At 40.7% G+C, this 144,179-nt stretch overlaps 2 protein-coding genes and 1 non-coding gene across 7 annotated transcripts; 2 read left to right on the top strand and 1 right to left on the bottom strand.

Annotated features, from left to right (window-relative positions):
- Positions 1-18,507: 18,507 nt before the first annotated feature.
- LOC127230813 (U6 spliceosomal RNA) lies at positions 18,508-18,612 on the bottom strand. Its single transcript, XR_007835214.1, has one exon. It is a non-coding gene; the product is annotated as a U6 spliceosomal RNA (small nuclear RNA).
- Positions 18,613-33,276: 14,664 nt separating this feature from the next.
- On the top strand, positions 33,277-112,659 carry Baz1a (bromodomain adjacent to zinc finger domain 1A). 5 transcript variants are annotated; one of them, XM_051195832.1, is made up of 28 exons: positions 33,277-33,414; positions 33,812-33,954; positions 45,248-45,526; positions 60,938-61,081; positions 63,052-63,153; positions 69,294-69,381; positions 73,130-73,264; positions 76,028-76,127; positions 76,729-76,895; positions 77,412-77,507; positions 78,335-78,473; positions 79,701-79,847; positions 84,710-84,805; positions 84,923-85,147; positions 85,499-85,664; positions 86,003-86,113; positions 88,012-88,136; positions 88,791-89,390; positions 92,316-92,479; positions 93,464-93,615; positions 95,376-95,524; positions 100,029-100,118; positions 103,376-103,623; positions 103,705-103,925; positions 105,717-106,186; positions 108,379-108,521; positions 111,215-111,302; positions 111,706-112,659. In XM_051195832.1, exons 2-28 carry the CDS (start codon positions 33,842-33,844, stop codon positions 111,900-111,902), a joined length of 4,755 nt encoding a protein of 1,584 aa, XP_051051789.1. In that variant the 5' UTR covers positions 33,277-33,414; positions 33,812-33,841; the 3' UTR covers positions 111,903-112,659. The 5 variants fall into 5 exon arrangements, with proteins under 5 accessions (XP_051051789.1, XP_051051790.1, XP_051051792.1 ...); XM_051195833.1 differs by lacking the exon at positions 33,277-33,414 and adding an exon at positions 33,665-33,680; XM_051195835.1 differs by lacking the exons at positions 33,277-33,414; positions 84,710-84,805.
- Positions 112,660-121,237: 8,578 nt separating this feature from the next.
- On the top strand, positions 121,238-123,812 carry Cfl2 (cofilin 2). Its single transcript, XM_051195861.1, has 4 exons — positions 121,238-121,354; positions 122,282-122,589; positions 122,701-122,777; positions 122,873-123,812. The coding sequence occupies exons 1-4, from the start codon at positions 121,352-121,354 to the stop codon at positions 122,983-122,985; spliced, it is 501 nt and encodes a 166-aa protein (XP_051051818.1). The 5' UTR covers positions 121,238-121,351; the 3' UTR covers positions 122,986-123,812.
- The last annotated feature ends 20,367 nt before the right edge of the window (positions 123,813-144,179 follow it).

Raw genomic sequence — 144,179 nt, 5'->3', positions numbered from 1 at the left:
AGAAAACAATAGAGATCTGAGAGCATTATGCATGACAACTGAGTCCCCAGGACTTGGTGGTGGTTATAGCTGCCTTGTTTGGCAAAAACCATTTCTTTGGTGCCCTTGACAGACACATTTTACCTCCTGATAATAACCTTCCTGTGCATCTTTCTGTCCCAACACCCTCAAAAGTGTCCTCGCCTTGTGTGCTCGGGTCTGAATGTCTGTCTTCTGACTTAAATATTCTTGTCATGGGACTGGAGTGATGGATCAGTATTTAAGAGCTCCTACCTGTTGGTCATTCAGAGGACCAGAACTTGGTTTCTGGCACCCACACGGTGGCCCACAATCACCTGTAACTTTGGTTCCAGGTGATCTAATACCCTCTTCTCGCCTCTGCTGGCTCTTGCCCGCACTTGATGCACACACATACACTCAGGCATATACACATAGAGTAATATTCCTTAAAAATTCTTGCCACCAACCTGATGTAATCTGACTTCTCTCTACTAGCTCCAGCTTGGCTTGAGAGATTTTAATTCCTTGTAAAGTTAGAACTGAATAGCCATAAATAGTTCCTACCGTAGTCATCAGCTGGGATCACTGTTCAACCATAGTGATAAGTGAAGGCAGGCTTTTCCAGATTCTCCTGTTATGCCCACCAAGTAACCTTATCAAAAAGGGTGTGGGAAGATGACTGGGACATAGCTTAGTGACAGAGTGCTTGTCTAGCATGCTCAAGGCTCTGGGTTTTGTGCCGAACATTGAGTAAACAAGTAGATAAAAAGGAATCCATTTTGAATGGTATTCTGAGTTGTTTTCTAATGATCAGTATGCATTTCTGTAAATGCCCATAAACAGATGTTTTTGTTTTGTATGTGTGTGGGAGTTTTACCTGTATGCATATACACCACCACACCCAGCTTAGAGATCTCCTATGTTAAAATAGATATTTAATATTTGGACACTACATAAAATTTAGTTTGGGGGCACATACAGTGTCAAAAGCAGACTTGAACTCAACAAATATTTGTAAATCATAATACCTTAAAAGTTGTCTTTTTATTCAGTTATGGTAGTGAACATCTCTCTAATTCCAGCACTGGGAAGGTAGAAGCAGTGGATGTCTGTATATTCAAAGCTAGGTTGATCATCAACAGGCAGAAACAATGAACAATGGAAGTTATTTATTTATTTATTTATTTGTATTTTATGTGCATTGGTGTTTTGCCCGCATGTATGTCTGTGCGAGGGTGTCAGATCCTCTGGGGCAGGTGCTGCAGACAGTTATGAGCTGCCATGTGAGTGATAAAATTGAACCTGGTCCCTCTGAAGAGCAGCCAGCCAGTGCTCTTACTGATGAGCCATCTCTCTCAGCTCTCTTGAGCTGCTCTAACTTTGAGAGACAGAATCCAAACTAAAGCCTCACTGACTTCAAAGATCACCCTGCAAAATGCTCCTTTTTCTCCTAACATTCTGTAGTAATGTCATTTGAAGTAAAGCTAGCTTTCCTCCCTTCAAGCCAGCACACACATTATGACTTGAAAGGTTTAGAAGCCACTAACTAAAGGTAGATGTGGTGGTGCATGCTTTTAATGCTAGCACTTGGGAGGCAGAGGCAGGAGGATCTCTGAGTTTGAGAGTCTACAGAGTGAGTTCCAGGACAGCCAGAGCTACACAGAGAAACCCTATTTCAGAAAAGAAAGAGAGAGAGAAGAGAGAGAGAGAGAGAGAGAGAGAGAGAGAGAGAGAGAGAGAGAGAGAGAGAGAGAAGAATAGGAGGGAGTGAGGAAGAGAGGGAGGAAGGGAGGAAAAGAAACCACCAGGTAGCTTTATTTTTGTCTCTCTATGTGAGATGGTGATAGTACTCAGCTAGGTGTAGTGGCTTACATCTGCAATCCTACCATTTGGGAAACTTAGGCCGGAGGATTGCCATGTTTTTTTTTTAGGCCAGCCTGAGCATAGTGAGTTCTAGGTCAGCCTTGTGTACATACATGCAGGCACATGTGTGAGACATTGATTCAAAAAATCAAAAAGTAAACTCAGCATGGTGGTGTAGGCCTTGAATCTCAGTACTGGAGAGGCAGAGGCAGAGGCAGATCTCTGTGAGTTCTAGGCCAGCCTGGTCTACATAGCTCCAGGATAACATAGAGAGACTCTGTCTCGAAAAGAAAAAAATAAAAGCAAACAAACAAATCCTGTTGCTTTCCTTCAGAGAAGGCAATAACAACAGCAGCAAAATGGTGCTTTGGCGGCACTCTGCTCTGTTGAGGTACTGGGGGGACTCAGGGACACCCACAAGTCAGCCTCCTTGCTTTCCAGTCTCAACATCCTGCTTACATCTGAAACAAACAGAAACATGGACATTCAATGCCCCTAAAGGCCTCAGTCTTATACGACATTTTCCTATTTGGAACTCAGCACCCATGAGAGTCCACTTATCAGAACTGTGTACCAAGAATAACAGGAAAACCAGCTGCCTTTTGCTTTCAGCAGTCTCATCCAGTAAGAGGTTAACACAGATACCTTTGCTTCACTGTACACGACAGTAAGCAATCTACCCACAGCAATGTGGGCTCAGCTACTCCTTCTGATTAATCTTCATAGAATGTTGGGCTTGCACTGCTTTAGGTTACTGGTTTTTAACTGCTGGAAGGAAAAGACCAGTAAATAGAACACATTCCCAGCCATTTGACAGTCAGCCTGTAACTTTCCAACGCCAAAGAAAAGGTAATTACTGAAATATTTTCTTAGCAGTTTCAAGGTTTTGTTATCTGAAATTGCTCGTAGTGTATAAGATCTACCATATTTGAATAGTGACTGTTCCCACTCTGCTCTCTCCCTGGACTGGGAGGAAAGCCAGAGGAGAAAGGCAGTGATGGAGAAAGAAGGTGAGGGTGGAGAGAGACTGTGATTTCAACAGCAGCTAGGAAGGCAAATGAGATTCTCTGCCATGTGGCTGGGAAGCAATTTTAGGAGCAGGTTAGAGAGGAGATAGGCAACCCCAGACAAGTGACACCTAACTGGAGGAGTCTGGTGGCCAAATGCGCACCTGATCCTCATCACCTGGCACTCATAAGATATTCTCCAAGATCCAAGATCATTATTTCCTCATGCTAGCTGTCTCAGTCAGTGTTAGTATTGCTGTGATGAAACACCATGGTCAAAGCAACTTGGGGAGGAAAGGGTTTACCTGGCTTACATTTCCACATCAGACTTCATCATTGAAGGAAGTCAGGACAGGAACTGAAGCAGGGCAGGAACCTGGAGTCAGGGGCTGATGCAGAGGCCATGGAGGTATGCTGCTTATGGCTTGCTCAGCCTGCTTCCCTAAAGAACCCAGGATCATCAGCCTAGGGATGGCATCACCCACAATGGGCTGAGTCCTCTCCTATTAGTCACTAATTAAGAATTAAGAAAATGTCCTGTAGGCTTGCCTGCAGCCTGATCTTATGGAGACATTTTCTCAATTGTGGTTCCCTCCTCTCTGATGACTCCAGCTTATGTCAGGTTGACATAAAACCAGCCAGGACATTGTCTTTCATACCCCCAGGTTAGTCTCAGAGTCTCTATACAGACAGGGATAACCTTCAACTACTGCTATTCCTATCTCCACATCCTGAATGCTGGTATCACAGGGCTGAACCACCAAGCCATTGGTCGGGATCAACCCCAGGACTTTGTGTGAGCTAGACAAGCACTCTATGGACTAAGCCACGTCTGCAGTCCAACCTGTTTGTGTCATTGAGAAGCTTGCAGTTCCTGTTACTAAATGGACAGACCGACAAGAGTTGCCAGAGCACCTGCCCCAAGGCCCTCTAGCTGATCCCCAAGCTCAGGGTAATTGATTTTGCCTGATAGTTGTGAAAGACTTTGGAAGACAGGGTCACCTCAAGTCACATAGGAACATAATACTGTAATATTGCTACTGTGTAATATGTGGCTTCAACACCACTTGGAATCAACTATGTTTGTGAAGTGCTCTTAGGTTCCTTGAAATGGGTGAGGTTTTTCGTGCATGAATCCTTTCTTTTCCCAAAACACCTTTCTGCTTTCTCCGTTTTCAACACTTGCTTTCTTTTCCCCCTCCCAGACTGTCTATTGCTCTGTTTGAGACTCAGTCAGCCCTCAATTGCCCTTTCCTTCTCTCTCCCTGCTGAGCTCCAATGTTTTATGAGACTTATACAATTGGTGACTGAAAAACTAATTTCAACTAACATATTAATGACTGACACCACCTAGGGAATTAGGAAAAGGGGTTTGGGGAAGGTCTGTTCCCTGTGGCTTCCCAATTCCACCTGAGCAGCAGCCTAATTAGTTTACCTCCAAGAATATCACTGTTCAATTTAATTGACAAGCAGTCTGCATCAGGAAAGGCATGATTTAAGTGTAAAATAGTTCTTTGTTAAGGAAGCTCTCCTTTGGATTTGACTGTGTCTACCATGTGGTTAAAAAGCTTTAAACCTACACAAGCAATCTCCTACTAAGCAGCAAGTCCAAGCCTTATGATTAGATTTTTAAATTGTAGTACTTAATCTTAATTCCTCTTTGAAGTTTTACAGTTATTTATTTGTTTGTTGTTTTTAAAGACAGGGTTTTAGAACCTGCTCTCCAGACTAGGCTGGCCTAGAACTCAGAGATCCATTTTACCTCTGCTGGGATTAAAAGTGTGTGCCACCATCAGATACCTTATGGTGGTGGTCTTGTGTGTTAGAGGACAATGGTTCTCTCCTACATGTATGTCCCAGGGATTGAACCCAGGTCTCAGGCTTGGCAACAGGTCTGTCTGTTAAGATGCTAAACTGTCTCACCTGCCCACTCTTTGTATTGGTATAACACTTGGACATAACTTGGAAAGCAGAATTTTTTTTCCTATAGTTATAAATGGTCAGTTGACTAACATCATTTAGGGAGTTTAATTTTTCTGTACAGTTGGAATCATGTATTCCTTTCAATTAGATAAGCATTTTTTTTATTTCTTGTGTGTGTGTGTGTGTGTGTGTGTGTGCATGTGAGCACATGCATGTATGTGTGTGTGTGTATGTGTGTTTGAAAGTACACACACTCATGAGCACTACAGGTTGACATCAGATGTCTTCCTCAATTGCTTTCCATACTATTTTTTGAACAGGTCTCACTGAATCTGGAACCCACAAATTGGCTAGGGTAGCTGCCTAGCAAGCCCCTAGGAGCCTCTTGACTCACCTGTATCACAAAGCCCAGCTTTTTACAAGGCTGCTAGAATCTGAATTCAGCTCCTCTTGCTTACACAGCAAGCACTTTACCCAGACCCAGACAGTTTTATACCTGAATATGGATCAAAACAACGCATGATTTGGTGCACATATTTTTCCACTTGTTTTCCTTGTTTAAATTGCTGGTTCAAGCCTGCAACTTCAGCTACTCAGGAGCTAAGGCAGGAGAAAGAAGTTCAAGGGCTACAGAGTGAATTCCAATTCAGCCTGGGCAACTTTGTGAGATCCTGTCTCAAAACAAAAAGTCAAAAGAGCCTTGAAGATGTGGCTCAGTGGGAGAGCATTTGCCTAGCAAGAGTGACACACCAGTTTCAATCCCCAATCTGCAAAAATAAATAGATGATGAATCAGAATTTTTATCTGACACATTAGCCAGGTGAGGTGATTATACACCTATAATCCCAACACTTGGGGGCCCTGAGGCAGGGGAAGTGACAATTCAAGGCCTGCTTTTATTTATCTACCCAATGAGAGCTTGTCTAAATATAGTAAATATTTAAACAGGGATTAAGAGGACTGGCTGCCCTGGCAGAGGAACTGGTTTTGTTTGGTTCCCAGCACTCACATGGTGGCTCACAACCACGTATAACTTCAGTTCCTCCCTGAGCACTGGCATGCAAGTGTTACACAGGCATGCAGCAGTCAAAACATCCATGCACATAAAATAAATAAGTCTAAAATAAATACATAAATATGTAAATATAAATAGATACATAGATAAATGTAACTATATATTTTAAGGTACAGATAATTCTATTCCCTTGTCATTACTGCATCAAATTATAAAACTTATATTGGACCTATAACTGCAGCATTTAATAGATGAAATATACCAGTCAGAAGCAACTTAGTAAACTCTGTTTATTCTTTTTCATCCACTTAAAATAGATATTCCTGTCTGTGAAGTCTTCACATATTTGTTTATTACATCATTCATTTCATATGAATTTGTTAGGTCTCTTAATAGGTTTAGCATTTGTCTAAGTGATATTTGAGCATGATAATCTTTTTTGTTTATTTATTGTCTTTTCAAGACTGAGTTTCTCTGTGTAACACATCTGGCTGTCCTGGAACTTGCTTTGTCAGCCAGGCTGGCCTCCAACTCACAGATATTTGCCTAGGAGAACTGGGTTCAAAGGTGTTTACTACCACCAGGCCTTATTTTTTAACTTTTAAATTGTTGTTGTTATGTTTTTATGAGAGAGGGTCTCACTATGTAGTTCTGGCTGACATGGAGCTCACAGAGAACTTGTCTTTGCCTCCTAAATGCTGGAATTGAAGGGATACACTGCTGGACGAGCAACCTTATTTTCTAAACCAGAAAAGCAACCCACCAACAACCCAGGACTCAAACTCTGCCAAATACATCACTAGCAACAGTAGAAATCAGGACAATGGAGGAAATTCTAAAGCCTAGTGTTGCCCAGTGTCTGCATTGCAGAACACAAAAGGGGTCATATAAAAGAATATAAAAGAACCAAGTGGTTTGTTGACTACTATTCTGTCTCAAGCTCTTTATAAATACTATACCAAATCCATAGCACTTCCTGGAGATGAGTGCTAGCATTTTCACACATAGATGGGGAACCCAAGGATGCTCAGGTAGGCACGAAGTAGGTTAAAACTTGCCAAAGCTAAAATGGTTGTTGTGTGCCAGACCCAGTCTAATACCAAAGCCTGTGAAAGCACATCACCTCCAAAATGTATACTGCCCTTTGTGCCTTGCAGTGTGCAGACATCTGTAGTTAAGATAGGTGTGTGTGTGGGGGGGTGGAGTTCAGAACTTAAGAGGACTTGTTGCTCCACCAATGACCTAGATTTGGGTCCTAGCTCACAACCATCTATAATTCCAGTCCCAGGGGACCCATTTCCCTCTTCTGCTGGAAAGATGGGAAAGGACACGGAAACCTATCTCAAGCAATAATTTAGCTTGGAAAAGAACTGTGATAGTAGCTATACTAGGAAAATTAACACAGAAAAATGTGAAATTTTAATGGATTGAACAATGGTAATTTAAGGAAAGTGTGTGGATTTATTTATTTAATCTACTTATTTTTGAGGGTATCATGTAGCTCAAGACATCCTCAAACTTGCTAGGTAGCCAAGAATGTGACCTTGATCTTCTGATCCCCCTGCTCCCACCTTCTCTGAATGCTGGAATTACAGGCGTGTACTACCACACCCTGGTTTATGAGGTGCTAGGGACCAAACCCAAGGCCTCTGGCATTTTACAAACTGAGCTACATCTCCAGAATTCTACTCATGCCCTCTCTTCTCCTCTCCCTCTCTCTTGCCCCCTCTTTCTCCATGCATGTCTGAATCAGAGTCTCAAGTAGACCAGTAGCCAAGAATGTCCTGGAATTTCCGATTCTCCAGCCTCTACCCTCCAGATGTTAGGATTACAAGTGTACACCATCACCAAGCCTGGACAGGAGCTGTGTAGTTTTTTTTCAAATTTCTATCTCCTGCCTCAGCTTTCCAAACACTTGGGGTACAGGTGTGCACCGGCACATCACTCAAAATATGTGGTTTCACCATGAAATAATAGTCATGAATCTAGAGATAAAACATTCTGGGAACTAATCAACAATCCCAAAAGTAAAACATAACAACAACAAAAAACTTCCTAAAATATAGTTATGTCAGTTAACAAACAGTATATTTTGCTAGAAATAATATAATTAGTAAAATCTAAGTGATTCCTGCAGCAGGAGAGATAGCTCAGTAGTTAAGAGCACTGGCTGTTCTTCCAGAGGACCTGAGTTCAATTCACCTCATGCTCTGCACATACATGCAGGCAAAATACACACACATGAAATAATAATAAAAATATTTTTTGAAAAATCTGATTTCTGACTTTGCCATGAGCTGTCTTCTCAGAGCATTTAAAATGGCATTTCCACATATTTTAAACTCGTGCCTGTACACCATGGCTTCACTGTTGATGACTCTTTCATCCCAGCTTGGTAAAAGCCTCCATAGGTATTGAGGTTTGCCCCACCTCTGAGTAATAGTTCGCAGGTGATCTGCCCTCTTGGCATATGAATCAGTTTCCTGTTAAAACACTCTTACATATTTAAGACAAAATAATAAAATTTAAATAACAATGGGCCAGGGGGGAGGACCGACAAAGGAATTGAAAATAACCATGACAACTTCTAAATTAAAATAGAATCCCTTAGAAATATATGAAGCCGTGCTGGGGAGATGCTCAGCTAGCGGTTATGAGCACTTGCTCCCGCAGAGGGTTAAAGTTTGGTTCCTAACACCCACCTTAGGTGGCTTATAGCCACCTGCAACTCCAGCTCCAGGGCATGGAACGCCCTCTCTCTCCTGAGGGCACCTGCACTCCGTGTGTGCGGGTACATATGAATACACACTAAAAAAACATGTGAAGCTTTACTTGTGAACATGTTTAGAGTAGACCTAGGATATGAAAAATTTATTCCTCAGACTATCTGTGGAGGGGGTCAAAGAGACGACTCAGCAGGTCAAGATGCTTGCTACCAAACCCTGATAGCCTGGGTTTGATCCCTGGGACGGTGGAAGGAAAAAACTGACTCATACAAGTGTTCCTCTGACCTCCACTGGTACGCCATGGCTCTTGCTTCCCTCACAATACATTAACTAAAGTGCAGCAAAGATTAGTACGCGTCTGTGGAGGCTCACGGCTTGTCACGCATCTCTCTCCTTGAGGATCTGGCTGTCTAATGAGAGAAACCACTAAGGAGACAGACACATGACGACAATGTGAAATGACAAGGGCTGCAAGGGGCACTTAGAAGGCACTGTCCTACGAGTGCATGAAGACAATGGCGTGTACAAAGACAAAAGGGCTGACCGAAATTAATTCTGATCACTCCAAAGAGTCTGTTGGGAACACAGATCTTCCCACAGCACAGGACGCGTTTCTGAGATACGAAACAGCAGTTTCTCTGCCAAGGTTCTGAATTAAACCTTGCTCTATAGTCGCATTAACCCTACTACTGAGAAAGCAGGGGTCCCCAGCAGTTTAGTGAATAAGGACCACAGCGGCCCAAACACCAGGTTCCTGTTCGTGCTCTTCCAGCTCCAACAGGAGTATGTGTTACCCCAGGATGCAGGGTAGGAAAGGCCTGATTTCATAATCCCATGAATTATTTTTTGTTTTTTTTTCTCAAGACAGCTTTGTAGCCTGGCCTGGAACTGGCTCTGGAGACCAGTCTGGCCTCGAACTCACAGAGATCTGCCTGTCTCTGCCTCCCAAAGGCTAGGATTAAAGGAGTGGGCCACCACTGGTCTGCAACTCTATGAATTCTTACAAAGGGAATGCAAAACCCAGCGTGCATACTTGAAGGGTGTGCTGGTGTAGGCCTGTAATCCCTGCACTCTGGAGGTAAGGACAGGATTACTTCAAGTTCGAGGCCAGCCTGGTTGTGTTAGTTGGAGTTATTTTTGCTAAGATGAAACACCCTGACCAAAAACAACTTAGGGAGGGAGGGTTTTATTTGACTTAATATCCTGAATCATACTTAGTCCATCAAGGGAAATCAAGGCAGGAAATCAAACCTTCAGGAACCTGGAAGCAGAAACTAATGCAGAAGCCATGGAGGAGTGCTGCTTACTGGCTTGCTTCCCATGGCTTGCTTACCCTGCTATCTTACAGAACCCAGGACCAACAGCTCAGGGGCATCTACACCCACAACGGGCTGGGCCCCATCCAACTATCACTGATTAAGAAAATGGCTGCCTACATCCAAATTTTTTGGGTTCCCTCATCTCAGGTCACTGTGTCTGTGTCAGGTTGCAGGCTAACACAATGAAGATCTGTCTGAAACAAACTAAAGCATCAGTTTATTCAAAATACATGTCTGTGTTCAATAAGAAACGACTGTGTAAGTTGTTTCAGAGAAGGGCATTGTCACTGTCTGCCTTGGAATTTGTCTTTTTAAACAGGGTCTCTCTACACACACACACACACACACACACACACACACACACACACACACACACACGGCCTGAACTCACTATGTAGACCAGGCTGGCTTTGAATTCACAGAGATGAGTCTGCCTCTGCTTGTCCAGTGCTACCTCAGAATTTCCGGGAATGGCTCCCCTGCTATGAAGTTAATTGTGGGGTCAGGGATGTAGCTGAGTGGCAGAGAACTTGCCCAACACTTGCAAGGCCCTGGGTTGGATCCACAGCCCCATGAAAAGAAAAAGAAAAGAACAAGTGCTATCTATATTTCTGAATACTGCTTGAAAGAAAGAGACAAGCCTCTGTGGCTAGGATTGCCTCTCAAAGGTAACAACATACATTTTCTCCTTGGTGTTTTGAGACAGGGTTTCTTTGTGTATCTCTGGCTATCCTTGAACTAGCTCTGTAGACCAGACTGGCCTCAAACTCACTGAGATCCGACTGTCTCCCTCCCCAGTGCTGGGATTAAAGGCATGAACCACCAGGCCTTTAATCCCGGTACTCGGGAGGCAGAGGCAGGTGGATCTCTGTGAGTTCAAGACCAGCCTGATCTACAGAGTTAGTTCAAGGACAGTCTCCAAAATCACAGAGAAACCCAGTGTCAAAAAAAAAAAAAAAAAAAAAAAAGCAGCCACAACACTAAATCAGTACCATTTAAATAAAAGCAGACAACTAGAAGACAGGAGTTTAGTATCAGTGGTTAGGGTCATCTAGAATTTATTTTAATAATTAATTCAGAGACACGATCTTACTCTATAATCCAGAGTGACCTCAAACTTGTGGTGATCTTTCTGTCTCAAACTGCTGAGAATTGTGATTACAAGCATGGGCCACCATACCTGGGCTGAACTTTACAGAGTTATGATCAAATTAATTTACTGGAACCATAATTTTTCTTTCTTATATCCTTCCTTCTCCCCCTCCCAAACTCATTATGTAGGCCAGGCTGGCCTGGAACTCACAGAGGTCCATCTGTCTCTGCCTTTGCCTAACTCTGAGATTAAAGGTGTGTACCACCCAGCATGACACAGGACAATAATTTATCAAAGGCACAGTCCTGAAGTCGTATGTGAAATTTCCAGTGTCGTCCATAGAACCATAAAGGAAAATGCAAAATGATGCTCAGTTTTGTTTGTGTGACCTGGAGTGGAGTGGAGTGGAGGTGACACTATGGCTGGAACGTTACTGGAGTGGGGTTGAGGGGGAGGTGCTACTGCAGTGGTTTGAATGGGGATGGTCCCCACAGGCTCATATGTTTGAATGCTTGGTACCCAGTTGGTGGACTGATTGGGAAGCATTGGAAGGTGTGGGCTTTTTGGAAGAGGTGTGTCACTGGGAGTGGGCCTTAAGGATTCAAGAGCAATCCCCAGTTGCTCTCACAGCCTCGTGCTTATTGGTCCATTGTAAGCTTTCAGCTACCTGCCTGCTACCATGCTCCCCACCATGGTGGTCATGGACTCTAACCCTCTGGAACCATGAGCCCCAAATTAAATGCTTTCCTTTATAAGTTGCAGTCAGATCTCTGAGTTTAAGCCCAGCCTGGTCTATAGAGTGAGTTCTAGGACAGCCAAAGCTGTTACGCAGAGAAACCCTGACTTGAAAAACCAAAAAGACAAAAAAAAAAAAAAAAAGATTATTTTAATTCTTCTATGTCTATTTATGACTATGCCACACTTGGGCAGGTGCCTACAGAATCTTGAAGCTGGTGTTGTAGATGGCTGTGAGCTGCCTGATGTGGGTTCTAAGAACCAGACTTGAGTCCTCTGGAAGAACAGCAAGCACTCTTAACCACTGAGCAATTTTCTCCCAAAATGTTTTGTTTTGTTTAAAGATGTTTTTTCTTTTAGATGTGAGAGTGTTTTGTCCGTATGTATGCATATGCGCATGCCTAGTGCCTGAAGAGGTCAGGAGTTGGATCCCCTGGAGTTGGATTTATAAGAGGTTGTGAGCCATATGTGGGTGTGGGAAACTGAACCCAGATCCTCTGCAGGAGCAGCCAATACTCCATTCCCTATGTGCCCCCCACCAACTTAGAAAGTTTTTAAAGCTAAGTAACAAAGAGTAAGTTAAAGGCTGAGCTACATGAGATTCCCATTACCAAAAGACAGATGTTTTAGTTTTTCTATTTAAATCTGTCATTCTATTCTATTTCTACTCATTATATCATGCTTATGCACTAAGTCAGCTGTCCTCAACCTTCCTAATGCTGCAACCACCTCGTGACGTGGTAACCCCCAACCATGAGTTATTCTCATTGCTACTTTATAACTGTAGTTTTGCTAGTTATGAATCATAATGCAAATCATTGACCCACAGGTTGAGAACCACGGAAGTAAATATGTTTGATAACACACATTTTCTCCCAATAATACTTCTTGAAATCTTTTTCTGTTTGGACTCAAGTGCCCAGGCCTCTGCCTCCTTCCTGTGTGCTAGGATTACAGGCATGCACCACCATTCCTGACCTAGTAATAGACTTTCAAGTCATGCTAACATACCTTATGCAGTTTTACTGAAAATGCCATACAATGCCATGTGAAACTCCATGGAAATAAGACAGGCATGGAGATGTGAACGCTTTCCCTCAGATAATTGTCCTGGTGGTTGGGAGACGTGGTAGGTGAGTCACTGTCACCATCTGCTTCACAATGCCGCCTCTTTGGTTTTTGTCCTACTGTCATTTCTGGGTTTTTCCTTTTGTTACACTGAGTATATATATCTGTTTCCTCTCTTCTTGAAGGGGCACAGTTTATTTACTTGCAGGGTAAGAGAACATGAGCTAGTCTCTTCTTCAGATTTTAGCTCACTAATTCATTGGCGAGGAGGGCAGGGTGTTGGAGATGGCTTGCTACTTGAGAATTGACAGCTTTCAGCCCAGTGTGGTGACACATGCTTCTTTCTAATGCTAGTACATGGGACGCTTCAGAGAGAGTATCACAATGTGAGGACACACTAGGCTAAATTACACACGGAGGCTTGTAATTTCTTATAAATGCCCAGCGTTGGCTTGGCTTTATTTCTAGCCAGCTTTTATTTGTTTAATTTGTTTATTTATTTTCTTCCTTCATTTCTTCCTTTTTTTCTTTTCTTTTTCTTTCTTTTCCTTTTTTCTTTCTGTTTTTGTTGTTTTTTCAAGACAGGTTTCTCTGTATAACATCCCTGGAACTCACTTTGTAGAGCAGGCCTCAAACTCACAGAGATCCGCCTGCCTGTGCCTCCCTAGTGCTGAGATTAAATGCTCGCACTACCACCACCTGCTTAGCCAGTTTTTATTAATTTAAATTATCCCACCTACCTTTTGCCTCTGGGTTTTTCCTTTTCCTATTTCTGTAGTCCTACTTTCATTCCTATTCTGTGGCTGGCTGGGTGGCTGGCCCCTTCCTTTCTTGCTCCTTGATCTCTTCCTGTATTTCTCCTATTTATTCTCTTTGCCTGCCAGCCCTGACTATCCTTCCTCTTGCCATGGTATTTAGACCAATCAGGGCGTTAGGCAGGAAAAGTAACACAGCTTTAACAAATGCACAGAGTTAAACAAATGCAACATAAAAGAATGCAACACATCTTTGTATCATTAAACAAATGTTCCACAGCATAAACACATCTTAATATTCTACAACAGGGACCCTAAAAGGGGGTGGCAGTGGGGAGGCAGGGGGAGCAGAGGGATGGCTCAGAAGGCAAAGGCACTTGCTGGAAACCTGACAACTGAGTTCAAACCTCAGGACCCACATGTAGGAAGGAGAAAACCAACTCTTGTAAGTTGTCCTCTGACCTCCACATGCAAGTTGTGGCATAAACACACGTACATGTAATAAAAATTACAAATATAATTCAAAGTTTTCATCCCAGATAAGACAATAAATCTAATGTCTTTCCATAATTTACTTGTTTGCTTTTCTCTACTATTCATTGGAAAAAACATCAAGGGGGTCCAATGAAGACCCATTGTGGTCAAGATTCTAAACTGGCTTTGCTTGCTTTTTTGAGACTCATGTAGTCCTCAAACTATGTGTAGCCAAGGATGATCCTGAACTCCTGATCCTCCTGCCTTTAGCTCTCAATGGGCATGAACTCAGGTTTCCACGATCCACTCCCACATGTCAGTCAAATTCATTGTTTTAGCTTCTATAACATAGGATCAAAACAGAGCCTCACACATTCTAGGCAAGAACTTTAAAACTAAGCCATGCCCCCTGTCCCTATTGTTATTTTTTATTTTGAAATGAGTATAGATGTCAATTGCACAGAGCAGATCTATGTACCCTTCACCCAGGTACCCAATGATAACAACCTGTGTAATTATGATACAATGTAAAACCCACGAAGTAGACATAAATATACTCCATACAATTTATGCAGCTTTTAAAAGCATTAAGTGTGTCGTGTGCATAAAATTCTGCTTAGTGGGGTTAAGGGTACTGGTTCCTTTTCCAGAGGACCTAGGTTCCGTTCCCAGCCCCTACATGGCAGCTCACAACTTAACTCCAGGTTCAGGGGATCTAGCATCCTCACACATACATACATGCAGGCAAAACACCAATGCATGTGAAATAAAAATTTAAAAAATTGCACAGCTCTATCACAGATGTGCATCCAGGCACCACAGGTTTTCACTTGTCTCTGCCTCCCAGCAACTCCTGGAAACCACAAACTTACTCTTCATCTCCTTAGTTTTGATATTTTAAGATTGTTATATGAACAGGATCACACAGTATATAAACATAAATTAAGAACGCTTGAGGTTCATGCAAGTTGCTGTATGGATGTTTGTTCCTTTTTATTGCTAAATATTATTTCATGATATTACATGCACCACAGTGTGTTTAACCACTGAACACATGAATCATTTCTATTTTGGGCATTTGTTCTAGTTTTCTTTTCTGCTGGGGAGGAAAGGGCTTATTTGTCCTGTACTTCCATGTTATAATCCATCACTGAGAGACATTAGGGCCTTTCTCCCTTCCTTTATTTCTCTTGCTCAGCTAGCTTTCTTGTTTTTCTTTTTCTTTCTTCCTTTTTTTTAATTTGTTTTTATTTGTTGTTGATTTTTCAAGACAGGGTTTCTCTGTGTAACAGCTCCGGCTGTCCTGGAACTCACTTTGTAGACCAGGCTGTCCTGGAACTCACAGAGATCTGTCTGCCTCATCCTCCCGAGCACTGGGATTAAAGGCTCAAGCCACCACCGCCCGGCTTCAGCCAGTTTTTTTATACATCCCAGGCCCACGTCCCAGGCCCACCTGCCTAGGTATGGCACTGGCCACAGTGAGCTGAGCCCATCTACATCAATTAGCAATCAAGAAAAAGCCTCACCAACACGCCCACAATTCGCCCAATCAAGGGTCCCTCAGGTAACTCTCAGCGGTGTCGTGTTGAAGCCAACTAGGAGGGGGGGTAATCAAGAACAAAGCTATTAATAGTTACATGTGTGTTTTTGCACAGAATTAGATTTTTTTCCCCATCTCTCTTTTATAAGCGCCCGATAGTAAAATTGGTAGAGCACATTTTTAATTTTATAACAAACTACCCTGCGGATGCAGCTCAATTGGGTAGAATGCTTTGCCTAGCATGTGTTAGATCTCCAGCATCTATAAACTGGGCGTGGTGACACAGGTCTAAAGGTAGAGACAGACAGGAGGATCGGGAGTTCAAGGCCATCCTCCTCTACACCAGTCATCTGAAGCCAGCCTGAGCTAGAGAGCCTGGCACAAGACAAACGAATAACAATACACACAATGGACAAACGAAAAGACCCACTTTACAGTTTCGTCAGCGCATGACATTATTGCTAGTGTTGGGTGCCATCTTTATTTACTATTTTATTTTAATACGTGCGCCATACACATGGTGGAGTTTGTTTCTTAGGTCTTTGTAGGTTTCATATGAATAGTTTTCCAGCCTGCCCTGGAACTCTGTGTTACGGATTAAAAAGTGCCTGACATGGCACACACCAGGCACTCAGGAGGCAGGTGGCGGGGTGGATCTCTGTGAGTCCCAGGACAGTTGTCAGTCAGTACTACACAGGGAGAACCCTGTCTCAGTAAATAAACAACAAAATAAAGGAAAAGAAGCGCGCGTCACTACAAGGAAAGAAAAAAAAAAAAAAAAAAGCAAACCCGAAAATCCCTTTCCTCAAAGAACTTGCTTCCTGTTCTGTGTCAGCTATGACACCTGGAGGGACCTGGGCTCCTCAGTTTTCTCTTAATCTTCTTGTGCCAACGTCCTCTAGGCTTGGGGAGTGGGGGTGGGTGGGTGAGGTGGGGGTGGGGCGAGGACCTTTTTAGTTATTTGGTGGGGAAAGGAGAAGGGAGTGGAGAATTTTCTCTCGCAGAGGCACAGTCCACAGAGCTGAACTCGCCCACAAGTATCTGCCAGCGGAGTGAGGAAATGCGGTCTGTGTACCCAAGAGGAAAACCAGCAGGCAGGGCAGCTGTCTGGCGGGGAAACGCTGCGCAGTGGTGCGTCATCGCGGGCCGAGACTAGGTGGCAGTCCTCACAGAACAGGATGAGATGAGAGGGAAGCGTCCAGACAGCACGAAGCTGACAGAGTTCAGGGCAGGTGTACGTGGCAGAAGAAAGAGCTGCGCAAATGATTGATTCAGTCTGGTCTGATTTCGAAGGCATCGATCTTCTCTCTTGGCTTTCCAAACGGTGACTGAGCTCCTATACAGGAAAACTGTCTTGTAAAGGAGCCTCTTTGAACCTCCATTAATAACAGCAATCCATTTCTTAGTCGACTGTTGGTGTTCCAGTCGGATGATTAGGCCCTGGCATACCTAATGAAACACCCCTCCTCCTGGAGCTGGGAAGGCAGCTCAGTGGGTAATGCGGTTGCCATGCAAATGTGAGGCTGTCAGCCTCCAGGGTCCTCAGAAAGGCAGACTTGGTAGCACTCCACCGCAATCCCACGGTTCACAAGGTGAGATGAGAGGTGGAGACCAGACGCTTGAAGGCCAGCTAGCCTGGCTTATGCAGCTGCGAAAAAGAGACCTCTCAGAAAAGTTGGAAGGTGAAGACCAGCGACACCCAAGGTTGCCCTCTGTCCTCCTTCGTAACTCACACAGACGTTTTTATGCACACACAGGAAAACTCGCCTTTTCTGTGCGCATGAGCAGCAGAGGCAGCGTTTGGGCTTTGGGCATGTTGCTCAGGCTAGCCTATAATTTGGACCTGCTTCAACATCCAAGTGGGTGGATTACAAGTGTGATGTTACTGTACCTTACCCAACCTCTTGGTCTGTCTCTAGTGTCTATACTTCTTTGAGTTTCTTATCAGCTGTATCTTGAGTTGTTGCAGATAATAGCAATAATAGTGGAGACCAGATATGAGGAAAATGTAGTTGAAGTTTTATGTTTTATATATTCTTGTTTATGTTTGTGCTTTAGTATGTCTTTATTGTCTATTTTCTTACAAACCCGAAATGATCCTGGAGTTTTACTCCCCCTCCCCCTTTTCTGAACCAGGGCCTCAATGTAGCCGGGCTAGCCTTGTCTCACTCCCCAAACACTGGAATTTTCAGGCACAGACTACTATGGACTGGCTTGGATTTTTACTTTTTTTTTTTTCTTTCCCGAGGGAGGTTTCCCTGTATATCCCTGGCTGTCCTGGTGTTTGTTTTGTGGTCTTGTTCCTGAGTTCCTTCGAACTCAGAGATTTGCCTGCCACAGCCTCCAGAGTGCTGGGATTAAATGCCTGAGCCAATCTGCCTGGCTCGGATTTTTACTCTTTTGATCTGCTAGTGTGATGAATTTTATGTTTTGCTCTTCTGCTTATTTTTAAAATAAGCCCTTTCCAATTATACTGTGCTCCTCAGGTAATATGCCACTCGTTTTATTTTAATCATTTTATAATCAAGTTTTATTAGAATTAATGTATAAACAAGAAATCTAGGTGTAAGAGACTGAGTCAGGAGGATAGCTACAATTTTGAAATCAGCCTGGTTTACACAGCCGATTCTAGTCCAGACATTGTCAAAAAAAAAAAAAAAATACCAAAACACGAATCTGAAATCTGTTTCCATTCCATAGGACTTTATTCTCCTACGCTAATGGAAACCTAAACCTAATCCAAGTTGGTGAACTTTTGCAGTAGCCTGTGGTTTCTCCAACACGGTATCATCCTTAACTACTACAGAGAGAGCTGACAAATACAGGAGACTACTCTTATTTGATAAAACAAAACTTACCCAAAGCATAGAGGAGGAAATGAAACTCTATTTTTGAATTTCCCAGATATGATCACCTAATGGTTGGCAGTCCCCGCCTCCCTGTTCTCACTGTACTCTTTAAAAATTATATATATATATATATTCCATACCTATATATAGAATGCTTCATGAATTTGTGTTTCCCTAGCACAAGGACCGTGCTAATCTTGTCTGTATTGCTTCAGTTTTAGTACATGTGCTGCCCGAGCCGGCACCCCCACTATAGTCTTTCCTTCCTTCCTTCCTTCCTTCCTTCCTTCCTTCCTTCCTTCCTTCCCTTCTTTTTTTCAATGTTAGGGATTGGGGCATGTTAAGCAAGTGATCTAAGGCAGAGGCATACCTCAACCCCCACAAATCTCACCGGTGGCCTCTGCAGAACTTATACCTTTTCTAGTCATGTTCTTTCTGGCTAGGCACACCCTGCTGCCATCAAGTCATTAGAACGCCAAACGGCAGCTCTTTGTGGTTGTGACCAATTTTCCTTGGCGTCAATGAGGATGGTTCTTCTGGCCGGAGCTCTCCTGGGGAAGAAAGCACCCAGAGAGCAAGAGTCTCCTGATTCTTGGCAGACCCCAGGTTCCTTCAGTTGTGTGTGCCATGCCAAAGCCTTCAGAAATAGCGGAGAGTGAATAGATTTGTCACTGATCTAACTGGACTCTGAACTTTTCTTCATATATGTTGTGGGACTTTGAACAATCTTTCTTCCCTTATTTTTATTTATTTATTTATTTTCTTTTTTTTTTTTTTTTTTTGAGAGGGTCTCTTGGGGCCAAGGCTGTCCTCAAAGCTGTCCTCAATAGCTGAGGCTGGATTTGAACTCTTTTTTTTTTTTTTTTTCATTGTTGTTTGTTTGGATTTTCAAGGCAGGGTTTCTCTGTGTATCATCCCTGCCTGCCTGCCCTGGAACTCACTCTGTAGACCTGGCTGGCTCTGAATTTACAGAGATTCTTCTGGCTCTGCCTCTCGAGTGTTGAGATTATAGGAATGTATCAACAAGCATGGTGTATACAGTACTGAGAATCAAACCTAAGGCTTCGGGTATGCTAGACAGGCACTCTGTCATCTGAGCTACATTCCACAGCCCAATGTACTTTACTCTTATTTTCTACAAAATGAGAATATAATACAAGATGTTCAAAATACCTTTCATTTGAGTCCTTATGACTTCATTGTTCTTAAAGTTAGTACTAGAAAGTGCTAAGTGATTTTTACATTTAATTTTTGTACCTTGTTTTCTTTTTGCAGTTCTGGGGGGGGGGTTAAACTTAGGGACCTCAGTATGTTAGGCATGTCCTCTACACTGAATCTCATCCCAAATTTTTTTTTTAATTATAATTAAGAAATTGTTGTATTGTAGGGTGGCAGTGTGTGTGCGGCATGCCTTTAATCCCAGCACTTGGGAGGCAGAGGCAGGTGGATCTCGATACATTTGAGGCCAGCCACTTTACAGAGTGAGTTCCAGGACAGGCTCCAAAGCCTTTATGGGGGCAGGGGAGATAAGATACAGTCTTCTAAAGGAATCAAAATTGAGGGACAAAAAGTGTGTAAGGATAAGGGAGGCTTGGATATGTTAACAGCTCAAAGGAAAACGAGAAGGGGAGAGTTGTTAGGGGAAAAGACATCCAGGCATAAGCAAGGACCTAGGGTGCACACAGCATGTCAAAGGCATGTGTTGTGGTTTGCTGTCTATTGCTGTGATAAATGCTATGGCCAAAAGCTACTTGCTTGTTTGCTTCCCTTGAATTGCTCAGTCACTTTACTTATATAGCCCAGGCACACCTGCCAGGATTGGTACTACGCACAGTGGGATGGACCCTCTCACATCAATTTGCAACCAAGGAAATGCTCTACAGACATGCCCATAGGTCAGTCCAATGGAGGAGGGTTCCTCAGCTGAGCTCCCCTATTCCAGATGCGTCAGGCTAACAACTGAAGCCAACTATGATAGCACACATAAAACTCTTGGGAAGGAGAAAATGGGGGATTCGCATTGGAAACAGAGGTCACACAGCATGGCCCAGACTCTGTAAATAAATCAGGAAGTAGATGATGGCTGAGAGTGAAGGTTAGAGCTAAAAGTGAAGCAACTCTGATCAAAGCCTTCAGAAAAGTGGGAAGGAAGTTGTCTTGGTAATTTCTGGAAGTGATCACCAAGTTGAGGCATCCCACAGCTCTGCTGAATGCCATGAGGTGATGGGCACTTGGAGTGGGGGCTGTTTCTTGGAGAAAAGGAAGAGTAGAAATAGATTTGATTAATGGGTAGATATCATGTAAATCTATCAACTTGGCACATTATGATTTCCCATTTCTGGAAACAATTTCCTAATCTATAGTTTCAATTTTAATTTCCCTTTTAGCATCAGAGCCCAGTTTTCTAACAGGATATAGCGCTCCTCTGCTTTGATGTATCATATGCTTTTAATTGTTAAAAATCCATTTATTTGCTGGGTGGTGTGGTACACGCCTTTAATCCCAGACCTCTGTGAGTTCAAGGCCAGCCGGGTCTATAGCACGAGTTCCAAAGCTATACAGAGAAACCCTGTCTCGAAAAACCAAGATAAAACTTATTCATTACATTTATCTATTTGTGTGTGCATGTGTGTATAATATGTATATACACACATGGACACGGTACACACATACATGGTACTCATATGAAAGCACTTTTTGGTTTACTAACCCTGCCACCATGTGAGTTCTGGGAGTTGAACACACAGAGTCATCTCACTGGTGTGCTTCCCATCTTTTAAAAAAATGTTTTGTTAGAAGCAGTTTTCCTGCCAGCCTGATCCTAGAGCCAAGTCAGCCCCAAATAACACACAGAGACACTGTATTAGATATAAAGCTGTTAGCCTATTACTAGCATTTCTTATTGGCTATCTCTGTCTTAAATATTAACCCATTCCTATTAATCTAAGTGTTTCCATGTGGTCTTATCTTACCGGAGAGAGGGTCCAGACCTCTTCTCTCTTAAGTCTCTATATCTTGAATCTCCTCTATTACATCTCCCAGAATCCTCCTTGTCTCCTAGTCCCACCTATCTTGCCTTCCTATTTGCCAACAGTGCTTTATTCATTAACCAATAGGAGAAACATATTTACAGAATGACATCTCCCATCATTCTTTTATATTATCTTTTAAGTGTTTGAGACAGAGTCTCACTCTGCAGCCCATTCTGACCTCAGAGTGCCAGATTGTCAGAGGGAGCCACCACAGTCCACATATAGGTGTAGTATTTCTGTTTCCTTTCATTTATATTCTATTCCTGATTACCCCATTTCTGCTAATGCTGTTAGCTGTTCTCTACTTGAAGGCCTGAAATCTTGGTATCATCTCTGACTTTTCCTTCTTCTTCTTCCTCTCTCTCTCCCTCTCTCTCTCTTTTTCTGAGACAGGGTTTCTCTGTAGCTTTGGAGCCTGTCCTAGAACTCACTCTGTAGACTGGGCTGGCCTCAAACTCACAGAGATCTGCCTCTGCCTCCTGAGGGCTGGGATTAAAGGTGTGCGCCACCACCTCCCAGCCTCCTTTTTCTTAGGGTACCATCACATACACAGACCTACTAGGATAAAGTTTAATTTACAAATAAAGCCCAATAACAGATAAACAGTTAATACTTAAGGTAATATACCATAGTAATGGCAGGCAGTCTCTCTCATAGAAAGAGTCAAGACAAGTGCTATTGTGTTTCAGTTGACAGCGGGTAAGTGGGGTCTTCGGGGAGTGAGAGCACATAGGGGAGCTGCAGTAGGGTCATGTTGTGATTATACTTCTGTATGCTTCTGTTTCCACTTCCCCTATTAGTTTCCCTGCCTGAAGGCTCTGCCCAATCCAGTACCTACTACTCCCAGGTTCACTTTGATAATGTCATAAGTCTTCAGGAAGCTATGACAGGGTCCCTAAGAAAACAAGAAGACTCCAGAGGAGCTCATGTTCCACTGAGGAATGACAAGGGAAGGGACAGCAAACACGGGGGCTGATAACAAGCAGAACCTTTCAGGGAAAGGACTGGACCACTGAGACCAAGGCAGAGATAATGCTAAGGAGTGGGCTGAGGGCTTCCCCAGGCAGAGTCTATAGTCTATAGTCTATAGGATTTGTCAGTTATGGGTCAGGGCCAAGGGCAGTTTCAATAGTAAACAGGAAGCACAGAGACTAGGTAAAGTCACACATAAAGAGAAGCAGGGAAGGAACATAGATCTCCTTTCGAAGATACTGGCTGAGAAGGGAGGAGGATAAAAGGCAACATATTTAGTTCTCCCCTCCCTTGTGAAATAGACCCACACTAGCTAGAGCCTCAGGGCATAGATCCCTGGGGTGGAGAAGCTGCTATTTAGAGAAAGATGATTGACGGGAGCAAGGCCCCCAAAGGGGGCTAAGGAGATGGAATCTAATCAGGAAAATGGCTGTGTTTATAATCACCCTCTTATTGTGTATGTGCCAATATGCATATGTGTATGATTGTACAGGCTGAATACCCACAAACTGAAAAGCTTCTAAATCTAAAACTTGAGTGTGGACATGACTGCACAAGTGAAGAAATGATCCCATACCTGATTTTTGAATCCCGTGACAGCCAAAGGCATATGAACACCACCAAATACTTGAAAGGTGTTTGTGTAACTGCATATAAAATATAAATTGCAACAGAAATCACCTTGATATTAAGGACACTTTCAGACTGTAAACTGGATATTTTAATGTTATAATGCTATTCTAACAGACTACCATAAACTTAGTTAAGTCAGGAGTCCAAAATAGGCCTCAACAGGTCCAAATAAAGGTGTAGCATGGATATGTATACCCTTTGGACCTTTCTAAGGTATACTCTTTATATATATAATTTACTTTTATTTGCTATGCATTGGTGTTTTGCCTGCATATGTGTCTGTGTGAGGGAGTCAGATCTTGGAGTTAGCTGCCATGTAGGTGCTTGGAATTGATTGAACCCAGGTCCTCTGGAAGAACAGTCAGTGCTCTTAACCTCTGATCTATCTCTCCAGCTCCTCTAGGGGCTACTCTTGCCCCTTCTAGCTTTTAGAGACAAGCATAAGGGCTGGGGATGTAGCCCAGTTGTGTAAGAAAACTTGACTAGAGATAACCACATTCCGTGGCCTGTGACCCAGTTTCTTCATCCAAAACCAGCAATGCCACATGCCTCTGACTTTTGTGCAATCATCCTCTACTCTTTCTAACCATAGTCAGGGACTGGGGCTGTCTCTCAGGCATGGCGTGCTTACCTACCATGTGTGGCTCTCGGTTCCCCCAAGTAGCGTATCAAAAAAAAAAAAAAATTAAAAAAAGGTAAAGCATATTTAGGAAATGTTGTCTACTTTTAAGAACTCCTGTATTTAGGTAGGTGCAATTAGGGAATACATGGTAATCTTCCTATTTTAAGATCCTTAACCTTGGTCAAGTGTAGTGCATGCCTTTAATCCCAGCACTCAGGAGACAGAAGCAGGTGTATCTCTGAGAGTTTGAGGCCAGCACGGTCTACAAAGCAAGTTCCAGGACAGCTATGGCTGTTACACAGAGAAAACCCATCTCAAAGACCCTCCCAGACCACCCCCCCTAAATCCATTACCTTAATTACATTAGTGACTTTAACCTTAACTACATTTTTTTTAGTTTCTTGTGTTAGGTAAAACAACATACAAACATGGGCACCTCTGGGGGCCTTTGCTAACCATGTTAGAACTGATTATGAGGTTCTTTTGCAGGGATTGGGGGGTGTTTCAAGACAGGGTTTCTCTGTGTAGCTTTGGAGCTTGTCCTGGAACTCTCTCTGTAGACCAGGCTGACCTCCAACTCAGTAGATGCGCCTGCCTCTGCCTCCCAAGTGCTGGGAGTAAAGGCTGTGCTACAATGCCTGGCTATGAGGTTCTTATTTTAAGAGGCCATTTTGAAACAGGAAAAAGTATTTAATATTGGAAAGTTTGGAGCTGGAGAGATGGCTTAGTTGTTAAGAGCACTTTCTGCTCTTTCAGAGGATCCATACTTAGTTCCCAGGGCCCACACATCTGTAATTCCATTTCTAGTGGATCTGACGCCCCATTCTGGCTTCCACGGGCACTGCTCACAAGTGGTGCGCATACATACATGTAGGCAAACACTCATATGTAAAACAAACATAAATACATTTTTTAAGTTAAAAAATATTGGAGGTTTGATACTCATACTTGAGTTGGGAAAGGTACTTCATTATATATAGGCAAACTAGGTGTGTGTGTGTGTGTGTGTGTGTGTGTGTGTGTGTGTGTGTGTGTGGTGTATACAGGCTAAAAAGTTGTAGGAAAATGGCCCACTGGTAGCTTGCTGTAAAACTTTCCTTTTCAGTCTGCAAAGAGAAATATAACTAAAAAAAAAACAAAACAAAAAACAAACACACACACACACACAAACATTTTAGCTGTGCTAAGGAAAGAAGAGATGAGCATTTTGAACCAAACATTAGGACAATAGAAAGTAAGGTGGTGTCCCAGCATCTAGGTTCTAGATAGGATATTGATAACTAATACAAAAGGGAGGAAAGATTACATGTTTTCATTTTACAGGAGCTTGTGGGATTAACATGCCCCATAGGGAATTCTTAGGTTAGAATTTACAAAACTACGTTCCGGACCGGGTTCTGAATTCAACTGCTTTGTGTCCCGTCTGGATACATGCATTACCACATAAGTGTACTCTCTGTAAAGCATGGTGGCTGGTTCTTGGTGACAAAATAGTATTCCTTGGCAATCACATTTCCAAAGATAGAAGACAATTGGTAAGAAATACTATTCTAAGGGGCTGGCAAGGTGGCTTAGTAGTTAAGAGCACTGGCTGCTCTACCAGAGAACCTGGGCTAAACTGCCAGCACCCATATGGCAGCTCACACCTGTTTGTAACTCCAGCTCCAGGGGACCTGACACCTCCATACAGACATACATGCAAGCAAAACACCAATATACATAAAATAAGGATAAATAAATATTTTTTAAAGGAATACTATTCTAACTCTACTTTCAGAAACCTGCTAGAACACAGTATTCTTCCATAGTGGGTTTTGAGTACCTGTTATGTTCCAGGCACTGTGCTGAATATTTATTTTTGTTAAATTTTTTTTTTAAAGAATGAAAAGTAAAAGTTTAAATGGTCCCTGCTAGCAGGTTAAGGCTGGAACACAGAGGGGAAAATAAAAGAGGAACAGATACATCCTAATATTTTCTACTCCAGTAAGAAATGAGTCAGCAAATGGCATGGCATGTACTAGTGAAACTTTAAAAAAGTAGTTTTGCCATTGATAAAAGGGAACCCTGTAATTTGTATTTTAAAACCACTGATTTATTCCGTGTATGTCTGGTTCTTCAATAGAACAACAAAAGATGTATTTGGCTGAGTATAGTAATTTGTCCTCAACCTAGAATCAACACAGGCATTCTAGGTGGATTTTCGATCTGTATTCTATTTCCACATTAGGATGAGAACAGTTGTTCTTCTGACTCTATTTGTATCACCATAATCAAATTAGATTTGCTTTTTTGTTTGTTTGTTTGAGCCAGGATTTCTCTGTGTAGCTTTGGAGCCTGTCCTGGAACTCGCTCTGTAGACCAGGCTGGCCTCAAACTTACAGAGATCTGCCTGCCTTTGACTCCCAAGTGCTGTGATTAAAGGTGTGCACCATCACTATCTGGCTTTTCAAATTAACCACTGACTCAACCAACAAGTAACTATCAAACTTGTCACAGGGAGGTACTATGCAAGGCTCTGTGCAATGCACAGAACACAGAAATTTTTACTTTTTATTTATTATTCTAAATTTATTTACTTTTTATTTCCTATTGTAAAACAAAATATTTTCATTACCTGTCTTCATTTTCTACTTTTCTATGTATCTGCATATACATCTATGTATCTGCATCTCCATATACATCTTTCTACACGTATTCTTCTTTCTACAGTGAGGAGGCTACCTTTCATCTCTATCTGCTAGCCACCTTTTATCTGTAACATTAAAAATAAAAGACCCAGAGACTGATATTGGGATTCAGACTTCAAGCTGAAGATCAGAAAAGCAAAGCAGCTGGTCACTAGCTCTTACTCTAGAATGAAAGGTGATCCTGGCTCTATCAAACCTGATTGTAAGCTTCTCCTCAGCATGTCTGGAGAATCCTGAGACTTCAGTGTCTTCCTATCCTCAATGTGGCTGGAAAATGAACTCCTGATACTGAAGACCTTGCTTCTCTCTAATGCTGGGATTAAAAGCATGTGATCCCAGGTGCTGAGATCATCTTTGTGTGAGCTGTTTCTCTTTAGCACTGATTTAATCTTGTGTAGATCTGGGTGGCCTTGGATTCAAAGAGATCTGTCTACCTCTTAATCCTGAGTCCTAGGATTAAAGGTGTGTATCACCACCTCTTAGTTTCTGGATGCTGGGATTAAAGGTGTGTTAAAGTGTGTATCACCACTGTCTGATCTCTATTCTGGATACTGATTTTGTTTTCTGAATCCTCAGGCAAACTTTAATAAGTCATAAATAATATATCACCACATTTTATCTTCCCAGAGGCAACCAGAATGCCCAGAATGCTTTCTTGAATATTCTTCCAGGTGTTTTTTTTTTTTTTTCAGATTTACTTTGTGTAAATCTGTGTATGAGTGTTTTGCCTGAGTGTGTAACCTATATCATGTGAGTGCCCATGATGGTTGGAAGAAGGCATCAGATCCCCAGCAACTATAGTCATGGATAGTTGTAGGCAACACTATGGGTAATGAAAATTGAACCTTCGTCCTCTACAAGAGCAGCAGTTGCCATCTCTCTAACCCTTAGATGTATTCTAACATCAAGCAAATATTAAAGATACTCAGCCACTCCACATACATTTTATGTACCTTTTGTTCTTTGACTTCCCCATTTTTTTATGTCTGAATACTAGCTATTGTACAGCTATAGCACAATTTATGCTGTTGTTAACATTTCCATTGGTTTTAACATGCTATTCCTAACATTGGCAAAGTAAAAATTCATATTGAGATGCTTGTGGGATATCTTCCTACACACAGAATTTCTAGCATGTTTGTAATCTTGTGTAAACTTTTCTCGTCTGTCTTCCCTCTATAGAAGCTTGCTTGTTTCCCCACAGACCTATTAACATGACGGTGAGCTTTGCTAATATAAAAGATGAAAACTGCTGTCTCAGTGTAGTCATAACTTGCATTTCTATTATGAATGAGATTGGGAATGCTTAAAAAGTCAGTTATATTTCTGTTCTGTTTCTTGGGCAATTGTGATGATAAAAATTCTTCATCTATTAGAGAAATTAGTTCTTTGTTCACAAGTCGAAAATATTTTTTTCCCGAATTTGACTTTCGTATTTCAACTTTGTGGTAGCTGTTGTCATGCAGAGTTTTTAATTTATGGAATCATATATTGTGAATTCTGTGCTTTTGTTTTTGTTTGTTTGTGTTTTCAAGACAGGGTTTCTCTGTGTAAGGGTCCTGGGTGTCCTGGAACTCACTCTGTAGACCAGGCTGACCTCGAACTCACAGAAATACACCTGCCTCTTCAGTGCTGGGATCAAAGGGGTGCACCCGCACCACCAGGCTGAATAACATATCTTAAGAACATAATAGGAGCAGGGAATGTGGTTTCTGAGTTAAAAAACAGAGTCATGGCTTTTATCCTTCCAGATTCAGATGCTAGTGTCCTGCTTACATAGCCCCTCTGTGCCTCGTGGCTTCATCTGTAAAATCGAAAAGACTGTATACTAAGCTTGAGATGAAAACTGAGTGATTCATTTAACTATTATTGTGTTAATGATGATGGCCATAGACAATTCTTCAACTTTTACTAATACCCACTTCCTAATTCTAATCAGAAGGAAATGGATAACCATATACACCAGTATTTCTCAAACACCTCCTGGGTGGTTCTATCTGGCACTGAAGTTCTAGAGCCTCTGTTCTCACGTCAGACCAAGGGCTTCAAATGGGAAGAAAAGAACAATTCAGAGCACAGAACTGTTCTATGGGTCATGGGCTATGAACCTGTCAGAAAGGTATTAAAGTGAGAATGGGGAAGTATTGAGAGATGCCAGAGATGAAGAGGAAACCAGCTGAGTTTAGCGTGCTCACACTCCATACACAACCATGTAACCTTGCTAAGGTAAAGGAAACGGGGTACTTAGATTTGTTAGGTTTGTTGATGGAATGTGGAGACAGGACCTAGGCTAGCTGTTTAAGATTATTATTCCACATCACCATCCTTGATAATTCATGCACAGCCCCCCACCTCTATCTCTCTTTTTCTGTGTGTGTACTGGGGGTGTGTGTGAAATACTCAATAACTCTCTGAATAAATTATTATTTCTGATAATCAGCAAGACAGCTCCATGAATTTTTGTAGTTTAGGAAGTAGTTTTTGTAGTTTAGGAATTTTTGAAGTTAGGAAATTTTGTAACAGTATTTTAAAAGACGTAGAGCTGAGCAGTGGTGATGCATGCCTTTAATCTCAGCCCATAGGAGGTAGAGTCAGGTTGACCTCTGTGTGTTCGAGATCAGCCTGGTCTACAGAGGCAGTTCCAGGACAGACAGGGCTACACAGAGAAACCCTGTCTTGAAAAACAATAGCAAACAGGCAAAGTAGACTACACAAGAAAACTAGATAAAATTGATAAAATTATCTAATGTGATTGAAAATATGTGGTTTAAAAAAAAAGACGGTCCAGGGACTAGATTGTAGTTCTTAGCTTCATTTCCTTAGGCACAAAAAAAAAAAAAAAAAGAAAAAGAAAAACTGAAAAGACTCCAATGGTTTCTTTTAAAGTTAATTGATAAGTCTCTCACGAAACCACTTTTAATCACACGTGACAATCATCCTAGTTCCAGCTTTTAAAACATATTTTTGACAGTCTTATTTTGCCATAACTTGTCTAAAGCAGCATAGCGTCTCAAAACTGAAAGTTTTATCAAATTACATCTTGAGAATGTTAGATTAATACATACCTGTATTACCAGCATATTTATATCTTACAATGATGTCTTCACCCAGATGGGTGACTAATGGAGCTGGGGGTAGGGGGGTGAGAATGGCTGTTTCATGGATAAAGTTGAGTATCCAAGTTCTGTTGCTGCTCACATTATGTCCTATAGATCCTTGATGCACAGAGGACCAGCTAGATCCCAAGTCTTCCCTCTGCAGCTTCTTTTTTTCCTCCTGCTCCTCTTTTTGGATTGTACTACTTGGGATTATTAGGACTTGAGTAATTGTTTAGGTTGTGCTTTGATCTCTTCCTCCTAAGATTGTACTTTTTGGAGGTTGGAATACACTGACCTTTTTCTTTTTTAAAGACTTATTGTCTGTGCATTGGTGTTTTGCTTGCAAGTGTGTCTGTGAGAAGTGTCAGATTCCCTGGAACTGGAATTACAAGACAGTTGTGAGCTGCCACGTGGGTACTGGGAATTGAACCCCGGTCCTCTGGAAGAGCAGCCTATGCTCTTAACCACTGAGCCATTTCTCCAGCCCTGCAATGCACTTGTCTCTTACATGAGCTAGTAATTTGTCTTGGTACATAAAAGGAACTTAATAAATGTATAATTTTTGGGTTTTTTGGTTTGTTTGTTTGTTTTTTGGTCTGAGTTTTTCAGACAGGGTTTCTCAGTATTGTTTTGGAGGCTGTCCTGGAACTCGCTTTGTAGACCAGGCTGGCCTCAAACTCACAGAAATCTGACTGCCTCTGCCTCCTGAGTGCTGGGATAAAAGGCATGTGCCACCAATTCCCAACAATAAATGTATAACTTAACTTTGGCAGTGATTTTAATTGCTTTCTTTTTTTTCCTGTTATTTTAGCTTTCATAGCTTATTTTACAGTATCTCCATTAAAAAAAAAAAGTTCCATTTCATGGCAGTATATTTTGCTTCCTGAATATAGCTTCTTAATTTCTGAAATTGAGCTTCTTAATTTCAAAAGCCAGGAAGTAGTAAGTTAAAAAGTAAAGAAATAGTCGTGGTGTCAAATACATAAATAAGTAATAATAATTAAGTAAGCTTTAGTACTAATTGTGCAGAATAACTTTAAGAGAAACATTGAGCTGGGCATAATGACACACTCTTGAAATACTAGCACTCGGGAAACTGAGGCAGGAGGACTTAAAGTTTGCAATATCCAATACCAGGCCAGCTTGAACCATATAACAAGACCCTGCCTAATAAAACAAACAAACAAAAGAGGTTAGTGAAGAGAGCTATTATATAATGAGACTGGTCTGGCATCAGTTTGATGATCATAAACACATTAGGTGGTAGCATACTTGCCCAGTACTACCCAGGTGGGTGGTGATGGCACACACCTTTAATCTCAGCACTCAGGAGGGAAAGGCAGGAGGATATCTGTGAATTTTCAGCCAGCCTGATCTACAGATTGAGTTCCAGGACAGTCAGGGCTACACAGAGAGAGAAAACCCTGTCTCGAAAAACAAGAAATAATTTTTAAAAAGTACTGCAAAAAAAAAAAAAATTAAAACTGTCTTAGTCACTGTGCTATTGCTGTGAAAAAAAAAAAAAAAAACACAACTACCAAGGCAACTCATATAAAAGAAGGCATTTAACTGGGGCCTGGCTTACGGTTTCAGAGACTTAGTCCATCATCATGATGGAAGACACAGCACATCATCATGTAGCTACATCATGTAAGATACTCATCATTTGAGTATGACAGCAGGAAAATTGATTTTGACAGTATTTTGGTAAAAGAATAAAGTGTCAATTTTGGATACTATAATAAAAGAATTTAAGTGGTCAATATCTATATTTATAATAAAAATAAAACTATGATACTTGCTCTTCAAATGTTTGAGAAAATTTAAAAATTACACTTATTGACTGGGGAGTATACAGCACAAAAGTGGAATCCAAAGAACAGTTTACAGGAGTGGGTTCTCTCTACTGTAGGTGTTTTGGAAAAGGAATCTAGGTAGTCAGTCTTAGTGACAAGTGTCAACACACTCAACTGCCTGCCCACCTTATTCTTTTTGGTAACTTTAATATGTTTTAAAATGTAACAAATAATGAGTTGTAAAATAGAAGTATTCAGAGAATTTGACCTGTTTTTTAGTTTACCAGTTACTTTGGCTTTTGGATTGTGATTATGCTGTGCTAAATACAGACCTCAGGCTGGGGGCCTAGCATACTTAGAGCTCTGGGTTCAATCAAAATCTGTCTCTCTGTCTGTCTGTCTCTCTCTCTCTCACACACACACACACAAATAGAAAAAAAAAGGGTAAATTCAGTTTTCTTCTTGCCCCTTTTTCAGGTAACTGTTGTAGGCTCTATTATTTTTATTTGTAAATTAATAACTACTTCTTAGAGAATTGTCACTTCTTACTCTGCATATTGTGTGGTGGCCAGTTTTTTTTTTTTTTTTTTTTTTCCCTCCAGACGAGGGTTTCTCTGTGTAGCTTTGGAACCTGTCCTGGAATTCAATCTCTAGACCAGGCTGGCCTTGAATTGAGAGATCAGCCTGCCTCTGCCTCCAGAGTGTTGGGATTAACAAACTTACTTTGTAAGTAAGTTGCAGGACAGAGAAACCCTGTCTTGGAAAATAACAAAACAAAAAAACCCCAAACCCAAACCCAAACCAAAAATACCCTGTAAGTAGACTTAAACAAATTATTTTCCCCCAAAGTACAAACAGTTATAGAAGATCCCAGTTTTTGAAATCATCTCACAGTATGAGTAATTAGAAAAAAACAAAGTGACATTTTATTGGGTAACTATTCTTTAAGATTATTTTTAGACTTATTCCACATGTTAATTTACAAATAAGCAAATAGAGTGGCATCAAAAAGACTATTAAAGCTGGAGCTGGGTTGGCACATACTTTTAACCACAGCATTTGGGAGGCAGAGGCAGGTGGATCTCCTTGAGTTCCAGGTCGGTCTGGTCTACAGAGCTGAATGCCAGAAGTGGCTCCAAAACTACACATAGAAACCCTGTCTTGAAAAACAAAAACAAAAAACCAACCAACCAACCAACCAACCAACCAACAAAAAACCCAAACAAACAAAAACACCAAAAAGAAAACAAACACAAAGTTGGTGAATATTTTGAATGATTTCTAATTTAGAATATTCTTTTCAGTTCAAAAGCCCCAAGTCTCATAAACATTAAAATTTTCTCGTAAGTGAAAATTACTGATATGGGAAAATCGTTTTATGAGACATTTCAGTAGCAAATTCAAAAGATTCTAGTTGAACTAAACATTGATCTTAAATTACTCATAGAAGTGTATATGTTACTTTTTAAAGTGTGTGTTTAGTCTTTAAAATGTGGGGGATCCTGTAAATGTGATGGCATTTCAAATTTTTATCTTTTCCTGAGCTATCTATATCTTTTGATTGTTTTTAAGTATTAAGACGGACTGGTGTCAGGACGCTGTTGTCTTCAAGATGGATGTTTACGAATGCAAAAACACTTTAAGAGTTTTAGCAATTTCGTTTCTTAATTCTTCCCTTCTTCAAAATGCGATCTAAATCGGAATTGGAATCCCCTTGAATAGCTGAGTGCCGGTGGCACACGGGAAAAGATGAAGGCTTTACTTCGTCAGCCATGTGTTTAGGGAACGCCGGCGCTTTCCCTAGATCTTCTGGCTGATAATCTCAAACATGGAGGATGCTTCTGATTCTTCACGAGGGGTTGCTCCATTAATTAATAATGTAGCTCTCCCAGGCTCTTCGCCGTCTCTTCCTGTATCAGTGACAGGCTGTAAAAGTCATCCAGTAGCCAATAAAAAGGTAGAAGCGAGAGGCGAAAAGCTCCTCCCCACTGCTCTTCCTCCTTCAGAGCCGAAAGTAGCTCAGAAACTTCCCAGGAGCGCGGAGAGGCGGGGAAGCGCCAGCGGGACGGGATCCCCTGTGCCGAGCCGGCCAGTTGCAGTGCCAGCGGCGGCGTTGGCGGTGGCGGCCGGGAGAGACTCCGGGGCGGGGCGGGTGGCCCTCGCGGCGTTCCTCGTGGGAAGGTGCGGCGGCGGGCCAGCGCTCGCAGGTGAGGGGGCTCACGGGCCGGGGTCCCGGGGGGGACGGGGAACAAAGCGCGGCGGCGCCCGGGGATCCGTGGCCGCGTAGCCCGGAGATGCGCCGGGTCGGCGCGGCGTCGAGCACATTGCGAGTCCCGGTGCTGCTGCGGCGGCGGCCGGGAGCGGCGCTGGGGGAGGGGGGAGAGCCCGCCGCACCGCCCGCCGCGGGGCGTCCGCCCCCATTGTGAGGCCGCCCGCGGGGCGCGCCGGGGCCGCGGCCGCCCGGACTGACAGGGTCGGCACCCCGGTGGCGGCGGCGGCGGTGGCGGCGGCGGGGAGGACCGGGCGCGACAGTCACACAAAAGGCGGCTCGGTAGCTCCGGCGCTCCCCACCTTACCGGCTTTCCTTTCCCTCCAATTTGCTAGGGACGCGGGGCGGACGCGCGCAGCCGGGAGATGCCGCTGCTCCACCGAAAGCCGTTCGTGAGGCAGAAGCCGCCGGGGGACCTGCGGCCGGACGAGGAAGTTTTCTACTGTAAAGTCACCAACGAGATCTTCCGCCACTACGAGTAAGGCCGGCCGCGGCGGCGAGGGCGCCCGGGGCAGCGGGGACGGCCGCCCCCGCGCCCTTTTGTCTGCCTCCTCTCTTTTTCTCTCTCTTTTCTTTTTCCTCTCCCCCGGGCTCGCGACGGGTGTCCGGGCCGCCCCTCCCCCGCGCGCCGTGACCGCGTGGGGCGCCGGGGCCCCGCGGAGGCCGGGGGGGAACCGCTCCGAGTCGCCGCCGCGTTCGCCGGGCGAGCAGGCGGGCGGAAACTCCCCGCCTCGCTCCTCCCCGCCGCGCTCGGCCGCACGCGCTCGCCCGCCGGTTCCGGGATCCCCCCCCCTCCTCCCCACCGCCCCCCGCCGCCGTCCCGCGGCCGGGCGAGGGAATCCCTGACCCCGCCAGGGCAGGAAGCGGCCGGCCCGGGACTGGCTTCTCGTGGTCGCGCGTGGCTTGTGACGTTTGCGGGGTGAGGGTGTGTGTATGGGGGGGCGCCAGGGCTAAGGTGGGGACTCCGGGCAGGAGTGGGAGGCTCGCCCCGCGGAGCGGCCGGGGGCTTCCTTCTAAGCGGGCCTGGAGGACGGAGCTGGGGCCGGGGTGTGTGTGTGTGGGGGGGTCGTTGGGGACACGGGTGTCCCGAGCGGCGGCCTCGCGCCCCGCGCCGCCTAGGCCTGGCAGTGAGCGACACGAGCCGCGCTCTGTCACCGCCTCTTCTTGGTGACTCCAGCCCCGGGGGAACTTGTCGTCTCCGCCCCCGGGAGACCGGTGAGGAAGAAGTCGGGCCGAGCGTGGGGAAAGGAGTGGGACCCGGACGCCCCTCTTTTTTTCTCTTTTCCCCTTGGTGTAGGCGAGAGCGCGGCAGTGGGAGTTTGGGGGGGGGGCTTAGACAAGTTCAACTCCAGCTCCAGTCTGTCGCCTCTTTATCCACCACCCCCTTCCTTCCCCAATGTGGGCCGCCTGACATGTGCCACTGCTTTTGTTTTGATAAGAGCCAGAAGCTGCTGCTGAAGATGTTGCTGCTTCTACTCCCAAGTTTTCAGGTCATTGCCTGGTAGGGCCGAGAGCCCCGCTTGCTCAGTGGCACGAAACAGTGAACAGGGGCTCTTAAGTAAGAGCCCGAATTGATCAGTCACAGGAATAGCCTGATCCTCCCCCACTTTGCTCCTCCTTTATCCTCCACGCACACTCTCTTTGTGGCTTAGAAATCGTGTGTTAATAACAACCGAGTACGTTGTGTGTAGGAGGGTTTCAGAGTGGGGGCTGGGGGGAAGGCTTAATCCAGGGAGGTCTTTAGTCAAGCGCTGCCACAGTCTGAGAAAGGAGTGCGATCAGAAAAGTCAGTTCCAAGTTAGGTCCTGCCCCCTTAGCTCCCTAGAAGGGGGTTACAGGTAAACGTGCTATCTATAGAGGAATAGATAGTACTTTTCCCCAAACAGTCCCTTTAAGTAGGAGTGCACATCTCCCTGCGTGCTCCTGTACAGACTTGTTTTATTACTTTGAGTGCACTCTTGTAACTTCTTAAGTGGATTTGAGTTGGGTAACTGTACAAGGATGATGTCTTCATATTTTCTTCTCAGGTATAAGCTAAAAAGTCTTTAGTTAACGATTCTGATTATTTATGAATTCAAGAGTACCAGAAAAATAGTTATTAAGTTTACATCCCAAACTCTTCTCTCCTCTGATATAAACAGTCTTTTGAAAAGGCTAGTCTCATAGCACTCAGGAGACTGAGCAGGAGGTTTTCAAGTTCAAGGCTAGCCTGGGCCTCGCAGAATGACTTCTGGGCCAGTCTGGGTTACGAAGTAAGACCCTGGCTTAAAAAACAGTGCCTCAGACCCAAACAACAAAAGAGGCTGCCCTCAAAGGAGAGGGCAAGGTAAATTTGACTTTTATCCCCTGTAAACGCTCTTGGTGTGCTTTTTTCCTGATTTTAATTATTCTAATCATGGAGAAATCTGACATGCTGGAAAAAATTTTTTTTGGCAACCCAACACAAAAAGTGAGGAATTCTATGCTTTGTAGTCTTAGGATATTAAAGGATTTAAAGATAGCTTAAAACAACAACAAAAACTTTTCTTCCCAGTTCTGAAGTGTTGAAGCTTTGGGAGTTACAACTTAAGAGGGATAATTAATTTGGTAGAAGAGATATTTGATCATTTGCCCTAAACAAAGTTGCATCATCCCCATAGATATTTTAATTCTTATGATTTTTGAATTGGCTGTGAAATAGAAGACTGCCATTTAGATGTTAAATTTTGAATTATCTGGACGGTATGGCGGCCCACGCTTTTAATCCTAGCACTTCAGCAGGTGAGAATTTGAGGCCAGTTTGGTCTACAAATCAAGTGCCAGGACAGCCAGGTTTGTTATACAGAGGAACCTAGTCTTGAAAAACCATACATACACACATACATACATACATACATACATACATACATACATACAATCTGCCCATACCCTTAAATGGTAAAATGCATTTAGGGTAGGTAGTATATGATTTGGAGAAATTGAAGTAAAGTTGTTTGGAGTTCCATTTGAATTTGAAGATTAGTATTATACTTTGAAAAAAAAAAACTCCTATTTGTTTGAATATCCATCTGTGCTCTCCCAGTTACTTCAGTTTTCTTTTTATTTCTTGAATGTAAATTTTTGCTCTATTTCCAGCCTTGCTCCTCTAATTTACTGGTTAGTAGTTTGTGAGAAACCTTCTCATTGCTAAATAGTGTTGGGTCTCTGGGTTCTTACCGTCCACTTCCTCTTTCCTTTCTGAGCAGCAGTGGTCATCAGCTCCTCCTGGATGCTGTGCTTGAGTCCTGTTAGCTTCCTTTTGTTTTCTCCATGATCCCGCCCGTGTTCTCTAAGACAGAGACCATGACAGGATGGATTGTCAGTGACTATACAGTACTAATTCCTCTGTTGAAATGGCTTGAACTAATTGCTAACTCTTGTTTGACCTGCTTTCTGAAAACCCATTAGGCAAATATACATGTTAAAATGCATAATTTAGGGGGCTGGAGAGATGGCTCAGAGGTTAAAGTGAATCCTTGAGTTTCAAGTCAGAGTAAAGATTTTATACTGTAATTTTGAACGACCCACAAGTTTTACTTTTTGGTTATGAATTGTTAAAAACAGTGAGGTGGTTGGCTCTCAATACTAGAAATTATACCTCTTAATTTCTTTGGATGGGGGCTGCTGTTTGGAATTGAAATTTTACCTCTTTTGAATCTATGTAAAGCTTAAGAATCTTACCACCACTCTGGGAGGCAGAGGCAGGCATCTCTCTGAGTTTGAGGCCAACCTGGTCTACAGAGCAAGTTTCAGGCCAGCCAGGGCTACATAAAGAAACCCTGTCCAAAAAAAAAAAAAAAAAAAAAAAAAATCTTTTCCACTTCCGACTAGTAGGCAGTCCAGCTTGTTTCAACCTGGCTTCCCAGTGAGAAGGATGTGACTAGCTTATAATTTATTTTACTTTTGTTGTCAGTCAGTTCTTTCTTGTTAATTCAGCCCTTTCGTAAATGAGGAAAGACTTATTTTATCGATTAAACTCCAGGACTGAGATTGCAATCACATATTCAGCAATTGACGGCACTAGAATTTTAATTCATATTTCTTGCTGGTTATTATCACATGATGCTTATAGAATTCTTGAGGTTGTCAGAGGTGTGAAAGTATGCGCAAAGAAACTAGAATTACAAGCTATTCGAGTTAGCTTGCTAGGTTTTTGTAGATGGCACCACTTTATTGTCAGCTCATCACTGACCTTTACTTACCCCCTTCAGTGATTAAGCACTTGGTAGTGAATGGATAAGTCAGAATGCTGTTTGTTTGCTGGTGAATGACAAGGTTTTGCTATGTAGCCCAAGTTGGCCAGGAACTTGAGATCCTCTTGCACTTGAGTGCTGAGATTATAGGAATGTGCCACCACACCTGGTGCCATCAGTTTACTGTGGGGATAAATAAATGCTTTTCATACCAGCCAGTTCCCACACTGAGAGCAGGATATATGAAATCTAGTTGTAGTCAAAAGGTATTTGGTGAGCATGCATTTTTCAAGGAAATGTGGATAATCTTTCAAGCTAGTGCCTTCAAATTAGGTGTACCTAGCTCCTTTTTAGAAATAAGTTGACCATATGTCCCTCATTTTCCTAGGTTATAGCTGAGAGTCCTAAATGCTTTATTCCCCTCCCCCACTTTGGTTTTCTGAGACAGGGTTTGGCTATTATGGAACTCTCTTTGTAGACCAGGCTTGCCTCAAACTCACTGAGATTTGCCTGCCTCTGCATCCCAGAGTTCTGGGATTAAAGACATGGGCCACTACGCCTGGCTTTTAGCGTCGTTTCTTTTGCTTAGCAGGCTATGCTTTTATCTCAACATAACTTTCTTCATCCAAAATATGTGTATCAGCAGTTTAGTGTTGTGGTTTACTCTGTAACAATCCATCTTTTTGTCTCACTGTTTTGTAGATTCTCAGTTCTGTTCTGCTAGTCTTCTCTGGGCTCATCCACTTAACCATGTCCAGTTGGAGGTAAAATTGATCTTGAGTAGAGTAAGGGATGAGCTCTGACACATGTGTGGGACTCAGAAGGGATGACTTTTCTCACCTTAAAGAGGGTATTCTGAGGCTCTCCAGAATATATGTATTTATGTATGTGTGTATGCATAGAGAGAGGAGGGAGAGAAAGAGGGGATGGAGATGAGAGAGGAGTGCTGAGGTTTTAATATCATCTCTGTTATGTGGAAAACAATGCCCACCCTAGATTCAAGAGATGATAAACTTAGACTCTATGTCTAAGAGAATCAGAAATCAGTGTTTGGGCTAGAGAGATAATATTAGCAGTTAACATTTGGCTGTTCTTCCAGAAGAACTGGGTTCAATTCCCTTGCACTCATGGCAGCTTACAACTGTAGCTTTAGTTCTGGGGGATCCCTCTTCTGGCCTCCATGGGCACCAGGTACATATACAGTGCATAGACATGTGCAAGCAAAATATCCACACACATATGAAAAAATAAATAAATCATATGTCAAAGGAGTCTGAATACCTTTAGCTTTCTTTGCCAACAAATTGGGTTTTAGTGCATTCATTATAATCTAATGTTACTAATCAAAATGCAGTGAAAATTAGATGCTCAGCACTTGCAATGCAAACCAGAGGACCTGAGTTTAATTTGATCCCTGGAACCCACAGTAGAAGGAAAGAACTGACATCTACACATACTGATACAGCACTTGTATGCTTTTACTCTGAACACACGTGGGCACACATACACATACATACATTTTTAAAAAATTCATACTAAAGAACTTGTGGATATACTTAATTGCTTGCCCTTGTCCTATCTATAGTGATTTAAGCTCTGTTGCTTTTAAAACTTTCTCTTGTTCCTGTGCTTGCCCTCAAGAAGTTGCCAGGAAACAAATCCTCAGATAACTTTAACTAGTTAAGTACTACTTTTCCCAATGCTGAACTTTCTCTTTGCTAGTGATCATCTTAGAATATTGATTCTCAGCCTGTGCATGATGTGACTCCATTAGGGTTTGAACAGCCTTTTCACAGGGATTGCCTAAGAACATCAGAAAACACAGACATTTACATTATGATTCATAGCAGCTGCAAATATAATTATGAAGTAGCAACAAAAATACTTTATGGTTGGGGATCATCACAACATGAGGAACTGTGTTAAAGAGTGCAGCATTGGGAAGGTTGAAAACCACTGATTTAGAATCTTCTTTACATATAAGATTTTTGAACACATAAAAGAATTGATGTGTATTTTGAGTGTACATATCCTATGGACATTTGTTTATGAAATATACCCCCATTTTATAGAAGAGGAACCAGGGTTCAGAGAGATTGTGTAACTTTACCCGAAGAAAAGAGATAATGCTAGGGTTCAGACGTTTTCTCTCTTCCTCTCTCTTGATGCAATTTTTTCTGTCTAAATGCATATATAAATGAACGTGAACCATCCATTAAGGGTATGTGTCTACTCATGACATTTTTCTTTGGAGAGACTTTGAAGATGCTGAGGTCATTTGTCTCCCTAGTGAGATGTGTCTAAGTCACAGACATCTTCTGAAGCCAGCAGAGTGGAAACATCCAAGAGGAAGCTGATAACTGTTTGCTGGGGGTTAGGGGAGCCGTCAAGTAGGAGAATATCTAAATTGAATCCTAAGGGGTGAGATGAAACTCACAGGACATGAAATGGAGCAGAAAGAGATTCTAGGTAGAAGATGTTGTAAAGAACCCACTTAAAGCAAGGGAAACTATGAAAAATCAACACCAAAGTATGAGTTTTGAGTTGCACTTAAAATTGATCTTTTTGGTTTTTTGAGACAGGGTTTTTCTGTGTTAAAACTCTTGCTGTCCTGGAACTCACTCTGTAGACCAGGCTGGCCTGAACTCAGAGATCCACCTGCCCTCTGCCTCTGTCTCCCAATGCTGGATGAGGTGTGTGCCACCATTGTGAAGTAAGGACTGACATCCAGCACTAGGGCATGTTTCACCTTTGTCAATTCCTCTTGAAGGTTTTAACCTCATTGCTGTTTCTCAACTTTATATACCACCTGCAGATTGTAGGAACCTGTCCTTCATGTCGTCTCTGTCAGAGGCAGCTTCAAGTAAAATGCGAAATAAATTTCACTAGGGTGGTTTTTAAAAAATTAGACCCTGTGTTTTTATTAGTTAAAAAATTCCTGACTGTTTATGAATATAAAAATACAGTTTTCATCTTGCTGGTATCTTTATAAGATTTGTTAATTTTGCCATGCCCACTGCTTATGACCCTCTTAGGGAAGAAAATTATAGAAAACTCTACTGTCTTCCAAAAATGGCCACCTTTTAAAATTTATAAGCCATACTTTTTATCCTTTGCATATCATGGACTATTTTAGGCTAGGAATTCTGCTTTTTGTTTTGTTTTGTTTTTTTAGCATATGGCTAATTATTTTTGTGTGGGCAAGGCAGTGCTTTAGACCTTTGCTATGGAATTGCCCTAGAGCTCACCACATTTTGGGTCTGGCTAGTAGAGTTTTAGCTCTTAGGTAAAGTGCACTTTGTGTTCATCTGAATTGTATGTCATGTTCCCTAACTCTTAAATCCACTAGGCTTTTTAGTTTTCCTAATCCCTAACAAATTAACAGCCTGTTGCACTTTGTTTCTTAGCTTATTCACCAGAATTGGTAGACTTTAGAATATGCCTTTAGAAACGATTTTTTACCTTGTAGCTGAGAATTTTTCCCTTATGAAACAGTGATAAAGGGGGAAGGCCATCATATGTTTTTGTGTGAAGGACCAGATCAGGAATATTTTGTTTTAGACTGTGTTGGTCATGGTGTCACCCACACTTTATACCAGTGAAGTGAGAAAGCAAAAAAAAAAAAAATACCTGGAAGTGAGGATGCGATATGTGGCAGTAAAATTAAATCTAAGAGAGAAGGCTGCATTTGGCTTCCAGGCAGTAATATATCCCCATCCTAGAGAGAATTGTTGAATAGTCATAAATCAGATGTAATTTGTGTTAGCTTAAGTTATTCATATTAAATAATACTTAATTTGAATTTTCTTTTTGCTCACAATAGTAAAATGTAGTATAGATGGTGAAGAGACAGTGTAACCTATCTTCTTGAATTTGGCATTAACAGACTTCATATTTTAATGTGTATAATAAATGCAGGGTCAAGTGTGAGCAGAATGAATGACAGAGTGGGCAGAAATGAAGGTGTGATAGACCGCTCTGCGCTGTTGGGGTGATGAACTTCCCCTCTTTTGTGATGATCACATAGACACGGTGGTAGAGTAAACCTTAGCCTCCTACCTCCTTGGGGCTGGATCTTCCTATACAAGGCTACCAATGTAACAAAAACTGTCCTAGAGACCAAAGCAAATATAAGAACATGAAGGTTTTTCAGGAGATAAGGGGGACCTCATGGGAGGAGCAGGGCAGCTTGCATCACTGGGTTACCATCCTGTTTGTCTCAATTTGTATTTTACATTTCTATTTATTATGTATGTACACCAGCTTAGGTACCACTGAGCGAGTGCATCAGTCCCTGGGCAGCCTGTGAGTTGATTCTGTACCATGTGGGTTCTGGGGATCAAACTCAGGTTGTCAGACTTGGTGACAGCTTGCTGAGCTATCTCACTGGCATGTACCCTATTTTATTTTATTTTATTTATTTATTTTTTTTTGGTTGCTTGTTTGTTTTTGTTTTTAAGTTTTTTGAGACCGGCTGTCCTGGAACTTACTCTGTAGCCCAGGCTGGCCTGGAACTCAGAGAAATCTGACTGCCTCTGCCTCCCAAGTGCTGGGCTAGAGGCGTACGCCACCACTGTCCAGGAAAATGCTTAATGGCTGCTTATGGAGCTTTTACCATTGCTCACTTTGAAAATTTTAGACAGTGTTAAGTCTAGTGCCTGTGGAAACCTGATTTATACTTAACTGTCACCCTGCAGTGATTTCACATGCCTTGTGGCCCCCCAAAACCCTAGGCGTTTGGCTGATGGTGGCTAAAGCTATGTTGTCTGATAGAAAAGCTGTTGCTTGACCTTGTGGACTGTTAAGCATTTTATTCTTTATGCTTAAAAAAAAAATCACTTTTTATCCATAGCCTTGCTTCTTAGTTTAACAAATTATTAGGACACAATTTTGCTTATTGGAAACAGGTTCTACTACCACTACTGATATTTTTAACTTTGTTTTCTTTAAGCTCTAACCCTTAATACCATTTGTTTTGCCTTCCCCTCATGTCTCTCATTAGTAGATTTCTTTGTCTCTTAAAAATAACCACTTCTTACTGCACCAAAACACACTTTAAAAAAGATTCTTCACGAAGAATCATGGTCATCTGACTTGGCATATGTGTCTTCTTTTTATTTATTTTTTTAAAGATTTTAATTGTTTTTACTTTTGGTTTTTTGAAATAGGGTTTCTCTTTGTAGCCTGGGCTGCCCTGGAACCTGGCTGTGTAGATCAGGTTGGCTTCAAACTCAGATATCCATTTGCCTCTGCTGGCTGAGTGCTGTGTAAAGGTGTGCACCACCATTCCTGGCTTTAAGGTTTTGATTTTTAATTATGTGTATGTGTGTGGGTAGATGTAGATGAGCACAGGTGCCTGAGGAGGTCAGAGGCATCAAATTCCTGGGACAATTGAGAGCTGCTGACTTGGAACTAGAACTCAAAAGGAACCATCTTATTATTATTACTATCTCATTTCATTGTATTGTGATTCGTTTCTCTTGATTTTCATAGATTTCCTTGTTTTTGTTTTTAAATTTTTGTTGCTATCTTGATACATGTGCAAATGAAACAATCCTAATAGATATGCCCCAAATGATCTTTGAAGATCTGAGTGTTTAAAGGGATAATCTGTAAGACAGGTACACTAGCCAAGAAGCAAACACAGAGCACTTTAAGTACTTTAGGAGAAGAGTTCAGGAAGGTGAAAGTTAATATTCACCTAGTTTCACATAGCTATTGAAAAGTAGAACAGAGTATATTTTTACTCTGCAGAAGACAAAAGTTTACCATAGCCTCCAGTTGGGTATCTGATACTAATTCTTTGCTTATTTCTAATATTTTATATTTAGAAAAGCCTCCTTGTAAAATGATGCATGAGTACATGCTTAAATAAAAATTCAAACAATTTGGAAATGTTTTAGAATCATCCACACCAAAAGTTTTCCTTTTCTTCCCAGTCTTTTTCTTTCTCCATAGGAACATCTGTGTATAGTATGTCTATAAAGACACATTTTTGTGGTTATAATATATGTGTGTGGGCTTTTGTGTATTCAGTGATTTTTTTTTTTCTACCAAATCTCTTTGAAGTTTTTTGTTTTATTGGTTTCTTGCCCTGAAACTAGGTAGGCTTTAGAAAATAAAGATTCATATTAAGAAATTATTGCAGTGCTGGGTGGTGGTGGTGCACGCCATTAGTACCAGCACTTGGGAGGCAGATGCAGATGGATCTCTGTGAGTTCAAGTCAGGTCTACACAAGCTCGTTCCAGGATAGTCAGAGCTACACAGAGAAACCATGTCTAGACATCCCTCAAGCCCTCCCCTCCCCAAAGTCTACTGCTGTTTGAAAAGGTACTTCATATAGAATGGTCATTTTATCCCTATCCCTAGCCGTTATCCTAGCACAGTTTTTTTCCCCCCTTTTAGGTTTTTTTGTTTTTGTTTTTTAGTTTTTTGAGACAGAGTTTCTTGTATCTTTGGAGCTTGTCCTGGAACTCTGTATATCAGGCTGGCCTTCTGTCCCTACCTCCTGAGTGCTGGGATTAAAAGCATGCACTGTCACTGCTTGGCTGCATTGCTTTATTTTTTTGAGAGTTTTAAACTGTAGCTTAGACTGAACTGGAATTCACTTGGAGGCCTTTAAATTGTTGGGAATCTCTTACTTCAGCCTCCTGAGTGTGGGGATTACTCATGAATGAGCTACCAGGCTCAGTTTATTAGCCCAAGTTTTGTTTAACATTCTAGAAATTTCTGCTTTTTTGCATGTTCTCCCTTCCTTTCCCTCTTTCCACCTTCCCTCTCTTTTTTACTGTTGTTGTTTCTTTCCTTTTTCTATTTTGTTTTTCTGCAAAAGTAAAGTCAATACATACTGTGAAAAGAAAATAAAGGAAGCCTCAAACTTGAAGTCAGGTTGTTTGCCCCTGTTTTATTAAGAATTCTTGGGCTGGAGTGATGGCTCATAGCCATGTGTGCAGGCAAACATGGAGGCAGAATGTTATATACATAATAAATCTTAAAAAAAAATTGAGCTGGGTGTTGGTGGTGCACGCCTTTAGTCCTAGCACTCAGGAGGCAGAGGCAGGTGGATCTCTGTGAATTTGAGGCTAGCCTGGTCTACAGAGCTAGTTCCTGGACAGGTTTTAAAGCAATACAGAGAAACCCTGTCTCGAGACCCTCCCCCTGCCCAAAACAAAGAATTCTTGCATTGCTTATTGACTGACTTTTCATCTCATAATTCTATTAGGTGCCTAGATTTATTAGTACTTCTACTATTAAGGTCTGTTAAAACATAGGTGTTAGTGTTGAGTCCTTTTCAATAAAAAAGCTTAAAAATTAAAAGGAAAAAGAAAAGTTGAATTTGCTTTCTCAATTTGGTTCCAAATTTCAGCACTGGTACAGTTTCTTCCTCTCACCTGACTAGTACATTTAAGCTGCAATGTGAATTTAAAGACCTCTATTAGCCTTTTATTAATAAGTAAGTTGATGAGGTGTCATAGGGGAAAGGATTATAAAGGTGTTGATTTTAATGTGAAGTCTATGAAATTATAGATAATGGGATTTTGTTTTTGTTTCTCAATCAGTGACTTTTTTGAACGAACCATTCTGTGCAACAGCCTTGTGTGGAGTTGTGCTGTGACGGGTAGACCTGGACTGACATATCAAGAAGCACTTGAATCAGAAAAGAAAGCAAGACAGAATCTTCAGAGTTTCCCAGAACCACTAATTATTCCAGTTTTATACTTGACCAACCTTACCCATCGTTCACGCTTACATGAAATTTGTGATGATATCTTTGCATATGTCAAGGACCGATACTTTGTTGAAGAAACTGTGGAAGTCATTAGGAACAATGGTACAAGGTAAAGTACTTTTAATTTTTCCTCTTGATAAGCATACATTGCTCAAAAGTCAAAATATCAGCATTTGGAAAGCTAAAGCAGGAATATTGTGAGTTTTGGGTTAGCCTGGGCAATATAACAAGACTGTCTAAAAACAACCCACTCTCAAAGGTGAAAATAGAAAAGGTAATCTGAGATCTTTTCTTTTGTGTTTTTCTAGCTACCTAGTTAGCCCACAGATTTGTCCTGTGGTAGTTACTTTTTACATATCTTTCCACACATGTGCCCCCCAAAATATGTACATGTATAACATACATAGACATAGTCCTTTTAACATAATATGTAATATTCTGTAAGACCCTATTTCATTCATTATCATATTGTTATATAAACCACCTTCTCTTTAAATTTACTATAAACTAAACCTCATTACATAGACACTTCATATTTAAAAGGTCTAAAATAATACCATATCCTCATACTAAGTAATAGTTTAAATATACTTGTATGTTTTGCTTTGTTTTTTTTATAATTTATTTAATGTTATTGGTGTGAAGGTGTCAGATCCTCTGGAACTGGAGTCACAGTTGTGAGCTGCCATGTGGGTGCTGGGAATTGAACCCAGGTCCATCTGGAAGAGCAGCCAGTGCTCATAAGCGTAGAGTCATCCCTCCAGCCCCATACTTGTATGTTTTGATGGTTTTCAATATTTTATTCAACAAAAGTAGAACTATGTTGTACATAATCCATCTTTTTTAGTATTCCTGTTTCTTATAAAAACATGTTTTCACCTACTTTTATTGAGAACTTAGCATGCACAAAAGCCTTGGTTAGGTTCCCAACATTCCATAAACTGTGTGGGCGAGCAAGCCTATAATCTCAGCACTCTTGTATCCTGTAAGGTAAAGGCAGAAGGATTAGAAGTCTGACACTGGAGAGATGGCTTAGAGGATAAGATCATTGGCTGTACTTCTAGAGGTCCTGAGTTCAATTCCTAGCAACCACATGGTGGCTCACAACCATCTATATAGCAGAATACTATATACATAATAAATAAATTGTTGAAAAAATAAAGTTCTTGGAAAAAAAAGTATGCTAAAAAAGTTTGCTACATAACAAATTCAAGTTCAGCTTAAGATAGAACAGAGGCCAAGTCAGGTGGACCTCTGAGTTTGAGAGCAGCCTAATCTACAAAGAGAGTGCCAGGGCTCTTACAAAGTGTAAGCTTACACAGAGTGAAAGCTTAGATAGTAAAGTGCTTGCCTTGCAAACATGAGGACTTGAGTTCCATCCCTTAGAACCTATGGTGGCATGGGCTTAAAATCCCAGCAAGAAAGGGGTGGGTAACAAGCAGATTGCTGGCTTGTTGGCCAACCAGTTTAGCCTACTGGACAAGTACCAGGCCAGTGAGATCCTGTTTCAAAGAAACAAAGTGGATTATATCTCTGAGGAACAGCAACTGAAGTCCTTAGGCCTCTGTACTCAAGCATGCACACCTATACCCACAGGTGCAGATATACACATTCATGAGGTATGTATATAAGGGCTCATGCCTATAATCCTAGTGTTTGGGACATTGAGGTTAGGATTGCTGTGAATTTGAGGCCTGCGTGGGGTGTGGTTGTGAGTTTGAGGTCAGTCTGAACGACATACTAAAACTGCCTCAAAAAAAAAAAAAAAAAAAGAAAGAAAGAAAGACCATTTTGGAGTCTGTAATTTAAGGGTTCGTACTTAAGGTGATATCTCGAGAAAGTTGATTGTGTTTGGATCTATATAACCAAGGAATAATGGAACCATATTTGGGGACTGATTTGTCTTTTTTTTTCATTTGTAGTAGGGCAGTTATGTCCTGTAACTTATAAATTATTTTGAAACATGAACTTTTAGAAATATAGCTTACATATAAAAATGTAACAATTTTACATTGTAGTTTTACATTCTAATTAAAATTGGCATATAAATAAATATACATATATACACATATATATGTATAGACACATATATTTGTTTGCAACAGTACTGAGTTGGGATCCTTTGTAGAAGGGGTGAATTTGGGAATAAACATTTATTTCATTGAGACTCATTAGGAAGCATAACTATTCTTGTTGAATGGTCTTTGTGAAATACAAGAAATTGTTTTTCCAGGGGACTACAGAGATGGCTCAGCATTAAGAGCTTAGAGTGTTCTTCCAGAGGACATAAATTCAGTTCCCAGCACTCATATCTGGAAGCTCATATCTTCCTGTAACAGCAGTTCCAGGGTGTCTGGCTTCCCTGGCCCCTGCATACACGTGGCATGTACTCAAACACACATAAATAAAGAGAAATTTTTCAAAAGCTAAATCATTTCCTTATATATTGGCCATGCTATAGCCTAGTCTAGCTTTGAACTCAACATAGTCCTCCTGCCTCAGTTTCCTGCACTTACTGGCCTTTTTCTGAAACAGGGTCTCACTATGTAGCCCTGGCTGTCCTAGAATAGGCTGGCCTCAAGTTCAGAGAGATTGCCTCCCTCCCAAAAGCTGAGATTAAAAGTGGCCTTTTCTTTTTAAGCTATTTATTTATTTATTTAATTTCCCCCAAGTCAAAGTTTCACTATGTAGTGTTGGCTGGCCTGGAATTCAGTAGGTAGACCAGGCTGGCCTTGAACTCACACAGGTCCATTTGCTACTGCCTCCAATGGACCACCATGCTCAACTTTTTAAAACATTTAAAGATTTTATTACATTTATTTCATTACTCAATTTTGTGTGGGGGTGTATGCTATGGCACATGAGAAGATGAGGGGTTAGTCCTCTTCCACCCTGTGGGTCCTGGGTATCAAGCTGGTTGGTAGGGTAGCTCTTTTACTCATTGAGCCATCTCACTAGCACCCTATAGTGGCCTTTCAGATTTTATTTTTATTGAATACGGAGTGTTTTGCCTATATATATGTTCCTGTACTATGTGCATGTCAGGTACTCATAGAAGTCAAAAGAGGGCTTCAGTTCCCTGTGAATTACAGATGCTGGCAACCATGTGGGTGCTAACAACCAAACCTGGATCTTCTTAAAAGCCCTTAAGCAACCACTGAGTTATCTATTTCTACAGCCCCCACTTTTTAAAATTTATCTGAGGCAGTATCTTGTACGTCTCAGGTTGGCCTTGAACTTGTTATGTAGGCAAAGATAACCTTTTACTCCCAATCTTGTCTCTACTTCCCAGTGCTGGGTTTGACCATTCTTGAGATTATATCTAAAGTTTTCCCTCTATTAGATACAACATTCCAAGTACGTTCTTCAGAAGAACCCTGTCTCAAACCAAAAAATAAATTTAAAAAAATGCACCTGCCTTCATTCTCTGATACTGGGTAGACTGGGGCTGGGGGTCATGAAGGCAAGACCTATATCCAAGGAGAGCTTCAGGGCATAGCATTCATTTGAAAGGAGAATGCCTGATAAGGTAGAACCTTCAGGCCATCCTGATAGCAAGCAGATGCCTAGGGCAAAGAAATAGTAAGTGCATTTGAAAGGAGAATGCCTGACTAGATAGAGCCTTCTAGGTACCTTGCTAGAAAACAGCTGTCTAGGAAGAGTTTCCCTAGTTTTAGCTGTAGAGGACACTACAGCTGTGTCCACAGGCTATATCTTGGGTGGCCGCTGAACCTGTAGCAACATTTCCTTTGTTTTGGTTTTGTAGGTGTGTAAAATGTAAGGTTGAGAGGGTCATGGAGGCTTCATCATGAGTCATGGAGGTTCCATGACTGGGTAATTTATAACAGGACCAGCTTTTCTACTTGGAGGGAAGAGGGAAGAGGGAAGCCGGTGTTCTCTCTCTGCTTTTGGCCTGCTGAGATAGACTGTTGCCGTGCACGATTCTGCCATGCCTTCATCACATCCTCAAAGGTTGCCCCTTACCAGATATTCGTCACAATAAGAGAGAGGAGGCTAGTTGGAGAAGTGATGGAAGTCTTATTTAAAGAGGATTATGTAAAGTTTAAGTAGAGAAGGGGATCTTAAACAGCCAGTGGTAGGTTTAATTTCCTGCCTACCTACCTGCCTGCCTCCCTCCCACCCTCCCTCCCTGCCAGCCTGCTTTCTTCCTCCCTCCCTTCCTCCCTTCCTTTCTATCTTGTTTGTTTTTTGAGACAGGGTTTCTCTGTGGCTTTGGAGCCTATCCTGGAACTTAGTAGACCAGGCTAGCCTCAAACTCACAGAAATCTGCCTGCCTCTGCCTCCAGAGTGCTGGGATTAAATGTTATGAGTGGGCTGAATGTTGTAGATATGAAGGAGATTAAGATGTTTTGTGGGAGTCCAGGACAGAGAGAGAGTTTGTAGTCATTATAATGAACTTCAGTGGCAGGGAGGCCTGCTTCTCCACACTCCTTCAATTGCTGTGGTCTTTTGGATGTTTGCCAAACCTGGTAGCTCAGCATTTAACCCGATGGCTTAGATCCTCCCTCCCTCCCTCCCTTCTTCCCTCTCTTTTTTTTGTCTTTTTTTTTTTTTTTTTTTTTTTTTTTTTTAATTTGGCTTGTTAAGTTTGGAAGAGATAACTTAAATTCTAGCAAGTTAAGTTCTTAATTATACTGCTACATATGTACTTGTTTCAGATTTTCTAAAATGAGCAGGAGCAGTAAATGTTAAATGAACTTTTAGATATTGGACAGAAGGGTCGGATAGAATTCAGCTGTTAAGAACACTGGTTGTTCCTTTAGACCCCCCTCTTAAGTCCCCAACACCCACAAATCCGCTCACAACCATCTGTAACTCTAATTCCAGTCAGGGGGTCTAACACTCGCTTTTGGCCTTTGTGGGCCCTGAGCACACATGTGGTACATGGATATACATACAGGCAAAACATCTACACACAAAATTTAAGATAGTAAAAGTGTAAAACAATATAAAATAGTATAAAGAATAATTATTTAATTAACAAATAGATGCTGAGGATATAGCTTGGTGGTAGAGTACTTGCTTAGCATGTACAAGCTCCTGTGTTCAATCCTCAGCACTTAAAAAAAAAATTAAGGAATATAGAATGAAAACACAAGCATCCATATATTTATAACTTGTTCTTAATAGAATACTTTTATATGTTTATAGTTTGAGAAAGTTATGAATTTTTATATCTATAAATTTGTTTCTTTTTTCAAAATAGGGTTTGTGTGTGTGTGTGTGTGTGTGTGTGTGTGTGTGTGTGTGTGTGTGTGTGTGTGTGTGTGTATTCCTGGCTGTCCTGGAACTCTCTCTGTAGACCAAGCTAGCCTCTGAACTCATAGAGTTCTGCCTTTCTTTACTTTTCAAGTTCTGGGGTTAAAGGTGTGTGCTACCACTACGTGGCTATAAATTTTATTTTTTACATTTTATTTGTTTAAAGAGGGGGAGAAAGAGAAAGTGTATGTGCTGTATACATATTGAATCTTCATATAAATAGATAATGTTTTGGCAAGTTATTTAAAATCCATTTTTTTCTCTAGACTTACTGTAAAGAACATGAAGAGAAATATTTTGTGTGTGTGTGTTTGTTTTTGTTTTTGTTTTTTTGTTGTTGTTTTATTTTGAGACAGGGTTTCTCTGTATTGTTTTGGAACTTGTCTTGAAACTAGCCCTGTAGACCAGGCTGGCCTCAAACTTACAGAGATCTGCCTGCCTCTGCCTCCCGAGTGCTGGGACTAAAGGCATGCGCCACCAATGCCTGGCTGATTGGGGTCTTTCTTATATTGAATGAATTTAATACTCTGGATTGGCTCATTTTCTCTCTCTCTCTCTTTCTCTCTCTCTCTGCGTTAAATTTTGTTTAATTTATATGTGTTGGTGTTTTGCCTGCATTTAGTCCTGTGTACCAAACCATGTGCCTTGATGCTCTCAAATCCTAGAAGAGGCCATCAAATTCCATAGAACTATAGTTACAGATGGTTGTACAATGTCACATGGGTCTTGGGACTCAAACCCAGGTCCTCTAGAGTAACAAGTGTTCTTAACCACTGAGCTATCACTTATTTTTGATTTTTCAAGACAGGGTTTCCCTGCATAGCTTTGGAGCCTGTCCTGAAACTAGCTCTTGTAGACCAGGCTGGTCTAGAACTCACAAGAGATCTGCCTGCCTCTGCCTCCACCACCCAACTATGGCTCTGAATTTTTAAAAAACGTTATATGCTTTACTTGTGTAGAATATGGATTTTTAGAATATGTTTTTTTCTATTAAAATCAAATCAGTATCTCTCCATCTCCCCTTCTGCATGCACACACACACACACACACACACACACACACACACACACACACACACAATGCTATTTGGGAAACCCTAGCTATAAGTCAAACACATAGGTGCAAATCTAATTCTGGAATATAATTTACCTATTAAAATTATATGTGCCAGAGAATTGCAAAAGGCATAGAGTCTATTTCTTAAATGCTCCCTTCAGAAATAGCAGTCAAAAAGTGAATATATAGTTTAATTTTTCCCATATTATACTAATTTTGACTTAGCCAATTTTGACTTAGTAATGGTTTGGATGTTTTCTTGTGTCAGAATGCATAGATAAGCTGGGTGTGGAGGCATACTTGTTATCCCAGCACTTTGAAGGGTGGGGCAATCTAGAACAGGTTCCAAAGCTACAGAGAAAAACACTCTCAAAAACCAAACCAACACACAAACAAAAAACTCATTGGATATACCCCTTCCCTGAGGCTGCAGAAAAATATTTCTTTTACTGGCCTGTAGTAACTTCTTTGAAAATAACTCCTTTTGGACTAGCAAAATGGGTCAGTGGTTAAGAGCACTGGTTGCTTTTCCATAGTCCCTATGTTCAATCCTCAGCAACCACATGGTGGCTCATAACTGTCTATAATGTGATCTGGTGCCCTCTTCTGTCATACAGGTATATACGCAAATGAGCATTCATATACATAAATACATAAATCTTTAAAAAGGAAAAGAAAGGAGCTCCTTTTCTTTCCTGCTGGCTTGCTTGTTTGTAGGTAGAGTCTCTCTCACTAGAGGTTAGGCTGACCTGGAGCCCATGAGTTCAGTGCTTCTTTGATGCATACATTGCTATTCAAGCTTAAACTGCATTTTCTTTCAATTATGTCAGACTTTTAGCTGACTGGCAGACTTTTCCCAACCTACGTTAGTAAGTAACAGCAGATTTGTTGTTACATATATAGTTTGCTTGCATGTATGTATGTATGTGTATTATGTGTTGGGGCCAGAAGAGAATACCAGATTCCCTGAGATTGGACAGTTGTGAGCTGTCAAGTGGGTGCTGGGAACCTAATCTAGGTCCACTACATGAATAGTATACACTCTTAACTGCTAAACTGTCTCTCTGGCCCCAATGTAGTTAACTTTTTAAAAATTATTATTTGGTGAAAAAGCATACATTTTTACACTTCAGTATTTTTATTTATTGAAAAATAAATATTGTAGAATCCTTTTAACCTGGTGAGTATATCAGTTTTCCCTTCAAATGGTGGCTTCCAGGCTGAAAAATGGTGGTGCTTGTCTATAATCCCAGAACTTGAGAGGTAGAGGTGGGAGAGTCACTGCAAGGTAAAACCAGTATGGTCTGTGTGTGAGTTCCAGGCATGCTTGGGCTGTATGTAACATGGCTTTGTCTCAACAAAGCACATATTAGTGCTTTTACTTAACTTTCCAACTATTAAAGTGTATTCTCAGTAACTTGAACTAATAAAAGAGAAAACTTGCACAAAAAATATCTAATACAAAGAGTGGGTACTTAGGATATATACAATTAGAAATGAGAAAAATGGACCTTTTCTCTTGGAATTCTTTTATGTTTATGTGTGTGAGTGCATGGTCTTTATATAGTGTATATAGAGGTTAAGGGACAACCTTGGGTGTAGCTTCCTGAGGTGCCATCCATCATATTGTTTGAGGGTCTCAAAGTGGCCTGAAGCTCACCATGTATTTGGATGAGGCTGGCTGCACAGTGGACCCAGTGGCTTCCTGTGTCTGCCTCACAAAGGGCACATACCTCCCTGTCCGTTTTTTTTTTTTTTTTTTTTTTTTTTTTTTTTTCTTTTTTTTTTTTTTTTTTTTTTTTTTTCTTCCCTTCTGGGCATAATGAACTTTATTGATGCTATTTGACAGACTAGGGTTCCTTGAGCCCCTCCCCTCCTTGTATGGATCTAGTATGGAAGCTGTAAGGATAGATGCTCAGTGTTGGGGAGTGAATTGGAACAGGGACTTCTCAGCAGTCTTCCTTTCCTGTCCTTGCTGAGGAGAAATCTGGTTCTCCATATAGCCCAGGATGCCCTGTAGTGGGCCTTCTGCTTCACCGCCTTCTTGATGCCATTGTACCTGGCAGCCTTCTTGAATCTGTAGTTCATATTGGGGATAGGAATACAAAAGGCCAAGCAGTGAGCTTCTCATTTAGACCTGAAATGGCCTTGCCCCTTTGCTGTGGCGGTTCCTGTGGATGCACTGGTGATGTTCTGGGCAGCCTGAGACCATCATGCCTCCGTTTTTCATAGGGGCCATCCACAGTCTTCAGGGCAGTGGTGATGGCATGGCCTGTGGTCATGCATGAACCCCTCCACAGAGTTGTCGTGGGAAACGTTGGCTGATGTAGCTGAGCAGTTGGTAGTGCAGGAGGCATTGTTGACAACTTTGATTTTTCATACTTTTTGTAGTTGAGGCCTGTCACAAACGTGGAAGGACAGTAGAAGGTGAAGAGGGGATGATACTTTGGTTCCCTGCTTCACTTGGGCTCTGATTTCTCCATGGAGGTGACAGCACCATTAGATGCTGTAGCATATTTGGTATCAGCATCACCCCATTTGATGCTGGTAGAACCTTGGTTCTGGAAGATGGAGATAGCTTACCCATTGATGATAAGTTTCCCTTTCTTAGCCATGACTGTGCTGTGGAGCTTGCTGTGGGTGAAATCATCCTGGAACATGTAATGTAAATCATGGAGTGAGGTCCATGAAGGGGGTCGCTGATGGCAGCAGTGTCCAACTTGCCAGAATTAAAGAGCAGACATCCAGTACTGCCAAATCAGCTCACCTTCACCTTCATCTTTGTGTCTCTGGAACAAGCCAGTCTGTGGAACTGGGAGGAACAAAGAGCCCCTCCCCATATTGGTTCTGGAGATCAATCTCAGGTTCTTGAGCTTATTACAGTAAGTACTTTGCCAGCCTGAGCTTCTTTTTTATGTACTCTTGTTGTTTGACTAGAAATTGAAAGGTGAAAATTTTATTCACCATGTGAGTGCTGTAACTGAACCCAGGTCCTGCAAGAGCAAAAGTACTCTTAATTGTGATCCCTGAGCCATCTCTGCAGCACTCACCTTTTTTTTTTTTTTTTAAGGCTTTCATTTAGTTAACATATTCTACTGGTCTTTTAAGGTAGGTGTGTGTGTGTAGTTGAGACAAAGTTCTTCTATGTAGGCCTTGCTTTCCTGGAATGCCCTATATAGACCTGGCTGGCCTCCAGCTCATTAAGATTCCTCTGCTCTGCCTCTGAATGCTGGGATTAAAGGCACACCTGGTTTGAGAAGGGAGTCTTACTTGAGGGATTACCCGGATCATACTGGTTTGCAGGCATGTCTGTTTTCTTGTTAGTTGATATAGGAAGGCTCAGTCCATTGTGGGTGGCACTATTCTGTAGGCTGGAATTCCTGAACAAGACGAGGGCAAGAAAAAAGGATGTTTTTCTTTTTCTTCTTTTCTATCTTTTTTTTTTTTTTTTTTTTTTTTTTTTTTGGTTCATGTTGTACGTCTAATTTGACTAGCTACCTAAATTCCTGCCTGTGACTTCTCCAAAATAATGAATATAACTTAAGAATTGTGAGTTAAATAAAACCCCTTCTCTTCTGCCAGTTGGCTTTTGGTCAGATTATTTGTCACAGCAACATAAATGAAACTATAATAAGACTAAAGTTTCTAGTTCCTGGCCAAGAGATGTTCTAAACAACATCCTAAAAATCTTCTTTCATTCCATTCCATTTCTTTGTTTGTTTTTTTGAGACAGGGTTTCTTGGTAGCTTTGGAGCCTGTCCTGGAACTTGCTCTGTAACCAGGCTGTCCTTGAGCTCAAAGAATTTTGCCTGTCTCTGCCTCCTGAGTGCTGGGATTAAAGGTGTGTGCCACCACTACCTGGCCTAGTTTTTATTTTTTACATTTATGTGCTTACTTGGGAGGGGTCATGCCACATATAATCAAAGGACAACTTGTTGGTTCTCTCCTACCATGTGGATTCTGAGGATCAAACTCATGTCATCAGGCTTGGTGGCAGGTGCCTATGTTAGTTTTGTTTTTTTTTTTTTTTTTTTTTTTTTTTTGAGATGGATTCTTGTTTTGTTGCTTAGGCTGGCCGCAATTCACTCACTATGAGTACAGGCTGGCCTTGACTTTCGGGTTATCCTTTTATCCCTTGTTGATTTATTTCTCCTCTATGGAGTAAATAGTCATAATCAGAGATTCATTCACATACAGTTGTAAAACAATAAAGTTTTTCCCATTGTTACTATCTTGCAAAATTATGATAACATGATAACAACAATACAACCAGGATATTGGCATTGATTGGATACAAAGCATTTCTGTCATTACAAGCACTGCCCCTGTGCTATTCATGTACATTGGCTTCTCTCTTGTCCCTAGAGTGAGCAAGCAACATATCTCCTGAAGTTCTAGGGATTGCCATTTTATAATAGGCCATGATTGTTAAGTTGATTTTCCATTTTCTGAAGCTATACTGCCAATGATAATTATTTCAAGATTCTCTAGCTTTTTTGTTTATTTGTTTTGTTTTTGTTTTTTGAGATGGGGTTTTACTGTGTAGCCCTGGTTGTCCTGGAACTCGCTGTGTAGACCAGGCTGACCTTAAACTCACAGATCCACCTGCTTCTACTTCCCATAACCACCCACCCCTCTAGCTTTTTTTGTACCTAGATAATCTTTGAACTCTGTTGAACCAAAAAATAAATAGTAGCAAGCAGATTTGGAAGACAGAAGCTAATTTTCTGTGGAATCTGTTAGTTACTGATGTGTCACATTCTAGATAATTTCCTCCGCGGGGGGGTGGGGGGGCCGTTCCTTTGTAAGGAATTCTTTCTGTTGGTTTAAAGTAGATGAGTATCTCACATTGTACCTCCATAAACCCTTTTGTGGACTTCCCTTTTGACGACCGTAAGATTATTTTAGACTGTAGCAAATGGACCTCAGTGCTAAGTGGGCTTGTTTTTTCCTCTCATGTCCAATCACCATCAGTGTCAGTAATGTATAGACTCCTCCAGTGAAGTGTTACTGTCACAGGTTCCCTCAAAAGTTTCCTGCATTGCCTTAGAAGACTGGGTAATAGGATTCCTGGATATGAGACTGGAGTCTTCAAAATTGAGTACAATAGCCAAATCCTGTGAAAAAGAGAAAGAAAAGAAGTAAAAAGTGAACCTAATTGATTACTTTCATGTCTCCAAATTCCAGAGTCTCACCAGTCAGCTACATCACTACCTAGAAAGTTTTGGTATGACTTCCTGCAGTTTTTCCCCTTTAGAAACTTCAGGTTACTTGTCAGCCAGTGTGAAAGTTAGCCTGTAGATATTTAGACAGCATTTTGATTTTCTGACAGTCTAGGTGTGTTCATTGAGTGTCTTCCCAAGCTTTTCTGTTAGGACAGTAACACAGGTTTCTCTTTTGTTGTGTAAAACAGATTTTACCATTGTAATCATTTTTTATTGCTAAATTCAGTGGTGTTCACAGTGTTGTATAACTATCACTACCATTTCCAGAACATTTTCATCATTCCAAACAGAAACTCTGTACTCATTAGGCAATAACTTCCCATTTTACCCTCCCCCAACCCCTGGTAACCTTTATTTGACTGTCTATCTTTATAAACTTGCTTAGTTATTCTATATACTTCATATAAGCAAGCTCAAGTCTTTTGTCCTTTTGTGACTTATCACACTGAATATTTTCAGGGCCCATTCATATTGTAGAATTTATTAGAATGTCATTCTTTTTATGGTGTAATGTTTTGTTGTGCTTATATAACCACATTTTGTTTATCCATTCATCTGTGAGTGGACATGTTAGTTGATTCCAGGCTTTGATAATTGGAAATACTGGTGTTCAAGTATCTAAATATTTGCTTTTAATTTTTGTTTTGAGACAGGGTTACTCTGTAGCCCTGGCTGCCCTAAAGGTATTTGCTACCACTGCCCAGCTTGTTTATAATTTTATTTTGTTAAAAGTTTTTAAAGTTGAGCTGATGAGTTATAAGATAACTCTGTGTTTGACTTGTGGGGAAATAGAAATTCTGTTTTCCATAGCATCGGTTTTTATTCTGTACAGCCTTGCCAGTACTCGTTAGCTTCTATGATAAATTTTGCTTTTAAGATAAATACCACCTTACTGAATATATTTATTACATGCTGTGATTTTGACTCTGTGTTTTACAGATGAGACACAAATGTTTTTATTCTTTGCTATTTATATCTTCTTTTAAAAACTTTGATGTGTGATTGCATGGCCACCACATGCATTAGATCCCCTGAAAATGGTGTTCTAAGCTGCAGTATGGATGCTAGGAACTTGTAACTACTGTAAGAGGGATAGTATATGTAATCCCATGGCTACCTGTTTCTGCTTCTTAAATTATGATTCTGCACGTCTGCTTATTTTATTTTTCATTTATTTATTTTAGTGTATGGGAGTTTTGTAACACCATGTTACTTATGGTTATGAGCTGACTTGTGAGTGCTGGGAAAAACACCGCCACCACTCCCACTTGCCCACCCCACACCCCCACCCCATCCTTGGGAAGAACAGTGATGCTCTGAACCACTGAGCCATCTCCGCAGTCCCACCTGTCAATCTTTTACTAATGAATACATATTTTACTTATCGTTAAATTAGCTCAATTTAAATGTACATTGTTAAATGTTTTTTAATACACTGTTTTATAACCATCACCACAATCTAATTTTAGAAAACTTTCAACGCCTAGAAAGAAACCTTTGAATATTTGCAATCATTACCCGTTTCCACTATATTCCTCCACTAACTGCCTAGTGTCTACTCCTCTTTACTTTTTCTGTGGATTTTCTTGTTCTGGAAACTAATATGGAGTACTACATTTTGTTGTGTTTTATGCTTGGCTTTTTCATTTAGCATAATGTTTTCAAAATTCATCAATATTGTATGCATCACTGTGCAGCTACTCTTGAGATGGATTATATACATGTTGCTTAGGCTGGCATTAAATTTACACTTCCTGACCTTTAACTTTCCTAGTGATGGGATTATGGTCACGTGCCTCAATGTCTACTTTATTCCTTTCTTTCCCCTCAATAATTAATATTCCATTGTAATAGATATGTAACAACATGTTTTTAGTTATTTTGTAATTGATGGACATTTGAGTTTTTTTGATATTATGAATAATATTGCTATGGACATGTGTGTGCAAGTGTTTTTTATTTCTTAAGGTATTATGTGTGTGTCTGTATGGTTCCTATGTCCATGTGTCCATGCCATAGTGGTGGTTAGTGAACAGCTTCCAGGAATAGATTTTTTTTCCTGCCTTGTGGACTCGAGGTTGAATTCAGATAGGGGTGGAAATTTCATTGAGTGAAGATATCTGGCCATGAGAAAAATGGTTTGTCTTTTCTGTTGTGTGTGGGAGACGGAGGCAGTACATAAGTGAACAATTGAAAATAGATTGATTTCAAAACTCAAAGAAATGAAGTTGCAGCAAAAGGATTTATGGAAAAAGCAGTTGAAATTTTTTTCTGTCACTGAAAGTTGCCACAATTGTAATGGAACTAAAGAATATTGTAATTAGTAAATGAGTTTGAAATTGATTCCATACAGTCCAGCTAATATGTGCAGAGTAAAAGACCATGTTAGCACTGGGAGTGTGTCTTACAGTAAAGCACATGTTAGATGTGCCAGGTTTGATCCCCAGCATTACAGAATAACAATTATAATAGTAGGGTTTTTTTAATTTGTTTGTTTTGTTTTGTTTTAATTAAAGAGAAAACCAGAATAGTGGTTACAGAATTCGGGAATAGAAAAAATATCTAAAGATCAGGAAATATCACTAGACTTATGGTAAGAATAAGAAAAAGGTAATCAAGGGGCTAGAGTGATGGCTCAGTGGTTAAGAGCATTGATTGCTCTTCCAGAGGTCCTAAGTTCAATTCCTAGCAACCATATGGTGGCTCACAACTATCTGTAACGGAATCTGGTGTGTAGCATACATGCAGACAGAATAATTTATGCATAATAAATAAATCTAAAATCCCATTATAGCATATTAACTACTGCTGAGCCATCTCTCCACCCCCATAAATAATTTTTTTCTAAAACACATGGTCAAGAGACTGTCACAATTTAAAATATTGGCTCTTTGAAGAGCTATAAGGCTCAATCAGTATGTCATATTAATATTTGATTCTTCTAATCAATTATTTTAGTTGAGAGTATAATTACTGACAGTGTTTGGTGCATTGTATGTTTCCTGGTAGTACAGAAGTTGAGACAGGAGGATCAAAAGTTTGGGGCCAGCCTCATCTGCATATCAAAATTATCTCTAAAAATAAACTAACGAAATATAATCTCTAAGAAAGACAATGTAGACTCACTAGATTTTAAAAGATAGATAACTGTATTAGTCCAAATAGACAAATATCTTTTTGGGGGAGGGGCTTGGAGAGGGAGGAAGATATTAAGAAAATTGGTTCTCTAGGTTCTGAAAGCAAAGTTCTCACGATTGGCTGCCTGACAAATGGATTACTATCGTGGCATCATAGTGTTGCTGGGTCCATATCTGAGGGCTTCTCAAATAGGAGGCTGATGGTATGGCTCTCAGTCTGAAGCTGAATGCCTGCCTGAGTACAATGGGATGGACGCTGCAGGTGCCAGAGCCCAGAAGATAGTGGGATTCTCCAAAGGAGAGTAGAGTATCCAGGAAGAAAAGGACTTTACCTTTTCCTGCCTTTTTGTTGAGTATAATATGGGGAGAAACTAATCGGATTATTTATACCTCATCAATTACACCAGTTTATCCCTCCATCTCCTCTGGAAACACCCTCAACCACATCCAGAAATCATGCTCTTTTGTTTCTTTGTCTGTAGTTCTGAGGTGTGAGTCCATGGTTCATGTCTGCTGACAAGTGCTGTACCAGCTGGCCACATCGCCAGCCCAAGAATTTTATTAGTTGAATTTTAACATTAAATGGCAAGTTAAATTATTTAGTCAGTCATAGTCTTCAAAAGACAGACCCTGTTGCAGTTGATGAATGAAATTTGGATTTTATTGCTAGTAAGATGTGTCTCTTTTAGACCTTATTGCAACATGAAATTATCAGACATGAAATTAAATAAGTAAATAATGAGTTATTCAGAATGACAAACTTCTGAAATATTGGGTTCTAAAATGTCAAATGACTTGTATTTTGTGGTTGTTTTGTTTCAGGCTGCAGTGTAGAATCTTGGAAGTCCTCCCTCCATTACATCAAAATGGTTTTGCTAATGGGCACGTGGGCAGTGTTGATGGAGAGACAATTGTCATCAGTGACAGTGATGATTCAGAAACACAAAGCAGCTCTTTTCAACATGGGTGAGTAGTTTATAACTTAGCGGTGAAATCGGTGATATAGTCTATTGCGATGCTTTTCTTTCCTACTTTTCCTTTTGTAGTCAGACTGTGGCATTCCATCCATAAATAATCTATTTCAATAACAGATATTAGGATTTTCAAAATGTAAGCCTACTTAACTCTGACTAGCTGTTTAAGAATAGTCCTCCTTGCTGGGTATAACAATCCATGCCTTTGGGAGGAAGAGGAAGGTGGATCTCTTGAGTTTGAGGCCAACCCACTACACAGTGAGTAGTCAACCAAGGCTACATAGTGAAGCCCTGTCTCAGAAAACTAAAACAAAGCAGTTTGTTCCTTGGTGCTTGGGATTGAGCCTAGAGCCTAACGGGTTTCGGCAAGCCCTTTACTTAGCATTGAGTTGGATCTTGAGCCGCAGTTTGAATCACAATTCATGTTTTGGTGTTCCATCTCTTCACTCTGTTCGTTGGTAACTCCAGGCAATCTCTTACTGTTCTATTGTTTCCATACTTTTACTCTTTCCAGACTGGCTTCTTTCACTTGCGCATATGCATTTACATTCTTGCTGTATCTCTTTGATAAGAGCTTGTTAGCTTGTTTCCTATCATGCAATAACACTGCATTACCTTAAATGATTACATTTACTTATTTTATGTGTGTTGGTGCATGCGTGCTACAGCTTGCCTTTGGAGTCATAGGATATATGGGAGCCAGTTTTTTTCCTTCTACAACATGGGTTCTGGGTGTGGAGGAACTCAGGTAATCAGGTCATCTCACCAGCTAATATTCCAGTCTATGTGCTGTTTGACACTTACTACTGAAGGGCATTTTTGTCATGGAGTAGCAAGAGAAGACAGTGTTAATAGAAGTTAGTTCTGTATTTTCCCTATTTCGTAGGTTAGTCCAAATAATAGGAACCATTTCTGTCAGTTCCTGGTGATCATACTTCCTTAGAAAGAATGCTATTATTTTATCACAAGGGAAGTTTTATGAAAGAGCTACAGCAAAGCTCCATTAACAGCCTTGTTGCCAGGCAGTGGTGGTGCATGCCTTTAATTCCAGCACTCAGGAGGCAGAGGCAGACGGATCTCTGTGAGTTTGAGGCCAGCCTGGTCTACAGAGTGAGTTCCAGGGCAGTTAGGGCTACACAGAGAAACCCTGTCTCAAAAAAGCAAAACAAACAACAAAAAACTCTATTGCTACCTCCCTGTATTGAGTGAATCTTGTTTCCCCCTCATGATCCTGCTTGTGCTAAATATTCACATACACCTCTACTTCAGGCTCTTCAACATTATTTCTTCCTCTAAACTCCTGTTTCTTAGAATTACTCATATGAGTTCTTTTCCTCATTCCCTCACTCACCATCATCACAGCATACACCACACACACCTCTTTAAATACTAACTTATTAGAAGGCCTACCTAGTCAACTTCTTAAGTATCACTCTCCATATAAGATAGTAGGGTTTTTTTGTTTTGTTTTGTTTTGTTTTGTTTTCTTGCTTATATCGCCATTCTTTTTTTTTTTTTTTTTAAGACAGCATTTCCCTGGAATTTTCTCTGTAGATAAGGCTGGCGCCAAACTCAAATCTATCTACCTCTGCCTCTCAAATGCTTGGATTAAAGGTGTGGGCCACTACCTCCAGGCTTATCTCCCATTATTTTTATTTTAGTGAGTACTGACTTTTGTTATTACAAATATTTGGCATACTATGGGATTTCAACTACTAAATGAATGGTAAATGATTAGATGCACCTTAAACATTAGTGAGAAGTTAGTTGGAATGAGGATTAACTGTATATTTGGAGGCAGAGGCATCCTGTCCTCAGAGTTCAAGGCCAGCTAGAGCTATATAGAAAGAAAAAGAGAAAAGAGAAAGATTTTATTACTACAATGTGCAAAGAAATGAAGTTTTAAGAATCTCATGCTTTTAAATGGTTAACTGATTTGTGTCTGTCCTCTCTTATATTTAGGAAGAAAAAAGATGCAATTGATCCCTTATTATTCAGGTACAGGGTGCAGCCCACTAAGAAGGAAATGTATGAGTCTGCTGTCGTAAAAGCAACACAAATCAGGTAAAACTTAGTATTTTCTTTATGGGCATCTAAGTGAGAAGTTTTAGTTTAGTATGAGTGGGTGATGTTGCATTGACTGATGTGTTTATAAAATAAGTGTATGCTTATGTGTGAAAGTAGTAATAAAATTATCCTGAGCCCCTAGTTAGAAGAGGTGTTCCTCCCCAGAGAAGAGCATACCTATCAGTTGTCCAGTGCCAAATCGTCAGCCCTGACACATACATATGAACTCAACAAAGTTATATTTAGGAATATGTATGTATATACATACATGTGTAAGGATTCAGGCATTATGCTGGCTTGTTCATCACCTGGCAGAATGCACTCAGGCAGTACCCAACCCACTTATGCTCTTTTTCCCCTGGGGCAGCCAGGACTTATCCTGTCCCTCTCTTCATTCCTCTGTGTCTCTTTACCTTATTTTCTTACCTCCTTCTCAATAAAACTTTCAATATGAGTCATGTCTACAGGTCTCTATTTCCCCATCTTCACACCATTCATCACCTGCCCCTGGACCAAAGTCCTCGGAGGTCCCAGCGCCTATTATTCTTTATTCCTAACAATATGTATAGATTAAAATTACTTTAAAAAAAAGAGATGATTAATTTGAAGAAGAGTGGGGAGGTATTTTTGGAGGGAGAAGGGGGAAGGAAGAGATACTGCAATTCTATTATAATCTTAAAAAGATAATAATAAAAAGCAAGAGTAGAGGAAACTCCTGAGGGATGACACCTAAGAAGACTTCTGGCCTCCACATACACAAGTACACACCCCCACACCTATACCCCTACACAAACTAAATAATACAATATACATTCAACAAGTAACTGAATTGAATAGTCCTTCAAGAAATATAAATGGCCAGTAAACATGAAAAAATGTTCATCCTTGGCTATCAAGAAAATGCATAGTAAAACTACATTGAGGTTTCAGTTGTCCAAGAAAGAATGGCTACCATCAAGAAAACAAAACACAATGGGCTGGAGAGAGAAGGTTAAGTTCTCTGTTCTGACAAAGAACCCAGGTTTGGTTGTTAGTACTCAGGTCAGTTGGCTCAGGACTGCCTGTAACTCCAATTTCAGGGCGACCTAACACCTCTGGTATCCTTGAGCACCTGCAGTAATGTAGACATACCCCCACACAGACACACATAATTAAAAATAAGGATTTAAAAATAGAATGCACAGGATTTAAAAAGAAAACAAACACTAGTGAACATGTAGGGCAGGGTCCACATGCACTACCGATGGGATCATAAATTAATGTAACCACTTAAGTAGAAGGGGACTGTTAGGAAGGAGGAAGGGGATCAGTGTGGAAAGCAGGATAGGATAATGAGATGAATGCAAAGAACAGGATGAACATACACAACATGGCAAATTGAAGCTCTTTATTTTGTATAATAGCTATCTACTAATGGGACCAGGGAAAGGTTGAATGGTATTTGTCTGGAGTGAATCAGACTTGTTTGGGTGGTTCCAATTGAACTCCCTGGAACTTGCAAAAATTCTTTGTGAAAAGATAAATTTTAGACACATTAGCATTTTTACTGTCCTGATATTTGCATTGTAGAAATGAAATGGCAGTATATCCATGTCAGAAAGGATTTTGGTTGAAAGCATTAACACTCCCTTCTATCTGGGAAACTGACAGCTATCTTTAGCACAATGAAGAGCACCTTAATCTTTAGCTTGCATTTATGATCGTGTAGTGGTATAGTTTGGTGTTTTGTACTCTGTCAGGATTGGATTAATAGCTTATCAGAACTTTATTGATTAATGTTAAGACTATGAACTGTAGCATAATGAGAAAGAAATCTGATAACTTGTATTTGTACACCTTAAGTCACTTTGTTATACCTTAAAACAGTTTTAGATTTTTATATCTTAAACTTTCATGTTTTTATGTAAACTTTATACCTTAAGACACCATTTTATTTATTTATTTACTTATTTTGGTTTTTAGAGATAGGTTTTCTCTTTTGGAGCCTATCCTGGAACTCACTCTTGTAGATCAGGCTGGCCTCAAACTCACAGAGCTCTGCCTGCCTCTGCCTCCCAGCACTGGGATCAAAGGCGTGCGCCACCAATGCCCAGCAAAACACCTTTTTAAACAAAGGAATGATAAGAAGTTATACTGAAACCTACCAGCCGTCAAACTGCATCAGAGTTCTTGAGAAGGATAAAATTTTACCAGAATTAATCATTAGAAAATGACAGAGACTTATTAGCTGACCACCTGTATAGCCACTCCCAGAGTCCTCCACAGTTGTTGAGGGTAGAGGCTTTAAGGACACCCACTTTGCGCTGTTAGCTCAAGGCCTACCAGGCTTTAAGAAGATCCTGTGGCTTAGGAGCTTTAGGAAGTCTCCCCTACTGTTGGCATTAGGCAACATGGAGGCAGTTGATTCCAGTGTTCTCTTGTCCACCGTCCAAAGAGTCCTTTACAGCAGGTGATATGAAAGGCAGGTTTGCTGAGTGGCTAGCGCTGTCACTTCTGTGGGTGGAGTTTCTTTAGTGTCCACCAGTCTTGGAGGGAATAGGGTGGTACCAGCATCTGGCTTGTTTCTCTGTTACAAAAAAGCTTTTTAATAGAATGTTTTAAATGCCATATTCTCTAGATATCTGAGCATTTGAGAGCTGTCTATTTAGTATATATCTCAGTAGACAAAACTTGTCTAGTTAATTGCCTTAAGCACATAAATGGCTAGGTAAAGCTTTATCCCTGTAATTAATTAATATGTACTTATTATGGCTACAGTGACATTAGTGCAGGCTATGTGTGAAGAACTGGATCCAACCTGAGAGGCTGCGGAGGGATGTTTTACTAAGAGCCCTCCAGCCTGACTATAACTAGTTTTAACTTAGGTTAGATATATGCCTTTGAAGGACAAAGAAGTGAAGAAACCCCCCCCCCTTTGTTTTTTTTGTTTTTTTTTGTTTTTTTTTTGTTTGTTTTTGTTTGTTTTTCGAGACAGGGTTTTTCTGTGGCTTTGGAGGCTGTCCTGGAACTAGCTCTTCTAGACTAGTCTGGTCTCTAACTCACAGAGATCCGCCTGCCTCTGCCTCTAGAATGCTGGGATTAAAGGCATGTGCCACCACTCCCCTGCCAAAAAATCCCCTTTTGTAATAGAAGCTTAACCTTAAAAACTGACAGTAGTGAAGGTTACACGTTACATAGGGAATAATCTCTTAAGTTTACTTTATAACTGATTTAATTTAATTTTACTTGTTAAGTTACTCTTATAAACAGCTTACAAGAAGGACTGGGTAGTGTAAATATTTTGTTAAAATTCAACTTAACACAGTTGAATTTAAGTTACATAATAAACAGTTAAAACTAGCTTACAGTCATATATAATTTGCAAAGAGTTTCTTCCCTTCTGCAGGTGCTTCTTTACTGTGTGGATGGTTTCATTGTTATGTAGCCTTCTAAAATTTTAATGTGATTCTATTCATTTTTAAATTATTTCCTGCTCTCCTGAAGCTCTAGTCAGAATAACTTCAATCTGAATGAATATTTAACATATAAGATAACCAGCTCTAGGTAATATGGATATGGTTTGGAATCCCTATTGTTGACTCTTGATATGCTTTTAGTCATCTGACAGTAAATTGACATTTGCTAGAAAACAATTGTTAATTGTTTTCTCATTTCCTTTTGCCTCATACGTACCTCAGGTAATCTAAGAAAAGTAATATAATAGGTAAATTCTGAGTCAGAGATACCACTTTCTTTCCTTTTTCTTGTGTGTGAGAGACTGTGTGTGTGTGTGTGTGTGTGTGAGAGAGAGAGAGAGAGGCAGACAGACAGACAGACAGAATCTGTATATAACAATCCTGGCTGTCCTGGAAGTGTTCCCTTTGTAGACCAGACTGGCCTACAAACTGTGCCACCACATCCAGCTTGAGATACCATTTTCTTTAAAAACAAGCATTTATTTTGTGTATATGTGCACACATGGAGGTCAGAGGATAACCTTCTTCTGCCTTGTAGAATTCCAGGTATCAAAATCAGGTCATCAGGCTTGGCACCAAGTGCCATTACCTGCTGAAGCGTTCACCAGCCCAGATATATCACCTATAGTTTCAGCGAAGTGTGTGATTGGTCTGTTTGGCAGGCCCCGTCATAAGTTTTAAGATCTATAAGCAGGTGTGTCCAGCCTGCAGCCAGGGGCCATGTGTATTCAGCAGTTAGCACACCACAAAATCAGAAACTTCCTTAAATGTTACTAGTTTTTTTTTTATTTAAATTTTTATTATTTATTTTAGAACTCATTTGTGTAATTCTCTAGGTTGAACTTTGTAGCTATCAATGTTGTGTATCAATGTCAATGGATGGAATATACCTGCTAGACAATTCTAAGGATATTTGTTTTACTGTTTATTGAATTTAATGTTTTGAGGGAGTCGGGTATGTATGGGTTAGTGACTGGGAAGTGGCATTCCCTTAATCACAACTGGAGTTCTTTTGTCTTTAGTTCTCAACACAGCGTTATAGTTCTGTTTCCTATTTCATATTACTCATTTTCTTTTTGACTTGTAGTTTATAATTTTGCTAGACTTTAGTTACACCCTCTTTGGCTCATTTTCTTTTTCATATTCTTCATGATGAACTAAAGAATTGCAGAAAAAAGAATTGAAGCTTGACAATAAAGCAGTGAAATAATGCACAACTCTTGAAGTTTTTTAAAACTTTTTAGACGTTTATGTTTATGAATGTTTTTGCTAGCACATGTATATATGCACTACATGTGTGTCTGGTGCCCATAGAGATTGGAGTTACAGTTGTAGATTATCATGTGGGTGCTGGGAACCTAGATTTGCTGAAAGGCAACAGGTGCTCTAAACCACTGAGCTGTCTCTTCTGCCTCTTAACTGCTCTTGTTAGCTTCAAATGTACTGTCTTGTTCACTGAAAGACTAATATACCTGAAGGAGACTTGATATACTAGAGTTGAACTTCCTTTGTTAATGGAAATGTCATGTATACTAACCAATGAGAACTAATTGCCCTTTATGGCTATTGAGCCCTTGAAATGTAACTAGAGAAAATAAGGAAAACCCATATGTGGCTACTAGCTACCAGATCCGACAAGAATCAATTTGCCTCATTATCAGCAAGTTATTGCCTTCTGTTTGCCAGCTGTTCTGCAGTCCCAGGGCAGCAGCAGAACAAAAACCTTAAAGAAAGGTTTGAGGAAGGTCCCCATGTTCCATTTCTTGTAAGGTTTATTGACTGTAAACTTTCTATGTTTGATTGAAAGACAGACACTGAATTTAATGTTTACCTTTTCCCAGGGTTGTTGTGCTGGGTTTGTTTCCTTTTAGTTTTTGACTGTTTTGGTTTTGTTTGTTGCATGCATTACTGCTATTGTTGCTTTTGAGGAAAATTAAAGTTGTATGCTTGAAACTTACTTTTAATTCTCTTTGATTTTTATCTCAAATTTGTTGGCTGTTATGAGGTTTAAATACAAAGGGCTTTAAAATTTGTTAGGATCTCTTCAGTTTTGCTTATAATACCCATGTGAATTGTTGATTTAGTTGATGCTATATCATAGCTAATCATTTTTATCTTAATTTTTAAAATTGTATTTTAAAAACAAATTTACTACTTATTTGTTTGTGTTTTTAAACAACAAATACATACACTGTTTTTGTAATGGGCTTTTTATAATTGATCCACTTGGGTTTTCTAAGTTCTGGCATAATCCCTGTGTGTAGTTCCTAATAAGGTCTACTATGTACCTTTGGAGGATGGATGTCGTCGTCGTCAGTCCCTCCGTGTGTCTCTCCCCCTCCCCCCCCCCACCCATAAGTCCTTCCCTGGGCTTAAAAGTCATGTATTAACTGCAAGTAAAGATGAATGGACTAAAGGGTAAACCGTATGGTTTACACTACAGCTTCCATGACAAGATTCTTCTCTCCTTTTTTCCTTTGTTTGGTCTTTCTTTTAAATTTGCTTTTGTTTTGGAGGGAGATTGCAAAGGCTGAGGGGGTGGGGAGATAAGTAGGATCAGAATGGATGATGTGAAACCCACAAAGAGGCAATAAAGGTTAAAACATTTTAAACATAAACATATAGTGATTGTGGAGTGCTGAATCATTAGTACTAATTCTATCCTCTTTCCCCCAACATCAGCCGGAGAAAACACCTATTTTCTCGTGATAAACTAAAGCTTTTTCTGAAACAACACTGTGAAGCACAAGATGGAATCATTAAAATTAAGGTAATGAGAATAGTGAAATTATATGTCAGGAAGAAATAAAAATAAGTTATATAGTGCTATAAATTTGTAACTTTGCTAAAATGATATTTCAAAGATGGTTAAAATAGCTCTCATTTATCTGTGTAACTAATTTTTAGTACCTTTTAAAGTATTTTTGTTGAATTGGGTATTATTTTCTGAATTATTAGGTGGCCATCACCCAGCCAGTTTCATGACTAAGCAAGCACTTAGTAGTTGAGCTGCATCCTCAGCCCTGAAAACCAAGATTTTAGAGACCTTCCATTATGCATTAAACAAAAAGTCAAAAATAGTAAAAAATTAATCTTTAATGTGACTGTTTAAATCACATTAGATAAAGAAACATAAAAAAGAGAATCAGACATAGTGATGTATGCCAGTAATTCCAGCACTTGAGATAGTAAGGAAGATCAAAATTTTGAGGCCAGTCTGAGACATATTGTACTTAATTTTTAAAAGCATGCAGGGGAGGGGAAACTGGGCAGTGGCTCAGTGAGTACAGTGTGCAAGGATAAGAACTTGAGTTCAGTGGATGGTGGTGGTGCACTCCAGAGGCAGAGGCAGCAGATCTCTGAGTTCAAGGCTAGCCTGAATACAGAGCAAGTTCAGGATAGCAAAGGATGTTACACAGAGGAAACCCTGTCTCAAAAACAACAAAAAGATTCTCGAGTTTAGAAATATGTATCCATAGCCCCAGTTCTGGGGTGGCGGCAGAAAGAGGAGGATCCAAGAGACTTCACTGGCTCTCAGATCTTCCTGAAAGGGCAAGATTGGGGTACAGCAAGAGTAATACAGGAAGGCACCAGTGTCAGCAAGCCTCTGGCCCACCCATGCGCAGGTGACACACCCCCATGTTCAGAAGAGCAGATTGGAAGCATTCATTTAAATCAGCTACTGCTGCTTAAGATGTGCTCTTCATTGTATGTAAATGTAAACCACAAAAGGAGAAATGAAAAGAAAAACACACAAATTTGTTTAAAGGAAAAAAGTTTCAGATACTTAGGAACAAGGCAAATTATTTATTGAGATAAAACCAGGACATTTGGCTAGGCATTTGAAGAAGTAGTCGTGCATGCATGTATACATGAAATGAAATATGAAACAAGCGCTGGTGCTGTGCACGCCAAAGAGCTGCAGAGAGCAGCGGCTGCAGTGCCAAGGAGAGACTGTAGTGATGACAGCGGAAGCAAGTGCAGGTTAAAAATGCCATCAAGGGGTTCTCAAGGGCAAGCAGCACATGGAAAACACCTGCATGGTGCAATAAAGAATTCAGATTTATTAGAATACATATTGCACATTGGGAAAATGGGAAAGTAGATATGATTAATGTTTGTAGTATAAAAACTTGAAAGCATTATTACAGTATAAAGAAGCTATTTTTGACCTTTTCTGATAATTCAGCATGCCTACTTAGAAAATAAAAATGCTCTCATACTAGCCTTCTTTATTATAAACCTTTTTGATACTAAAGTGATTTCTATACCATACTAAACTTCTATACCATTAAATTTGGTTTCATACAAAATTATTAAAAATAATCATATAGCGACTGGAGAAATGGTTCAGCAGTTAAGAATAGTGACTGCTCTTGCAGAGGACCCAAATTTGATTCCCAGCATGTGGACAGCCCACAACTGCCTCTACCTCCAATGTCTGGGGATCCAATATCCTAGTCTGGCCTTCTTGGGCACTGAATGCATATAGTGCACAGATAACACAAAGCACCCATGTGTATAAAACAAAGGAACAAGTAAATCTCAAAGTAGTTTAAAACACCAAGCAAATAACCTTTAAACTATGTAAAGGTACATATAGGCCAGGTATAGTGGCACAGGTATAGAAGGCCTTTACCTTCAGGATGCTAAGGTAAGAGAATCACAAATTTGAGGCAGCCTACTCTACACAATGATACCCTTTCTCAAAAACAAAAAAATATCCTATGTAAATGAATTTTATTTTTAGAGTTGGCCTCCCCCCTCCCCCCTAAGATATCTTGTATATTTGTAAACATTAAAAAAAAAATCTTTGCCTGGCGGTATTTCTGTGAGTTCTAGACCAGCCTGGTTTACAAGAGCTAGCTAGTTCCAGGACAGCTTCCAAAACCACAGAGAAACAGTCTCGAAAAAAATAAGAATAAAAATATCTTTAAAAATCTAGGCATTACCATTTAAGCATTACACACCCTGATTTTTAAGAAGAAACCACTCTGCTACTCATGTGGTAGTCTATGTACTTAAAGTTAGGTAGGGACAAAAATGACCTTAATCGAGAGTCTACTGTAAAAATGTAATGGGTTCCTGATTTATTAGAATGGTCAGAATTAACAGGGTTTTAAATGCTAAAACTTGTGTTCTACTAATAAAATACAAATTGTCTAGTAAAATTCTTTGTTTTGTTAATAATTGACATTTTTGTAGTTTGCTTTCCTAAAACATTTCTGTGAATGGCCTTATTCTTTGAGGAAAAAAAATATAATCTGTCCATTAAGCCAAATTATCAAAAAGTCTGGGGTTGAAAATGCTCTAAACATTGTTCTAAACAAATTTTAGATACAAGGTAAAAAGTAATTCTCAAGTTTGGCAAATGTCTTAGAACCAAACAACTCTGGTAAGAATGAAACTGATTTCTTCATTCTTGATTCAAAACTTTATAGAGGTTTGTATTTCTGATTTTATGGAGACCTATATAAATTATTTAAGTCATTGTCCAGCTCAGAAAAAAAGAATCCAAATGTTCAGTACTTGGGAAATAGTTGAGATTTAATGTGAGCCAGGTGGTAGTAATCTTACTAAGGTGACTGAGACAGAAGAATTGCATATGAGAGATTAACCTGGACTTCACAGAGAGACTGCCAAAAAACAAAAGAGAAAGACATTTATTGGAGTATTGAAACATTATATTGTTTTTCAGAAATAATACGCAATTATTAAGTGCTAAGTAAAAACAAAATACAGGGATTTTTAAATGTCAAGTGAATGATTTGACCATTTTAAAGCCGGCATGGTGCATACCTATAATTCCAGCATTCAGAAGGCATAGTCAGGCTAATGCCTGAATTCAAGATCAACCTAGCTTAAATAGCAAGTCAAGACTAGTTAGTCCCTATCTCCAAAAAAAAAAAAAAAAAAAAAAAAGAGAGAGAGAGAGAGAGAGAAACTTAAGAGTATCTGTAGAGATGGTTCATTGTTAATTACTGCTCTCTTTCAGAGAACCTAAATTTGGTTCCCAGTACACATTGGGTATTTACAACTGCCTATATATAACTAGCTCAGGGGGATCCAGTGAGGGCACCTGCCACACACACACACACACCGATATTAAAAAAAATAAATCTAAAAAACAGATTATATTGAAATAGCTTTTAGTATTCAAAAGTCTGTAGAAACATTGTTGGTATTTATGGTAAGGTTCTTTGGTTTTGTTAGGCTGAGTGTTGTGTAAGTAGAACTTTAACCTCTGCATAGCCAAGAATGACCTTGAATAGATAGTTCCTCTTGTCCTACCTTGCAAATGCTGGGATTGCAGGCATACATCACATTCATGAGTACAGTTCATGGTAAACTTTAGTTTCCTTTCTGGTATCTTTCTTGTGAATTATTTAAAGTAGAAAAAGTATCACGTTAACCAACTACATGATGGCTTAGTCCTTAACAGCATCAATAGTGGCCATATGACATGTGAACATGCCCACTAACATGTTGTCACTGTACCCTGTGTGTTTCAAATGAAGGCATCATCTCTTTCAACATACAACATAGCAGAGCAAGACTTTTCTTATTTCTTCCCTGATGATCCACCTACATTTATCTTCAGTCCTGCTAACAGACGAAGGGGAAGACCTCCCAAACGATTATCTCTTGGTCAGGTAGGTAAGAAAAGGCTAAACTCCCATTTAGCTGTTAATAAAATATCATTTACAATCAAGGGCATGTTTGGTTCCTGTTACACCTATGCCCTGTAACAATAGCTCGGTTTTCTTCATTTAAGAAAAATTGAATGTGTGTTCCCTTAACAGCTGCTCAGCATTAATTATATGAACTTTTCAGTGTGGATTAGACATTCGTAGGAGACAGATTTTATACCAAGGTAGGAACAAGCTTACAGACAATTACTAGGGAAAACAAATAGGATGAAAAACTCAGGAAATCAGCTATAAGAAGCGTGCAGTATCCACTGCAGTTCTGGCTAGAGGGCTTTAAGAAAGGCCTGGATTACACAGAAGAGTTCTCAGTGTGGGGTTTTGAATAAGAATGGCCCCTATAGGCTGATATATTTCAATACTTACTCATCAGGGAGTGGTGACTAAGGTTTCCAAAGCCCAGGCCAGGTCCAGAGTCTGTCTCTGTGCCTATAGAGCTGGACATCTTAGCTCCCAGCTACTGCTCTAGAGTCTGCCTGCCTGCTGCCATGTTTCCTGCCTAAAGTGGCTAAGACATTCAGCATAGGGCAAAAGGGTGGGAAGGGTACTTGAGATATGAACACAGTTATAAGAGACTCAGGGCATTTGTTTGAAGTGTTTATAGTTCATATAGCATGGGCCGTGAGGCAGAATGTGTATCCTTGAGGCTGCAATTTGTTAATCAAATGGCCTTAATATTCTTTCTCTAATAATATCCAGTTTGCTTAAGTAGTTACTGAAAATAGACTTTAACCAAAAAGTGGTGGCCTAAAACCAAGCAAACAGCAGGGTATGTAGTAAGAGACCTAGAATGCAAGGTAAATCTAAGAAATTTTAGAGTGGAAAAGGGAAGGGCAGTGTGAGATGAAAAAAATGTGTGAATTCTATGCTTACTTTCTATCATGGAAAAATAAGGATGGGGGAAACAGACAGGCTGAATAAATGTTTATTCAGGGAGAAATAACTTACAATAGAGACAGATGAACTCCAGCAGGTTCCAGTCCCAAGGATGCCTCCTTTTGCTCTCCATCAGGAAGCAAGAGAGAGCTCCAGGGTTCCCTAGTTCTTTCAAGTCAAGTCCGCCCCTGTCCCTACCCCCAGTGGGTGTGGTCAGTGCAACAGGTGCGGGAGGGCTGAATATCTTACTACTAATTTCCAATTTGCCTTTATTTCTTTTAGCAGTAAAGAATTTTCCTTCATCAGATAATTGCCGTTCCCCAACTCAAGACATCTTGAAAGTGTCTGGAAGTGTGCAAACTAATAATGTATGCAGTTGTCAGGGTTGGAAGGAACATACTTGGATTCTGCTGATCCTAGACTAGAAGATTGTCTTCCTCGTGTTTTTATTTTCTTTACCCTCACTATATGCATGCTGTCTGTTCTTTCCTGATGACCAGAGGTTGCTAATGGTTTACAAGTGGGCTTTCAGGCTTCTAATGCTAGTTTGAAGGTATTCAGAAAGTGTTAGTTCAGAGTTGTTTGTGTTGTAAAATGAAGTAGAACAGATATTCTTTCTTGCTTGCTGAAAGCCTGCAGTAGAGAGAGTTCTGTTGTTCCCTTGTTACTACACCTTTGTCTCTCTTAGTACTTTTTCCAGTCCTTGTAGGTGAAAGCTGTTTCTTCTTCCGCATAACCTTCCAACATAGTGACCGGTTAATTACTTTTATTTCCCAGCTCTGGTGCAGTTTTAATTATCTTTCTCATCTGTTCGGAATTTCAGCCAAATTTTGAGATTTGAAAGGTGTTCTCTTAGAATATTGTAGCGGTTAAAGCCTTTCTCAAAGTTTACTTTTTAAGATCTGACTATCCATGAGGAAAGGGACCAAGTCTATCTTGTTTATCACTGTGCTTTAACACTGGCCTATGCATAGTTGGTACTTAAATATTAAAATGAGTCGTATGCTTTGTTACATTATAGTATGAAATAATAAATGCTTATTAAGGAGCCGGGTGTGATGCAAGGGAGAAATAGGATGACCACAGCAAGTCTGAGGCCAGCCTGGCCTATATAGAAAGTTCCAGGCCAGCAAAGAAACTACATAGCAAGAATCCTGTCCAAACATAAAATACAAATTTGGCCTTGCTTAGTATTGACCACAAGAAATCCTTCTGACGTTGTCTTTCACATTGATGTTTGCATTATCTAGTTTATAAAGGAATCTTGGGGATTTTTCTAATATATCATTTTTATGGCTCTTGATATAATACATAGTATTTGGATATTTTTATAATTTATGTAAGTGTTAGAATTGACTCATGTTCTACATGTTACTATGATTAGAATCATTAGATATCCATTTATAGTAGAATCAGAACCCATTTTAGTATTTTAAAAAGGTATAATTGGCCTGGTGGTGTTGGTGCACACATTTAATCCCAGCACCCAGGAGGTAGAAGCAGGTGGGTCTCTAAATTTGAGGCCAGTTTGGTCTACAAAGCAAGTTCCAGCACAGTCAGCACTGTTACACAGAGAAACCCTCTCAACCTCCACCACCCCCAAAAACAGGTATAATTGATGTTAGTTGTTTTGTTTGTTTGCCATGCTGGGCTTTTGAACCCAGGGTTTTAGGGTGCTTTGTGTGCTAGGCAGGTAATCTACCACTGAGTTAACCTGCAAGTCCTGGTAGGGGCTTTTGATCTTTTTTTTTTTTTTTTCTTATTAGGAAAACTTGGCAGACCATCAATTTATATAGTTTGTGATTTACCACTTGTTTCTTGTTTAATTTGTAGGAAGACAACATTGCTAATAAACAGACTATTGCAGGGTGTCGGAGCAAAGCCACTAAAGAAAGAGACAAGCTTTTGAAACAAGAGGAAATGAAAGCGCTAGGTGGGTTTTTAACATTCTCTCCAAACACTGTTTAAGGACAAGAAATAGCATTTATTTCTCTGAGCCCCAGTGAGGAATATATCTGAATGATATAAGTGTAAGCCCCCTCCCCACCTCTTTTTTTTTTTTCCAAATAAGACTTACTCATTTCTTCAAAGTATTTCATATTCCCTAATAGACTGCTTAATGCTAGATTGAGCTGAATGGTTTCAGGATTTAGAAGCTATTAGAGGCCATTGTACCTGAGATATGTATGAATGTATATCTTTTGCAACACTGCCTTCCAGCTTGAATGTGCAATCTGAATTGGTCACATGAGAACTCTAGAATGAATGCATTTGGGTTGGCAGGGGGTGTGGTTCCATTACTTAACAAGGGGATTGTTCTTTGTATATGTTCTACTATCTTTGCTTTCAAAGGCAGGAGGATATGTTTGTTCTGGTGTGGGTAGCTTACTGTTTAATCCATTCTTAAGAATTTGTGAGTCTCTGCTGATCTCATTTAACCTAAATTATTTTAGAGCCTCTTTTGTTAGATTATTAAAAAAGAAAGAAAAAATGTTTTTGTCTGTATACAGTTTTAAATTTGACTTTCCCCACAGCTTTTGAAAAGGCTAAACTAAAGCGAGAAAAAGCAGATGCTTTGGAAGCAAGAAAAAAAGAAAAAGAAGATAAAGAGAAAAAGAGAGAAGAATTGAAGAAAATTGTAGAAGAAGAACGACTAAAAAAAAAAGAAGAAAAAGAGAGACTTAAAATAGAAAGAGAAAAGGTATTCACTTGAGTATACATTAGCTGTAATTCGTACATATAATATAAATTTGCATATTTAGTACATGGCTAATTTTTTTAAACTAAATGCTTTTTACCATCTTCATTCACATTTCTGAGTCTGTGCATAGAACACTGATAAAAATATTAGTTTATCTCCCTTTTGCTTCAGAAAATGTAATGACTATTTTAAGGTTCAACATACTTCTGTGTGCTTTTACACTTCACAATCATGGCAGCTCACATCATCTACATGCAACTCCAGTTCCAGGGTTGGTTTGCTTGTTTTTGAGACAGAGTCTCATGTAACCTAGGCTGGCCCTACATTTTGCTCAATGCCAAGGATGACCCTCCAGGTACTGGACTCCAAGCCGTACTTCATGTGATATTGAAGATCCAACCCAGGATTAGTGACTCACTGAGCTTCCCAGCTCCAGTGTTTGTTAACCGTTCTCAGGTGATGTTGATATTGACTAGTACATTTCTTGTAATAATTTTTATTAACCTTTCATGTTAGGAAAGAGAGAAATTACGTGAAGAAAAGCGAAAGTATATGGAATACTTAAAGCAGTGGAGTAAACCCAGAGAAGATATGGAATGTGATGACCTTAAGGTATGAACATGCAGTGTTTGACACAGATGTGTTTAATTTGTCCTGTATGGCTTTGCTGCTAAAATGCTTGGTTGGACTGGGCATGGTGATGCATGCATTTAATCCAGCAATTGAAAGTCAGAATGGACCTCAGAGTGTTTGAGACCAGTCTGATCTACAAACTGAGACCCTATCTCAAAAAAAAAATTTGGATTTTTTTTTTTTAAACCAGGCAGCCTGGAACTCCCCTCTGTCACCCTAGTGCTGAGATTGTATTCCTGTAAGAAGACACTCAGCTGAAATGTTTGTTTCTTGATAGAAGCACATTTTCCTCATATTTAACTGAAATGAAATAGCCAATTGTACATTCTAAGCTTTCCAGGCAGGGTTCATAGTTACTGGTTTATAGCAAGATTTCACAGCAGTACTTGTGATATTGGGTGTAAGAATAAGAGTTATGATTATTTCCATAAATAATCTAAAAGTATCTAAGCCTTCCTCATCCACTTCAGTTTATACAGAACCATTTCCAAGTCAGTGGGCAGTCAGTTGTCCTCTGTATTTTAAGGGTTATGTTAGTCTGTCTTCAGAATCTGAGCATAGTAGAGATCCTTTTAGTAGATTTAGTCAGAAATGCACTTCAGCCAAGGAAGTGCCCATTCCTCTTAGTGTTTTCCTATGACAGACTGAGGTTTAGTAAAACTAAGTTCCTAAGGTAAGTGTGCTAAATATACAGGGCTGAGGCCTCAAATGCACTGTGACAGTTTTACTAGGTAAAGAATAATTTAGAATTATGTATTCCTTCCTTCACCTCGTTCAAATATTACATGCATTTTTTAACCTTACAGGAACTTCCAGAGCCAACTCCAGTGAAAACGAGACTACCTCCTGAAATCTTTGGCGATGCATTGATGGTTTTGGAATTCCTTAATGCATTTGGGGAACTTTTTGATCTTCAGGATGAGTTTCCTGAGGGAGTAACCTTAGGCAAGTACTCAAGCTATGTGTTGCTTAGTTATGGTTTACTCTGACATTTAGAGGCTTTAAAAATCAAGTGCTCTCTCACAGTTTAGGGTCATTGTACATAACTTCTCTTTGGGAATCTTCCATATGAAAGCAGTCACACTGGCTAGAACTGGGATCATCTGAAGGCCTGGCTGGCTGGTTGTTTAAGATGGCTTCTTTATGTGCATGCCTTGGTCCTCTCCATGGTAGGCTTGGAACTGGCACAGCCTCACCTGGCCACCAAGTACTAATGAGAACAGTTATACACTGCCTGGAACTCATGGGCTGGAGAGTAGACCCACTTCTAAATGAGGACTGGCATGTGAGAGTTTAAAGACAAATATTGTCCACTTCTAATTTATGACTAATTTACCTGTGTGTTTAAAAGCTTTGTATAAACATTTATAATAGAATCCAATATAAGGAGGGATTTGAATCAACTTTTTAATAATAAATTTCTTTAAGGTGCATGTAGAAAGCCTTCAAGAGGGAATTGCATTATCACTCTTATTTTAATAACAGTGCATTGACGAAGAAGGCTTTCAGAGTCTTCAGTTTCTCCTGATGGGCTAGGTTTTTAAGGCATAAAGCAGTATATCTTATGAATCAAGAGCATTTTGGTAAAATAAGTTAGAAATAAACATTTAATACCTACATAATATTAGGATTAAAACTTAATGATAATTACCTCTTCTGTGCACTGTTGGGTAAACAGCTCTCATGAACAGTGAGGCAATAATAACCAATTAAGTGTTTAATTTATGTTTGTTTATTTTGATTTTTTGAGACAGGGCATTACTATGTAACACTCACTGGCTGACCTAGAACTTGCTATGTAGACAGGTAGAACAATCTGCCTTCATCTGTGGCAGTCTTGCCTCTGCCTCTGAATAATAGAAACAGGCATGCATCACCACATCTGTCTAAAATTGTATGTTTTTAAATGTAGCTAAAGTTGTGCCTCAGCTTTAAATTTAGATGTTATATTGGTCCAGGAAGGCTATTTTGACTTTCTTAGTGCCCTGACTTTGGCTTAGTTTTTTCTGTGTTGAAATCACAATTTATTTTGGTTTAGATAATAGGTGGATCTGCTTTCATTCTGATGTTGGTTGAGTGTTTATTATTTTCCAGGGGAGTTTTTGTTTTTGTTTTTGTTTTTTTTCCAGTCATGACAGAACTTTAAATTCCTTTTAAACGTTTTATTCACAGAAGTATTAGAGGAAGCTCTTGTAGGAAATGACAGTGAAGGCCCACTGTGTGAATTGCTTTTTTTCTTCCTGACTGCAATCTTCCAGGCGATGGCTGAAGAAGAGGAGGAAGTAGCCAAAGAGCAGATAACTGATGCTGACACCAAAGGTCAGAGTTCAACATCATGGCTGATTAAACTAGTAGTGTTGTAGTAAAACTACATTTGCATTATTTCAAAACTAGCTTTTCTTTTGCAGTTTATAAAATATAGGTATTCAGTTTATCTGGTGCTAAGTCGTGCTAACAATGCATTATGAGTTGTCTATAAAAACTTAATAACGGTGCAACCTATTTCTGGCAGCCTTTGGGATATTTTTCCTGAGTTGTTTCCCTTTTTGATTTTTTTCATTTTCCCTTGTAATTTAGAAGCATCTCATTGGCTGGTATTTGTGATGCCCTGTGTTGGGAAAACTTAAACTCAATATTATTACTACTTTCAACTATAATACTATTACTGATTTTATTGTAGATCTGACACTTTTTTACCCTAACAGTTGGGGGAAAAGTTGAGTTAACAGTTTTGTTCTTTAAATTCTATGTTTTTAAATATCCAGGGTCGGTGTATGGTATGTTAACAGAGCAAAACTTTGTTGTAGAAAACATTTAAAAATATGCTCAGGAGTCTTTTGAGTACTTGGTACAGCTGTCTAGCCCACTTCCATTCTCAGATACGATTTCCTTTTAATTTCATAATCAGCTGTCTCTATTTCTGCCACTTAAACAGTATGTGTGGATATGCTTGTCTAGTGTCATACTACTTGGGGTTCTCTAACCAGCACCCTACAAAACCCATAATGCCAATACTTGGGGGTAGAGGCAGGAGGATCAGAAGAAACTCAGGGTCACCCTCAGTAATACACTGAATTCATGTGCATGAGACTTTGCTTAAATGAACCAACATGCTTACTGTTTTGGTTACTTCCTGTAGTCAGAGGAAATGCTGAGCATTTTTATATGTGTAGTATTGATTTGGCTTCCTGAGCAATAGTCTGTGGACTCTGCCACACACAAGATTGTCTGCCTTCCGACTTTATGGTCTGAGTTGAAGTGAAATGTATTCTCCAGCTTAAGTGCTAATCACCAAGTTTGTTTTAGTAGTGTCACAGCCCCATTTTCATCTTAGGTGATTAAGTCAAACAAATGAAAATAGACATGTTGTAGCCATTATGTTGTATTAGACAGTAGCATTTTAGAGTTATTGGTAAAGTCATGACCTTAACATAAGACATAAAGCTGTGTTTAGTTCATCTTTTAAGATGGAGGAGTTTTTTTGTCATTTTGGAAGTAATATTTCAAAAAGAAAAGTAGGTCCAGCAAGAGAGCTTAGCAGATAAAAACACTTGCTGTGCAGGCCTGGTGACCAGTGTTGGATCCCTAGAATCCATGGTATAAACACAACCATCACCCAAAGAAGTTGTCCTCTGACTTCTACATGCAATGCCTGCACTCTTTTAAACACACACACACACACACACACACACACACACACACACACACACAAGCATAATAATAGAAAATGATTTTTTCAAAAAGCAAGGAAAGTAGAATGGAAAGGAAACTGTGAAAAAAATCAGTTAACCAAAGGGAAAGCTGTTGGTGTTTGTGTTGTCAGTTTTTTCTATTCAGGATTTGCTTGGTCTATTCCTTATTTTTTATTTTATCTTTCCTTTTTATATATATATATGTAATATGAGTAATGGACAAGAGGGAGGAGTTGAGTTAATTTGTTGTTGTTTTAGTTTATTTTTATTTTATGTGTACAGGTGTTTTACCATACATGTCTGATACACTGGAACTGGAGTTACAGAAAGTTGTTAGCTGCCATGTAGGTATCAGCTGCCATTAGCTGCTGGCAATTGAACCCAGGTCCTCTGGAAAAGCAGCCAGTGCTTTTAACTGAGCCATCTCTCAAACTCCTAGTCAATATTTTACTATAACTCTGTTCCTATACACAACAATCTCAGATGTAGAAAATATAAATACAGAGTTGATCTCAGGGTAGATGCTTGGTACCAAATAAAGGTTCCATTTGAAAATATAAATGTTGGAAATTGAAAAACAAACCATGGCATTTTTCTCCCATCTTCCCTGTTATTATTTTGTCTTTCCATCTCAATAACAGAAAAGTTTTTTTATAGTCTTCCTGAAAGCATTGAGATAGAATTGATTTTTTTTTTTAAACTTCCACTTTGACTGTCTTACCAAGAAGGTATTTCCTGCAGTTTCCAATGAACACGAAATTGAGCAAAAAAAATAGAATTTTGTATTATTGGTGAGAAAACACAAATTCAATAAGGTTATTTACTGCTAGTCACAGAGACAGTAGGTGATGTAAGCAGTTGTGTTACTTTATTCTCATAGCACCCAAATGAGGAAGATAATACTTTTTTCATTTCCAGTGCAAAGAAACATGGCTAATAGGATATGGCGGGCCATACTTTAGGTAGTCTTATCCATAACCCCATAATGACTGTATTATATTGTCTTAAAATAGGTAACAATGCTAAAAAGCTAATTATTTGTCTTCTTAGTATTGCCCATATCTAATTTCATTAGCCTTTGGGATCCCTGTTTTTATATCAAGTCTTAGGAATTTTGCCAGTTTTTAAAATCTTGTACTAACCATATCAGTTCCTATATTCCTGCCTTTAGTTTTTTGTTGCTGCTGCTATTATGAGATAAGATCTCTTGAAACCCTTGTTGACCTTGAACTTGCTATGTAGCTGAGGTTGACCACTGCCTGCCTCCTGCCTTCCCATTCTAAGTGCTGGGGTTACAATCATGTTCTACCATAACCGGTTTCTTGTCTTTAGTTTTATATCATGAGCTTAACATTCTTTGAAAGACAAAAGCATCCTCATTAAATAGAAAAGTTGTGGATTTTTTCTGGAATATCATTACTGAGTATTGGAACTGTATGTATTAATGTCTACATTAAAATGATCTAGTAAGGGACTGGAGAGATGGCTCAGAGACTTGTTCTTCCAGAGATCCGGAGTTCAATTCCCAGCAACCACATGGTGGTTCACAACCATTTGTAATGAAATCTGGTGCCCTCTTCTGGCCTGCAGGCAAACATGCAGACAGAACACTATATACTAAATAAATCTTTTTTTTAAAAAATGATCTAGTAAAGCTAGGTGTGGTAGCTTTAATCCCAGCACTTGGGAAGTAGAGATAGGAGGATCTTTGAGTTTGAGACCAGCCTGGTCTACAGAACTCTGTGCTAGGACTACATAGAGAGATCCTGTCATAACACACCCCCAGTCTAATAAATGTAACTGCTTTGTACATTATACAAGATACAGTTCAGGCACATGATACTGAACAAATTCTAAAGGTAGTTGGCATTCTCTAAAGTGCCATAGTGCAGTTTAAGAATACACAAACTCCAGTCCCAGAGATCTGACACCCTCTTCTGGCTTCCTTCAGCAATTGTACATGCATGGTACAAGATACACAATAAAGTGAACACACACATGTAAATTTTTAAATGTAAATACATATTTTAACATGTCATTTTAATGTATTACATTAAAAACAATCATTCTGTTCATGGCTCATTTCTTGAGGCCTTTGTAGCCTTTGTTCTGAAATGATGATTTCCTCTAGATGGTTGAGGTTACACATAATAATGTCTACTGAGAAAGAGATCTAGCACACTTGTGTGGGTAATCACAGTGCCTATTAGTGTTAAATTTGTTGTGGCTTTATATACAATTTGAAAAATGTGAAGTTTTAGGTATTGTATTTCTCTGCTGTGAAGAATATTGTCTGTCATTTGGGTTAGGTCTGGTAGGTGTGACTGCAGAATTTGCACTGAATTTAATCAGGGAACTTCTGTGTGGTCCTGTCATCTTAATGTCATCAGTCATTGTGATCAGATTGACCCCAGCATTGCCTTTTCCTTGGAAACATTGCCATTTTTCAGTCTCTAAGGGGTTCATTTAGTCAACCTGGAAATTTTGCTAAGTGAATCATGCTAGAACCTTATGGAAGCACTGAACCAGATTAGCTAGAGTCCTGGTGGGAGTGCAGGAGAGGTGACAAGAAGGATAGGCAGAACTCTCACCTTCTCAATGCATTTTAACAAAGGTTCTCTTCAGTAGAGCTTCTAATAAATATTTCGTTTGAAGAACTTAAGATTGCTTCTCTAGACTCAACCCCTTAAGAAAAGTAAGGTTCAGATTAACTGACTTTTCTAAAGGATGTATACTAGTAACTGGCAATGCTAAAACCAAAATATGGCCTGCTACTTAGAATAACTTGTAAACACTGCTCTGTAATACAGCAGGCGAGTTGGTTTATTTGGTCTCGTTTCTTGCAAGCAGGAGGGGTACAGTTGGCACTTTTTTACCTGTGTATTTTAATTGGGAAGAATTGTTTATGATGCTTATATATTTGTACCAGTAGATTCACTGTTTTGTTCTACTGTAACTTAAACAGTTTTCAAGGTTAAAGCAATTCTTTCAGGAAATACAGGGAAATCTTCCTTCCCCATGTTTCTTAGATTGAAGGCAGGGAAATTTTAATGAAAAGGATGAATAATTGATAGCAGTGCTGGCTTTTAAAATTCTTTTGGAATTTTTCTTTTCTAGGCCTATTTTGTGATGATTACAACCTATGCTTTGTTATGATTCAATCTTATGTTTGTAAGACTTTCTAAAGTTACATTGATAGTGATTTGTTTTAATTCTAAAATACATTTTGCCATTTTTGGAATATGTAAGTGCATCTTGTTGGTAATTTGGAAATTTTCTCCTGTGTGCTTTAGGGAAATGTTAGTTAAAGTCTGTGTTCCAGCATCTGTTGCTGTAGGTGGAGCCAACAGAGTGGGAATGGTGCCGTGCTGGGCGTTGGTTCTTCTGAGGTCCCTGAATGTTCAGCTGTTTGCTGTTTCTTTCATCATTATAAAAGGGCATTCTCCCCAAATACTCTTGCACTAGAATAAAGTCTTTATTTCCTTAAAGATTTAACAGAGGCTTTGGATGAAGATGCAGACCCCACAAAATCTGCACTGTCTGCAGTTGCATCTTTGGCCGCTGCATGGCCACAGTTACACCAGGGTATGTGTGGGCTTTTTTTTCGTTTGGCATTTTTATTTTAATTTATAAAGGTACATTTATATTGCTGAGTATTCATTGTTTATTTTCTAAATGACTGTTTCATTTTTAACAATATAGGCTGCAGTTTGAAAAGCTTGGATCTTGATAGCTGCACTCTTTCTGAAATCCTCAGACTGCACATCTTAGCTTCAGGTGCTGATGTAACATCAGCAAATGCAAAGTACCGGTATCAGAAACGAGGAGGCTTCGATGCTACAGATGATGCCTGCATGGAGCTTCGATTGAGCAATCCCAGTCTGGTGAAAAAACTATCCAGCACTTCTGTATATGATTTGACACCAGGTAAACTGCAAGTTGGAATTTTTCTGACCTGCTTCCTTCCTGTCCATCTCTTTTATCCATAAAACTAACAAGCCAACAAACTCCAAATGATAATTCAGTCATTAAAGAAGATAAGAAAAAACAGTCCATTATTATTAGGATCATTTGGTTGCTTTTGGTTTGTTTATTTCGAGACAGGATCTTACTGTACAGCCCTGACTGTCCTGGAACTCACTATGATAGACCAAGCTGACCTGTCTCTGCCACTCCTTATTCTTTTTTAGGCATTTGGTCATTGAGTTACAAATTAAAAATGTCAAACACTGGTCCTTTTTTCCTCATTGATAACACAGAAAAATTATCTTTTGGTAGGAGAAAAAATGAAGATACTTCATGCTCTCTGTGGAAAGCTACTGACCCTAGTTTCTACTAGGGATTTCATTGAAGATTACGTTGATGTATTAAGACAGGCCAAGCAGGAATTCCGAGAGCTCAAAGCAGAACAACACCGCAAAGAGCGTGAAGCCACAGCTGCTCGGTAAGCAGTGCTCACTCTGACTGGTACTGTTGGTTTGTGTCATGGCACAGCACCAGCTTGTGCTGATGTTGGGTGTTTCTCAAGAGCACAGAGCATGGTGTGTGTGTGTGACAGAGAGAGAGAGAGAGAGAGAGGAGAGATTTCCCCAGCATAGTTTTTTCCCCCAGCATAGTTTGTAATAGAGAGAGAGAGAGAGAGAGAGAGAGAGAGAGAGAGAGAGAGAGAGGAGAGATTTCCCCAGCATAGTTTTTTCCCCCAGCATAGTTTGTAATAGCAATAAAAACACAATGCTAAGTGAATGCATCTTTGTCAGATGGTCTGTGATCTTTGATTTTCAGAATACGTAGAAGGAAGGAAGAAAAACTTAAGGAACAAGAACAGAAAATGAAAGAAAAGCAAGAGAAGCTGAAGGAGGAGGAACAGCAGCGAAATTCAGCTGCAGATCTAGGGTATGGCTTGAATTTTATTCATGTGTCTTTATTTATTCACCTCATATACATAAAGAGTATAAAAAAATCAGACAGCCTATGAAATTTATGTATAGACTCTTATCCAGTATACATGGGTAAATTTTTTAGCCTAATTTTTGAGAATATAAGAAATCATCCTCTCACCCCCCCCCTTCCCTCCTCTCCCCTCCCCTCCCTCTTTCTGTCTCTCTCTTCTGTTTTTTGAGACAGGTTGCCCTGGGTAGCCCTGGCTGTCCTGGGACTCTTCTATAGACCAGGCTGCCTCCTGAGTGCTGGGATTAAAGATGTGTACCAACACCACGAGGCACATTTTCTTTTAAAATTAATATTGTAAATGTTAACTTTCTAGAAAGCTTTCAGTGAGTTATTTTTAACCAGTCATATTTCTTGCCTAAATACTGTATTTTTCTCCTTTCCACAGCCACTACGAGCTTAAGTACAGCTTTGTACATAGATAGCCCTAGCTGTCTTGCCCGTGTAGATCAGGCTGCCCTTGAACTCAACTCAGGGCTGTCTCTCTCTGCCTCCCAAGTGCTAGGATTAAAGGCATGACATTCCTAGAATATAAATTGTTGAGTTTTTTATCCTTTTGTACTGGGTACCAGGCCTGGCAGGTGTTAAGCATATGCTCTCCGACCTCTCAGTTTTCTGGAAAAGAAACATTAAAACCAGTCATGGCGACTTGCACTCTGGAGGCTGAAAAATAATGGTTGCTGTGAACTTAAGGTCAGCCTGTGCTACACAGCACATTACAGGTCGTACTGCCTCAACAAACAAATGATCCACTTTTCTCTATTTTTGAGTTTTTAGCGGGGTTTCGTGTGGCCACAGCTGGCCTGGAACTCCTTTCAGCTTTGTTAAATTCTAGAATTACATCAACATTCCTGACTTCATATTTTAAAATAATGTTGTGTGTGTGACTGGGGAAGGGAGTAAGGGAAGAGAATTTGTTCTCTACTTCCACCTTTATGTGGGTTCTGGGGTTCAAACTCAGCTTATTGTAATTACATAGCAATCACCTTTACCCCTGAGCTATCTTGTCTGCTCCTTCATGTTTTTTATACTCATCCCTCCTCCCTTATATGCCTTTTCCCTGTTTCCTTAATGAATATAGATGTCAGCCTACGAAACTTTGGATATAGAAACAAAAATAGTAGCACGTACTTTGTTTTCTTAGAGTCTTGCTGTTTACTAGCCTGGTACTCTCTGTGGCCCAGGCTAACATCAGTCTTTCTGCCTCAGCCTCTGGATACTGGAATTACAGGAATGCACAACTGCACCCAGTTTAAATGGTGGAGTTCACTCTGAAGTCCATTGAATTTTAGTTTAAATTTGAGCAACATAATGGGATAAACAGGTTAGGTTCATTCCACCCACTTACTGCATCTCAAGTATGCTGCTACTTTCCCGGTGTATGTCTGCCTATATTTTCCTACTCTGAGCCATTGTCACCATCACCAGTGAGTGCCCTGAGCATTTAAAGAGACTTTTCTACGTCATCCACTTTCTCAGATACATTGCAGTCAACCATGCTTTCTAATCATCCTTCCCTTCTCTAAACTCTGCACTTTGGAGAGTTGCCTCAGCAGCACTAGCTGCTCTTGCAGACAGGACACAGGTTCCATTCCCAGCAGCTACTTGGTACCCAACACCATCGTAACTCCAGTTCCTAGGGAACCAACCTCCTCTTTCTGGCTTCACAAGCACCAGAAGCATACATGGTGTACAAACATACATGCAGGCAAAACACACAAGCATACTAAATAAATCCATGCTCTAGGGCCAAGCATGGAACTCTGCCTTTTTTTCTCATCCATATATTAACTCACTCCTCTAATACTGTGTCAAGATTTTAAGCTCATACCTTTTCCTTTCAGGGAGAAAGGAAGGGAAGATTTTGACACTAGCATTGAGAGCAAGGAAACAGAGCAGAAAGATCTGGACCCTGATACGGTCACTGAGGATGAAGATGACCCAGGATCGCAGAGAAGGAGCAGAAGAGGTATCATAATTGGTCAGGTCATTTATGGCAGGATTGTTTCTGGTTCTTGGATATGTATTGATTGAGCTATATTCAGGCCAGTCTTAAACTCACTGTATAGCCAGAACTGACTTTGACCTCCTGATTCTCCTTCCTCTATCTCTCAGTGATGGGATTATAGGTATATGTTCCATGTCTATCTGTCCTGGTGTCTTACACATCTGCCTTATAGCTCATGAGTGTAAAAACTGACTGACCAATTTGTTATCAAATAATGTTGTGAAAAACATTGCTGTATTTATGGGGTTGTTTTGTTTTGTATTGCATCAAGACAGGGCCTCATTACGTAGTACATAGCCTAGACTTGTCTGGAACTTTCTTTCCTTTTTCTCCCAAGACAAGGTTTCTCTCTGTATGCCTGGCTGTCCTGGAACTTGCTCTGTAGACCACGCTAGCCTCAAACTCAGAGATTCACTTGCCTTTATCTCCCAAGTTGCTAATAAAAATTTAAAATATAATGAGGCTGAGTATGGTGGCAGAGGCCTTAAAGAGCTCAAGGCAGGTGGATCTCTGTGAGCTTCTGGCCAGCCAGATCTATTTAATGGGGCCCTGTGTCAAACAGTAACAACAACAAAAAATAAATGAAATGTAATGATACATTTTCTTTCAACACAGGGAAAGCAGGACAAAGTGGAGTGAAGCAGTGTATAAAGCAGGAGGAGATGGACTGCTGCATAAAGCAGGAGCCTCTCACTGCTGATGCAGAAGAAGCTGTGAGACAGGAACATCAACGGAAAGAGAAAGAGCTCCTAGACAAGATCCAGAGTGCCATCGCCTGCACCAATATCTTCCCTTTGGGGCGAGACCGCTTGTACAGGCGATACTGGATTTTCCCTTCTATTCCTGGTTTGTTTATAGAAGAGGATTTTTCAGGTCTCACTGAAGACATGCTGTTGCCTAGACCTTCATCATTTCATGATAATGCACAGTCTCACAACCCTCAGGTATCTGTTAAAACTGAAGAGTCCTTCATGTCTGAATCTACCTCCAGTCTTGACCAAGGTCCATTCGAAGATTCTGTACTGCTGCCAAAACCAGTGCATAAGCCAAATCGGTGGTGCTTTTACAGTTCTCAGGACCAGGTGGACCAGCTTATCGAAGCTCTCAACTCCAGAGGCCACAGAGAAAGTGCCTTAAAAGACACCCTGCTGCAGGAGAAGAGCAGGATATGTGCCCAGCTGGCCCACTTTTCTGAAGAAAAATTTCACTTTACAGGTAAATTTTTGTTTGTTTTGAGTCAGGGTCTCCTTACATATCCCAGGCTGTGCTGGAACTCACTATAGAACAAGATGGCATTTAAACCATGGAGATAGATCCACCTGGCTTTCAGGTAAAGTTTCCATGAAAACTATTGTGGTTTTTTTGTTTTGTTTTTTTCTCTTCTTATAATCCTCATCATTGAGGATTAAATCTATGTCAAGCTGTTACATATATGTTAAAATATGTTAGCTTTCATTTTCACATGCTCTTTAGTTCACAGATTATACAGTGTGGGCATATATTTCTTCATACAGACAAGGTTCACAAAATGTCTTTGTTGTTTGGATCATAAGGAACCATCTACTGTATGAGCAGGTTTTCTCATTCTTTGTCAGTAGACCGACTACTTATATTATTCAGCTTTGCATTGTTGTGTGACAAAATAACCTACACTCCTGGGGGTTGGCAGGAATGATCAAGGTTTTTTTTCTTTTCTTTTCTTTTTATTTATTCTCTCATATGTTACATTCCAACTGCAGTTTCCCTTCTTCCATTCCTGCCAGTTTACTTCCCCACACACTTTTCCTGTCCTCCAGATACACTTCTCTTCAGAAAAGAGCAGGCCTCCTGGGGATGTCAACTGAACATGGCATAACAAGATGCAATAAAACTAGGCAAAAAGCCTCATATCAAGGCTGGGTGATGCAACCCAGTAGGAACAAAAGGGTCCTAAGAGCAGGCAAAAGAGTCAGAGACACCCCACTGTTCAGAGTCCCACAAAAACTCCAAGCTAAAGGACCACAACATATACAGAGGACTTAGCACATACCTGTGCAAGCTCTGTGATTGTCACTTTAGTCTGTAAGCACTTATGAGCCCTGCTTTTGTGTGGGCCATGCTCTCCTGATGTCCTCGACCCATTGGCTCCTATAAGTCTTCTCCCATCTTCCAAAGGATTCCCGTAACTCCACCGTGGGTCTCTGCATTTGCTCCCATCAGCTGCCAGAGGAAGCCTCTGGTAATTGGACTAGGCACTGATCTTTGAGTATAACAGAATATCATTAGAAACCATTTCATTGACTTTTTGTGTTTGGCTCTACCCTAAGTCTCTGGGCCATCCACCTTGGTTGGTTCCTGGCCCTCCAGACAGTGTCAGGCATGGTGACTCCCTCTCTTAGAGTAAACCTCAAATCAGACCTTATGTATTTATTTATTCATTCATTTATTGTGGCTTTTTAAAGACAGGGTTTTTCTATATTGTTTTGGAGCCTGTCCTGGAACTAGGTCTGTAGTTGGCCTCAAACTCACAGAGATCCGCCTGCCTCTGCCTCCTGAGTGCCGGGATTAAAGGCATGGGCCACCAATGTCTGGCTCATTTTTATATTTTTCAACAGATCAGACACTCAACAATTGAAAGGATACAATTAGCGATTGTCATTATATTCACAAGTATACACAATCATTCTCACACTCTTATCTTAAAACATTTTTATTATCTCAAATAAGAATCTTTGTGAGCCAGGGAATTAACTCAGCAGCTAAAAGTGTTTACCTCATGAGCCTGATGACCTGGGTTCAGTTCCCTGAACCACATTTTAAAAAAAAAAAAAAAAAAAAAAAAAAGCCAAACGAGTAGTGTGAGTCTATTGTACCACTCCTACAGTGAGACGGGGGATGGGAGACAGGAACTGGACAGTATGTTGGAAGCTTGCATATGCAGTGCACCGTCTCTAGATCTGAACAGCCACAAATCTTTTTTGTTGTTGCTGCTGTTTGTTTTAGTTTTGGTTTCACTGTAGTCCTGGCTGTCCTGGAATTCATGTAGACCAAGCTGGCCTTGAACTCAAGAGATCAGCCTGCCTTTGCCTTTGCAATGGTGGTACATGCCTTTAATCCCAGCACTTGGGAGGCAGAGGCAGACCAATCTCTGTGAGTTCCAGGACAGGCTCCAAAGCAATACAGAGAAACCCTGTCTAGGAAAAATAAAAAAGGATTCACCACCATTGCATTGCACTCTTGACACTTCTTATGAAAGGAATCATATCACCTTTGTGTGGTTATCATAAATAAACCACTTCTAATGTTCTCAAAACTTCATTACTTTTGTGGCCAAATAATATTCCATTGTGTGTATATACTACATTTTAGTTGTCCATTTGCAGATAGATGTTTGGTTTGTTTCTATCTTTTGACTATAAATATTTATATACAAGTTTTTGTGTCAGTAGGGGTTTTCATTTGTTAAGTCTATACCTAGGGATAAAATTACTTTGTCATGTAATAACTTTAATACTCTGGGAACTGCTAGCTTGTTTCCCAAAGCAGCTACATATTTATTTTCCCACCAATGGTGCATGAAGGTTCTAGTTTCTCCACTTCCTTGTATTTCAGCCATCCTGAGGGGTATGAAGCCTCACTAGGGAGGATCTATTTGTATATTTTCCTTAAATAAATATCTATGCAAATATTTTGTAAATAGATTGTCTTTTTATGTATATTTTGATTTACATGTATTATATGTCTTTTTATTATAAGAGTTCTTTGTTCTGAATATAAGGCTATGATGTGATGACTAGTTTTATGTCAACTTGATACAAGCTAGGGTCATCTGGGAAGAAAAAGTCTTAACTAAGAAAATGTCTCCATGGGATTGGCCTGTAAGGAAGTCTGTAAGGCTTCTTGATTGATGGTTGATGTGGGAGGGCCCACCTCACAGCAGCAGGTGCCACGCCTAGGCAGGTGTTTTAACAAAATAAGTTAGGTGAATCATGAGGAGCAAGCCAGCAAGCAGCACCCTTCCATGGCCTCTGCTTCAGTTCTGTCAAAGATTTATGGTGCTTACATGTCAGTTATCTCAAAATCATGTCATGTCTTTGTGTTAGCAACTATTGAGGGTGTGTGGTTCCTTTATTTCAGTTATGTCATGTTATGTTATTTCAGGCAAACCTCAGGCTGATACCAAGCCTGTTTCTTCTCGGGGACGATCTTCTAATGTATGTGACACATCACCGATGTCTGCAGAGAGGCAACTTGAGCTGAGGCTCAGAGATTTTCTTTTGGATATTGAAGACAGGATTTATCAAGGGACATTAGGAGTAATCAAGGTTTGTCCCTCCTGATGTTTATAGCTTAGCTAGTATGTGTAAATATTCCTAAATGTTTTATATTCTCATCAGATGTTGAAATATATAAGGATACTTTCTTTCTTAACTAACCCTGCCTTCTTTGCCTGGTCCTTTTGGTTAATTGTCCCTTCAGCCCCACTAACAGGGCCTTGTACACACTAGGCAACGGCTCCAGTAAAGTACATCCCCAGCTGTTGGTTTCTGTATCTTTGAGACACAGTCTAACACTGTAGCCCTCATTGCCTGGAACTCTCCACCTGGAATTACAAGCTCACACCATCATGCCTGTTACATATGCTCTGTTTGTGCCTTTATCATCATTTGTCATTTTTACTGTGGCCAACTTAAAATTATTTATAAAAGGGCTGGCTCAGCTATTAAGAGTACTGGCTGCTCTTCCTGGGGACCCAGATTTAACTAGTGGTAGCTCACAGCCTTCTGTGACTCCAGTCTCAGAGACTCTCTTCTGGCCATCATGGTCATCGGACACTTAAGGGGTGCATAGACATATAAATAAAATTTTTAGTTTTAAAAATTGTTTATAGCTGGGCATGGTGGCACATGCCTTTAATCCCAGCACTTAGGAGGCTGAGGCAGGCAGATCTCTGAGTTTGAGGCCAGCCTGATCTACAGAGTGAGCTTCAGGACAGCATGGGCTACATGGAGAGCCTGTTTCAAAAACAAAACAAAAAATTGGTTATAAAGTTGTACATGGTGGGAAAAAAAAAAGTTGTACATGGTGACTCACCTATAATCCCAGTGCTTTAGAGGTTGAAGCAGGACACCATGAGTTCAATACCAGCTTGGACTATATAGTAATACCATCCCTCCCCTGCCCCCCCACACAATATTGAGTCATCTGTTCCAGAATGTACATGAATTAATCGTATCATGTAAGTACATACCTTTTAAGAATAATGTATTCCTATATTTCAGGGTTAATAAATTTGGGTTTTGTTATAGGTTACAGATCGACAGATCTGGAGATCGGCCTTAGAGAATGGACGATATGAGCTGTTAAATGAGGAAAACAAGGAAAATGGAGTAATTAAACCTGTAAATGAAGATACAGAGGAGATAGAAATTGAACAAGCAAGGGTCATTGTGAGAGACAGGTACAAAGGCTTCTCTGAAGTAATCATTAGTTTCTGCTTGCCCCATAATCTTAAGTTTTTGGGTTTCTTGGCAGTGTGTTAATTTCACTCTATTATTGTGGCGGGTGTATGTGTGTGTGGAGAGCAGAAGTCACTGTCTCCCTTCCTTCACTAAGAGTAGGCTTCTTCCTGAGTCTTCACGAATTTAGCCAAGCTAGGTGGTTACCTAGCTGCAGGCACTTACTTGTGTATTGCTACCCTGCCTTCCTTTTGATGTGGGTACTGGGGATCTGAACTGTGGTCCCCTGCTTGCATGGCAGGCAAAACTGCTTGCTTGCAGCACAAGCCTGATAACCTGAGTTTGTACCCCAGAACCCATTTATAGACAACCATGCCATGTATCTGCAATCCCAGTCCTCCTATGTGGAGACAGAAATGGGCACAGAAGGACTGGACATAGCAGGGCAGAAAACAATAAGAAGGGTCCTACCTCAACAAGGTGGAAGGGGAAAAGTGGCTATCAAACATTGTCCTCAGACTTGTAATATGTGCACTGTGACAGATGAGGCACTCACAACATACAAACTCACTAAATAAAGGAGTAAATTTTCAGGTGGGCTAGGATATAGCTCAGTTGTAGAATACTTGCCTAGCATACCTGAGGTGCTTGATTTGATCCCCAGAAAAACACACACAGAGAGACACAAATAAAATTGAGATCATTTTCTATACTTAACTCTTTCTTCATTTTGTATGGATGCAACCCAAAGACAACTTGTTAAAATGTACACTTCTCAGTCAGGTCATTTTGCCTGGTACATAGTTCTAAGCAGTTTCTCCTCTAGAAGAGAATGTTGGAAAGACATGAAGCTGTAATATACAGAAAGGAGGCCTCCTTATCCCTATCCTGGAAGAACGTGGCAGACAGCAAAAGAAGTGCTACAGAGCCAGGATAGGGGGTGCTCAAACTCAGGGGAAGAGACAGCAGGGTTGTGAATTCAGGACCAACCTAGGCTACATAGAAGGCTCCAAGTACACTTTGGGCTACATAGTGAGACCCTATGTTTTAAAAAAGTACTACAGAAAGTTTTCTGTGGCAAATGTCATATTCAAAGGCTTTGTAAGTGATCATGGAACACTATGGAGATGTAAGTCTAGAAGTAAGGGGGAGGGGAAGTTATAAGGTTCTTGCCCAGTAGCTGAAGGAGAGCAATAAAGATAAACTACCCAAGAACCATAAGCTTTTAAGGTCTATTGTCCTCATCTCTCTGAAATTTTTCCCAGAAGCCTTCTCTCCTTTGACTAGGTGCCCTTCTGTCGTAAATGAACCTCTGCTATTCATTCACTTGTAATAGCTCTTTGAGATTGGGAAAATTTCTAACATAGGTGTTGATTAACTTTTGGATCTAGGGAGATGGGTTAGTGGATAAAGCACTTGCCATGTAAGTTGGGACCTGAGTTTGAGTCCCCAAAACATTTATAAAGCTAGGCACATGCTCCTAGTACTCTCAGTGGCAAGATGGGAGGCAGATATGGAATTCCTTGGAGTTCATGCCAGCTAGCCTTACATCTGCAGTGGCAAACAACAAGAGACCTTGTCTCAAAGAAGGTGGAAGGCAACAACTGACCCCTGTGATTGTCCTCAGACCTTCACTGAAGTGCTGTGGTGTGAGTGCTCATGCACACACACAAACATCCACAAACTTTGGAAGAATTAGTAGGTACAAGTTTCACCTGATTGTGATTTTCAATACCATAAACTGTTTTTATTTTAATTGTAGACTTTTGGGGATTAAAACAGAAACTCCAAGTGCTGTCTCAACTAATAGCAGTACACCACAGACAGTGAGCAGTGTGGTTCACTATCTGGCCATGGCCCTCTTTCAGATAGAACAGGGCATTGAACGGCGGTTCCTCAAAGCTCCACTTGGTAAGTATCTTCTCATTACAAAATACTAGTTGCATTGAAACTATTAATAATTACCTCTTATTGGAACTTTATGGGCTGACATAATGAAATTGACAAGCTCATAGAATGAGCTTGAAATTGTTCTCTCTTTCAAAGAGGATTATTTCAGGTAAGATGCATTTTAAATGATGCAGAGATTCTGCTTCCTGCCTTATTCTAAACATTGTTCCAGTGGATGCTTTTAAGATTACCAAAATGTATTGTCCAGACTTCAAATAATATAAGTTACTAATTTTTTAGTGACTTAAATTTTTTTGTTTGTGATTTAAATCCCCTTCATTTTGAAGATTTGGTTTAAAAAATGTATTACCCAAGAAATGTTAAGTTAGAAATACTAAGTATTAGGAATATAGTTGAGGATTTGTTCTATCATTTGTGTGTGTATGTATGTGTGTGTGTTTCTGAGGTTTGTACCCAGGACCTCATGCATGCTAGGCAAACTCTATTGCTGAGCTACAGTTTGTGGTTAGAATGAGTGAAAGAAATAATACTATCTATTGTTTTTGGCTATTTATGCAATTAATAGGCTTCTTAGAGTCAACCTAAGAACCTAATTATTATGTCTTCAGAAAATATGAATTTCCAATTTGTCTTCTTTAGACTTTAATAATTCATCATGTTAGCCAGTTATGATAACACATGCCTTTAATCCTAGCACTAGAGAGGCAGGCAGATGGATCTCTGAATTTAAGGCTAGTCTGGTCCACATAGCCAGTTCCAGGCCAACTAGGGCTATATAATAAGACCTTCTCTTTAATTTAAAGAAAGAAAGGAAGGAAGAAGAAAAAATATTTTATTGGGTTATAAAGGAGATAAAGATCATACATACCTTTTGTCTCACTGGAAAGAGAAACCTGAGTAAACTAAATTTCTTAGATAATTGATACTGATGTGAGAGCTGTGGTTCTCAACCTTCCCAATGCTGTGACCATTTAGTACAGTTCATCATGCTGTGGTGACCCCAGCCGTATAGTTATTTTTCTTGCTATTCATAGCTATAATTTTGCTACTGTTATGAATCATAAGTATCTGTGCTTTCCAATGATCTTAGGCAACCCCTGTGAAGGGTCATTCAACCCCCAAAGAGGCTGCAACCCACAGGTTGAGAACCATTGCCACAGCCAGTATCATCCAAACAATCTCAGACTATGAATCTTTATAAAATGTCTTCAGATTGAAGAATCTATGGCTAATATCTCATTGTTATAAACCTATTGATAGTTCTATTATAACTTAAATAACATCACATTGACAGTAGCAGTCGTAAGCCCTTTCAACTTTTAGCATCCATCTGTTATGGTATGTTTGGTTTTGCTGGTGTTTGGTACTGAGGAGTGAATTGTAGAGCCCCACACATGCTAACCAAACACTACGGTTGAGCCTTATCTCCAGTCCTCTTCTAGATTTCCTTGTAAGACAGGGTCTCATTAAGTTGCCCTAGATAATCCTGAACTCTTTCTGTAGCCCAGACAGGTCTTGAACTTGATGCCCCTCCTTCCTTAGGCACCCTACCATCAGCTGGTGTTACAGGCTTATACTATCAGACCAAAAGTTCCTCATATTCCTTTGAGTTGGCTTATCAAAAAAAGCTCATATGCTATGTCGGTGTATCCAGATCACTTGCAAGATAAGGAAATGGACTCTCACTGCTGAACTATTTGTTATTGATAGATTCAGGGAGAGCTAAAATAATGACTTCCAGCTGTGTACCCACCAAGCTTCAGAGGGTTGTTCCAATCCAATGGTCACACAAATGTCCCAAGTTAGATTAAATGGATCACAAAGTCAAACCAAAATTTATGACCCTGGAAAAGAAACTGGTGGAAAGGAGAGGTGTTAATGGGGATGGAAGGGAGTTAAGAGGGTTTTGGAGGAGGGTGGGGACATAGCTACATGGTAGTGTTTGCTTGCTTAGCTTATGTGCTCAGAACTTACTGACTCTTCTATTGGGGGCTTAGATGATAAGAATGCTGAGAGAAATGGCAGGCAATGGAGCCTTGGCTGAGATTTCAGAGGGAAGCAAAGATTCTCTTGCGCTTGGAATAGGGGTTGTTTGTGTGGTATTTGGGGCTAAGAGCCTGTGTGCTGATCAACTGAGACTAAAGAATCAACTGATTAATAAGAGACCAGCACCACTGAAGTGGAAATGTCTACATATCAGTGGGACAGTAGGGAAGTATTTTCTCAGGGTCAACACAACAGAGGCTGTGTCCAGATCTATATCTCAAGCTGGCAACAAAACTCGGCAGGTTTCGTGGTGCTGGTTTTGAAGGCTTGAAAGATGCAAACTTGAGAGACTCTTGGAGAGTGGCTGAGGCCTAGCATCGTGTGGTAAAGTTGGAGTCCCTAGGCAGGGGCCATGGAAGATCATTAGTAAAGGCTCAGCCTTGGTTTCCAAAAGATCCCAGACACTGGAGAGAACAGGGCCGTGGCATGGCCGTCAAAGAAAACAGCAGGTGTGGAAGGGGAGAAGAGGAGAACCTCCCTGCCCAGCCCTGAGATTCCTACCATTGCCTTGTGGTTGTAGAGTCCTTGTATTCCATAAACGGTTTGTCACTGCCTAACTCTTTAAGATAGGGATTTAAAAGAAGCCTCCAATCTTCTTGAGGCTAGCCTTGAAAACCTCAAAGAAAAAGGTTGCTTATAAGTTCAAAGGGGGAAAAAATGAGCTCTGGTTGTTTAGTTAGCTTGCATTTTCTTCTGTACATTTTAGTAAAGAGAGGTTTGGGCTAGGAAAAATGTTAGCAATGGGAGTTGTTGCAACTTGTATCTGCTGGGTTATGCAAGGGCCACAGTGATCTTAAGACCCATTTACACATATAGTGATTTTAGAACTTAAATTTCATCCTACAAGAGAAAAGAGACCAGTTTAATTTAGGATCTCAAGTAAATGAAGTTCAAAAGCTGAGCACTAGCTCGGTGGCAGAGAACATGCCTGTAATCCCGGCACTCAAGAGGAGGAAGCCAGCCTGGGCTGAGGGGAATGAATACAGGGCATTTGGAAGAGAGAGAAGGAGGTTCCATCTTATGAATGTCTGATGTAGAATAATACTACATTCTTCTAATATTTCAGCATAGGAAATTAGCCATAGGAGTTTTCCCAGTTTAACTTCATCATTTTTGTTGTTTTGGTTTTTCGAGACAGTGTTTTTCTGTCTAGCCTTATTTTGGTTTCTTGGAACAAAAAATCTGCCAGACATAGGGGTCACACATCTGTGATCTTCGCTGTTACTGTGTCCTGCATGGCCTGGGTCCTAGAACCCCACACATAGACACATGTACTGGGAAGCTAGGGTCCAGTGGGGGTGTGCTACCCCTTCTGGAAAGCAACTTCCACCAGCAGCAATCAGGAGCCTCACCTGCTTATTAGGTACAGTGTGGAGTGCAGGAGTGGGTAGTGTTAGCTAATCTCAGGAGGTCTCTGCCTCAGGCTGGAAACATTGGGCATGGGCTACAGTTGCTTGTGCGTATTTATTACTCCCTCTAGGACTTAAAGAAATACTTTGCTATTGTGAGCCTTACCATGGTAAGACTTTTCTACTTTTGTGGGGCTGAGGTATTGGAGTCCTTGGTATGGTTGGCTATGTTCATGTCAACAATACATTCATTCACTCAGGGCTTTCTTCTTCCCTCCAGCTGTTCTGGAGGTTGAGTCAGGAGGATTACAAATTCAAAACCAGTCTGGGCTCTCAGAATAATTTTTTAGGTGACATTTCAGGAAATAGGGTCTTACTGTGTATTTTGAGCTGTACTTGAACTCACAGCAATCTCTTGCCTCAGCCTCCCAACTAAATTGCACACCTGACAGTCATAATAAAATTTAAAATAGGGACCAGGGGGATGGCATAACAGGTACAGGCATTACCTGCCCAGCGATCTAAGTTTGGTCATCAGAACCCACAAGGGTAAAAGGAGAAAACCAACTTCTAAAAGTTGTCCCTTGACCTTCACAAATACTGTGTAGTACATGCACGCTTGTACATCAAGTAAATACAGGTAGCTGCCAGTTGAAAATAAACAAAAACTTCATACAGTTAAAATAGAGGCATTAAGCAGGCAAAGATAGGAGGATACCTGTGTTTAGGCATCCTGGTCTATCTACACAGTGAGTTCTAGGCCAGCAAGAACTAGATATTAGACCTTGTCTCAGAGGCTAAGATTGTAGCTCAGTGACAGAGTGCTTGCCTAGTGTGTGTGAAGCTCTGGACTTAATCCCTAGCATCAAAAGGGAGAGAGGGAGAACATCCACCCTTCTATTGTAGTTAATTGCACTGATAAAAATAGGTTTATATATGGGCTTTTTTTTTTAATTTGGGGCAGAGAATCATGTTCAATCAATTGTCTTAGATGAGATGATGTGAGAATTATTTGTTAAAGTTAGTAATTTCATCATAATGTGATGCTTATGGTTAAATCCTTAAGCTATAATAGACATTCTCAACTAACTTTGTCAATTTGAAATTAGGTAACACAGAAATTAATAAAGATCAAAAGGGAGCTAGAAAAAAAAAGAACAAGAAAAAGAGAGAGGACGATCAATCTAGTATGAGAGATGGTAAATTTTTAACTTTTTACACAAATGTGTGTTTTGTCTTATAAGAACCATTTTACTCTGTGTTGCTGAGTACTAATGTGTATATTTAGTTTTGAAGGAAAATCTTGAATTTAATATTTTAGACGGGAATGGGAAATTGTCTTCTTAGTAATCGCCTGCTGCATCTCACACATTAGCCAATCATTTGTTTTCTGTATGTTCATGTGCATGCACATGCATGCTATGGTACATGGTTAGATGTCAGAGGACAACTGGGGAGTTGGTTCCCCCTGGTCTCCGGGATGGAAATTGGGTATCAAGCTTGACAGCAAATGCCTTTGCACGCTGAGCCATCTTGCCATCCCCTCATAGCTCTTCCAAGTTGACATGTGCAAAATAAATCTTAGTTTACTTAGCTATGTGTCCAAATACTCAACAAATGGAGCATCTGTTTACTTGTTTCACATAAAATGTTCATAGATAGCGTGTTTTTCTCCTACTAACATCAAGAGAACTATAGGGAATCTTGGTACATATTTTGTATTAACATTTTAGCTAGCAATTTATTGAGTTTATCTAGACCAGCAAAATGGAACATAAGAGAAGCAAGACATATTTTGCCCTTAATAGTAATGTAACCTAGAGAACAAGTGATGTGTAATTGGCTTGTTAAAGCTTGTTCAAGCTAGTGAAGGAAGCAAATTTGTGTGCAACTGTGAGGCCATCCTAGGATGTATAGGGAATCTGACACCACCCTAGACCACAGGAGACCCTGTCTCCACAAAAGGTTGGGAAGGAATTTAGAGGAGATAGTTTAGATCTCTGGTACAAATGTAAAAAGCCTAGGATAGTGGTATAGGCCAATAATCTCAATGCTAACCTGGCATAACTGATCTCAGTCTTGCTCTGTAGGGAAAGGTGATACTGAACTTCTTACCTCCCATTTCTGCTCCCCTAGAACTGGGATTGCACTCACACTAAGCTAGGAGTGGGTGGTTCATGCTGTAATCCCAGCATTTAGGAGGCCGAGTCAAGAGGATCCTAAATTTACCTTTTCTTTTTCTTTTCTTTTTTTTTCTTTTTTTAATTTTTCACCAAATCATGAACTAAAATCATCCACAAAGCTTTCCAAGACTACAAAACTTTGTATAATTAACCTTTCTTCCACTCTAACATGTTGGCCATTCTTCAACCTTATTTTTTGACATTACCAAATAAGGTGTCCAGATTTGTCGAGAAAGACTTCTTCATGATCTTCCAACTAGCAATGCTTTCTGGTCCTTCCTTCCTTGGAGGTACTGTTCATGCCAGAGCTTTCCATGTGGCATTTAAAGTCAAGACATATACAGAGTAAGGGGACAGAGAAAAAACCAGTGTGTGTTAGTAAGGTAGAGATGAGCTGAAATAGGAATTGGGAATTCAGCTAGTTTATGTACTGTCTACAAAGGTACCTTGGAGTGTGAGCTAGTTCTGGCTTAGTTAGTGTGCATCAAATCCTTGGTCTGATCTCCAGCAACACTAGATATGTGGAAAGATAAATGTGGGAAAATACGGTCACATTCTAAAAATCTTTGCCCTTCATTCCCACTTCATTTTCTCTAGCTTTGAAAAGTCATTTGATTCACTTGGTGGTGGTGGTGGTGGCTCGTGCCTTTAATCCCAGCACTTGGGAGGCAGAGGCAGGTGAATCTTTGTGAGTTCGAGGCCAGCCTGGTCTACAGAGCAAGTTCCAGGACAACCAAAGCTGTTACAGAGAAACCCTACCCTGTCTTGAAAACCCAAAAAGGAGAGTTATTTGATTCATCTATTGATTTTCCCCCCTCTTCTCCCACTGAGTTGTTGTTTTAGTTACACTGGGGATCAAACCCAAGACTTGATGGATAGTGGGCAGATGTTCTACCAGTGATCTGCACACTCACCAGAGTTCTGACTCGTGTAAACCTCCTGATCTATTTTTAAGTGAGCAGGGTAAATGTAGATTTATTAAGGAAAAATAAGAAAGAACTCGAGTAGGAATGGCTCTGAGAAAGGGATATCTGACTTAATCTCTTAAACATAGTTTTCATATTCTGTAAGTTCTGTTATTTGAGTTCTTTATTAGTTTTGTTCTGCTAGTTTTCACAATATTTTATTTCATTGATAAAACTGTGCATAGTGGTGTGTGGATGTGTATTGTTGGGGATGAAAAACTAGGACTGTAATACAAAGCAAGCATTCTACTTCTGAGCTGTTCATTCAAACACTTTGTGGGGTTTGGTTTTCTTTAGGTCTAGCTTTTTTTTGTTTGTTTGTTTTGTTTTTTAATTAGTATTATTGTGGGAGTGATGCACTTACACATGTGTGCACCACAGCATAGTATGAAGGTCAGGGAACACTCTTTGTAGTTGGTTCTTTCCTTCCACTTTGAGTCTCAGGCTCCAACTTAGGTCGTCAGGCTTGCATGGCAAGCACACTTACCTGTTGAGCCATCTTGCTGGCTTGGATTTTCATTTTTTGCTTTGTTTGGTTGGTTAATTGTCTGGTTGGTTTATGTTGGGGCATGTTTTTTGTTTGTTTTGTTTTGAGATAGGGCAAAGTAGCCCAGGATGGCCTTAAACTTAATATGTTGCCCAGGCTGGCCTTATGGATGAACCTCTTTTCTCAGTCTTTTGAGTGCAGGACTAATAGTGTTACTGTGGTAAACTTTCCAAAGTATTCTACACAATGGTGTTTAGTATATTAATTCTCAGGAATACACTGAACCAACAGTTCAACCTAATTTCAGAACGTGTGTCATCAGCTCAAAAGAAATCTCATGTGTTTGGTGTTGAAATTAGAAAACAGTCATTCTTCTGGCAATGAGAAAGTAACATACTTGATCAAAGGAAGAATAACTTATTTAACCAATTTTAACACATTGCCTAAATTCCTTTCTCTTTTAACTATTAAAATCCTCAAGCCTTTGGTTTGTGGATTTAAGTAATTCCTTATGTCATTAATGAAAATGTGGCTCATCAGAAACAAGGGCAGTTTGAAGGTGAGACAATCTGGTACGTTGCAATCCATACTGACCTGGAATTCATTGCATAGTCCAGGCTGGTTTCAAAATCACAGCAGTTCTTTTGCTTGGCCTCCAAAATGCTGGGATCACATGGAATTTTAGTTTTCAATATTAAGGGTAGTCTTTTTAACAAACATAAAAAACATGAAATTAAAGCTGTTTAAACTGTCAAAAAAAAGTAATTCTAGGAGGCATTTATGTTCCCCCAGAACTTCAATCACTTTCCCTCTCATTTAAGATGGCAGTGACAGCGGACGTTCTTATAAAACTGTCCTGGACCGTTGGAGAGAGTCTCTCCTTTCCTCTGCTAGTCTGTCCCAAGTCTTTCTGCACTTATCAACCTTGGACCGCAGTGTGATGTGGTCTAAATCTATACTGAATGCACGCTGCAAGATCTGCCGGAAAAAGGGAGATGCTGAAAACATGGTGCTGTGTGATGGCTGTGATCGAGGACATCACACCTACTGCGTCCGACCAAAGCTTAAGGTATTTTAACTTATTTCTGTTGCCCACATTGGAATAGAGATCTTGGCCACTAGGTAACGGTCATTTCTGTGATTTGTTCAGACTGTTCCTGAAGGAGATTGGTTTTGTCCAGAGTGTCGACCAAAGCAACGTCCCAGGAGACTTTCCTCGAGACAGAGACCGTCCTTGGAAAGTGATGAAGAGATGGAAGAGAGCATGGAAGGCGAAGACGAAATTGATGATGATGATGAAGAGGGTCAAAGTGAGGAGGAAGAATATGAGGTGGAACAAGATGAAGAGGACTCTGAAGAAGAGGAACTCAGGTGAGTCCAGTTTGCAACATGAGGGTATTCTAGCCTGTGGCTCTCAAATCCACACACAATAGTTTGGGTCATAACTGTTTTAAAACTAACATGTCTGAAACTACCTGTGCTTCTCATGTATTATAAATATTTTGGAATATTTCTAAGGTGGATGTTTCTGATCTAAGTAGTCCGTGTTGTTGTTTTCTTATGCTCCTGCCCCATTACCTTAACAACTCTTTGGAGACTCGGCAAGCTGTCACTCAGACCTCTGCATGGGTTTGAAAGCTTGACTGTTCCTGCTGTGGTAACACTGGGGTTGTCTTCCCTTGTTTCATCTTTCTCTTTTCCCCTTAAACAGTCTCACTGTAGCTTGGGCTAGCCTCAGACCTGAAGTAATCCTGCCTTAGCCTCCTGAGTGCTCAGATTACAGAATTACACCATCACACCCAAGTCAACCATTCCTTTCAGGACTAAAGTGAAGGCCAAGTCATACCTGCTATGTAGATATATCTAGTAGGCAGATATTTAAAAACTAGATCTTTCTATCTACTGGTTCTCCATCAGTAGGCCCAGATATAGTCACAACAAGATGAAGTCATATTGTATTATTTGTTCTCATTCTTAGATCACCCCCCCCCCCACATTTTAAACATCTGTACCAACCTCATGGAATCAAGAAATGGAGTGTGCCAAGAACTTTCCAATACAAAATGACCATTGTCAGAGGAGAATAATTAATAGAGCCCCCCCCCCGCTTTTTTTGTTGGAATAAAGGGTTTTTCCTCCTTTATTATTTGAGAATTTCATACATGCATGTGTTCATCAAATCTACTTCCTGTTCCCTCTCCTACAATTTATCTCCTATCTCTGTCACTTCCTTTCCAATTTTATATATATATATTTTTTTTTGAAGAGTACCAGGTAGAAGAGGCCATCTACCATATAAGGCTTTTGAAGACATTATCATATTAAGCATAACAATGAAGACTCTAGGGAGCCTGGAATGATGGCTTCATCAGTAAACTGACAATGCAATATGAGGACCCAAGTTTGGACGTCCAACACCCACATAAAAGCAGAACGTGGTACACCTGTAACCCCATCCCTAGGATCAGGATGTGGAGAATGACAGATCCCAGGAGCTTGCTGACTAGCCAGTCTATTCTAATTAGCCTGTTCCAGCTTTAGCAAAAAACCTTGTCTCAAAACACAAGGGGAGAGCAGTAGAAGACTGTTGTTGACCTCTGGCCTCCACAATGTCCATGCAGGGTTAGCACACCTGAACTACATATACACACACATAAAAATCAATTGGTCTAGTTCTGGAAGTCTTGTGAATGTTCCAGGTTAAATAGGAGTGTGTAAAGAGGTGAGTTAAATCTAGTTTTGTATTGGCAGTCAAAATCAGCAAGTAATAAAGAGGTTCTTGGCTTGGTCTTCACGAACCACAAGTTTGAGGCCTACATCAGTATCAGCCATTGGCAGAACAACCATCAGTTGCCTCTGTATCGGTGGTATCAATGGTAATGACACGGACGGTCTGTTTGCCATTCTCCTGAGGATTTTATTAGTTTATCACAATTCTGAACTTGATTTTCATGATGTCCTAGTTACCTAGAAAATAAATGCCTTCCAGTGTTTCAGAGACATACATGAAAGTATAGTTTCCATGGGAATTTGTCTCTAAATGTAAGAACTGATAAGTTCAGTTATATGTGTTAGTAATTTATGTATAACACTCTGAATACAAGTAACCATACGTTCATCATTGTTCTGTGCGATAATTGTGTTTTCCAACAATATTTACAGCCCACCCAAACGAGGAAGACCACAAGTTAGATTGCCAATTAAAACAAGAGGGAGACTCAGCTCCTCTTTCTCAAGTCGCAGCCAACGACAAGACCCTGGAAGATACCCTTCAAGGAGTCAGCACAGCACACCCAAAACCACTGGTTCTGCTAAGACTGCTGGCAGGAGCCTAAGGAAGGTCAGATCTGCTCCTCCTACAGAAACTCGCTCTTTAAGAATTGCTAGTCGTTCCACTCGCCACAGTCCTGGCACACTGCAAGCAGATGTGTTTGTGGAACTGCTTAGTCCTCCTAGAAAGCGAAAAGTACGGAAGAGTGCTGATAATTCCCTAGAACACAGTCCCAGCTTCACTAACTTCAGAGTCAGCACCTCTAGATCAAGCGGACAGTTGACACCTTTAAATACTGCCGCAGGACTTTCTCTCCAAGACAGTGAATCTAAGAGAAGAGGCAGGAAGAGACAATCTACAGGTATGGAGTCCAACTTACACTCTTCCTTACCTAAGACATTGGAGTCATGGTCATTTTTAAAGCTGTTCCTATGATACCCAAAGCATCTTGATCTAAAGTGTATCTCATTGAAGAGGCCACTATTGCCACACAAAGTTGAGCACACTAATGGTCTCTGCTGGCACAGGGCAATGTACTCAATTTGAAAATTGTGTGGGTGTGTGTTGGCGTGTGTCGTCCAGAGGAAGCATAGACACTACACTTTGTTTTCTATTTGAGTGCTTGGGATCAAACTGAGATACTCATGTTTGCAGGCCAAGCACTTTACCAGAGACCTGTCTCTTTAGCCCTTATTATTTCATAAAACAAGTGTGTGGAGGTGCCTGCTGAGGTCAGAGACTGTTCAATCCACTGCAACTGAAATTTCAGGTAGTTGTGAGCCACCAGATACGGTGTTCAGAACTGGACTCAGAGAGTAGTAAATGCTCTTAGCCAGTAGGCTATCTCTCTGGTCCTAGGATTCCTGGGGGAGGGGGGTGTTAGACAGGGTTTCTTTGTGTTAGCCTTGGCTATTCTGGAATTAGTTCTATAGACCAGGCTGGCTTTGAATTAACAGAGATCCATCTGCTTCCGCCTCCAGAGTGCTAGGTTTAAAGGCATGTGCCACCACCATCCCACCCCAGTATTCCATTTTTAATGGGGGAATTTAGTCAGCATTTGAGCATTTAATACAAGAAAACACTTTTCAGAGCTAGGAATATATCCTAGTGGTGAAATGCTTGCCTCATGCATTTCATTCTCCCATTTTTTGCTCCCTCAGAACACACATAATCATCACTAAGCAAGAACATTACATTACTTGTAAATTACCCTCTGTAGCTGAGTGTTATTGTATCACCCCTTTAATCTACATAGTGATCCACATGCACATACACAATGAATAAATAAATAAATAAATAAATAAATGTAACAAATAAAAGTAAATACAAAAAGATTTAGGTGGTGGTGGTGGCACAGAAACTGTCAGAGCTAGGAAATTGTGCACACCTTTAATCGAGCACTTAGGAGGCAGAAGCAGAAGGATCTCTGAGATCGAGGCCAGCCTGGTTTAGAGTGAGTTCCAGGACAGCCAGAGCTGTATCAAAAAACAAAGAAATTAATTCTGTAAAACTTTTTCTGTTGTTGTTACTTTCACAACCAAACCCGAAATAATGAGAGGAATGTGTGGATTTACACTGTAAGGGATTTAAACATCTGGATTTATCTATGAACAATATTGTACCCTAGATTTTCAGTAATCCATTTAAGGTTGTTTTTTGTTGTTGTTGTTGTTTCCTTTTTGAGACAAGGGCATGCTATGTAACCCTATCTGGCCTGGAACTCCCAGAGACTCACACATATCTCCTGAGTGATTAAGCTGAAATGTGTACACCACCACCAACCTGTCATAATATACTTTCTTCAAGATACATTTTAAGAGATATTGGAGAATTGCTTATTTTAATTTTTCTTTTCAAGACAGGGTTTCTCTGTATTGCTTTGGAGGCTGTCCTGAAACTTGCTCTGTAGACCAGGCTGGCCTCGAACTTACAGAGATCCACCTGCCTCCTGAGTGATGGGACTAAAGGTGTGTGACCACCAATGCCCAGCTTATTTTGATTTTTTTTTTTTAAGAATTTGAAAAAAAAAAATTTTTTTAAGCAAAATTGAGTAAAAAAAAAAAAAAAAAAACCTCAAAACCTTGAAGATCAAAAGGAAATTATGAGTAGTTGGCCCAGATTTCCATGTCTTTCAGATAAATTAATTGACCTGAGAAGGTAACTTTTCCTATGGCTTGAAACCCAAGCATCCAAGCAGGGGCATTGGGAGTCCAGACTCATGTAAATACTGGGTGAGGGTGGCAGGCTCAACACAAGAGATGGAGTAGCTGTGTTGGTCAACTCAAGGTTTGATTTAGAAGCCCTGCCTCAGTGAATAATATGGAGGAGCCATAGGACTGATTACCAACAGAAACCTCTGGCCTCCATAGGCAGCTAAACATGTGCACGTGCATGCAGATATCATATATACATTCAGGCCACATACATGTGAAAAGCAAAGATCTCATGTAAAGTGTCTGCTTTGTACTGAAATTTGGCTTGTATGTGACTAGCTTAACTTACAATAGACATTTTGCTTTGATACTGCCTAAAATGTCTGTCTGTCTTACCCAGAGTCATCTCCTGTACCACTGAATCGTAGAAGTTCTGGCCGACAGGGAGGCGTTCATGAATTGTCTGCCTTTGAACAGCTTGTTGTGGAATTGGTACGGCATGATGATAGCTGGCCCTTTTTGAAACTTGTTTCTAAAATCCAGGTAATACTATAACTAGACTTTATAAAATATGTTCATTCATTGCCTGATTTGCACCTGTTTACACTGCTGAATCCTTTCCAAAAGGTTGCTTTCTATACTGAACAAAACTAAGACTACACAGCATTGCCTTTAGTCCCTTCTGATCCTGTAATTATTTTGTATTTTTAGACAAGATCTCATATGGCCAGGTTGCTCTCAGATACTTGAGATTTATTTAGTTGCGGTTTATATGTATATGAGTGTTTATATGTATGTGTACTGTGTGTATACAGTGACTGCAAAGGCCAGGAGAGGGCATCAGATCCCCTGGAACTTGGTGGTAAACCACCATGTGTGTGTTGAGAACTTGAGCCCAGGTCCTCTATAAGAGCAGTAAATACTCTTAACTACTGATCCATTTCAACAGCCCCATAACTGATTCTTTATAATGATGACATTGTCTTAAAATAAATTTTCTTTGGGGCTGGAGACATGGCTCAGAGGTTAAGAGCACTGTCCATTCTTCTAGAGGTCCTGAGTTCAATTCCCAGCAACCACATGGTGGCTCACAACAATCTATAATGAGATCTGGTGCCCTCTGCTGTCCTGCAGGCATACATGTAGACAGAATACTGTGTACACAATAAATTAATCTTTAAAAAAATAATTTTTATGTAAGTATTCACTGAATGAATCTAACTTAATATCATCAATGGTATTTCTCTTATATGTTGGTTATCAAACTATAGCATGCCTCAGAATCATTTTAGAAGGCATAGTAAAACATACCTGAGGGCCAGATGTGATAATGCGTGCCTTTTGTCCCAATACTGGGGAGGCAGAGGCAGAAAGATCTCTGAGTGTGAGGCCAGCCTGATCTATATAGTAAGTCCTAGAACAGCCAGAGCTACTTAGTGAGACCCTATTTCAAAAACCAAAACAGGCAAATATACTTGGGTCCCATCTCAGATATCTTATTAATTTAAATGGTGTGGGTTGATTCTTAGCCATTGGTTTGTATCCCAACAAGTCCCCAAGAAAAAGCTGTGGTCCTTGTCTGAAGAGCACACTGGTTGTGATATGAGATGGCCAGTCTAAGTAAGGGGTATGAGATGGTGTTGTGTTTGTATATGGGTAGGATGGGGCCTGCTATTTAACAGTGATAGGGTAAAGTTATAGTTCTGTAATAGAATTATAATAGCAGAACTGGAGAGATAGCTAAGCAGTTAAGAGTACTTCCAGAGGACCCAGATTTGGTTCTCAGCACCCATGTGGTAGTTTACAACCATTTCAGTTATAACTTCGGTTACAAGGATCCAACTCTCTTCTTCTGGCCTCCACAGGCACCAGAAATGCACATGGTATACGCACATGCACACATACAGGGAAGGAAACATCCATACACATAATGTAAAAATAATAGCCAGGTGATAGGTGCACACCTTTAATCCCAACACTTGGGAGGCATAGGCAGGTGGATCTCTGAGTTCGAGGCCAGTCTGGTCTGCAGAGTGAGTTCCAGGACAGCCAAGGCTACACAGAGAAACCCTGCCTTGAGAAAATCCAAATAAATAAGCCTTTTTTCCAAAGTCAGGACTAGAGAGATGTGACTAGGCGCTTAAGAGCCTTGGTGGTGTTCAGAGGGTGAAAGAACAGCTCCCAGTGCGCATGGCTGTTGACTCACAACTACCTGTAACTCCAGCTCCAGGAAATTGACAGCCTCTTCTGACCTCTCATGCATAATCATACTCAGGCACACAAATAAATAAAGTAAATTTTTAAAAGTTATAATATTTTAGAAGTAAAATAAAAAAAAAGATGTTGATTGAACATTTTCAGGGAAGAGAGTAGCCTGATTTAGAAATGTTATATGGGACTGTGAAAAGGACATGCTCGGTATAAGTATATACACAGTGAAATTTAAATAATAATAATAAGAGCCAGAGTGACACATGCTTGGAAGGCTAAGGCAGGACAGCTGTGATTTAGAGGCTAACCTCAGAAAGAGAAATAAGGCTTCAGAGAGTGCTAACATTTCAGGGTGAAAGGACTATAGGTAAGGTCCTAGAAATGATGATAGTGTGAGAAATGGATAGCTTCAATTAAGTAGAGGCTGTGGCACGGTTATATAAGACTTCACTTGTCACTGTAGCAAAGATTTCAAAATGAAAAAAATGATCAGGGGCTGGAGAGGTAGTTCATTGGTTAAGAGCACCTGCTGTGCGAACATGAGAACCAAAGTTCAGATCTCAATGACAGTCTAACAAGTTGGGCATCCCACACATGCCTGTGTCTCCAGCTCTAAGAAGAGTAGAGATGAGCCAGGTGTGGTGGCACATGCCATTAATCACAGCACTCAGTAGGCAGAAGCAGGAGGATCTCTGAGTCTAACGCCAGCCTGGTCTACAGAGCGAGTTCCAGACAGTCAAGGCTGTTCATAGAGAAGCCCTGTCTCAGAAAACAAAAAAGAAAATGTTATGGACACATATTGACAGCTTATAGGGAAAACCATGAGTAAAACTTGTATTTTGTTTGTTTTTTCACAATAAATTGCATTATCAAACAAGTTTCTACATCATTATAGCTACTCAAAATGACATGTTTTAATAGAATAGTATTCATAAACTGATATTAAGTTGCTTTTCTGGTATAAAATTCATTTAACCATATGTCCATTAATTTTTTATGCTATGAAATACTGAATTATTTTACAGGTTCCAGACTACTATGACATTATTAAGAAGCCCATTGCCTTAAATATAATTCGAGAAAAAGTAAATAAATGTGAATATAAATTAGCATGTAAGTAACTTATATTTTCTTTTCATTGTTTTTGTTGATTAAGCTATTTTATTTTGTTTTAAATGTTGTACATTAGTATAGTTGGATGGATGGCAGGCAGCCTATGCTATCCCTCACATTCTTATCAGTACATACTGAGATGAAAGGTGGATTGAGTTAAGTAAGTGAAGACATTTGTAGAGGCTTATCTCTAAGGAAGAATTGGTTTTTGTGTTTGGATACTAGAGATTGAACATAGGGCCTCATAATGAGCCAAGAAACTGCCCCATCTCTCTAGCCAAGTTCTTTGTAAATACATAATGCATATAAGCGGGCTTACTTTTCTTAGTAACTTTTCCACTGTACAAAGCTTGTTTCTGATGTATGTAGTTTCATTCCTAATCTTATTTCTCTCTCTCTCTAGCTGAGTTTATTGATGATATTGAGTTAATGTTTTCGAACTGCTTTGAGTACAACCCTCGGAACACAAGTGAAGCAAAAGCTGGGACTCGGCTTCAAGCATTTTTTCATATTCAAGCTCAAAAGCTTGGACTCCATGTCTCACCCAGCAGTGTGGACCAGGTTAGCATGCCACTCACTGCAAAAAAGTCACGGGTCTAGTTTTGTCCTTCTAAAGGCTGTATGTGAAGAAAAACAAGAATCGTTCATAAAAATGGAACATTAAATCATGCTCTAAAGCAGATGTGAGTATAAAGCAATAACAGCTAGTCGACCACATCCAAGTGTGGCCTGCACTATATTCTCAATTTTAATATTAAGCACTCAGGAGAATGTAGGAAAGGGTTCCTTTGCTACAGTTTTTGTTCAGTATCTACTAAGTTTAATAGATGTATTGGATATAGTACTGGTTTACAGAGGTTTTGTACATTTTGAGATCATTCATGTGTTCAGGTTATCTTGGAAAATATCTTTTCATCTATGATTTATTTTGTTACTGACCTTTTAGGAGTTATGATATTAAAGAGGATTTATCTACACAGATGAGTCTTCTGGAGCACAGTTTAGAGAGTGTGTGTCTTCAGACTTGTTTAATGGGCACATGATTTCAACACTACACATGAATGAATCCAGTTGTCTACCCCTGACTTCCTGTAGCCAGTGCTAACTGAATTTAACTAGATATTTATTTAGCATTCAAAGTCATTTGTGAATTTGTTTTGTATTTATAAAATTTATACTTGGAAAATGTTCTTTAATTTTTTAAAAAAATTTTACTGTTTTTGTTTTATTTCTCAAACATTCTTAATGATTTAAAAAAAATGCCCCCATCTCTCCTCCCTAATAACAGTTCCCCGGTTTTACAAATGATAAATTTCTGTGTACAAATAAAATGATACATTTTTTCATGTTTTCTGAATTCTGAAGTTTTTTTTTCAAATTGAAGTCAGTCTCATTATTAATATCTATAGATCATAGAAACCATGCAGACAGTGTTTCATTGTCTGGGTGGAAGATGCCTCCCGTTGGTAGCAGTAATATTCTTTCACATACTCTCTTAAGATGAAAGAAGTATGTTGAGTCCTGAGATTGAAGGCACATGCTACAGTGCCTGACTCCAACTAAATCCTTGATTTTAGTGGTCTTGGTGGTGCAGGCCTGTAATAGTAGCCCTCAGTACGAAGAAGCAAAAGGATCACAAGTTCAGGGCCAATCTAGGCTACACGGTGAGAACCCGACTGGATTAAATTCAAATGCCCCCTATAGGCTCTGTATTTGAACATTAGGTCCCCAGTTGGTAGTGCTGTATGAGGAGAAAGGTGGCTTTAGACCAGGCAGTGGTGGTGCATGCATTTAATCCCAGCACTAGGGAGGCAAAGGCAGGTGGATCTCTGTGAGTTTGAAGCCAGTCTGGTCTACTGAGCGAGTTCCAGGACAGGCTCCAAAGCTACAGAGAAACCTTGTCTGGGGGAGGAGAGAGAGACAGAGAGAGAGGGGTGGTCTTAGCAGTGCAGGTGGTGGTGGCACACACCTTTAATCCCAGCATTTAGGAGGCAAAGGCAAGTGAATCTCTGAGCTCAAGACCAGCCTGATCTACGGAACAAGTTCCAGGATGGTCAAAACTACACAGAGAAACCCTGCCTCAAAATAAAATCAAAACAGAACAAAAAACTGTGGCCTTGATGGAGGAAGTATATCACTAGGGGTGAGACTTTGAGAGCTTAAGACTTCACCTTCTTCTGTTCTCCTTCATATGCCTGCTTGAGATGTGAGCTCTCGGGTTCCCGTGCTAAAACTCCCTACCCCAATGGGTCCCTCTGGAACCATAAGTCCAAATAAATTCCTACAGAAGTTGCTTTGTTTGTGGTGTTTAATCACGTCTTATTTTTTTAATTGCTCGATTACAATTGCAAAGAGTGCTACATGGGAAAGAAGCCAGTATGTCTTGCTTTGTGTGCCTGGCCGCCTATTGACTGCTGGGCACTGCGTGACTTCTCAAACCCTGGAGCTAGAGTGGACAGAGCCCTCCTTTCTCAATGCTAGTTTTCCCTGAGTGACTTGCCTTCCTTCACAAACAAGTGTAAAACAGATCAAGTTCCTGTGATGGCCAACAGATGTCACTGTGCTTCCCTTTAAATTTAAAACCAGGGCTGGAGAACTAGCTCAGGGTTAAGAACAAGTCCTGCACTTCCAGAGGACCAGAGTTCAGTTCTCACCACCCACCTAGAACAACCCACATCCCTGGGCTGACTTCAGCTCCATGGGAGCCGACACCTTCTCCTGACATTTGTGGTTATCAGTGTGTATATGCATACACATAAATAAAAAATGAAGTAGATCTTTAGAAAAGATTTTTAACACTCAAGGCACAAGGAACAGTTAGTTTCATAAAGGGCCCAAAGCAGCTTGACATGGCTGTACATAGCCCAGGCTGCCTGCAACAGGATCCTCCTGCCTAGGCCTTAACATTGCTAGGATTATAGGAGTACACCCAGCTCTCAATACATTTGTTTTTAGTTTACATTAAAAAGAAGTTAACCTTCAATGACAGGCATGATGGCACTCAGGAGGCAGGGACAGGAGGACCACTATAAGTATGAGGTCAGTCTGGTCTACAAAGTGATTTCTAGGCCAGCATGTGCCAGGGAGGCTTGGAAATAGGAGGATCATAAGGCCAGTTTAGGCTATACAGTGATACGCTCAGAAAACAACTAAAGCTGCTGGTGGAGATGGTGGTAGACGCCTTTAATCCCAGCACTCAGGAGGCAAAGGCAGGCAGATCTCTGAGTTTGAGGCCAGCCAGAGCTACCAAAGAAACCCTGTCTCAAAAAACAAAACAAACTTTTAAAGGAAGGAAAACAACAGAAGCTAAAATCTTTGTGTTACAAGAACACTATAAAGAAAGCAAAAGCCCACAGAATGAAGGTATATTTTTTTTCAAACTGTACCTGGTGAGGGATTTGTATCCAAAACAAACAACTCTTATAGATCAGTTAAAAGATAGTCCGGGGGGGAGGGGGGGTGGGAGAAATGACTCAACAGTTAACAGCTTTTGCTGCTCTTGCAGAGGGACCACAGTTCTGTTCCCAGCACCCACTCAGACCAGGTGGCTCACAAAGGTACGCAACTCCAGTTCCCGGGGACCGGATGTCCACTTCTAAACTTTATAGATACACACACACATACATGTGCATGCTCATGCACACACACACATAAATTAGAATGTGTGCTTAATTTTAAAAAAATAATCCATTCCTAAGACTTTGGATATTTCTCCAAAGAAAATTCAAAAAGTATATGAGAAGAGGCTAAGTGGTAGCTGATCTTTATAATTCTTGCACTCAGGAGTCAGAGAAGGAGGATCATAAGTTAGCAGCTAGCCTGGGCTACATAATGTTTCAGACAGCCTAGACTACACTGAGGCCTTATCTCTGGAGAGGGGACTAGCAGAATACAAAAAGGGGAACTGGAAAAGGGGAGACTTATTTTCAGGAGTGGAGAACAACACAGAAGGAAAGGAAGTGGGGTATTTAACACTAAGGATGTTTGAAAATGCCATAGGGGACCGTATTTTATATTTATTTAAAGTTATACATAAATTTAAATGAAGTTAAATTACACATAGATAGTCTAAATGAAGTTATGCCACTTAAGGTGACAATGTTCCTCCAAGAGCCATAGATTTTCCAAACTCCAAGCTGGGTATGGTATCTTAAACCTTTAGTCCCGGTACTCATAAGGTAGAGGCAGGAGGATCTCTGTGAGTTCAAGGCCAGCCTACTCTATATAGCAAGTTCCAGGACAGTCAGGGCTATGTAGAACCTGCCTCAACAACACACATAATGCCAAACACAAGGAACTTCATTTTGTGTTGTTGGTCAAGGGAGTCTGGAAGACTCCCAAAACTATAGGCTGCTATTGCCCTTGGTTGTCTCCCAGAAATAGAAGGTAATATCTTATTTCTGAAGTCACCACGTACTTCAGACAGAGGATTTGCAGGAATTAAGCTGGACCTGACCTGAAGTCTCCTCCCTGGGGACCAGCTCTCATATCAGAAGGAGCAGCCAGTAGTCCTGCCCAGATGTGATGTAATCACAACCCAGATATGATGCCTACCAACAACAATGACCAGCATGGTGAGATATCCCAAAAGGTGCAATAGTGTCACTTGTATCTTGGGATTTAAGGCTCACTCCATAGGAGGGAAATTCATGCCTAATTCTATAAACTGCATGGCTGGTGAAGCAGTGGGACCAGGAGATCCTACTACTGCTGCTACTTTCCTAGACCAGTATAATTCCCAACTGCATTTTAAATACTTACCCATATACCCACAGGGCAGGTAGCCTCACCTCTCATCAAAGAAGCTACTTTAGATTTAAAAAAAAAAAAAAAAGCCACAACTGGTCACAATGTCTAGAACAACTGGCTGTGGGATGCCCAGCCCCAGCTGACACATCTAAACAGAAAACCCCTGCTCTTAAGACTCAGGGGGGTATCAAGAGAGTAGGAAAGATTGCAAGAGCCAGAGAACCAGGAGGGGATGTCTGCTGTGAGACAGGAGATCTGCACCCAGAAAATCCCATTAGAGTTGCTAAGCAACACCAACTGACATAGCAACATAGATGGGGGAATTCCCACAGGCTTCAGCCCCAGAAGAACTACAGGTTGCTGGAATCAGTCATCTCCAGGAACAAGCCCCATGGCAGGTTAGCCAATCCTGAGAGGTCAATCATGAACACATATGAGCTGCCCCCATGGTCTCAGCAGACTGTGTGTGCGTGTGTGTGTGTACACATACATGTGTAACAATTATACTTAAAGAAAAAGAGGCCATGAATTTGAGAAGGAGTTGAGGGAACACAGGAAGAACTGGAGCAAAGAGGGAAAATGGTGGAAATACAGTAATCATATATGAAATTCTAAAAAGAAATGAAAACAGAAAAAATGAACAAAAAACAAAACACAATTGAGATACTGTATCACAACCACTGATGACAAAAAAAAAAAAAAAGATGAACAGATCATCATATCAGTAAGGACTGGAGAAATTGGACTCTGTAATCCTACCTTGAGGACAGGCTTATAAAATGGTACAATTTCTTAATTTGTTTTTAAGATGTATTTTCATTATTTTTTAAAATTGTGTGTATAGGAGCGTCTGCATGTGGGTATATACAATCCAGGTCAGGTGCCTGCAGAATCTAAAAGAGGTTCAGGTCCTCTGGAAGAGCAATATATGCTTTTAACTAATAAGCCATCGCTCCCAGCCTTGACACGTGTTCCTTAACCCCTACACTGCCAGCAAACAGCTTTTCTACACTCAAGGTTGAACTTAGAGAAGAAACAGCAGGCATCCTGTGCTCCAGTCTGAGGCCTGTGACTCACCCCTGATCCACAGAACTCACCGTGGGTCTTACACATCTCATTGCTAGTTCTAATTTAGGATCCTGACCTCACAGTACAGGAACTTAGCAGTCTGAGTCACATGAAGGCTTCACAGAGGTAGCAGTAGTGAAATGCTGTTCCTTTTATGAGTCCCACCCTGCTTTCACTATATTCACAGCCGTGTGACATCACCACTATCAAATTTTAGAACACTTTCACCTCCCCAAAGGAGGCAACCCCCATACTGACTTAGGTCCCTCCACATTCTCTCCTCCCTGCCCCAGACAAGCACAAGGCTACAGTCTGTAGGTTTTCCGGCTCTGGATTCACTATGTAATACATGGGGAACTGGCTTCGTTCACTTTGAAAAGCACTTTTAGGTTCACCCAGGTATTTTGTCACTGCAAGTCCACCACTGCTCTCATTTTAAACATATTCTGTGGCATGGGTACACTTCCTTTACCCACCTACAGTGGTGGGGGGTTGGTACTTCAGTTGGTTGCAGTCTGGGGTTGTTATGAATAATGTTTCCTTGAATTTTCACATGCAGATTTTTGTGTGAATATATGCTTTAATGTTTTTGGGATATGTACATAGGAATGAACTTATTGGGTTTTATGGTAGCTTAATGTTTTTGCAGATAGTTCACAGCTTTAATTCCAGCATTCAGGAAGCAGAGACAGGAGCTGTGAGCCAGCCGGACAAACAACAGCAAGTTCCAGGCCAGTCACAGGGAAAGTGTCAGACTCTGTTTCAAACACTTTTTTTTTTTTTGAGCTGGGTGGTGGTGATGTACACCTTTAATGCCAGCACTCAGAAGGCAAAAGCAGGCAGGTCTCTGTGACCAGCCTGGTCTACAAGAGCTAGTTCCAGGACAGCCTCTAAAGCCACTGAGAAACACTGTCTTGAAAAAACAAAAATAAATACATAAAATAAATAAGTAAATAAATAAATAAATCTTTTTTTATAATTAAACTGATTTTCAAAATGGTTTTACCAAAGCTGGGCATTGTCATGCATTGTCCCAGAATGTAGAAGGCAAAGACAGGAAGCCAGTCTCAGCAAACTAGTAAGTTTGCTGAGTCTGAACTACATGAGATCTTGTCTCAAAAAAACAAAAATGAGCTGGGTAGTGTTGGTGCATGGCTTTAATCCAGCACTCAGAGACAAAGGCAGGGAGATATGTGTGAGTCTGAGGCCAGCCTGGCCTACAAAGTGAATTCCAAGACAGCCAGGGCTACACAGAGAAACCCTGTTTAAGCAAAACAAAATTGCTGGGTCATAGGCATAAGCCATCATGCCCAGCTGTCCTCTTTTAAAACAAAACAACTTTTTTAGATTTTATGTGTGTGTTTCACCTGCAGGTATGTATGTGGGCCACATTTGTGCCTGGTGCCCAAGGTGAGAAGAGGGTGTCCAATCCCCTGTAACTGGAGTTACAGATAGTTGTGAATCACCCACCATAGGTGCTGGGGATTGAACCTGGGTCTGCATGAGCAGCAAATGCTCTTAATCACTAAGCCATCTCTCCAGTACATCCCCCAACCCACCAGCCCTTCTTTTTTTTTTTTTTTTTTTTTTTTTTTTTTTAAGTAGGGTCTCTTGTAGCCCAGGATAGCCTTAAACTCTCTGTGTAGCTGAGGATGACCTTGAACATCATTAGATGTTCCTGCTTCCTGCCTCTGCCTTCCAAGTGCTGGGACTTTAGTTATATGCCAGCATACCTGGTTCATGTGACATGGGGGATCAAACCAGGGCTTTGTATACACTAGCATTCCAGCAAATAAGCTGCATCTCCAGCCCCAGCTTCCCTCTCTACAGCACCAAAACAGTTTAAATGTATTATTTCAGCTCCAAAAAGTCAAAGACAAAAAGGATTCAAACCCTTAAATAACTTACAACCAACGGGAAGCAGAACCTGTAACAAGTACTATTGTTTTATTATTTAGTGTAATATAAAATATGTGGGGAGACAAAGATGAACTCAAGGAAAGAGAGACAGGAACTACATCTGAGCTGAAGGGGACAGGCTTGCATATGGCTAATGTCACAGTAGGAGGGACATTAGCATCTTTGGAACCCCAGCTTCTGTAGCGGTGGCTGCACAAACCTTCTAGGCTGAGATGGGAGTATGGGGGGTGGGGGGGAGGTCTGAAAGGAAGTGCTCAGAAACACTCACCCAGGAGTGCACCTGGGAGGCAGAGGCTGACAGATCTGTGAGTTTGAGGCCAGCCTGGTTTATGTTGGGAGTATCAAGCCAGCCAGGGGTACATTGTGAGACCTTGTCTCAAAACAAAAGCCAAACACAGCACAACCCAGAGGCCCACACAGGGCAAGTCACCCCACCTGCCCGCCTGCCTGCTACCTCTCTCCTGCTTCCAGGGTTGCACACTGGGAAAGCGCTCTCTCTCTCTCTCTCTCTCTCTCTCTCTCTCTGTCTTGTTATTTATTTTAGCAAAGTGAACAACGGATTAAGGAAAAGTGAGAAAGTAGGGGATGGTGTGATATGCAGCTTTTTGTTGGTGGTTCTTTTTGTCTTTAAGCAAAGGAGCCCATCTTGGTTTCTGGTGAACATAACTCAGAGCTAGGGTGGCAGATGATCAACAGTCACCAAAGCCACCCTGGTGGTTCCAGAGTTTGTAGTGTCACACTGAAGAATAAAGAAATGGAGACAAGGCGTGAACAGTGCAAACACAGATTAGGGATAAGAGAAAAAAAGAATTCAGTGAATGGGATGGGCTCCAACAGAGGATTACCTCTTTTACTTTTAATCTCTAAGGTAAGTACAGTTAAGAAAATGAGTAGGAGGGAGTGCAAGCCTTTAATCCCAGCACTTAGAAGGGAGAGGCTGGTAGATCTCTAGGAGTTTGAGGCCAGTCTGGTCCACAGAGCAAGTCACAGGACAGTCCAAGCAACACAGAGAAACCCTGTCTTGATAAAAACCAAAAAAGCCTGGTGTTGATGGCACACGCCTGTAATCCCAGCACTTGGGAGGCAGATCTCTATGAGTTTGGGGCCAGCCTACCCTTCTACAGAGAGAGTTCCAGGCCAGCCAGGGCTACATAGAAAAACCCTGTCTCAAAATAAACAAAAAAGAAAATATGTATATTAAAAAAAAAAGTAAAAGAAGGGCTCAGCTCTCTCTCTCTCTCTCTCTCTCTCTCTCTCTCTCTCTCTCTCTCTCTCTCTCTCTCACACACACACACACACACACACACAGAGAGAGAGAGAGCTTTCAACACAATTACCAAATCAAATGCTTAAGTCCTTTCTCCCTCCACAGCTGTAAACATGTTTTTTTCTAGTAATTCCAATAGATCCCATTTACAGGGGAAAAGAAATGTAACCCTAGTAGCTACTGGTTTTATCTAGATTATGAGTCTGTCCAAGGCATCTCCAGAGCATTATGAAAATGCAACCTGGTCTCTATGCCTGGCCCTCTTCTCACAGGATTACAGATGTGAGCCAACATTCCTGCTTATCATCCTGCCTTTGCTTAGTACTTCAATAAACTGGGGTAATAATTATGGTGTTTTTTCTGATCTTAGTGGGAGGAGGGGGTCTAAACCCGGGGAAATGGGGTACTATGCCAGCAATCCCAACTCTTGGGGGATGGAGACATGGCGATCAGTTCAAGGTCATCTGCACCTACATCGTGAATCCGAGACCCGCACGGGCTACAAATGAGACACACGAAGAACAGAGAGATCTAAACGAGTCGCCCAAAGTTGGGGGTCTTCCAAAAGGACCCCGAAATGCTCCAATCCTGACCCTCCCTCGGTGGAAAACGCAGGTGAAGGAAGCAATTCTACCCCACCGCCACATCCCGTTTCCTCACGGAGCGGTGCCCAGAGTCCGCAAACCGCTCGAGCTGGCGGGGTCTAGGCCCCCGAGATGGCCCCGGCTGGTCGCTGCGGCCATTCCTGCCCGCCCGGGGCTCCCGCGGCCACCGCGCTTTTCCGCTAGCGGCCCGGGAGCTCCGGGGTCAGGCGGAGGACACGGGCGGGCGGGGGGCGGGGGCGGGGCCGGACCACGTGACCGCCGCGCCCGCCCCGCGGCCCCCGAGCCCGCCGCCCGCTCGGCTGCAGCTCCCGGCGTGCCCCGCACTCTCTGCTGCCTGCCCGCCCGCCCGTCCGCCCGCCGCCGGCCCCTCCTTCTCCTCGTCCCAGTGCCACCGAGCCGGAGCCCGAGCCACCGCCGCCGCAGCCTCAGCCGCGGGCACTATGGTAAGGTGGGCGCGCCGGCGGGGGATGCAGGGCGCGGCGCGGACCCCCGCGCGGCCGCCATCTTACCCGGCCCGGGGCCTGTGCGGTGGGCCGCTCCCGCGTTGTGGTTCCCGCGGCTCGAGGCCCTGCGGCAGGCGGGCCCGGGCCTGCGGACGCTCGGATTCCTAAGGCGGGAGGGCCGGGCGCCGGCCTGGCGCGAGAGGGTCCTCGTCCGGCCGCAGCCCGCGTGCCGCCCAGCCCCGCGCTGCCGTGAGGTTGGTGGGCGTCCAGAAGCCCTTGGGTGAGGGTCCCGGAGGCCCGCCGTGAAACCGCTGGGAGGACACTGAGCAGGGGGAGACCCTTGCTGAGACGCCTGCTCGCCGTGGGGACCCGTTCCCAGGACCCGTTACTCCCAGAGCGCTGCCAATGGGCGGCGGGGCATTCTGCTGTAGCCGCGGGCGGCTGGAGTTTACACTTGACTCTCTTTCCTTATGAGGAAGCAGCAGCGGCTAAGATGACTTTAAAGAAAGGAAGGGGGAAAAATAGTAGAAGCATTAACTGGAATCCAGAAGCGTATTTTTTTTTTAAGGCCTGCCGAGTTGACACAATACAGAAGGTATTTTTGCTGCTGCTCCCGAAGCTCTGACATCACCCAGTGAAATAGGAAACATTTCAGGCATGGGTCAACTCGTATTTGTCCCTTTCCACCTCCCGTTTGCCGTTTTCTCTGTACCGCTTTGAGAAGGATGAATGGGCAGTATGAGTTGGAAAATGTAGCTGTGCCTTCTGATCTTTAAATGTGACAGATCTAATTAGGACTGCTTGAGTTTGGTGCAGTTTCTTATAGCCTGCCCAAACTGAAGTGAGTGAAGCTTTGTTAGTCCAGCAGTAATTTTGGTTGAAGCCAGAATACTTGTTCTAAATCCCTGTCCTTTGTTTATTTTTCAGGCATCTGGAGTTACAGTGAACGATGAAGTCATCAAAGTTTTTAATGATATGAAAGTAAGAAAATCTTCTACACAAGAGGAGATCAAAAAAAGAAAGAAAGCAGTTCTCTTCTGTTTAAGCGATGACAAAAGACAAATAATTGTAGAGGAAGCAAAGCAGATCTTGGTGGGTGACATTGGTGATACTGTAGAGGACCCCTACACATCTTTTGTGAAGTTGCTACCTCTGAATGATTGCCGATATGCTTTGTACGATGCCACATACGAAACAAAAGAGTCTAAGAAAGAAGACCTAGTATTTATATTCTGGTGTGTAAAAACAAAAGAAAAAAGTACTTTTAAAAATGCAAGGATTATTATTATCATAGTCAGTTTTGCCTGTGTTTTTCTTTTGAAATTCAACATTTTCTCCCCCCATAGGGCTCCTGAAAGTGCACCGTTAAAAAGCAAGATGATTTATGCTAGCTCTAAAGATGCCATTAAAAAGAAATTTACAGGTATAAACATTGACTGTTTTGTGCAGAGAAAAAAAAGTTTCTTTCTTAATTACAATAAGGTTAATGGATGTGTCCTTTTCTCTTTTTTTTTTTAGGCATTAAACATGAGTGGCAAGTAAATGGCTTGGACGATATTAAGGACCGCTCCACACTGGGAGAGAAACTGGGAGGCAGTGTTGTAGTTTCCCTTGAAGGAAAGCCACTATAAAATAATAGCCAAGTGCCATCTGATCTTAAGGGGCTTCCATTTCTCCAGCTCAGTCCACTGGAATCGTATTGGGTTTTGTTTTTTGTTTATTCCCTTTCAACACAATGATGAATGAATGAATATAAGAAGCCTGTCAGTGATTGCCATTAGGCTGTTTAATACGGTTACTTTTATGTAGAACCCAAGGAATGCCTTCCCCATCTTATTTTAGCCAAAACAACTGGTTACATGCCTTCCTTGCAGTGAGCACTACAATGGATGTGATTGTCAATGTGAATAGCTTAGAGTACTACAAAGGGTAAGCTAATTGAATGCCTTGAAAGTATTATCCACTGGTCATATGGTAAACTTTTTTTCAGTATTATTTATAGTTGCACTTGATTACAGTTCTGAGGCGCTGGAGCATTTGTACACCTCACCTGCCTTGGCAAGCCTATTTTTGTGACATGGCAGCACAGATTTAATACTATGCGTTTAAAGCACTTTTTTTTAAAAAATGTGTTTAATCCCTTAAAAAGAATGCCAATTAAGTTTCATTACCTGTCATTGATTTATCTTAGTACCTCAGTGTTCATTCCTCTTACCTGCATATTTTCTTCAATAGCTATGTTGACATCTTTGGTTTCCCATTGAGTATACACTACTGAATAAATGTAGGAGTTTTATGTTTACCGTATGAGTCTTGAAACAGTACAGATACTTTGAATATCAGTCATGATGGCAATTTCTGTATAAAAGAGCCTTAAATGGAACATTGTTTTGAGATCAAATTCCCTACCCTGACAAAAGTGGCCACGTTGCAATAAAAATTGTGGCATATTACAGAACGTTGCCTTGTTTTCCTTGGAAATTTTGTAAATTGTCATGTGAAAATTTAGGGTAAACATAATTAAGCTCTGCACTGGTATTTGAGATTTCCTTTTCTTTATTGTAACACTCATAATGTCTCCAGATTGTTGAATTTCTTTGGTTTAAAAATATCTTAAAACCACTTATATACAATCATTAAAAGGGTAGTTCTTTTATAAATATGTTTATTTATGTCATAATACGGAGATCAGAATTTTTTTTTGCACTGTGGCATACTCCAGTATCTTATTTATCCTCTAGATAAATTAGGATATTAATTCACAGTTATATTACTAAATAATTTTTTTTGAGAAGTAGAAGTAGGATGTTTTTATTACTTGGTCATAATGAAAGTAATTTGTGACATGTCATCTAAAGATTTAATAATGATTCTGATGTTTAGGAACATTTATTTCAGCTATGATCCTTAACATCTTTTCCAAATTGAATTGGAAAAAAATTGGTATAGCAGTCTTAAACATTTAGCAATGGGATTTGGCCGTGGTCCAGAGTGCTCTCCTTATAGAGAATTTGATCTGCTCAGTGTGCGCACTTTGCTATTAGCCAGAGCTATTTATGGCAAACACATGCTTTTGTATCTTGTCATAGTCATCCACAGATGGCAAAACTGGATTTGATTCTACCGGTATGCAAGACAGGCGTGCTAGTGAGCAGTCAGTTGTGTCTCTGAACTTTAACGCTTTTATCAGAATATAGGAAGTGAAAATACCCTCTTTTTTTAAATGTATGGAAGTAATTTAAGTATGATTACATTTTTTTATACTTTTTTGAAAGATTTTTTTTTTCAGATGAGAACATTAAAATGTAGCTGTTAAATGTCTAGACTTCCATTTAAAACTATAAGAATGATTGGGATCTTTTTAGCACTAAGCAATTTTATTTCAGCTTTCCAGCTGTCCCTGTGAGTTGTTCCAGACCTTTCCGTGGCTTTTTGGTAAGGCTGCTACTAAGCAAAGCATGAAAATGGTAATGTGTACTAAACAATATGTTTAACTGATCTTTGCACCAAAGGACTTTTTCACTAAGTTATTTTATTCTTCCAAAAATTAAGAGATTTCTAAAAAGTAAAGGAATGACCTTTTGTGTTTATAGCTGATTTCTCAATTTCTTTATGTTTTTTTAGAATAATTTCTGAAATTAAATACTGCTTTATACTATGATACTTTGACTTTGTTAGATTGGCAAATATATTAACATAGTTAAATTCATCTTTAAAGTGCACATATGTGCCTAGAGCCAAAAATTGATTTAATTTAATTAATAATCATATGTTGAGAATAATTTGACATCTTCTTTTACAATCATTTACAGTGAAACAATGTTCCAGTTAGCTTTAAAAGGTATATGGTGCTAATTAGTAAAATATTGAAAGCAATATTTTACTGCTAGCTTGCAAAATTATAAGTGTTTTAAAAAATAAAATACATGAAAATATTTAAGGCTGTTGAGATGTGTTTACTTCTATTTTAAAACATTGAAAGTTGGAAAACTAAGAATGTAGCTTAAAGAGGGAACACTATATGCAGGACTTTTCAGGATTTTGGTTAATAAGCTTTCATTTAGAAATCCTGCTTTTAGGCCAGAGAAATGGTTTAACGTAAGACCACTCCACTAGCCATGGAAGCCTGGCAGCCTGAGCTCAGTTCCCACGTAAGGGTATAGAAGAACTGGCCCTTCAGCATTGTCCCCTGACCCCCACACTTAGAAGGAAGACACACACATCATGTACACAGAGACATAATAATAATAGTAGATACGGTTCTAGAAATTCCATTTTCAAAATTAAGCTTGATGACACATGTGAAATGCTAGCACTCAAAACATTTTAGAAATAGGATCAGTGCATCAAGGTCACTTTCAGCTACATAGGGAATTCCAGGACAGCCTGGGCTACATGACTTTTAAAAAAAAAAAAAGTATCGATGAGTATAAAAGCAATTGTACCATTTTTAGACAATAGAAAGAACAGTTGGCATTTTTCCTAAACTGACTTTCAGCTGTTGTTTTTCATCACTAAAAAAGTATGGCCAGCATTAAATATTTAATGTGCCTGTTTAGCAGATTACAAAGCCTCGGAGGCTTTCAATACTCTGATACAGGTCCTTTGTTAGAGCTAATTTATGGGATTTTTTTTTTTTTTAAAAAAAAGGTTTATTTGTATTTTTAAATTTTTATATGTATGGGTGTTTTGCCTGAATATGTGTGTGTGTGTGTGTGTGTGTGTGTGTGTGTGTGTGTGTGTGTGTGTGTGATGCCTGGGGCCTGAGGAGGTTAGAAGGCAACCAACCGATCCTGTAGAACAGGAGTTACAGATAGTTGTTAGCTGCCATGTAGGTGCTGGGTCCCAGGTCTGAAAGAACATGTGCTCTACACTGCTGGGCCACCATTTTAGCCCTTATGATGCAATCTTTTTAAAGTGGTTTCACATTAAGGAATAATCTCAGCTGTGGTGAATAAATAATTGAAAGGCGTCCGTCTTGTAAAAAGATTTAATTCAGATGTGGCACATGCCTAATCCCAGTACTCAGTGGTTAAAGCAGGAGGACTGCAGTAAACTTGAGGCTAGCCTAGGCTATGGAAAATAAACTACAACAAAAAACCTGAGGACTGTAAATAGCTCAGTGGGTAAAGGTCTTGCCACTGAATCCGACATCCTGAGTTTGATCCTGAGTTCACATGGTAAGAGAATCAACTCCCAAAAGGTGTCCTCTGACTTCCTCATACTTAACACACACAGATAATTAATAAATAAATAAATAAATAAATGGGGGGGGACTTAGTCCTATCTTTATTTTCAAATTTAGTAGTAGTTACGATATACAAAATGACATGAACATTCATTTTGAATATAAAAGCTACTAAAAAGCTGATGTTGTGGTGCAAACCTATAATCCCAGCATTCAAGAGATTAAGGCAGGATCAGTGCAAGTTTGAGGTCAGCCAGTGTAACATAGCAAGTTCCTGGCCAAAACTATGAAATAAAACCCTGTACAAACAAACTGAGGACCTTTGAATGCAACGGTTGCTTTTTATATTGAACAGGTTTAAGGCTTTTAATTTTGCATTGTTTGCTTGAGATAGTGTCTCCCTATATCACCCTGGCCAGCCTGGGACTCACTGTGTACAGCAGGCTGGCCTCAAACTCAGATGTGCTTGCCTCTGCTTCTTGGGTGATGGGATTAAAGATACACAACATCACACCTGGTGAGTTTCAGGTATTTCAAGCCACAATGTAGGGAAAGATATCTACCATATCTGACATCAAATGTAGTAATGCTAGTGCTTCGAAGTGCTGGGAATCAAATCTGGTTGTGCTGCCAGGCAGTCCTGGAAATACTTTGTAAATATAAAAAGGTTTAGACCATTTGCCTTTAAGAATTTGTCCATTTTTATTTTATGTGTCTGAATGTGTGCCTATGTGGATGTGTACCATGTGCATGCCTGGTGTCCAGGGAAACAAGTAGAGAGCAATAAGAGTAATAGATGGTTGTAAGTCACAATGTGGTGCTGGGAACAGAATCCAAGTCCCCTGCAAGAGCAGCAAATGCTCTTAACAGATGAACCATCTCTCCAGCCTCACCACTTGCCTTTAATTGGTGGCCCATGCCTTTAATCCCAGCACTCAGGAGGCAAAGGCAGGCGGATCTCTGTGAGTTCAAATCCAGCCTGGTCTACAGAACTAGTTCCAGGGCAGGCTCCAAAGCAAAACAGAGGAACCCTATCTCTAAGAAAGGAAAAAAAAAGAGAGAGAGAGAAAAAGACAAAAAGCCTGGTGTGGTAGCATATACCTATAATCCCAGCACTTGGGGAGCTAAGGTGGGAAGATCATTGATTCTGTTTTTGTGACAGTTGCACTTGATCTCACAGTTTAAATACTAATTAGTTGCTATGGAATATCTGGTTTAGAAGTTTATCTTATAGGGTGCTAGGGTGAGTCTGTTAGGTGCTTTCTCTGCACCCATGTAAAAGCCAGGCCCAGCCATATACAGCTGTGATCGCAGTGTGCGTGCGGGCACACACACACACACACACACACAATTATATATTATAGTTAATGTAGCTTCTGTATTAATGTCAGTAACATTTAACATTTCACTATTCTGGGTGTCTGATGTATGAGGACTGAGATCTGGCCTTTTTGAAGAGAGCAGGGCTTTTCCAGACAGGGTTTCTGGCTGTGCTGGAAATCACTGTAGACCAAGCTGGCCTCACAATCACCTGCCTCTGTCTCCTGCGTTCTAGAATTAAAGGCATGTGTCACCTGGCTCTATCCTTTTGCCTCCAAATGATTTTGAAGTGAAAGGAAAGAAAAGGTCATAAATATACTATCCGTGGTGTTGAAATCTATGACCTTATGATTTTTTGAGTCAAGGATCTCAAGTAGCTCAGGTTAGCCTTGAACTCATTATATGTAGGAAGGCCTGGCTAAGGTTTCAGAGGAGAAGAATATTACTATGTATCCTAGAGACTATTGTGATATTTTGGTGAAGAAAATGGCTGATTTTTGCCCTTATCTGAAGTCTGCCTGATGCTAAATTGAAGTTTTGGATTAATTGCATTGGCAGAGGAAATTTCAAATCAGCCTAATATTGACTTTGTCGTGTGGTTATTAGTGTTTACTCTTACGAAGATCTATAATAAAAAGGAGCAGGCTAAGCAAGAGAAATGTACAGTTCAAGGAGAAAAGGGACACCTGGAAATGCAGTGGAGCTAACTCCTGTGTTCAAGGAGATAAACAGATTAAAGAAAAGCCTGACAGTAAATGGCATGAAGGGAATGGGGACAAGACTCCACCCAGCTAGGTTTCCAATCTGTTAAAAGGAATTAGGGGAGAGTTTAGGGTTGGGTGTGGTGGTGCGCACCTTTATTTAATTCAGCACTCCAGTGGCAGAGGCAGGCAGATCTCTGAATTCTCGGCCAGCTTGGTCATGAAGTCAATGAAACCATTGAGAACAAAACGCTGGTAAAAATGTATTTGAGGGGCCCATGTTCCAGCCCCAGCAAGTAGCAGAACTTGGCATCTTCAGCCACATGGTTCTGGCTTTAGAGTCAACGACAGAAGAAAGGGGTTATGGGATCTAATTTTGAGACTAAGGGAAGCTGCAGAGGCCAGGTGTGTGTCAGGGGTTTCCCTGCCTGGAGGACTAGAGAGGTCATTGTGTGAAGCTGTGAAGGTGAAGCCTGGATTGCTTTGGAGGCCCCAAGATGTTGGAGATGCCGGAGCAGTGGGACACCTGTCTAAGTGGAAGCTCTGGCTCAGCTCCCACTCCTCCCATTCCAGACCCTGCCCCTCAGAAAGCCTGCCAAGGGTCAGCTCTCTGCCTTCCTGGGAGTGCTGTGCTTTGCTTTCTTCCGTTTATTAAATCTAGATTTATTAATTTGGTCTGACTTGGCTTACTGCCTTAGCAGAGGATACCCATTAACAGGGGATCGGATACTTAATGAGCTTGGTGCCTAGTACCTGCTAACCAGGAATGGAACCAGCCAGAGAGAGAGAAGTGCATTGTAGTCAACAAAGCTGAAAGGAGTTGGAGATCTGAAGATCGCTTTGACACCAGACATGGAGATGGAGAGTTTGCCTGCTTTGATCCAAAATCTCCTCACTATGCTCCCTTTTGGAATGGGAGCATATATTCTGTGCCATGTGTATGTTAGAAGTATGTGACCTACTTTGTATTTTGATTTTACAGGGGATTACAGTCAAGTGATTGCATGAATCTCAAAAGAGACATTTAACTTTGGACTTTTAAACATTGTTGAGTGTGCGATAGACTGTGGGGACCTTTGAAGTTGGACTGGATGCAGTTTTGCATTATGATATGACTACCGACTATGGCAGGAGGGAAGGCCAGGCCCTGCCTGGGCTGATCAATTCAGCTGTCATCCAGGCCCGAATTGTTGTTTGAGTCAGTTCACCCCACATCTACCCCATCTATGTGCTGCTGGAGCACATGAAGGGGCTGGTACCACAGAGCCAGAGCCAGAGCCACAGGATCACCATGACTCTGGGCAACAGCAGGATAACAGGAATCTCAGTGATGGTCCAGTATTGATGATGTGTCAGAACCAGCTGGGTAGCGGTGGCACAACCCTTTAAATCCAGCACTTGAGAGGCAGAGACAGGCAGATCTCTGTGGGTTTGAGGTCTACAGAATGAGTTCCAGGACAGCTGGATCTACATAGAAAACCCCTGCCTTGAAATCCCCACAAAATAAAAAAAGAAAACAAAACAACCCCCCCCCAAAGAAACCAGCACCTTGAACCAGACCAGTGACTGGATGCAACAGACGTAGGCATATAAAGCTTTTTGGGCAAAAAAGTCTACAGTGTGACGTACTACAGCTTCCAGTGCCACTGTGATGAACAAATATGTGATGGAGAGGTGAGAAAGATGGAGAAATAAAGCAATGCATGTGTGGTAGAGAGAAGTGGGACTAGAGGTGCAACAGCTGTGACAGATGTGAGGAGGGCTACAATTGATGGAGGAACAGGTTGTTGTCCAATAGGGCCACAGGGTGATTTGCAGCAGCCTGGAGCATGTGCATTCTCAGCCCCTGAACAAGCTGCCTGGCTGCACAATCTCCCTGGCTCTGAGCAATAACAGGATGCTCCAGACTTGCTGGATTGGACCTTCTTAACAAACCCTCCATGGTCTGTGCTTCTTCCAGAGGCCATGCTGGTCAGTGGCCTGTGCTTTGGCAGAAGGCCCTATGGTCCTGCCACCAGAGACCAAGCAGAGGTCTTTGGCACACACTGATGTTGGAGACCATGTCGATGTTTATAGTCTATGCTGTTGCCAGAAACCATATAGAAGCCCAGGACCCATGCTCCCGATGACGATGACGGTAAAGAGCAAGAAAGCTACTCTTGTGGAGGTATCAACAACTGCAGATGCAGTCGAGAAAGAAACAGAAAGGCTTCTGTAACAATCCTTACCTCCACCCCAGCCCTTCCCACCCCGGAAAAGTAACAGCCTAAAAAGGAAGTCATCAAAGAGAACTCCTAAAAATTGTGGTAAGGATGCTTAAGTGTAGCTCTTACAACTGATGTCTTCTGGTGGGGGTGCGGGTGGAGAGGACTCAGTTTTCTTCAGGGGCTGGCCACTGGGAGTTTGACCTGCTCCAGTGAGTATATGGACAACACAAAATAGACTTTCTTTTTCTTTCTTCTGTTTTTAGAGGGTGGTGATGGGAGGTCACAAAGGTTGGGAAGCTGACATGAAAGGACTCAGAAATGATTGTGATCAGGGTGCATGATGTGAAATTCCCAAATGATCAAAAAAAGATGAAAAAAAAGTGAGAATATTGATTTTCAACTTCGATACTATTACATTTTTAGTAACATATATTCACTGAATATTTGCTACTTTAGGATTATCTTTATTATGAAGTTGACTTAGTTGAGCACATTCCTTCTTTTTACTTTGTGTTTTTATCTACTTGCCAAAGAAACATGTTTTAGTTTTTTTCTTTTTTGTTGTGTCACTACAGTGTTGGGGATGGAACCTAGAGCTTCACCCGTGGTAAGCAAGGACTCTAGCATTGAGGCACAGGAGCAGGTGCATAGACTCAAAAATCCTTTATTGTGGTATACCAAGGAAGTTGTATTTTTTTAATAAAAGTCTGAGGATTAGAGCCTTTGTATGAAGAAGGCACTAATAGCTACTGCAGAGAGCACAAGGCATACATGGAGCTATGCAACCTCAAGATTCTTAGATTCCCTGAGAACTGTTGTTGCATTGCTTTAAATAGACTTTAAGTGAAGTGACTACTAAATAAAATGTAAGTCTTACCTCATGAGGACACAGTGAGAAGACACCATCAATAAACCTGAAAGTAGGCTGATAGACACTACTTCATCTACTTACTCTTGCTCATGGATTACCAGCCTCTAGAACAATAAGAAACATTTCTTAACTTTTTTATCAGCAGAAAAAAAAGGCATTGCTAAATTGACAATAAAAAACTAAACTTGAATTTATTTTTCTTTGTTTGGTTTTTCAAGACAGGTTTTCTCTGTGTAGTGTTAGAGCCTATCCTGGAACTAGCTCTGTTGACCAGGCTGGCCTCAAACAGAGATCTGCCTGCCTCTGCCGCCCAAGTGCTGCGATTAGAGGCATGTGCCACCAACTCCTGGATAGAATAATTTTTTGAGGCAGTATCTCACTATATAGGTTTGGTTGGCCTGGAACTCACTATATAGACCAGGCTGACCTCAAATTCATAGAGATGCACCTGCCTCTGCTTTCCCAAGTGCTGGGATTAAAAAAACATTCCACTACACCAGCTGTCTATAAAAATTTTAAACAAACAAACAAAAAAAACAGATAGAAAGTTACATAGATAGTAGTAATTATAAAAGAAGACAAGAGTAACTATATTAAAATTGAATATATTATGTGTTTTATTTCTAAGAATTTTTATAATTAAAAAATTATTTTATAAAATAGACTTCAAGAGAATATTACCAAAGACAGACAGATAGTGATAAATGGGTGAGTCAATTCATCAGAAAGAAAATGACCAACAGGGTATGATGGCACATGACTTTAGTGCCAACACTTAGGAGGCAGAGACAGGAAGATCTCTGTGAGCTTGAGGCCACGTAGTGAGTTTCAGGCCAGCCAGAGCTACATAATGAGATCCTGTCTCAAGAAAAGAAAATGACCATAAGTGTATCAGTCTAATAAAAAGAATTTCAAAATTCTGGAGAGATGTGCAATTAAAGAAAGAGATAAGCTCACAGTTATAGTCAGAATGTCAGAAAGATGATTTGGTGATAAAGACACTTGCAGCTGAGATAGAGAACATCTTCCACAAATTGTCTTCTGGGTTACCGTGCATATGCCATGACATGCTTGGGCATGCTTACTCAGATGCACACACACACACACACACACACACACACAGAGTTTCTTTTAATTAGTTAAGCTGGGGGTCATAGTGCCCATGCATGTAATCCTAGTACTTTAGAGACTCTGGCAGGTGATAGCTGAAGGCCTGCATGGGCTACATAGCAATACCCTGTCTTTAAACAAGTACACACCCGGGGTTGGGATTGTAGCTTGTAGTAGAGTGTGTGGTGAGCATGCCCAAGGACCTGATTTACTGTTTTAAATATTTAAAAAATTATATGTATTTGTTTGGAAGGAACATTCGTGTGCCATGGTGAGCATGTAGAGGTAAGAGGACAACTTGTGGGATTTGGTGCTCTACTACTGAGTTCCTAACACCCTGGATGGAACCTGGGTCATCAGGCTTGGAGACAAGTGCTTTTCCTGCTATATCATCCTGCCAGCCCTAAAGGTGTCACCTAGGTTGCCCTTAAATTTATGATCCTCCTCCTTCTGCCTCTTTAGCATCACAACTGGTAATTTTTATTTATTTTTTTTTATTTTTTCTACTAGTTCTTTTTTTTTTGTTTAATTTTATATAACAAAGTCCAATTAAATGAAAACAAACATTTATACACAATATTTGGGAATTTGGGCGTCGTTCTTTCCAAACTACTTCCTGCTGGTAAGAGGCGCTGTCTTGGGGGATTCGAAGAAGATTCAGCTGTAGTCTGTAGGGCTGTTTTGTCCAGCTGTTTGGAATGTAGGATCAGCTTGTACTCTGTTTCAGGCGGTCTGGCGTGATCAAACCACGTTAGTCTGGAAGGAATCCACATCTTTTCATTTTCTGTGGAAACAAAAATAGAAATCCTTTCCCCCAGTAACTTGTTCTTCAACTTAAATTTTGGAGTCAAAGCATTTTTTTTTTTAATTTATTATTTTACATGTCGATCCCAGTTCCCTCTCCCTCCCTCCCTCCCTCCCCTCCAGCCCTCCCTCCCTCCTTCCTTCCCTTTTGCCCTCTCTGCCCTCTCACATGCACTCTAAACACCCTCCCCTCCCATCCCCCCACCACAATTCCATATGTAGGGGAATGCCATCCAGTTGGGGTCATGTAGATCTGACAGGTCATGTGAAGTAGAGACTAGGGCTTCTCTCCTATCTCTAGAATAAGGCAGTTATCCCTCCATGGGGCATATGTTTGCAAAGTCCTTTTGTGCACCAGGAATACATCCTGGTTCCACTGTCTGAGGTCTCTTAGACTGCTCAGTCCTTCTGGCTGAGACCCATATTCAGGGGTGCCTGAGTCAGTCCCATGCTGGCTTCCCAGCTATCAGTCTAGTGGCCCTTAGCTCCTCCTTGTTAAGGTAAGCTGTCTCTATGTACTTCTACCGCATGGTCTTGTCCTCTCCATCTGCTTCTGGGTTCTAGTTTGACTCAGTGTTTATGTATGGGTGTTTGCTCCTATTTTCAACAGGCATTAGTTGAGGACTCCATGGAGAAGTTACAACTGGTAATTTTTAAATTTTTTAAATTTTGTTGTCTTTTGAGACAGGGTTCTGTAGCACTTTTTTTTTTTTTTTTTTTTTTTTTTTTTTTTTTTTGTATTTCAAGACAGGGTTTCTCTGTGGCTTTGGAGTCTGTCCTGGAATTAGCTTGTAGACCAGGCTGGCCTCAAACTCTTGGCCTGCCTCTACCTCCCGAGTGCTGGGATTAAAGGCATGTGCCACCACCGCCTGGCTTGTAGCACATATTCTAATAAGTATTAATAATAAAAAAAAAACCCAGAGTCAGATATTGGGGTTAAAGCTGAAGATCACAAAAGCAAAGTGGTCAGCCACTAGCTCTTACCTCTATCTCAGTCCAAAAGAGCAATCCTGTCCTCAGATTGTGTTTCCAGACAGCACTACTCCTCAGCTAAAATGTCATATTCAGATTCGCTGCTCAATGAAGGAATGTGTAAAATACATCTATATATTTACAATGTATGAAATAATGAATAGGAGACTAGAAAATTAGCCTTTTAAATTTTTATTTAACTTTATGTGTATTGGTGTGAAGGTGTCAGATCTCCTGGAACTGGAGTTATAGACAGTTGTGAGCTGCCATGTGGGTGCTGGAAATTGAACCTGGGTGCTCAGGAAGAGTAGCCAGTGCTCTTAACCATTGAGCCATCTCTCCAGCCCCAGAAAATGAGTCTTACATCTTTAAAAAAAAAATCTAGTGACATGCTTATAGGGAAGTTCTAAAGTTTGGGCTAATGTAGTATCATTGGTATTTTTCTAGGTAATCCTCTTTGGAATTTAGTTTTGTTTTGGTTTCTCTTAAGACAGTTTCCGTATGTAGCCAAGGTTGGCTACCCTGGAACTCTGTGTAGTCCAGGCTGACCTTGAACTTGGGATCCTCCTGTCTCTGCCTCCCAAGGGTTATTATTATTATAGGCTTCTGATACCACATCCAGCTTCTACTGGGTAACTCTTAAAAATTAATTGTGGGGGGACTGTAAAGATGACTCAGTGATTTAGAGCATTTGCTGAACTTGCAGAGGACCCAGGTTCAGTTCCTGGCACCCACATAACATCTGACACCCCTCTGTAACTCCAGTTCCTCTGTTCCCATTGGGCATTTCATGTGGTGATACATACACAAATGCAAACACTCATACATAAAAATAAATACGTGTTTAAAAATTAACTGGGGGGCAAGCATTTAATCCCAGCACTTGGGAGACAGAGACAGGTGGATCTCTGAGTTCAGGGCCAGCCCAGTCTACAGATCAAGTTCCAGAACTGTACAGAGAAACCATGTCTCAGAAAACCAAACCAAAACAAAAACAACCCATGCCTAATTTTGGAGGGATTTTTAAAATTGTATTTATTTCCAAAGTAAATGTTTGGGGCCAGTGAGCTGCCTCAGTACCTACTATTATCCTGATGACCTGAGTTTCATCCCATAACCCATGGTGAAGGGAAGAAGCAACTTTGGCAACTTGTCCTCTGATCCCAAACACACACCACAGTTCTTGTGCCCCCACATACATACATACATATACAAAGTAAATAAATAAATACAACATTTTTAAAGAGAAAGTTAGAGCGATGATGGCTCAGCAGAAATGACTGCCCCTGCGAATGAGCAGAGTTCAATTCCCAGCCCGCACACTGAGCAGCTCCCAATCACCTGAAACTCCAGCTGCCCTCTTCTGGTTTCTCAGGGCACTTGCTTGCACATGTGAATACACAGCTCACATAAGACAGCTCTGGCTGTCCTAGAGTCCTCTTTATAGACCAAACTGGCCTCACAATCATAGAGATCCACCCACCTCTGCCTCCTGAGTGCTGGGATTAAAGCTGTGTGCCACCATACCCAGCAAGGCTGTGTATGGTGTGTGTGTGTGTGTGTGTGTGTGTGTGTGTGTGTGTGTGTGTGTGTTTGATTGTGGTTTCTTAAATACAGCTCAGGCTGTCACAGAATTTGATAGCCAAGGATAGTCTTGAAATCCTGATCCTCCTACTTCCACTTTCCTAGTACTGGCATTACAGGCTTGTCACCACCATAAATACTTGAAGTCACAATTTTTCCTGTATTTTTGTGCTTTCTACTTTTGTTGCATTGGGTATTGGCAATATACACCACTTGCATGAGTTTAAAATGTGCTGAATCTCTACTTTTCTCATATTATTTTTATGATAAAATTTAATAGATACTAATTCTTTCAGGAATCAAACCACCTCTATTTTTGTCTTTGCTAAAAAAAAAAATTGAAGATGAAGCAGGATGTCTGTGTTTTTGCATTAAGCATATGCACTCTACAAAGGACAGAGAAGTAACTTTTATTATTTTGGCTCAAATACTGCAAGCCTAATAGTAACTCCTTAGTTTTCATTTAGTATAAGAGAGTGTTTGGTTTTTGTGAGCTGTTTTGTGAGGGTTTGGTAACCCCCGGGATTACAGCAGTGTGAGATTTATGTCTACTGAGGAGAAACTCTATCACCCTCCCCTGTGAATCACACTGAAGTGTTGCATCTCTGCTTCCCAGGTACTCAGAGCAGGACATTCAGCAAATATACTTGCCTTTTTTTTTTTTTTTTTTTAGTCTCAAAATTTTTTATGTATATGTATGCCTTTTTATGTTATAATAGGCTAGTACAATTATAGACTGCAACAAGATTTAAAAGAGGGAGTGACTAACTTTGGAATTAGGATGAGCTTGGAGTAGGTCTTACAGAAGTAGTATTCCAGCTGAACTGTAAAGGATGACACTGTTTTGGAGAAGAAAAAGCTGGCCACAGCCCCTGCCAAGCAGCACAGCCCATGGAGTTAGTGTGAAGCCCTGAGATAAGGGTGGTGTGAGCCAGGTCCTTGAGGTTACCATGTCACAAGGCCAAATGTGAAACCTGGAGTAGCCGAGGAGCAACTCTTCCTTCTAAAGCCGAGTAGTGGCTCTTTCTGAAATGCACATCTGACTGACACTGTAATAAGAATGTGTGGAAGGAAGAAAATAGAAGGGATAGAGAACACCAAGGAAACTGGTCTTCTAAATACAGCAAGACTATTTGTACATATGAATTCAAAGAGACTGGAAGCATGCAGAGGGCCTACACAAGTCTGGGTCTGATGTGGTCCCTGCACTGAGGATGGAAGTAGACCCAAGCCCACAACCCTAACCCAGAAGCCATCTCCGATCAATAGCCACTTGCAAATGAAAAATTAGTTTTCTCCAATGGAATCTCATTTGGATATATACTCTACTCTTTTCTTGTTTGTTTGTTCATTTGTTTTTCAAGACAGGGTTTCTCTGTAATGCTTTGGAGTCTGTCTTGGAACTAACTCAGTAGACGAGGCTGGCCTCAAACTCGGAGTCTGCCTGCCTCTGTCTCCCCAGTGCTGGGACTAAAGGCATGCACCACCAACGCCCAGCTTATACTCTTAAGGCCAGGTCTCATGCCCTAGCTGGACAACACAAAATGAATTCAATGGTATTTTTGAAGGGTTTTTGTTGTTGCTTTTGTCTTATAATGCTTTGCTGAGCATTTCCTTTTTCTTACCCTTCAGGTCTTTTGCTTATACATTATGGTTTCCAATTCTATGTTTTTATGGGATTTCTGTGTTTGCCAGTGTGTGTGTTTCTCTGTGTCTATATGGTTTTGTGTGTGTGTGTGTGTGTGTGTGTGTGTGTTTCCCCTCCATTGGCTGTTTTTCTGTTTTTTTGTTTTGTCCTATTCATGTTTATTTTTTATTATTACTTTTTCTTTTTTAGGTGCCTGTTGTTTTCTGAGCACAAGGAAGAATGTGGATTTGGGTGAGTGGGGAGGAGGGGAGGATCTGGGAGGAGTTGGGGAAGGAAAACCATAATCAGAATATAGTGTATGAAAATAGCCCTTTTCAATTTTAAAAAAGAACCTAAAACAAACAAACAAAAAAAGCCAGGTAGTGATAGTACATGCCTTTAATCCCAGTAATTGGGAGGCAGAGGCAGGAGGATCTCTGTGAGTTTGAGGCCATCCTGGTCTACAGATCAGAGTTCCAGGACAGGCTCCAAAGCAATACAGAGAAACCCTGTCTCAAAAAATCAAAAAAAAAAAAAAAAAAAAAAAAACCCAGAAAGAAAGAAGAAAGAAGGGAGAAAATACCTGAGGCCTGGATCAAGGCATCAAAAGTACATCTAGGGAGGATGTCTTTGGGAGATGGTAGGTAGGAGAGATGACAGCACTTCTTTAATTGAATGAAAGGATGAGAAATTTTACATCTTTTATTTATTGCTGTACTCTGTATCTCTTAGGACTTGTCTTAACTGGGGTGACAAGGGAATGGAGGGAATGAAGACATGGCAAACACACAGACAGAAAAGCTGGGATTGGGTTGGCCATGCACTCTGATGGAGCCACACTGACTGCAACAGCCTAGAAGCTCAGCACATACATCTTACGTATCTGAATTGAGGAGGTGGGTCATGACGTACAGTGAAAGAGGAGGTGGGCTTATTGTGCATAATTGAACAGAAAGGCAAGGTTAACCAGTTTTAGTAGGTGGTTTCCATAGGAGAGCAGTCTCAGGATGAAGTCATCCAGCAGGAGGCTGTGGTTGATACTTTCTGTATACTCAACATTCTTTCTCAAACCAGGGCTTTGCCATTGCCCTGAGCCTGACCAGGCAACAAATTTGCCATTTCCATAGGTCTGAGATGAGACACTGGGGCCTTTGACATGGCTGTGCTCATGTCAACAATAAATACACAGTCACTCAGGACGTTATCCATTTCCCACAATTAACTTTCAGTGTGTGGATGTGTTTTGCACATGTATGTAGGTGCACTTGCCTGTGGGTGGGCGCTTTATTTATTGTTGTTGTAGTTTAAAGACTACTGTAACCCTGGCTGGCCTGGAACTTCTTATGTAGACCAGGCTGGCCTCAAACTCAGATCTGGGTGCCTTTATGTCCACTGTACTGGGATTAAATGTGTACAGTCACATCCAGGTCTCTGCCTTATTTTTTGTTTGTTTATTTATTTTAAAATTTATGATTATGGGTGTTTTGTTTGCATGCATGCATGCATATATGCCACATGTGTTTATTACCTGCAGAGGTGTTATGTGTAGTTTCCCCACCAGCCTGGTCCCACAGCCGCGTTAGCCCAATAACACACAGAGACACGGTATTAGATATAAAACTGTTGGCCTATTGCTAGTGTTTCCTATTGGCTAGCTCTGTCTTAAATATTAACCCATTTCTATTAATCTAAGTGTTTCCACATGGTCTTATCTTACCGGAGGGCCCAGAATTCTTCTCTCAAGTCCCTACATCTTGACTCTCCTCTCTGCTACATCTCCCAGAATCCTCTTTGTCTCCTTGTCCCACCTATCTTGCCTTCCTATTTGCCAACAGTACTTTATTCATTAACCAATAAGAGAAACATATTTATAGAATGGCATCTCCCATCACAGAGGTCTGAAGAGGAATCCCCTGCAACTGGAGTTACAGCACTTGTTAGCCACCATATGGGTGTTAAAAATCAAACCCAAGTCCTTTGGAAGAGTAGCCAGTGCTTTTAACCACTAGGCCATCTCACCAGCCTCTTTTCAGTCTTATTTGTTGAGGCAAGGTCTCTCACCACTTCAGCTAGTCAACAAGCATCTAGAATGACCTGTCTCCACCACTATCCTCAATAGCTCTGATGCTAAAGATGTGTGCCTCTATGCAGGTGCTGGTAGTAGAACTGTCTCCATGCTTTCACAGCAAACACTTTGGCCACCGGAGCCATCTTCTCAGCTCCAAAATGTGATTAGTTTTCATTGTTGACCTTTACAATTTTTTATTTCATTCTACTTATTTATTGGGGTACAGTGGTGAACTCATGCCCTAGCATGCATTTGAAAAACAGCTTGTGGGCATCAGGTGTCTTTTTGTATTTAAGCATGATCTCTTAGTTGTTTTCACTAAGAGTCAAAGGTCCCTCTTTTTTCCCTCATAATAAGATCTTTTAATTTGTCTTTTATTGGCAAGTAGATCAGTTTTCTGAAAGGCCTTCCAGGCATCAGGAAGTATTTATTGAGTGTCTATTTGTAGAACACTACTCAGGCTATCCCAAGAAACTTCTCAAGGGCATTTTTATAATCCAGCTGGAGAAACAACCTAGACCTGTAAACTAATAAGCATTCAGCAGTGAACAATTGGGAAGAAAAAAAATCAACAAAAACATTATCAGAAGTGAACTTTTAAAACTGTGCTCAGATAGAATACATAGAAACCTTAGTGTAGCCTTGCTCTACAATAAGTATATCTCTCTGGATCAAGAATAAAAGGGTCAGCCAGGCATGGTAGTATACACCTTTTATCTCAGCACTGGGGAGGGGGCAAAAGCAGGCAGATCTCTGTGAGTTTCGAGGCCAGCCTGGTCTACAGAGATAGTTCCAGGACAGGTTCCAAAGCTACACAGAGAAACCCTGTCTCTAAAAACATAAATAAATAAATAATAAAAGAAAGCAAAAGGGTTTGGAGAGATGGCTCAGCGGCTAAGAGCACTGGCTGTTCTTCCAGAGGACCAGGGTTCAATTCCCAGCACCCACAGGCAGCTCACAACTGTCTGTAACTCCAGTGCCGGGGATCTGAGATTCTCATACAGAGATACATGCAGGCAAAACCCCAATATACATTAAATAAATTAAAAATCTTTAAAAAAAGAAACAAAAAGAATAATCAGCATCAGGAAAGAACTGACAACCAACATTCTCTGTCTCTGTCTCTCTCCCTCACACACACACACACACACACACACACACACACAAATAAATGAAGGCAATAAGACTTTTCAGTAACAAAAAAAAGCACTTACTAAGTCATTTTGCAGAAGGTATAGGCCCAAAATAGAGACCTTACTCTAGGAGTAACCTATTCCAGGTTTAAGAAACCCTTGTAGCATGCCATGCGGTAGTGATGCACACCTTTGATACCAGCATTCTAAAGGCAGAGGCAACAGATCTCTGAGTTCAAGATCAGCCCAGTCTATAGAGTGAGTTTCAGTATAGCCAGGACTACACAGAGAAACATGAAAAGAAACCCTTGTAGTTTATGCTTGCCTAGGAAACCCCAGGTTATGAACAACTGAATGCATGGATTCTGGGTGAATGCATCTAGAGAGGGTGCTCTACTCATGCTTTTATTTTGTTCCTTAGATCAACATTTATAAACTTTTATTCAGTATAAAAACAGTTTCTGAGGATAGACTCCAAAGCTACATAGAGAAACCTTGTCTTGAAAAAACAAACAAACAAACAAAGAAAAATAAACCCAAAACACCAGTTTCTGGGGGCTGGAGAGAGCTCAGCAGTTACAAAGGACTTGGGTTCAGTTTCTAGAGCATAGAGGCAGCTCCAAGGAACCCAGTGCCCTCTTCTGGATTCCCCAGGCACTAAGTACATGTGATACACAGGCATATAATGTGAGCAAAATACTTGTTCATATGAAATAAAGATAAATAATATTTTTTAAATGTGTCTGGATAACCATGGTGATATGATCTTTTAATCTCAGCTCAACAGATGAGGTAGGAGAGCTGCCACAAGGTCAAGGCCAGTCTAGTTTATATAAGGAGTACACACACATACATACACACACATACTTGTGGAATGAATACATAACTTTTAAAATAACTTTCTTTTGAGGCAGAGTCTCAAAAGCACAGGTTAGATTAGCCTGGAACTTAAGTAACCCTCAACCTCTCAAGTGCTGGGATTACTATGAACTACCCTGCCAAGCTTTGAAAATAATTGTGTGAAAATGATAATTCTCTACCTAACTTGTTCTTATAACTAAACTGATTTCATTATAAAGGTGTTCTAAGCACTGTTATAACCCTGAGAAGAGCATTTTGGAAATAGCAGCATGTAGCTGAAGTCAGGGGACATCAGCTGAATTGAATGCCTAGCCAAAAAAAAAAAAAAAAAAAAAAAAAAGTGTGAGGACAGCAAGGGATAGATGGGCCACGAGTGGTGGAAGAGAAGTCTCAAAAGACAGATTGTCACAGAGGTAGAAGAACACATGTATGCTTCTACCAACCAAGAGAACAGACACTGCAGACTTGTCACACATGAGGACAGAATAGAATCTAAATTTGGCCCTAAGATCAGTAGGCTTTCCTGTGGCATTTCAGCAGAGTAAAGGGAGTAGATGCCAACTTCAAATGGCTTAAAGGCTGACCAAGAATAGAGGGCTAGGGATGTAGCTCAGTGGTAGTGACTGTCTGGTATCTACAAGGCCTTGGGACTAATTTATAACACCATACACAGAGTCTAGTACCTTCCAAACATCCGTGAAGCAGAGTCTTTATTCTCCATTGTGTCATAAACTGACAACAGGAAGGGCTTGGTCACACTTGCCTGTAATTCCAGTATTTGGGGAGTAGAGACAAGGGAAGTCAGAGCTCAGGTTCATCCTCTGCTACATAACAAGATGCAGGCTAGCCTCAGCTACTTGAGAGCCAAAATAATTAAAATAATGACTGAGGATGTAGCTCAGTTGGTAGAGTGCTTGCCTAGCATTCAGGATTCAGTCCCTAATACTATATGAACTGGGTATGCTGAGGCATATCTGTATCCCAGCACTTGGGAGGTAGCTACAGTAATGTGGAAGTTCAAGGTCACACTCACCAGCTAATTCAAGGCTAACTTGGGCTACCTAAGACCCTGACTCAGAATAAACAAACAGGCTGACAACAGGCTTTAGCCAAGTGGCACCCACCCTGAGAGCTGGGAAACAACTCGTCAGCCACACAGATCCACCGGTTTTGTGTTTGGATGTCAGGTAGTTAAAATGTTCCCTATGCTTATGCTTCATCCCATAAGGAAGAATGGGTAACTACTCCACAGGACCTGAAGGCTGGAGACAAGACTCTGTAGTGCTTGCCATTTGTTCCTGTTAACTCAGTGGCAATAGGTCTGAAGTGTATATGTTCTTACTTTTCCTTCTCCTAGAGCATACTTGATATGCTCGTAGGGAAAGCTGCAGACTTGACCGGTGGGGAATAGGTCTTGGGTCCCAGACCCTGCTCAATCTCTTACTTCCTGTTTGGAGACAGGAAACATGAGGGGGCATCCTTGGAACAGGAACCAGTGGCAGTCATATGTTTCTGGTGTAAGTGATTTCTCCCCTAATAGACATCCATCAGCCTATATTGTGTCCAAGGAATCTTATTTCTCATGCAATAAGACTCCAATTACTGTTTCTTGCAGCTTACTTCTCTGAATATCTCCTAGTATTCTTTTTTTGTTTCCCTTCTAACATTTTTCATGGTTCAGATTTGGGAGGGTGTTCAAGACAGGGTTTCTCTGTGAGGCTTTGGAGCCTGTTCTGAAACTTGGAGATCCACCTGCCTTTGCCTGTGCTGGGATTAAAGGCATGAGCCACCACCGCCTGGGGCTTCAGATTCTTTTAGCACCTCTAAAAATGAGTTTCTAGTATATGAAGTAGTTCCTGGCACATAAAATCATCCAAATAAAGGGTTATTAAATTAATAAACTGTCATGTAAATTGTAGAGAATATGAGGTTCTGGGTTTCTAGAATATTCCATTTCAATCTCTGGCTATTTATTTTACTTCTAGTCAGGGAAATATACCTCCATTTAAAATCCAGGGCTTAGTCGGGCAGTGGTGGTGCACGCCTTTAATCCCTGCACTCAGGAGGCTGAGGCAGGTGAATCTCTGGGGCTACACAGAGAAACCCAATCTAAAAAGAAAAAGTTCAGGGTCTTACTGGACACTAAACAAACACCCTGAGCTTTTTGTTTTGCTTTTGATACAGGCTCTCAAAGTCTCAAAGACACTGGAACATTTTTCTCAGTAGCAATATACACCATTTATGCAGCCAAGGCACAACCTTAAACAGATACTTTCTCGGGTACTATTGGCTTTCTTTCTTTCTTTCTTTCTTTCTTTCTTTCTTTCTTTCTTTCTTTATTTCCTTACTTACTTACTATTTGGTTGAGTCATGGTCTTG

The sequence above is a fragment of the Phodopus roborovskii genome, unplaced genomic scaffold, assembly GCF_943737965.1.
Source record: "Phodopus roborovskii unplaced genomic scaffold, PHOROB, whole genome shotgun sequence".
In the NCBI taxonomy this organism is placed as follows: domain Eukaryota; kingdom Metazoa; phylum Chordata; class Mammalia; order Rodentia; family Cricetidae; genus Phodopus; species Phodopus roborovskii.
This window is presented reverse-complemented; position numbering and strand designations above follow the sequence as displayed.

Bases quoted from the DNA above. Each gene is read 5' to 3' on its own strand.
- Cfl2 (XM_051195861.1), top strand. The intron at 122,590-122,700 runs GTGTGTAAAAAC...CTCCCCCCATAG, and splicing joins GACCTAGTATTTATATTCTG to GGCTCCTGAAAGTGCACCGT. The intron at 122,778-122,872 runs GTATAAACATTG...TTTTTTTTTTAG, and splicing joins CATTAAAAAGAAATTTACAG to GCATTAAACATGAGTGGCAA.
- Baz1a (XM_051195832.1), top strand. From the start codon at position 33,842: ATGCCGCTGCTCCACCGAAAGCCGTTCGTGAGGCAGAAGCCGCCGGGG. The intron at 61,082-63,051 runs GTGAGTAGTTTA...TCTTATATTTAG, and splicing joins AGCAGCTCTTTTCAACATGG to GAAGAAAAAAGATGCAATTG. The intron at 77,508-78,334 runs GTATGAACATGC...TTAACCTTACAG, and splicing joins TGGAATGTGATGACCTTAAG to GAACTTCCAGAGCCAACTCC.